This window comes from Carcharodon carcharias, chromosome 26, assembly GCF_017639515.1.
Source record: "Carcharodon carcharias isolate sCarCar2 chromosome 26, sCarCar2.pri, whole genome shotgun sequence".
In the NCBI taxonomy this organism is placed as follows: Eukaryota; Metazoa; Chordata; class Chondrichthyes; order Lamniformes; family Lamnidae; genus Carcharodon; species Carcharodon carcharias.
Window position 1 is genome coordinate 19,234,885 of NC_054492.1, and position 144,179 is coordinate 19,379,063.

Here is a 144,179-nt window from a genome sequence, read left to right on the forward strand (position 1 = left end):
GAGATGATTGTGATGGCCTTATGGGGTTTTAAAGCTGTCATTTCTTTTTCTCTTTAGCAGCCACATTCTCTCATAGGAGTTACAGGAGATTCCTTTCTTGCTTCTCCAGGCTGCCAGATTCTGACGTGATGCTGTGGTTTGTCAGTTTTTTTTCCCTTTTTTAGTCTCTTCCAGCAAGCTGAGTCACTCTACTTCCTGTGAACTTCCTCAGCTGGCTTGAAGAGGAAGTACCATTAACCTAACCATTCTCACCCCAGGGGTCCTTGTGTTACCTCATTAATGGTTGATTATATAGTTATTTGCAATTCAAGGCAAAAATACAAATTGTGGCAGGATGCATTTCCATTACTCTTAAATGCATTTAATTCAACTGGTGGCTGACAATTGATTCCCTCCACATAACCCAGTAAAGGATATCATATTAAATACATATCCTTTAACAGTACCATAGATGTCGAACACAGTCACCATTGTCTGACAAATCTACAGGAAACCTACACAAACCCCCATTAGCTTGTTAACCACCCCCACCACCCCTCAAACCCTGTAAACTGCTCCAGCCCTATAACCTTCTGAGATCTCAGTGCTCCTCCAATTCTGGCTTCTCGTGTATCCTTAATTTTAATTGCTTCACCATTGGTGGCTGAGCCTTCCAGCTGTTTAGGCCCTAAGCTCAGTGGTGGCAGAGTGGGTATTGTCACTGGACTAGTGATCCAGAGACCCAGGATAATGCTCTGAGGGCCTGGGTTTAAATCCCACCAAGGCAACGTTGGAATTTGAATTCAATAAAAATCTGGAATTAAGAGTCTAATGACGACTGTGAAACCATTGTCGATTGTCGTAAAAGCCCATCTGGTTGACTAATGTCCTTTAGGGAGGAAATCTGCTGTCTTTGCCTGGCCTGGTATATGTGTGACTCCAAACCCTCAGAAATGTGGTTGATGCTTAAGTGTTGTCTGAAATGGCCTAGCAAGCCACTCAGTTGTACCAAAGTGCTAAAATGTCAATACTGAGGAATGAAAGGAACATTCAAGGCTCTGGGGCAAGTGCTGGTATATGGGATTAGGTAGGTAGGTCAGGTGTTTCTCACGTGTCGGTGCAGACTTGATGGGCCGAAGGGCCTCTTCAGCACTGAGAGATTCTGTGATACCAGACGGATCACCCGGCATTGACTTAAGATACCGGAAATGACAACAGCAAACTTGGATCCCTGTTCCTTTACACTCTCCCTAACAGCACTGTGGGTGAATCTACACCACATGACCTGCAGCGGTTCAAAAAGGCAGCTCACCACCACCTTCTCAAGGGCAATTAGGGATGGGCAATAAATGCTGGCCTAGCCACTGATGTCCACATCCCATGAATAAAATGAATTCCCTCCTTAAACCACCCCACCATTCTACCTTGCTCTCCTCTTTTAATTGGTCCTTACAACCTCTTCAACAAAGCTTTTGTGGTTATCTGACCTTGTGGTTCAGTGCCAAATTCAAATTGTTAGATACTGCTCATATACTGCTATATAAATGCAAGTTATTGTCATTAAGATATTCACCTTTTGCTTTACTATAGAGTTAAATAACATTTGTCTTAGTAAGCATGAGAGCAGTAAGGCTGTACCATGCTACACAAAGTAAATGTTAAACGTTTGCAAGAAATGAAGGCTTCCAATCTTGTTTGGAGAACTCCAAACTTAATATTTGAATATAGAGAGAGAAAGGAAAAGAAAATAGCAAGTGCTGACAACCTGAAATTTAAAAATGTCAGAACCTGTTAGAAGTACATCAAAATTAATAAGAAGTTAACTTTTCAGGTATGGACCCCCTCATAATTCAGTTCAGTCAAATGTTCTATACTTGTAACACGAACACTCCTTTTTCCTTTGAAAGCAGATAGTGTGTTAACTTTTAATAACAAATCAGTTACCAATGTAAAAACGCTAACGAATAGGTGTTGAAGCAATGTCAGACACCTAGCACCTTGTACCTAATAGATAATCTGACCGTTAAAGAACATGCAGCAAATAGTGGGTTAGTGGAGTTGAGGCAGAGATGATCCTTGTTCTAATTAGAGATCTGACCACATTCTAAGGGCTGAATCTGAGGCAAATTTAGAGTCTTGCCTTACATATACTCTTGGGCATATCAGTCTGCTCATTCTCCTAAATGCCTTATACTTAGTGTGTTCATGCTGCCCAATATTTACAATACTCAGGATGCAGAAGCATTACCTCCCATGTGATCTGAACTGGATATTCATCTCTTTTGCAATTGTCCTGCCTCCTCAAACCTTTTAAAAGCGAACTGAGATACAGTGTGTCCAAGGCTGTAGTGAATCGCTAAACTGCTTTATTTCATAGCAAGTGAAAGTATAGACTAGAACAACAACTTGTATTTATATAGCACCTTTAATGTAATGTGTCCCATGGTGCTTCACAGGAACGATACAAAACAAAGTTTTGACACTGAGCCAAGGAAGGAGATATTAGGTCAGATGACCTAAAGCTTGGTCAAAGAGGTATCATAAAGTATATATGAGCATCGTAAAGGTGGAAAGCAAAGTAGAGAGGTGCAGTTATAAACAATTATGAACAGGCTTAATCAGCACAACCTTTGTGTAATAATATAAAAATAATGCACCCCACATCTGTGCGTAATCGTTCTTAACTTAAAATGAAACAGCATTTTAAGCAGCTTTTCTCTCTGCATTTAAAACAAAACTTATACAAATGCACTTTGGTTTAAATCATAATCCTTAAATGTAACTCCAATTTTCAAATATGTTCTGTGGAAAAATGCTGAAAATATCTCAGAATGTGACACTCCATTTCAAAACGCAATGGAAACTCCAATGCCAGTTTAATCTCAATAATGATAGACTGCAGTTCTCCACATTTCCCAGTGATAACCATTACGCTTGTAGAACAGACCATGGATATGGGTTTTTAAAGCAAAGCTTTGCCAACATTAGAACCACCATAATACCTTAAATTAGAAACAAATTGAGAGATGTCTTTTCAGAAAAGAAGAAAATATGCCAGTATGGGTAGTCATTCCCCACTACCTGTTGGATCCTAGACTCCAGTTTGTTGGATCCTGTTTGCACGCTTGTTGTAAGTAGTGCTGATTTGGTACTAATGATAGAGTTCAGTAGCAGACGCTTCATGGGTGAAAACTCCATGTTTATTTACAAAGGTACTCAGCAGCAACTAAACATGTGCTTACACTTCAAACTCTATCTCTACACTACTCCAACTACCGACTACAGACTACTAGCAACAGAGGTAGCCCGCGCTACTCTGCTATTAGATACTAAGATCATGCGATCTTAAGAACATCCTTCTTAAAGGTGTATTATACATCAGATTACCACTACCCAACTGAGGAAGTTTCTCTCCACCCCCCTTGAGGTTGTTTTTCAATCTCACTGCTTGACTCCCATCCCACCACACACCCCACACCCTCCGAGGGTCTTTTACAATCCATCCTACGTCTCCACCTCTCCCCATGGGGATAGTTTCAGTTTCCCCCACATCCCTACCCAAAAAGTAGTTTTCATATCCTCTGCATTAATGGTGATTTTTCTTTCTCTCCTCACCATCACATGTCCAAAGTCGCTGCCTCCATCCTCTCCTCTTCTGCCCTCCTGGATTCTTCCTTATTCACACCCTTCTTTTCCCTGTCTCCTAATCCTATTTGGCCTGAAGATGGCGACTGGTCTTGATTACCCGTGCAGAACGTCACAGGTAATCAACTATGGTTTATGTGCTGTTCTCCTCTCTCCGGCTCTCTTTTTCATTGCAGTAGTGCAGAAATGTATAACTATTAACATTTGGAAGTACGTTTCAAGTCACTGAAAAGATTTTAGGGTGCTGTATTTTTGTGAGATTAATCTTGTTAAATAATTGGCAAGTCCCACTATATTAATCTGCTAACTTGTTGCTTTGTCTAAGTGAACAGTCTTTACCCTTTCCAATAACATTTATTTCTACAGCACGCTTTCTAGACAGGCTAACATTTCAAGGCACATTCCTGCAAGAGTGACATTTCAGTTAGAAGTGTGAAAAATTTACTACTCAGGAGTGGTGAACAACTTTTCATAGATTGAAAATGGCAATTCGGGCTCAATGGCCACTTTACATTCATCATCTCTCGTCAGCTCTCAAGTTTCTCTATTCTTTTCCAAGCTACAAGGTTTCTAAAATACCTTCTACCCACTTACATTTTCCCAAAGATCATCGCTCCAGCTCTAAACTTCTGAGATACATTGAAATGATGGGATCTCTGAGTGGTAGTGCGGTCTGCCGTGATGCAGGTCAGGTCCAAACAGATAACAACAGGAAGTATAGGGGATACTCAGCAGGTCGGACAGCATCTGTGGAGAGAAACAGAGTTAACGTTTCTGGTCAATAACCCTTCATTAGAACTGAGGAAAAATAGAAATGTAATAGGCTTTGAGCAAGTGGAATGGGGTGGGAGTGGTAGGAGAGAACAAAAGGGAAGGTCTATGTAGGATGGCGGGTTGTAGGGTTGCCAAACCCCCAGGATTGGCCTGGAGTCTCCAAGAATTGAAGATCAATCTCCAGGACACTACTGTGTGTAATCCTGGAGAAAAATATCAGGATATTAAAAAAGACAGAGTTTTTCCTGTCATTTTCTTTAAACATTTCTCTTTATCAGCTATAAAAATATTGAAAATGGGGGAAAGGCTGTTTTGGCTGACAGTCAAGCATCACCCAATTGGTTAATGAGTTTTTTTTGTTATCCAATTGGTGTAGGAAGGTACTACATCACAAGAAAGGCTGTGTTGGCTGATTAATGATTGGAGTGTGGGAAAAATGTGCTAAAATCTCCAGAATACATTTAATCATAGTTGGCAACCCTAATGGTGGGCAGGAGAGAATAAGTAACAAAAAGGTTTCATGGTACAAAAGCTAAAAGAAGTGGTAACGGATAAAGAAACAAAAGATATGTCCAGGTGAAGTGTGAATGGCTGCACTGGCTGCATAACAGCCGTCTGAATGCAACAGAGGGATAAAGAAAGAGACAAGATAAAACTGAACCAGCAAAAAAGAAATGAAACAAAACAAAATGGAGGCAGAAGTTATAAAATTGTTGAACTCAATGTTGAGTCCAGGAGGCTGTAGAGTGCTGAGTCGAAAGATGAGGTGATGTTCCTTGAGCTTCATTGGAACATAGGAGCCAGCCAAGGACAGAAAGGTCTATCCTGATTATTTCCAGCATTTTCTGTTTTCATTTCAGATTTCCAACATCTCCAGTACTTTGCTTTTACCCAAGATAACAATGGGTGAAATTACTCCCTGATCATAAACCAAGCAAGAAAATGAAAGTGCAGCACATTAACCCAATTTTACAACGCACAATATTTCACTACAGCCTTCCATATTCCAACAACACAGAAACCATCATGTCCTGCACAGCATCTATGTTTGTCCTTAAACCCTTAGTCCTGTTTTCAACAAGCACCTCTGTAGTGCTTTCATTTTAAAAAGGTGACTGATGTGGCGCTAACTACTTGTCCTGGAGTTCAATGCCACATACTCCTGTACTGTGCCCAGCCATAATTCTCCAAACCAAATTTTCATAGTTTAAAAGCTGCAGTTAACTTGGGGCAAAATCTACCCACTGCAATTTTGTTTGTGCAAGTATTTCTCAATATTATTCTATTATTGGAAGCCAAAGCTGTAATATTATATTTAACTTGTTTGGTGTAGAAACAGCTGACCGCAGGATGAGCATTTTATGTATAAATAAAAATGAATATGAGTAAATTTACAAAGACCAGAGATAGAGCTTGAATTGATTGCGGTTATTCCTACAAACTGTTGTTACTGTCTGCTGTCATACTCAGTGATGAGATGAGAATAGATTCTGGACAATTTAATTTCAGTATCCTACTTTTCCATGTACAAGCAACTACTCACCTCTGTGAAGCTTTGCTTATTCCCCCGTCATTGGTTTTACCGCATGCAGGATTAATTTGAGAAAGGAGTGTTGATTATTCCATTTAAATTGTGATTGTTGTTAATTATTTTTGTGAAATATATTCTGATCATGAAATATTTCAGCTTCTTACCAGGTTCTTTTTCACCTCCATCAAAGCAATATTGGCAGACAATGGATCAATGCTGGTTTTTGAGGAGCACAGCAAGCTGCCATCAACTTGGCTGGAATAGCAGTGATGGATCAATTTCAAGCGATGAATTAGCATGCAGCACAATTGATCCATCAACGCACAAGTAGCAAACCCTCCCAACAATTCTTTTACTGCTTGGAATTGCACAAGTTTCATGTTGCTTAGCAGTAACTATTAACTGCTGTGAATTTCAGAACAATAACTACTTTTGTTTATGCAGTGCCTTTAACCTAATAAATACCCCAAGGTTGTTCACAAGGACGTTACAAAGCAAAATTTGACACCGAACTACGTAAGGCCATATTAGAGCAGGCCAAGAGCTTGGCTAAAGAGTTTTTAAGGAACGCTTTAAAGGAGGAAGAGTGATAGAGAGGCAATGAGATTTAGGGAGGTATTTTGAGAGCTAAGGGCTAAGGCAGCTGCAGTCATGGGCACCAATAATGGAGTGATTAAAATCAGGAATGCTCAAGGGAGCAGTGACAACAAGTGCAATTACAGGAGGCATGGAGGAATGATATTGTACCTGAAATCGTGCTGTAAAAAAAAGGCTGTATCAAGGGACAACTTTGTAAATATAGCATCAGGCAGCAGTGTACTAAAGACATCAGGTGGCAGGAAATCGCTACTGCACCAATTATTTGATCACTAAATAAATAAAAAAAAAGCTTAGTTTCACATGTTTAGTTCAAATATGCATCATTTACCTTTACACTTCACTACTCTTTTTGCAACAAGTACTCAATGTTTGTCACATTTATCACTTTCTTTGAATAGATGCTAATCTGAACAATTGATGATCTGATCGTGTTGTTATGCATCAAAGTGCTGTTTTAATTCCAGATTTTGAACCTTGTTAACACTTCTAAAAAAATTACCTTCAAATAATCTAAATCCAAAGTAATTGTGAATTTGATCTACTTTCAACCTCACATTTATCATTGCTCATCATAAAATAGGAAGTGACAAATCCGCACACACAATGTCACAGTTAAAACAATATTTATATGGTTGAAACCTTAAGGTCCCACTAAGTACTTTGGTTAAAACTAAAAACTCCTTGAATTATAATATTTCAATTTAAAATAACTCTCTAAGATTAATTCACATCACCCCCCACCCCTCCCCCACCACCAACCCCATTGCCCCCAAGCATAGGGATGCACAGCAAAATCCACAAAAACTAGTCAAAAATGTTCATGTTTAATATAATGAATAACAATGTCTCACACACATGGGTCTCCATATGTAGCATTTCATGATGGAAGATTAAATTATAAGTTATGCTTCATTTGATGCGGAAATTCAGATGCAGTTAAGAATACAAGAATTAGGAGCGAGAGTAGGCATTCGGGCCCTTGAGCCTGCCCTGCCATTCAATGCGATCATGGCTGATCTGCCCCAGGTCTCAACTCCTCTTTCGTGCCAGATTCTCATAACCCTTAACTTCCCAATATTCCAAAAATCTATCTACCTCCTCTTTAAAAACTTTCAGTGATCTAACCTCCACAACTCTCTGGTGTAGAGAATTCCACACATTCAGTACCCTCAGAGAAGAAATTCATTTGCACCTCAGTTTTAAACAAGTGTCCCCTTATTCTGTAGCTATGTCCTGGTTCGAGATTCCCCCACTAGTGGAAACATCTTATCAACATCTACCCTGTCAAGCCTCCTCAGAACCTTGTACGTTTCAATATCATCCTTCATTCCTCTAAACTCTAATGAATAAAGGCGTAACATGTTTAGCCATTCTTGATAAATCAACCCCTTCATCCCAGGAATCAGCCTAGTGAATCTCTTTTGAACTGCCTCCAATGCCAGTACATCCTTTCTTAAATACGGGGACCAAAACTGTACACAGTACTTCAAGTGCAGCCTCAACAATACTCTGTAGTTATAAGAAGACCTCCCTATTTTTAAACACTAACCCCCTAGCAATACAGACCAAAATTCCATTTGCCTTAATTACTTGTTGCACCTGCATGCTAGGTTTCATGCACAAAAACACCCAGATCCCTTTGTGCTGCACTTTTTTTGAGTCTCTCTCCATTTAAATAATAATCTGCCTTTTGATTTTTCCTACCAAAGTGCATAACCTCACACTTTCCTACATTAAACTCCATCTGCCAAGTTTTTGCCCACTCGCTCGACCTGTCTATATCCCCTTGCAGATTCCTTATGTCCTCATCACAACATGCCCTCTCACCTATTTTTGTAACATCAGCAAATTTGGATACATTACACTCTGCCCCCTCCTCTAAGTCATTAATATAGATAATAACTAATTCAGGCCCTAGGACAGATCCTTAGGGCACTCCACCAGTTATGTCTTTCCAACCTGAAAAAGACCCATAATCCCGACACTCTCTTCTGTGTGTTAACCAATCCATGCTAATACATTACCCCCAATACCATGAACTCCCATCTTGTGCAATAACCTTTTAAGGCACCTTATCAAATGCCTTCTGGAAATCCAAATACATTACATCTACCGGTTCCCCTTTATCAACTCTGCTTGTTATATCCTCAAAGAACTTTAACTCTTCAATCATTTCCCCACTCCTCTCCCCAACCCCTGCAGATGCTGATTTGTGCTCGTGCAGTTCCTTGGAAACTTTTGGTATCTCATCCAAATGAGTATTCTTCCAACTTGAGTACAAAATCAGTAACATGAAGCACTCTACCTTGATTTTAAAGTCAATCTATATGTACTGCTTCTTGCAATTTCACTCATATATATTTGTAAAGGTTTTACATTAAAAAAAACTTATTTTTCATCTCCTGACCCAAACAAGTCTTCCTTCAATGACTTTTTGTTAACATTTACTAACAACAATAAATGGTTGTTTTCAGTTAAGTGGAAAATATTCATCCTTAAACTTGTGGGAAACAAATAATTTTTTAGAGGAAACTAGCCACTGGAAAAGGTATGTTTAGCATAAATCATTAGGAAATCAGAATGTTAACTTAGAACTGCTCCAACAGAAACAGCATATATTCAGATCCCAGTTCACTTGGAATGTTTGACGCTGGACAAAATCTGACGAGCAAATTTTACATTTATTATTCTATATAGCACAGTTCTAATGACTAAGAAATTACCAAGACTAAAAACAAATTGCATTTTACAACACCTCTAACAAACTATTGTAACCTCTACCACCTAGAAGCACAAGGGCAGTAGGTACTTGGAAACATCACCTACAAGTTACACACCATCCTGACTTGGAACTATATCGCCGTTCTTTCATTGTCGCTGGGTTAAATCCTGGAACTCCCTAACAGCACTATGGGTTTTCTTGCAACACATGGGCCAGGATTTCCCCGTCAACGATTTGGGGGTGGGGCCTGCTTGCCGGTGGGAATGTGACGCAGGATAACGTCGGGAGGAACACCCGACGTCATCCCGGTCCCTTTAAATTTTCAGGAAGGTAGGCAGACAGCAAAATCAGCTGTCCACCCGCCAACCTGTCAATGGTCAATTACGGCCATTAACAGGCTAATTAAGATTGTTAAAGACCCTACCCGTTCAACCTTAAGGTTGGCGGGCAGGCCAGGAGCCCCAGCGGGCTCCAGATTATTCAAGAAACTTCATCCCCTGGCGGGATGAGGTTTCATGTCCGTTTTTAAAAAGTTTCATAAAGTGTGTGTGTTTCTTACTAACATGTCCCATCTCGTGTGACATTGTCACGAGGGGGACATGTTAATAATTTTAATATTTTTCTATTTTTGGAGTTTTTTTTTAACCTGTCATTAAACTCCGAGACAGCACTTGGTCTCAGAGTTCACTTTGACAGTTGGGGAACCCCTCCACCCTCCCCTGCACAGGAAGCGCATAGCATTTCTTGTCGGGCAGGCAGCTGGCCCGCCCATTCAAAATGGTGGCGGGCCCCGATTCGGCAGTGGGCTGCCTACCCGACACCGAGCCGGTGCGGCCCGCACACCCAAGGGCAAAATTCTGCCCATGGACCTCAGTGGTTCAAGAAGGCAGTTCACCACCACCTTCTCAAAGGCAATTAGGGATGGGCAATAAATACTAACATAACCAGCAAAGCCCACATCCCATAAATGAATTAATAAAAAACACCAAGGAGCTTGACTGAAGTGTTAGTATATGAAACTTGACACTGAGTCACATAAGGAGATAATAGAACAGACTTGGTCAAGGAATTAGGTTTCAAGGAACATCTTAAAGGAAGAGAGCAAAGTAGAGAGGCAGAGAGGTTTAGGGAGAGATTTCTAGAGCTTAGACAGCTGAAAATATGGCCATCAGCGGTCAAGCAATTAAAATCAGGGATGGGCAAGAAGTCAGATTTTGAGAAGGGGGATCTTGAAGTGTTGTGGGGATGGCACATGGTTACAGAAATAACAAGGGGCGAGGACATGGAGATCTGAAAATATGGATGAGGATTTTAATGAGGTCTTGCCAAACTGGAAGCCACTGGTCAATGAGCACATGGGTGATGGGTGAACAGGACTTGATGAGTTGGATGGATTCAAGTTTTTTTTTTGAGGGTGGGAGGCTGGCCGGCCCAGTGTGTGTTGGAATAATCAAGACCGGAGGTAACAAAAGCACAGATAACAGCTTCAGCAGCAGATGAGCCAAGTCAGGGGCTGTCAAATTTAAAGGAGTTTGAAGCTTATTGCTAGCTAACAGACAAACGGTGCCCCTCCATTAACATTTGTCCAATGTGAGAGATGGCACAATACATTACGTGTAAGTTTGCCAATTAATTTAGATGTGTAGGCAGCTGGTCCCAAGAAACATTTACCAATTTCCCCTACCTCTCCCGAAGGAAAAGAAAACACAACATTAGTAATAAACAACGGTATACGTGCTTGTGTGAATTTCATCCAAATAAGTTTGCAGTTCCATTCAGAGTTAAATATCATTTCCTCCCCGTGTAATACCAGAAAGAATTGATGGGGAGGTCCATATCTGGAAATTAATTAAGTCTTGAATGATGATTTTTATATAACTTTATATTTCCTAAAGCAAGAATCCATTCACTTGATAAACAGCAAAACGAGGATTCACTTGGCTGTGCTTATCGTTTTTGGCGGCTAAACTATTAATGAGATTTAAACTGTGTACGCTATTCTTTGTCCCTCATTTATGAAACCATGCCTTGACACTTTAAAGTTCAAAATGTCAGTTGGCTCCAGTCTGGCTGGAAGTTGCTGTCTGGGATTTGGGACATTTGGTTTGAAAATCAAATTGATGAATCAAGGCAGCAGCAGCTGCTTTTGTTGACTGACTTCATAGGGTGGTGGCTCTCTCCCTGCAGATACAAAGTTATTCCAATGGCTGTAGATCCTGGAATTATCAATGCCGAAGTCTTGGGTGCATTTAACTGTGCCCGAGTCAATTTTTCTTTTCTTGTTTAAAGGACATCGCATGCTTTTTAAAACAAAATCTAGATGTGTTAAGGAAATTTCTCACTTTCCCTGCAACTTCCTTGTTAATTGCACATCTCAAAAACTCATTTTATGCCAAAGCAAAATGCAGGTTATAAACGGGTATTTTGTTTAAGTTCCAGAGGGAAAGCACCTAAAAGACCTGATATTCACAGGCAGTCTTTCTGCCACCCACCAACCCCCCCACCCATCCCAACCACCGCCGCCAATGTTTGAACAAGAAGAGTTCAAAGCTTGCTGGTGAACTGCTTGTATTTTGCTGTGGTATGCTGAGGCCTGCTTCTCTTTCTACTAGGGAAGGGTTCAAACTTTAATTAATTCAGCGCATGTATGAAAATTATCCCATGCTCTCTGGTTTTGCACAGTCTTTAGCCTTGTAACACCACAGAACTGAATGTTCAAGCATTACAGAAAGCGAGGGTCAAATCTGCAAAGGGACAATGGGGTAAGCCTGATCACCTGCAAGGAAAGGTTCAAGGGAGTGAAATTTCCACACTATGAGAGCCAAGGTCCATTCATGGGAACTGAAGTGAAATCACTTGAAGGGAAAAGATTTTAGAAAAAGTGTTACAGCTTTTTCTATTCATTATTCATTTTCATTGCCTGAGTATTTCACACATTGTTTGAGGGAATCAGATTACAGAGTTACTCCTTTCTCCTCACTTTGATACAGCTGATGCCCAGAAATTTATACCTAGCTGTGACAACATAAAGAAATAAACGGCAGACTTGATTGGCCACCAGTAATTGGCCACCCAGCTGCTTTTCTATGCAAGAACAAATTGCAAGTCATGTCTTGGAATGGAGATGCAACAGAAAGGTGAGACCAGCTAAGATCAGAGGACTGTCACGAAACTAAGATATTTTTCACATTATTGTGGTTTATTGTAAAGTAGGTTTATAGGTGTGAGTGTGGATGGGTCTATCTGTATGATTTAATTGAATTAGAGTCAGATAGGCTGCAAGCTTGAAATTATCAAAATAAATTGGGGGTAAAAAGCATTTTAAATGCAAAAGTAAACAAGGATGAGGGTTTAGTATATAAGGTGTGAAAGAAATTTGCATTTTTAGATAAGTGAAGGATTTGTTTGGGTTTCAAAGGGATGGGATACTTACAACTAACAAGATAAGCAAGGCCAAGCAATGTGTTTATTTTTCCCCAAGGTACTGACCATAATGGCAACAAGAAAGATTTTTATATTACGGGAAAAGTAGATTTTTAAAGACATACAGAACAATGGAATTTACAGATTAAAAGAGAGAGAAACACTTATAAAGAGAATGGAAGGCTATGTTGCAGAGGCCATGTAAAATCTAAGAGGACTGTGTAAAACAGCCTTAGGGAAGCTTCAGCCACTTTAGCAGAAGTCTGCTGTGTCCTGTAACCAAGGGGAGAGGAAAGCCTTTCGAATTCCATTGTCGAGTGGGTGATGTAAACTTGCTGGCTTGCTATTTAAATTTAAAATCTGTTTTGGACTGTTGCCTTAAAGAGGGTGGGTAGATGGGAGTCAGGTTAATTAGGAATTTTGGGATTTGTTATAATATTAAATAACTGTTATCTTATGTATGTGTTTGAAGTCTTCTTTTGTTAATAACTGTTTTAATTTAGTTTTTAAAATCTCTAACAATGTCAGTGGACTCATTACTTCTGAATTCAGTGCACAAATCTTCTTGTAATAAATATAAATTGCAAGGCTGTTGTGATAGCATGGCCAAGTTTCCCTTGTGGATTTGGTCTGCCTGGCACACATTACCCAAGACATCATAACAGGGCCTCAGCAAAACCTCCTTCAGCCCATAGTTGGCTTCTAGAATTTAAGGAATATCCCTGATTTAGCTAATTTATAGAATAAAACAATTTATAGAATTTAATAGAATCAATTCAATTGAAAGACAATGACACTTAATAATATCTGAAAGTAAAAATGCTGCAGGCTAATGATTTGTTTGTATCATGTCGATGGCCATTCCCTTCAATTTAATAGTTTTATGAATAGTGTCCTACAGCTAGACCATGAAACAGGTTCACACAATTCCATAGCTGTGATTGAGAGATCAGCATTAAACATAGCACACTATCTTTGAATGAAAGTACAGTACACATCACATATCACCTACACATTGCGAAGACAACTAGGGGGGAAAAAAAAAAGACCAGTAGCTTTAAAATTTTTGTGAATGAAAAAAGTGTAATCTTTCCCACTCTGTTATTTAGGGGTACATTCAGGCAGCTATCACAAATATTTTTGATTACTAGCAGCACAGGCGAAAGGTCAACCATTTGCAGAATGACCCAAAAAGCCTAAAGTTAATCTCATTGGCCTCTTTAAAAAACAAGGTGTAAAAAAAATTCAAAAGAGAGTGCTTTATTGTGTATTACAAAACCAGACTTAGTACTTAGATTTGTATGGTTCAATCTCTCTGACAGCACAGGTTTATCAAGTAGCTAAGCCATATAGGCACTAGGTTCTATTCCTGCCTGTTCTGATTTAGCTAATCTCAGCTGGAACAATGCTTCCAACAACAGTTAGAGGGTGAAAAATTTGTCGTTTCCACTCCTGGTCACCATCCAATGACCCTTGCTGGACGCTCATGTGCATGGACATTGAGTGGTGACAGTATTTCCTACCTTCAGCACCACTCATTGAACAGCCTGCCACTATTCACCAAAGCTCACACATGACTACCTGCTCACAGGAGCAGCACACGAGAAGCCAACAGATACTTGAGTGACTGAACCATAACTAGAGTCAGCACTTTGGAAAAAAAATAACATTGAAGGGGAAAACATGGCTTCGTAGGAAAGAAAAAGTAAAAAATATTATTGTGACTTTTCTGATATCAACATGTTCAAATATCTTTTATACTCAATAACTTATTGTTCCGTTGTGGTCACTGCTAACAGGTTGTCATGAAGCTGTACCTCTTTATTTTTGAAATATGATTTGTAAAACCTTCAACTGATGGGAAATTCTGCAATTGAAATGAGAGAACGAATGCAAGACCACCTGCCAAAGTGAAGTTGAGAAAAGCAAACAAGACCCCTCCCCAAGGGAGTGTGAGGAGAGAGACATTTTCGGTAATTTATTGAAATCGAAACTCATCACTATCTGAGGAAGATATTAAAAATGTGAAGAGCTGGATTTTAATCAACTGTAATCTTATCAAGACAATGGGAAAATGGCTAGCCAGCCAGGATAGGAACAGGATAGGAACCCAAGTAGGAACAGACACTGAAACCCCCGCTCCAATGGAGTGTGAAAGACCCCCATCCCCTATTGACTTTTACTATCTTGAAACGCATCAAAAGTTTAAGGTGAAACTTCAAAAAATGTGATTACCTGTTCCACAACACAATGACTACAGCAGACATGGTAATCAAATTCCTCTGGATTATACAGCCAGCAGGACTTTAAGAACTGGCTTGCAAAGTTAGAGGCAGTGATCATCAGAGGAGAGATTCTTTTTCAAAAAAGACTTTAGCAAAGGAACATGCTGAAGAGGTCTCTCTCTCTTCCCTGGAACAAGTAACTAGTTTAAGAAGTCAGCGTACCAAACTCTATCAACGAACTGAGATCTCAGAAGAATTGCAACATCTTATACATCTGATAGCATTCAAGGAACCAGCTAACTTAAATTAGCTGCAATGTTTAATAATCTACTCCTCAAGGACATTCTTTTACCGCACTCTTTTAATTTTTATTTGGACTCTAACTTTCATTACTTCTGCTACATGTGTGTGTGACATCGCATCTTTTATTATTTTTTTCCCTCCAGTTTAGTGGTTCATAAACTTGCTCTTTCTTTGATTCAAGAAAACCTCATTTAATTGGTTCTTTATTGTTCACTGCATAGACAGTAAAAATAAATTTTGATTCGGAAAAGGCATCCAAATAGAAAATAAATTTAAAAACCTTTGTTGTGACCAGCCAAGGAGGGTGAATAGAGGGGAGCCAGTTCATTTCTCCTCACCTGGTCATAACAAGGTAAACATGGCAGTCAATTTGCATGTAAAAATGAACCATAACAGCAAATGCGGAGAGTGGCTGGTTAATCGGTTTCTTTTGTTGCTGATTGAATGAGGAATGGGAGTCAGAACACCAGGAGATCTCTCCTGGCCTCCTTCAAATAGTGCCGTGGGATCATTTGCATTTCCTTCCCCAAAGGACATTAATGAACTAAACAGGTTTTTACGACAAGGGGTTAGTTTCCTGGTCACCATTACTGAGGCTAGCTTTCAATTCCAGGTTTCACTAATTCATTGAACTTACATTCCACAGGCGAATGTGGTGGGATTTGAACCATTGCCCCCAGAGCATGAGCCTGGGCCTCTGAATTGCCAGGCCAAAGGCATTACCACTACCCCACCATCTCCCCATTAACGTCAAGATGCTCTGTCTCTCCGTTGATAAGGAGAAAGATTCTGGAAAATCAGTCAAATTGGAAGGAAAAACATAAAAGGAAACTCCCTTACTAGGAAAATGTCTGCAATGGCAATCCTAAGGCTCTGGATCTGGGGTTGGGGTTGAGATCATCTCTCTGGCATCACCCTCAGTAAAGGCATATACACCCACCTGTGGATGTTCCCATACTTAACCTAAAAATCTCGAACAGAAATAATATTTTATCAGAAAATAAAATGACAATCTTGAGTTACAACAGCTCAACAGCTATGAGCAGGCAAACAAAATGGAAGACACAGCTTTTATTAAGTGAATAGAATCAACACATTTAATTTTCAAGGATAAAAATAAAACTGATGATAATTAAGACACCCACAAGAGGCTGGTGGATGTTAAACTGCTACATCCAGATTGATGTATTCACAAAAACTCAATCTAATCCTTCTTTTCGATGAAATATATAACTATGTAGTGCTTTAAATTGCCACTTAATCATAGGTCACCTTCAAGATTAGACACTTACAATTTTTTAAGTGTAAAATTAAATTAAAGCATCGACTGGAAAATTTGACAGCCACCATAAACCTATAATTAGCTTCAAGTTTTCACTGTATTTTACGTGCTGTTCAGAATTTTATACAAAATTGCAAATTTCTACAGGACCATCAAGCCCCCAGGCTGAGGAGAATACATAGTCAACCACATAAAGATTTAAGGCATATAAAGAAAAGCTGCCAGTGCTAGAAATTTGAAGTAAAAATAAAACCTGCTCCAGCTCTGATGAAAGGTAATTGCTTTTTCATTTTCAAATCCTGACTAACCTCTTTTGTACATCAAGCATTTTCTGTCATTTTACCAAAACCTTATCAACCATTGGATGAAACATTATCTCAAAAGTATTATTTTAATGTTGTAGATTCCATCAACGATTTGCTCCTGAGTTTCATTTTACAAAATAATTGTCACTAAACCTAAGTGACTAAAATAATTTCCTATCATCTCTGTGGTTGCTGATCTATATTGGCTCCCGATCAAGCAACATCTTGATTTTAAAATTCTCATCCTTGTTTTCAAATCCCTCCATGGCCTTGCCTCTTCCCATCTCAAATCTCCTGCAGCCCCACGCCCCTCCAAAATATCTGCACTCCTCTAATTCTGGCCTCGTGTGCATTACTAATCATACTTGTTCCACTACTGGTGGCAGTGCCTTCAGTTGTCTAGGCCCTAAGCTCTGGAATTCCCTCCCTACATTGCTCTGCCTTTTAACCTTACTTTCCTCCTTTTAAGACACTTCTTAGAACCTACTTCTTTGACCAAGCTTTTAGTCATCTAAACTAATATCTCCTTTGTAGCTCAGTGTCATACTTCATTTTATGCTCTTGAAGTGCCTTGGTACATTTTTTTTGTGCTTTTACACAATGTGAGTTGTAGCTGTTCTGTTTAGTACAGCTAAGTGTAATAAGACCAGACGGACAAGCAAACTGAGGAAGTGCTGATTTATGGTACAGTGTGTTTGCAGCTCACTGGTTTCAGCTTGATTGGTTAGTCCAATTGTTCCCTTACAGACACATGGCAAGGGCTTAAATTACAATCCTATCTATTAAATTTTGCAACTTGATCGTTGGGCTATGTGAAACTTCACAAGAATCTGCAAGAGCAAAGTTATTTGTGCCACATGATCTAGGCACATGGAAAATGATGATAAGGTCAAATCCATCATTCCCTATGCAGAAACAGGTGTGTGCTTTGTATCTGCACCATACTGGGGAGCAATAGAAGCAACTGGGTTAAACTCTATTCTTCATTCTGCTAATTTTAGTTAATCATTAGATTGTTTATATACATTGCAAAGGAGGACTGTAAAAGAACAGAAACACAAATCCCACGAGAGGTAATGTCCGAAATGGGGGAGGTGTTGAGTGCAGTTCCACAGGGATCACTCCATGGATCTGTTATCCTTATCTCCACTAATGACCTTGAAATCAAACCAAACAGAGGCTTTAAGTTCTGAGAGACAGAGAACAACACAAATGAAAATGCAGCAAATCCTTTGCAAAGATTGAGATTGCATATGGATTGGATAGGCAGATAAAAAATGAATTTAATAAACCATTGCAAGTTATAGATCATTCAATGAATTGAACTGATTTGGCAGGGGACTTAGAAAGGAATCGAGAGCTATAGCAGATTCATGACTTACAATACTGGATAATGGGATGAAGCATACAGAAGGCTGGGGTGAATAGTAAGTACAGTACAAGTTTCCAGAAGTGCTACACCCCAACATACTAATCAGACCAGAATTGGAGTACAAGTCAACTTGAAGAAAAAAAAAAATCTACATATTCCTGGACAGTGCATAGAGAAGCCCAAGAAGACTGATCTCAAGTGTAAAGACAAAGGTCTTGGAAAAATGATTAGAGAAGCTCCTGCTGTACCGTTTGCTTCAAGGAGGGTGGGGTGTGGTAGAACTTCAAGTTATGCAAGATTGGCCAGAGAAACTCAGAACATGACTTCAAATGAAGCAGGGAGCTAGGATCAGAGGACAAACTTATATTACAAATTTAAAACAAATTAGGAGTATATTTAAGTATAATAAGTGTTTGGAGTAATGTCAGGTAAAAGCTTTACGATGCTCAAAATACCACTGGGTGCTATAATGGGAGGGTTGGGGGTACTGGACGGGGAGAGCTTCAATGGACTTGCATTGTTCTTCTAGGTGTAGGGAGAAGTGCAGATGCGCACACATTTCTAATTAACTCTGGGAGTTTTTGAATGAAGACTGTTTTCTGTAAGAAAACATCTAATGCACAGGCCACAAGGTATACAAAATGCATGAGCCTAAAGCACAAGGTAGAGAAGGAACTCCAAGTAAGGAGGCAGGTAACATGAAGTTGTACAGTGTATTTTCAAGTGTATTATATTAAATTGTTTCCGTGATCAGTGAACAACACTAATTGAGACATGGCTTAGGCTATTTACATGGTACTGCCAGTACAACTTCCTTAACATGTAGCCAATATTCTACTGTATTTCAGTCCAAACATTTCTGAATTCAGTTTGTCAAAATGGTGCAAACTATTGCATCGATGCTGATGAAGAGGCACTTGCACTTTGTCTAGCTCCTAAGCATCTATTCGTGCCCTGGCAATTTAGCATTTAATTGGTATTTAGAACAAGGTACCTGTACCTCAACTATTTAAAGTTCATCGAAACTCATCTAGTCCCACAGCACATTCATTTCAAAATTTGGTAAAACAGCTTTTATTTTAACTGCAGTTTTTGTACAAAATAAATTCCCGCCTGAAGCCAATGGAGTTTTGGCTGGTTCGTCAAATTTTCTGCCCTGCCCATGACGATTCCTGCGGTGGACGGGACTGGAAAATGCCGGCCATAGAATTATTTTGTTACAACTATGTTGTTTTTCAGATTTCTCAACGTAGACATTTTAACTTTAGTATTTCTGATTGACATTATTTAGACACCAACAATAATCCTGAACCACCACTGTCACTAAATTACTGTTCAGAAATTCTAATTAATTCTCAGATGTTCTCAGTATTTTGTTTGGTAATGAAGATGATTCTGGTATTAGGAAGTTAAATTATGAGGGAAAAGTTAAAGAACTGAACTTTTATTCTTTAGAAGATAAGCAGTTTGGGGTGAGATGTTAGTAATCAAATGCCTAAATATTGCTTTTACGATGCATGATAAATGGGAACATTTAGCAGTTAATTGTAAAATTCTAATGTCTTGACAGCCTGTAAACAGTAACTTCAGAGACCTTTCCCAACAAGTTTATGTATACTTTGTGTTTTATACAAAAATAACGTGTAGTATTTGAAGAACTGTATGACCTTTAATATCTTAGTGTTAAATTATAGATAATTTAACAAATTATATTAAAATAATGCAGCAGGAAGGGTTATAACTCTTCTGTGATGTGTCTTGGAACTGTTTTTCCGACATTAAAGCATGAGCTAAACGCAAGTAGTTGTTTTGCCCAAGAAAAATGTAAGCGGTCATGTTTTTACAGCACTGACATATTAAGTTCAATGGCAAAATTGCACTGAATTGATCTAATCATACAAGAAAATATTTTCAGAAATAATAACTGTATTTGAAACAGTTTAGCTTAAACCAACAATGTTTTTATAAATATAAAAATGGAAATATTGTTTTATTTTTGGCATTAAAATGATGTTGATGTTGATAATCATGTTTAGATCCCACACAAATCTCATGCCAAAGTTAACTGTTTCTTTCTGGAGAGTGGTTGCAAAAACATCAATTAACTGTAGTTATGAAATGGAACCATGGATGACCAGAGATATTCAGGATATGATGAGAAGGAAAAGAGAGGCTTTTAGCAGGTACAAAGGAAGCAAATCAGCTGAGGCATTAGTGGAGCACAGAAATTGCAGGGTGGAGCTTAAGAAAGCAATTAGGAGAGCAAGGAGGGGATATGAGAAAGCTCTGGCTGGTAAAAGCAGAGAAAATCCCAAGACATTCTATAAGTATATCAATGGGAAGAGGATAACCAGGGAAAGAGTCAGGCCCTTAAGGGACCAAGGGGGCAATCTATGGGTGGAGCCAGAGGACATCAGTAGAGTGTTGAATGTATACTTCACATCCGTCTTCAACCAAGAGAATGAGGATGAAGTGTATCGAACTTGGGGAGAGAGGCTGCGAGGTTCTTGAACATATTGATATAGGGAGTGACAAGATATTGGAGGTGTTGGCAGGCTTAAAAGTGGACAAATCTCCAGGCCCAGATGATGTGTCCCAGATTGCTGAGGGATGCAATGGAGGAGATGGCAGGGGCTCTGACCCACATTTTTAATTCTTCTCTGGCCACGGGGGAGGGGCCAGAGAACTGGAGAACAGCTAATATGGTTGCGCTATTTAAGAAGGGTTGCAGAGGTAAGCCAGGGAACTACAGGCCAGTGAGTCTCATGTCAGTGGTAGGGAAACTATTGGAGAAAACTCTGAAAGAGCGAATCTATCTCCACTTGGAGAGGCAAGGTTTGATCAGGGATAGTCAGCATGGCTTTGTCAGAGGGAGGTCATGCCTAACAAATTTGTTTGAATTTTTTGAGGAGGTGACCAGGTGTGTAGATGCAGGTAGTACAGTTGATGTCGTTTATATGGATTTCAGCAAAGCCGTTGACAAGGTCCCACATGGGAGACTTATAAAGGCAGCAAATGCACATGGGATACAGGGTAATTTGATAAGGTGGATTCAAAATTGGCTTAGTTGTAGGAGGCAGAAGGTGATGACAGATATAAAACACTGGTGAGGCCACAACTGGAGTACTGTGTGCAGTTCTGGTCACCACATTACAGGAAGGACGTAATAGGAGAGAGTGCAGAGGAGGTTTACAAGAATGTTGCCAGGGTTAGAAAAGTGTAGCTACGAGGAGAGATTGGATAGGTTGGGGTTATTTTCCTTAGAACAAAGAAGGCTGAGAGGTGACTTGATTGAGGTGTACAAAATTATGAAGGGAATAAATAGAGTGGACAGGATAAAATTGTCTCCCTTGGTGGAGAATTCTAGAACCAGGGGACATAGATTCAAGATAACTTGCAGAAGGTGTAGGGGGATGTGAGGAAGAACTTTTTTTTACGCAGAAAGTAGTGGATATCTGGAATTCGCTGCCCTGGTTGGTGGTAGAGGCAGAAACTCTAAACTCTTAAAATTACCCAGATCTGCACCTTAAGTGCTGCAAACTGCAGGGCTTTGGGCTGGGTGCAGGAAGATGGGAATAGAAAGGGCACCTGGAGGCCCTTGGGCTGGCATGGACAAGATGGGCTGAATGGCTTCCTTTTGTGCTGTAACTTTTCTATGGTTACATGCACACTTTGGGCTCCATGTTACAGCTCAAATGAGTATAAATTCTAGGTGAAAGCCATTTTATTGTTCTTTATATAAATGTTCTAACAAAGCTTCACTACATGTGGTGCTAGAATTAGAAGGTTAAAGGAGGCCTAATAAACTACATTTCCTTTTTGCAATCCAAGTGGAAGTATTTAAACTACTTCCAATTTGTTTCCTTCCTTGGTGATGCTATTCTATTTTTATTGTATCACTTTTTATGTGTTTATGGTTTTTCCATGGTCATTTTCCATTTCTCCTTAACTGCTCCTTTTCTATCTTTTTACAGCATTCATATTTTTTGATTGTAACCAATCCTTTGTTTCTGTCCCATTTTATTTTGTTCCATCGTCAGCTTATCTATGTTGTCTGATGTAGGTCATGCTCTTGGCTTCCTTTAGTGGAAGCACCTGGAGAAAAGGTTCAGCAAGACTTGGCAGGAAAACAACCAGACACAGCCAGGATGGTGATAGCACAAAGAGTACATGGAGAGAGGAGGTGCAAGGAAAAGTCCACTAGGGAGATTTTCCTCTTTTATACAGAGGCATTAAAGATCACCTGGAGAAAATTCAGGAGGTGGGTGTGGGTGAGAAGGTATCGAGGATCAACGTTTATTAAATAAAACTGTTTGAAATTGCCCAAGCATAATATGAAAATATGTCTCATATAAGTCCTGACTGAAGCATGTATGAGAAACGTTAGGGTTAATTCCACAAGGTCAAAGAAAATTCTAATCAGTGTAATATTTAACATTTTTAAAAGGACTCATGCTTATTGTTGATATATATACTATATAAATATATAATTGTATTTATGAAATAATGAAACCAAACTAATGAAACTAAATCCACATAGAAAAGAAAAAAAAAATCAAGGGAGAAAATTAAAAAGGGATAGAAGTATATGCATTGTTTAAAACGACATAACATTGCTAATGATGGTGTAGCCTGGAATAAAAAGCCAAAACAACCAATTTCATTACCTTTCAAATTAGTGGAAATGACAGCCGTGAGTGAGAGTGCAGCTGTTTCTGTGCTGCTTGAAGTGAGGGAGCAAGATTTGTGGAGCAAACATCTGACTAACGACTATCTTACTGGGTTGCAGAACTTAAAATCACAATATAAATGTCAAATTAATGCACACGGGCCATCTGAACCAGAAAAAACTAACAGACTGTTGATACGGCAGTATACTGTACTGGAGTGAGAAGATGGAGGGATTGTGCCTGCATCTTCTCAAGTAGTAAATTCAAAATCTTCCACATGGCACAGGTAAGCAGGAAGCAACAAACAAGCACCTATCAGCAAGGGCTTGTTGGGCTGCTTTGACGTACCTTAAAGAGAAATGCGATGGGTTAACATAAATGAACTAGCTAGAATGACAGAAGGTGCCCACCTGAAATGCTAACTCATCTGTGCTTTCTACAGATGACAACTGACCTTGCTGTTTCCAGCATTTTTTGTTTCAGATTTTTAACATCTCCAATCTTGCTTTGTACCATTAGTTTATTCAATAGCCATTTGTAAAGATATTTAAAAGCGTTTTTAAAAAGCCTATATTTCAAGAAAAAACTTTATTTCTGGAGGTAACACGTTATCTTGCAAATTAATGTAAAATCATATTTGCACTCCAACATTCTTACTCGCAACTTCAAAAGTTTGAGGGCAAGAACTGAAAAAGATGAAAAATATTTGGGGCGGTGGGGGAGAGGGGGTGCTGAAATTGCAGTTGATCACATCCTACAATTTTTGCAATATATTTTGCTTTTGTGATTCTGTATCCCCTTCCCCCAAAAATCAGTTCTGGAAGCGTGTGTGTGTTGGCTTGCTAGTGGGTGGTGGGTAAGGGTAAGACAACAAAAATGATTTATTTTCTCAAAAGAGAATTGAGGTATTGTAGGTTGTCTCCTTGCTTTGACTAGAGTCCTATTCAGTTCTGTTTTGAGGTCCTGGTGGAGGTTCACTAAATACACAATGCCTTTGTCCTGCTGCTGTCATAATCTAGGTGACAGCTATTGGCAAGGTCCAGATAGGCTTCAAAACAACCTTAAATGTAGCCTGCTTGATACAACATTGGAGCTCAAGTTTTAAAACACTGCAGCTGTGTTTGTTGTAAGCTCAGCGTCCATAAATCAGACATTACCGCAGAATGAGTGAGACCTTTAAAAAACATTCAAGAATTATGTTTATTCCTCCTAGATAATGAAAGAGCTACATAGATGGAGAAATCCACAGGATTTGTACTAAATCACAAGCAGCAAATTAGGTGGAAAGTACCAATCCAGGTTGATGAATGCTATAATGAGTAAAGGTATTGTTGGTATGCTTCTGGTTATGTGCTGTGCAAAATTTTACACATATGAAAGTAGTTACTGTAATCATGAAAGAGGGGGGTTTAGGTTCTACTCAACTGTGCTTTTGTTGGATTATAGCCCATTTTACCACTGCCAAAACGTGTACTGCTGCTAGTAAAGTAACTGGAATAAGAACACGATTAGAGGATTTTTAAAAAATGCCAAGTAACTGATCTGTTTCACATGCTGAAAAACGGGCCCTTCTCTAAGATTTTCAATGGAAATACTTATATTCTTAGATTCTAGTAGTAATGCTATTGAACGTCAAAGGGAGATGGGAATTGCTTAGCACTTGTTAACTCTTCGATCGTAGTAGGGTAACAATTAGCAACAATGGCTATTTTCTCTTTATTATAGGGTCTTGCTATAGCATTTGCTATTGTGGATAAAATCAATTTACTTTTCACACACTAGGCAACAAGCCTAAGAACCAATAACTCATATGACTTTGTAACAGATCATGCTTTAAATACACCATGTACTACATTCAGCCACAAAGCCACTGGGGGAGCAAAACTCTGTTTACACACCACACTTATCTCCTGTTCCACATGACTTTCTAATATACAAGCAGTAATTGCACGTGAACACATTACTGCATACATTACATTCTTTCAAACTCCAAGCTGCAATTGCAAATAGCAATGTTTAAAGAAAAAATTTCACTTCATGCAGTATATTTTCCATGACTTAGCTGAAACTTGTAACAGAAACAAGATAAACTATATGGTCTTGTTGGGAATGGTTATTTAATCAGCATCATTGAATAGCCTTTTTTAAAACCAGTCTTCCAATTTATATATCTGAACATGAATTATGAAATTGTTAACAGGCAACCTGCTTGTAACTAATTGTTTCATAATAACTGGTTTATTACCAAGTGATTAATGCCCAGGTTTTGACATGTAAAAGAAAACTACAATTATGAAAACAAATGTCATTTAAATGCTGCAATTAACCAGCTCATATAAAAGTTGGCTTTGACTTTCAAGCATTTATGCCAAAATGAGCTCTCTCTTATTAGTTTGCAGCTTTCCCCTTGAGCTTACAATAAACATCATCTTCCAGGTAACAGGCATCCAAAGTGCGTCACTGTTTGACATTCAAAAATGACAGTGATCTTCACCAGGAATTAACAATTCCCCACAGGTGTGCGAATCATAATAGTTTTCAGTACAAGCCAAAAAGGATCATAATCTGTGCAAAGTTTTCTGCCAGCTTCTTGCAATCTTGCAACTCAAAGGTCTTACTGAATATTGTGCTGGAATGAAAGTCAACCACTGGAACCTCCAATAGAACCTTGCGGTTCAACAGAGCCTTCCCACCTTCCAATGTATCCTCCAAGTTCTGGCAGCAGTTCATTTCGTGTCACAAGATGTCAGCTGAGCAAGTCAAAGACCTGTAGACACTTCGTGGAGCAGCAGTATGCTACAAAGCTCATTTTTGTCCTCCTATAAAAACAGATAAATCATAATCTTGATATTTGTCAGAAATATTGTGATGGGTGAAATAAGGTTCAATTAGTAGTCAACAACTTGAAACACCACAGCATACAAGGCTACGGGCCAAGCGCTGGAAAATGGGATTAGAGTAGATAGGGCCTTGATGAATGGCGTGGACACGAAGGGCCAAAGGGCCTCTTTCCATGCTGTAAAACTCTATGACTCTATACCTACAGTTTGTATCTGGGTCAGTTTGTTTTGATTTCAGAATTACTCTGTCAGAGTACAATTTCATTATCCTGCAGAGAGATTGGTTTCACTGAGTACTGCCCATACCAGAATTTATTATTGGTCATTTTTTTAGCACATATAAATCAACCATGTCAAGTTTTACTTTCCTGAATCCAGTTCAAAAATATTTTGAGAACTTCATTCAAAAATATTTAACACAGAGTTATATTCTTCAGCACTGAACTATAATTGGGGGTGGGGAAGAGGAGTCATGAGTGACAGACACTGTGTCAAATAGATGTACTCCATATTGCAAAATTGGTAAATACACTATGGTAAGGTCCTGAGCCATGCAGATTAAGAATGTCTCAGAATTGATTTCTGTTCTAGGCTGAGTTAGCTAATATCAGGGCATATAATACGTATAGTAGGGGTATATAATACCTATAACAGGGGGAAGATGCATGTACAACTGGCAACAGTATCCTGAGGCTAAAGCACACAGAGCTAAAATTAAAGCCAAGATTCCAAAGTTGGAATCACAAACCACTGATTCATGCTGGAAAAGACACATGAACATTAGAATCTTGTATGGTTTAAGCCCTTGCAATCCAAAGCTTTGGTGCACATACAATAGATTCATACATAAAAAGGGTTTCATTGCTGGGGGGTTGGGGGGGGGGGGGGGGGGGGGGCACTAGAGGTTGTAGCATCATACCTGGGCATAAGTCACTGTCTTTAGGGAAAAGGGGATAAAATTGGCTAATAAAACTAATTTGTGCAAACAGATCATCAATGAAAAAGTATTTTAGAAGTACTGAGAGATCTTCTATGTCTTTGGCGTCAACCTTGGCTCCGTTATGGGTTAAGGCCCCACTCTAGGTTGACAATTCAGTGCAATATTGTCAGAGTTTCCAGGTTTCAGCTGAGACTGGGGCCCTGTCTACTTCCTCAGGTGGATGTAAAAGCTCTCATTGCTCTATTTGGAGAAGATCATGGAAAGTTCAGTGTCCCAGCCAATATTTATCCCTCAATCAACATTACCAAAGCTAGATTATCTGGTCATAAATCTCACTGCTGTGCATAGTGCTTTCTTGTATGCAAATTGGTTGCTAAAGGGTCAAGGTTGCCTACATTACAACAGTGACTATACTTAAAATAATTAGTTGACTGTGAAGCAGTTTGGGACATCCCGAGGTCATGAAAGGCACTATATAAAAGCAAATTATTTTTCTGCTCTAATGCTTGTGGTATTTGGTGTTTTATGAGAACAGGAGCATTATAGCACATGTTTCAGCATGTCCAGGGTAAACTAGAGGCAAATGACTGTTTCTTGTCTTTTCACTGTATACATCTAAAATAGCCCTAGACATTAAACGAAAACACAAGTAGGACATGAATAAAGGAAGCATTTGTCTTTAATCTTGTATGCCCTAACATAGTGCAACTCAGAGTGGTATTGACAGGGCTGATTCAAAGATGGGTCACAATTTCTTATATATTTTATGTTTATTTTTTTTTTAAGTGCCTGTGCTTTGGGTCTTGAAAGAAAATTGAACTCAGGCCTTTTCTGCAGAGTCCAATGTGATGATTCAAAAATAAATATTACGTCAACCACTCAATCCAATGCTCCCAAATATCTTCATTTCCAATTGCCATTTTATCAGGGAAACCTGAGGGGACAGATTTTAAAGACCTGCATTTATATAGCAAATTTCCACATCTCTCAAACATCCCAAAGCACTTTGCAAAGAATGAATCAATTATGAAGTGAATGGCTTGTTACATGGGAAAATGAAGTCAATTTGCCACTGAATTAATGAACAGTTCATCTGTTCATGACAATGTTGTTTGGGGGATAAATATTGGTTGAGACACCAGGGGAAGTCCTGTCTGTTTTTCAAACTGTGTCACAAGATCCACCTGAATCACAGGGATAGACAGATAGATGGGGTCTTCGTTTAACTACTAAATATCACCAATGACAATGCAGTACTCCCTTAACACTGTAATTGGAATGCTAGCGCAGACTACGTGACAAGTCTTGAAGTGAATCTTCAACCCCTGGCCTTGTGACTCTGAAGTAAGAACATCGCCAACTAAGGCTGCTCAGTTTACACAGCCATACTTATCAAAATCTGAACATTCAACGGAATTTTGGAAAAATGGAGAGCATTGATTCCTTTAAATTTTCTTTGTTGTGAGCAGCCTGTTCATTTCAACACATGGGACCTTTAAATTTTGTTTGTTTGCGTGGCCACGTACACACGGTATCTTAAAGGGAACACATTGTGAGTGGCCTCAAGGCTTAGATGGAACACTGGTGGCAAGATCAAAAAGATACCATAGATTTAGTGCACTCAAATTTTCATAACAAAGAGAACCCGAATTATCTTCACAAGAGCTGCAGAAGCATGCTTCAGGCCTCGTCAGATATTATATCTCAACCATAATTAATTCAAAACTACTGAATTTCTAAACAGCAAGCACAAAAATGTAAGATTTCATTAAAATAACATCTCTAAATTTTATGGGCAAATATGTAATTGTTTTGCTTTTGGCTCAGAAATGTATCGACATTTGATGTAATCTAATAAGCTAATTAAATTTTAAAAATTGCCCTTCCCTTTCAGGTGTTAACGGTTTTCCCGTCAGTGAAAATCTCAATGGAAACTCAAAACGCAAGATCAATTTCTTTATAATTACCCATTATACAAGGCAGCCATCGGGGTCTCTGTCAAAGGAAAACACTTCGGATAGACAATGGTAAACATTGGCTGGCTGCAGTGATGACAATGTCCCAGAGGGCAGAATAGTAACTTGCACAGATTCCTAGGTAATGAGTTTGGGGACGGGAGATCCAGACCTACAGGAAAACACAACATTGTAAATTTCTTCATAATAAGCACCCTACTTAATGCAGCTTAATCTTTGTAAAGGTAAGTAGTACCTATACAAACATTACAGTTTGCATCCAAATCTACTTATGTACTTGTGTATAAATTGTAACGACTGTAGCAGATAGAAATGGATGGCTTCAATAATAGTAAATATTATCTAACCGGTGCTGTTGTTACTGGAAATAAAGAAAGGGGAATAATAACAGATAGTGTGTGTTCACACCACAACTAATCTTTGGCTCACACAGCAGGTAGATTTGCTGCTCCTTGGCATCTGCCAAACTGATTCTAAAACATATTAGGGAAGATGATATTTATTTCCATTCCTCCCTCCAAATTTTTTTCCCCTCAAGATGTGGTGAGGCATGCATCTTTTGCTCAGAGCCTACTCTTGGTGCACTGTGCAGACAGCTGTATCCTTACATTCAATCAAACTATAGCTCATGTCAGAACACTAATACACAACAGTATTGCACAGATTTCCCTCAAATTCAGAAGTTGGATAGGAAAGCATTAAACTTTGACAAATCGCTATTTAGTTGAAGGATGGCGAAGATGTAAAATTATAAACATTTTTTGTTGTTCGAGTTTCAGCGATTCCCATCTTCTTCCTTGAAGATTGCCACATTAAATTAAACGGAAAATCTTGCTTGATCAAACTTATTGAACTTGTTGAGGAGGTAACAGAGAGAATAAATAATGGTAATGTGATGTAATTTATCTGGATTTTCAAAAGGTCTTCGATAAGGTGTCCCACAATTGACTAATGAATAAGGTCCCCTGACTCCACATTCTCTGACAAATAGCAGAATGGATTGTTACCATAAATTGCAGTATATAAATTGACATGGTGCATTAGATGACTCAATTTTTCCAGCCTCAAAAGTCATGTTTTTATTGACCCCCCCTCAATGGTATGCTGCGCTCAAATAATAGTCAGACTCAAATATTCATTGCACAAATGCACGTTTTACTTACTGGCATCTTATAACTGGGCGCATGAGATCAAGCAGGTGATACGGGCTATGTTGTGAAAATGTGCGGGAATTTAAGACATGCCCAACTGTTGCATTGGATGCTAATGACATTTCAAAATGGCAACAACCGACACCAGTAGTTCACTTTTACACTTGACTTATAAGCCAACCCCCTCATTTTGGAGGCTTTCTTGTGGCCTCAATGGTTCGACTTATATTCTGACATCTACGGTAGCTAGCGCCAAGACAGAAAGCAGAGAGTAAGAGTAAAGGATAGTTATTCAGAGTGGCAGAAGCTGGGAAGTAGCGTTCCACAAGGAACAGTGCTGGGATTACCGCTGTTCACAATTCATATTAACAATTTGGACTTTGGAATCTAAAGCACAATTTCTACATTTGTGGATGACACCAATTTTGCGGGGAGGGGTTGGCGGTGGTCAATACTGAGGAGGACTGCAAAAAGTTACAGGAGGACATGAATAAACTTGCAGAATGGGCAAACAGGGCAAATAATTGACAAATGAAGTTCAGAGATAAATATGAGTGTGTACATTTTGGAAGGAAGAATAGGGAAGCCACCTATTACTTGGAAGGTACAAGTCTAGGTGGAATAGAGTTATGAGGGATCTCCGGCTGCTAATACATCAATCACTAAAAGCTGAGCCATAGGTTAGCAAGGCCATACAAGAAGTAAACCAAGCACTAGGTTTTATTTCCAGAGGGATAGAATTGACAAGTAGGGAAGTTATGCTCAACCTGTAACACACCTTATTTAGACCACTGCATGCAGTTCTGGCTGCCATATTATAAAAAGGATGTAAAGGCAATGGAGAGGATGCAGAGGAGATTCACAAGGATGATACCAGAGATGTGTGGGCATGCATATTAGGAAGGGATTGACAGGCTGGGCTTCTTCTCTCTTGAGAAAAGAGACCTGAGGGGTGACCTAATATAGATCTTTAAAATTATATAAGATTTTGATAGAGTGTAGAGGAGGAATGTTTCCTTTTGTGGGGAAGAGCATAACTAGAGGCCATCAATATAAGATGGTCACCAAGAAGTCCAATTGGGAATTCAGAAGTAACTTCTTCACCCAAAAAGAGAGATAAGAATGTCAAACTCGTTACCACAGGGAATGGTAGAAGTGAGTAGAATAGATTGTATTTAAGGTGAAGCATATGGATAAACATATTAAAGAGAAGGGAATAGATGATTACAATGGTAGGCTAAGATGAGATAAGATGAGAAAACATGAGAGGAGGCTCAAGTGGAACATAAACACCAGCATGGACTGGTTGGGCTGAATGGTCTGTGTCTGTGCCACAAATCCTATACAATCCTACATAAATATTCCTGAGCAATAAAAAAAACACTGCATTCCACTAATAGACTTGGACACATCATAATAGTCAATTAGCCAAACTGAAAAGCACCAGATAACTTTCAGGTTCACTTGTTAGCTTTTTAAATAAACCATGCAACTCCAAAGGTTTTGCATATAGAAGTGCAAAAAAATGTGCGCCACAGCCTTTATAGATTAAAAAGGTAAATTTTTGTCCTCCATAATTTTGTGCATATCATGTTTTTATAGTTTTTTTTTTAAAAAATGTCAATCCAGCACATTCTCAGATTTTGCAAGCAAATATATCCAGATTAGAAACAGAACAAACCAATACAAGGCAAACAATATATAAGTTAGGTGTTTGGTAGCACAGAGCTTGAGTATTGCTGAAAGAAAAGACATGTTTAAGCTTTTTCTCTTGCACTCAGGATACTCACAGGAATACCAATATAAGGGAGAAAATGACAATTTATACTGTATGTGAAGAGTGTGCCAATTGGTTAGCAAGTGGTGTTGCCATGGAGAATGCACCACTGATGGTGACTGACAGTTAACTGAAAGCATTGCTTGAAATTATATATAAATATAAGAAGTGTATTTGAAAATATATTAGAAACGTGCTTTAAAATGCACAGAATCTACCTGGCAAATCTGTCACATTTCAAATGTTAACATATTTTCTAATGTAAATTTCTGCCTTCCATCTAAAAAGTATAAAGCAACAAAGGCATTCATTTTTCAAACACAGGAAAACATACAATATCAAAAACACATCTGCAAGCTTTTATAAAAACAAAAAACTGCGGATGCTGGAAATCCAAAACAAAAACAGAAATACCTGGATAAACTCAGCAGGTCTGGCAGCATCGGCGGAGAAGAGCAAAGTTGACGTTTCGAGTCCTCATGACCCTTCAACAGAACTAGAAATAGGAAAGGGGTGAAATATAAGCTGGTTTAAGGGACCGGGGGGTTGTTGTTGGGACAAGCAAGCAGTGATAGGAGGAGATAACCAAAAGATGTCACAGACAAAAGAACAAAGAGGTGTTGAAGGTGGTGATATTATCTAAAAGAATGTGCTAATTAAGAGTGGAGAGCAGGACAAGCAAGGTAGCTCTAGTGGGGGTGGGGTGAAATAAACGATGGGTGGAATACATTTAAAAATAATGGAAATAGGTAGGAAAAGAAAAATCTATATAAATTATTGGAAAAAACAAAAGGGAGGGGGAAGAAATGGAAAGGGGGTGGGGTCGGAGGAGGGAGCTCAAGATCTAAAGTTATTGAACTCATTATTCAGTCCGGAAGGCTGTAAAGTGCCTAGTCGGAAGATGAGGTGTTGTTCCTCCAGCTTGCGTTGAGCTTCACTGGAACAATGCAGCAAGCCAAGGACAGACATGTGGGCAAGAGAGCAGGGTGGGGTGTTAAAATGGCAAGCAGGGAGGTCTGGGTCATGCTTGTGGACAGACCAAAGGTGTTCTGCAAAGCGGTCACCCAGTCTGCGTTTGGTCTCTCCAATGTAGAGGAAACCGCATTGGGAGCAACGAATGCAGTAGACTCAGTTGGGGGAAATGCAAGCGAAATGCTGCTTCACTTGAAAGGAGTGTTTGGGCCCTTGGATGGTGAGAAGAGAGGAAGCGAAGGGGCAGGTGTTGCATATTTTGCGTTTGCATGGGGAGGTGCCATAGGTGGGGGTTGAGGAGTAGGGGGTGATGGAGGAGTGGACCAGGGTGTCATGGAGGGAACAACCCCACGGAATGCCCCTTGGGTGGGTGGGGGGGGGGGGTGCTGGTGGTGGGTGGTGGTGAAGGGAAGATGTGTTTGGTGGTGGCATCAGGCTGGAGATGGCGGAAATGGCGGAGGATGATCCTTTGAATGCGGAAGCTGGTGGGGTGATAAGTGAGGACAAGGGGGAATCTATCATGTTTCTGAGAGGGATAGGTGTCTTCAATTATCACCCCACCAGCCTCCGCATTCAAAGGATCATCCTCCGCCATTTCCACCAACTCCAGCATGATGCCACCGCCAAACACATCTTCCCTTCACCACCACCACCCCCCACTCCCCCCCCACCGGCAGCATTCCGTAGGGATTGTTCCATCCGTGACACCCTGGTCCACGCCTCCATCACCCCCTACTCCTCAAACCCCACCTACGGCACCTCCCCATGCAAACGCAAAATATGCAACACCTGCCCCTTCGTTTCCTCTCTCCTTACCGTCCAAGGGCCCAAACACTCCTTTCAAGTGAAGCAGCATTTCACTTGCATTTCACCCAACTGAGTCTACTGCATTCGTTGCTCCCAATGCAATTTCCACTACATTGGAGACCCCAAACGCAGACTGGGTGACTGCTTTGCAGAACACCTTCGGTCTGTCCGTAAGCATGACCCAGACCTCCCTGTCGCTTACCGTTTCAACACTCCACCCTGCTTTCTTGCCCACATGTCTGTCCTTGGCTTGCTGCATTGTTCCAGTGAAGCTCAAAGGAAACTGGAGGAACAGTACCTCATCTTCCGACGAGGCACTTTACAGCCTTCCGAACTGAATATTGAGTTCAACAACTTTAGATCTTGAACTCCTTCATACATCCCCACCCCCTTTCGGTTTCTTCCCCCTCCCTTTTGTTTTTTCTAATAATTTATATAGATTTTTCTTTTCCCACCTATTACAATTATTTTTAAATGTATTCCACCCATCATTTATTTCACCCCACCCCAACTAGAGTTACCTTGCTTGTCCTGCTCTCCACTCTTAATTAGCACATTCTTTTAGATAATATCATCACCTGCAACACCTCTTTGTTCTTTTGTCTGTGACATCTTTTGGTTATCTCCTCCTATCACTGCTTGCTTGTCCCAACAACCTCGCGCCTCCCCCCCACCTCCAAACCAGCTTATATTTAACCCCTTTCCTATTTCTACTTGGTTCTGTTGAAGGGTCATGAGGAATCGAAACATCAACTTTGCTCTTCTCCACCGATGCTGCCAGACCTGCTGAGTTTTTCCAGGTATTTCTGTTTTTGTTCTGCAAGCTTTTAACTGGCCTTTTGACAAAACCTAACTTCTAATCGCCAACTTAAATATCAATTAACCTTTTAATCAATTCACTCAACATTGCTTATCAGACTTTGCCATCATAAAGGGATACAGCCAGCTACTAAATAGTACTGTTTTATATGATTTAGTAATCTTGTCTGTGCAAGCAGTGCATCATCCGAGTTACCACAAGCAATCTCGTGGAAGATTCAATATTGTGAAAAATTACGAATGTGTAACTGCTTATCTACTACGTTTTAGACATAATGCACCAGAAGTCATGTCTGTTAATTCCAAATATGCCCTAAACCTCTTTCACATGACTGGCAGAGATGCAAATTTGTTCAATGCGATTCAAATATATTAATTGTAACTTGTCAAATTCCTAATAACATAGCAATTCAACAAGCAGTCAAATTGCTTAAAACACTTCTTCAAAACTGTCAGCCACCATAAACCCCCTCTTCAGACTTTCAAGTAGGATAAAATACAAATTTTACTGTTATATGTAAAAAATCACATTGCCTGTAATTCCTAAGAAAACACTAATACAATTTCCAGGAACCACTTATCTCCGAGTGCCTACGAGGACACGGCATCCAAATGTTTTGTGGCAATGACCATCCCTCCCCTACTTCCACATTAGCAACTCAACATCTGTGAGCATGGAAGATGTGCTAATTGCACAAATATGAAATTGTAGATCTAAGCCCAAGTAATGCAATTGCTCGAAATTACACACTAAGATAAAAGCAAAATACTGCAGATGCTGGAAATCTTAAATAAGAACAGAAAATGTTGGAGAAACTCAGCATCTGTGGAGAGAGAAACAGAGTTAAAGTTTCAAGTCTGTATGACTTTTCTTCAGAACTAAAGGGAAGTAGAAACGTGATGAAATTTATACTAACATATTAAGTGGGGGATGGAGCAGGTGAAGCTGTTTAGAAGGGCAGAGATAGGTGGGGGCTAAGGAGAGATTGACAAAGATATCATGGACACAAGACAAAGGGACTGTTAATGGTAGTGGTAAGGGTTAGAGAAGGCACTGACAGTGGCATAAAGGTAAGAAAGCAGAATGTGTGAATAGCAAGACAAGGGTCAGCACCGGGGAAAGAAGAACATGGAACAAGTAACAGATGGCTTTTTTGGGGGTGGGGTGGGATGTGGGGAGGGGGCTATGGTTGGGGAAAAAGGATAGGAAAAGGGGGCAAAAAGGGAGTGAAAAGGGGGTAAAAAGGGGTAAAAACAATGAATAAAAGTAAAAAGGGGTAAAAACAATGAATAAAAGTAAGTAAATAAAAAATAAAAATAAATTTTAAAAAAGGATTGAAAAGAGGGTGTAGAGGAGGGAGCTCAAGGTCTGAAGTTGTTGAACTCAATGCTAAGTCCAGAAAGCTGTAAAGGTGAGGTGCTGTTCCTCCAGTTTGTGTTGGACTTTACTGGACCATTGCAGCAGGCCAAGGACAGACATGTGAGCATGAGAGCAGGATGGTGTGTTGAAATGGCAAGCGACAGGAAGGTCTGGATCACACTTGTGGACAGACTGAAGGTTTTCTACAAGATGGTCACCCAGTCTGCGTTTGGTCTCCCCAAGGTAGCAGAGACCCCATTGGGAGCAGCAAAAGCAGTAAACCAAATTGAAAGAGGTGCAAGTGAAGCGCTGCCTCACCTGAAAGGAGTGTTTGGGGCCCTTGGATGTTGAGGAGGGAGGAGGTAAAGGGGCAGGTGTTGCACCTTCTGCGATTGCATGGGAGGGTGTCGTGGGAAAGGGATGAGATGTTGGGGATGATGGAGGAGTGGGCCAGGGTGTACTGGAAGGAACGATCCCTATGGAATGCTGACATGGGGGTGAGGGGAAGATGTTTTTGGTGGTGACATCATGCTGGAGTTGGTGGAAATGGCGGAGGATGTGGAGGTTGGTAGGGTGAAAAGTGAGGACCAGGAGGACCCTATCATAGCTCTGAGAGGGAGGGGAAGGTGTGAGGGCAGAGGCGCGGGAGATGGGGTGGTCTGTCAACCACAGTGGGTGGGAAGCCTCGGTTAAGGAAGACACATCAGAAGTGCCGTTTTGGAAGGTGGCATCATTGGAACAACTGCAACAGAGGCGAAGGAACTGAGAGAAAGGGGTGGAGTCCTTACAGGAAGCAGGTTGTGAGGAGCCGTAGTCGAGGTAGCTGTGAGACTAGATGGGAAGCTCACCAGTTACAAGCCCAGCCTTCACTGCTTCCTTGGGAAGAGAATTCCACACTCTGATGACCCTCATTTCAGTCTTAAAAAGAAGCGCTCTTATTCCTGAACTGTTGTCTCCTAGTTCCAGTCTCCCCCACAAGTGGAAACATACTCGCAGTATCTACCCTATCAAGTCCTCTCAGGATCTTACATGTTTCAGTAAGATCACCTTTCATTCTTTTAAACTCCAATGGGTATAGGCCCAACCTGTTCAACCTTTTTTCATCCCAGGAATGAGTCAAATGAACATGTGGAGAAATTAAAATCAGGGATGCTCAAGAGGTCAGAATTAGAGGACTGTGGATATCTCAGTGGGTTATGCATTATGCAATATTACTCTTTCCAGTTCTATCTCAAGAGTGTGCTGCATTATTTAACAAATGTAACTTTTAATGACTTGTTGTTTTGCCAGATTCAAGGCTGCATATCCTATATAATACTAAGACATGACTAAATGTAAACATTTGAGCTTAAGAGTAAGGTTCAATCTTCCCACAGATAAAATTACTTTTTAGGATTGTTTCTTCCACAAGTATGCAGGCCTTACACCACTCGAGGTCTTTTTTCCTCATCCCAAACAGGCTTCACTGACATCGATGAACTAGAGATTTTGTAATCTTCTTCAGTCATCACCAGTCCCAGTGCAAAATGTAACCTGTTTTCATTTAAATAATCTACTAAAAACCACAGGGTGTTATGAGGCTATGCCCCTTTATTTTTGAAAATATGATTTTTCAACTTTCAACTGACTGGGACTTTTGCAATTTGAACTGAGACAGAGGAAACTGCTTAAAAATGCAGGGCCACATTCCAAGGTGGAGGTGAGAGAGCAACAAATCACCTTCAGGGGAGTGTGAAGAGAGAAGCATTTCCTTTAACCCAGGCATGCATCGAAACTTGTAACTGTCTCAGGGAGAGACATTAAAAACGCAAAGTACTGGATATTGAAATAATGGTTGTCACAGACAGACCCACCCAACACCCAATGTGTATTTCCAAGAGGTTAAGTGTTTCAAGGCAAGGCTGCCAGCCACTCGAGAGAGATTGCAAGTAACACAGGCGGTGTCCAGAAAACCTTCAGCACAGGAAACAAGCTGAGGGCTGCTCACTCTCTCCCTCCCTCTCTTTTGGAATAAGTGTGTTGCCCAGCTTGAGAAGCTAACTCTACCAGAAACCTACCAGCAAGCAAGATCTCGCAATAATTGCAACATCTTCCTCATCTGACCACATCAACAAACCTAAATCAGCCGCAATATTTAAAATCTAAACTTAGAGGACAATCAAAGAACACTTAACTGGACTTTAACTCCCCTTATTTCTAACACGTGTGTATGAGAGTGCGAATGCCGAATGCTTGACGTCACACTTTTATTATTTTTCTTGGGTTTAGTGGTTAATAATTTTGCTCTTTGACTTAAGAAAACCTTGTTAGATTGGCTCCTTATTGTTCACAGCTTAAATAGTTAAATACATTCTAATTTGGAAAAGGGCATATCCTTGTGAAAAAGAAGCTTAAAATCTTTGTTGACCAACCAATGAGGGCGAACGGAGGGGAACCAGTTCACGTCTTCTCACCTGGTCATTGGGGGGTTGTACCTGGAATTGTTCCCACAGGTTGACAAAAGAATTGGAGTGGGTAAAGTGTATTGTTCCTTCAAAAACAATTCAAAAACTGTAAAAGTTTTTTTCCGGCTGTAATACTAAAGTGCTAAAATGTCCACATTCGATGTCAATGCTTTCATAGAGCAGGATGAGATAACTGACGGGAAATTATGGGCACTGTCCTACGAAGAATTAAAAGGTGTAGCTAGGCACTTAGAGGAGGCATTCCAACCGAAAGCTAGAACAATGGGAATTTTAAAACAGTTGGCAAAACATCTAGAAGTGGAAACTGAGGACACTGAAACAGATAAATTAGTGACAGAAAAATTAAGAATGGAATAGTGGAAATTGGAACTGGAATTTGATGAAAGGAAAAAACAGAGGGGCAGGAACAGGAAGAGAGAGAGAGACACAGGAATAGAAGGAAGAGAAAGAATTCCAGGAAAGGGAGTTTAAATTAAAACAACTCAAGCTGAGAAGGGAGGATCTCACTGTCCATTGAAAATACCCCTAACTCAGACTTGAGGTATTCAAGTTTGCTCATTTAATGCCTAAGTTTGATGAAGAAGAGGTGGGTGCCTTCTTTATCTCTTTTGAAAGGGTAGCACAGCAGTTAAAGTAGCCAGCCCAACACTGGTCCTTGCTGCTGCAGAGTAAGCTGACAGGAAAAGCCCACAAAGTTTACTCCCTCTTGCCTGAGCTAAGTGCAACAAGCTATGAGGAATCAAAGGGAGTTATTTTACATGCGTACCAGTTAGTACCGGAAATGTGCCGCCAGAAATTCCATACCTTAAGGAAACTGTCTGACCTGACGTACCTGGAAACTGAATTGCTTGAGCAGCTTGCCTTTGTCGGGTGGATATAGGCGCTTAAAATTGAGGCCACCTAATTTTCCTCAAGGAGTTCAAAAACTCCATATCCTTCCCGATATGAACTCACATAGAGGAACAGAGAGTAACAGGAGCCAGACGGGCAGCAACCCTACCTAATGATTTTGAGCTTCATAAACCCTCATCCCAAAGGAAATCATTCCCTATTCGCCCCCAACCAACTGAAAAAAATAGAAGGTGGGAGCGTGATAGGAAACTGAGCAACCCTGGGAGAGAAGGGACAACTGGAAACACAGGGTGCCCTCCTCTTGCTAGAAGGGATGGTGCTGAGAAGAGGAGTGAGGCCAAGAAGCCTGTGTGTTCTAACAGCCGCAGGCAAGACACCTCCGTGCTGATTGCTGAAGATTACTGGAAAAACCTGTGGGATTTGTTGGGGCACACAAACCTCACGCAGAAAATGGGAGTCAGACAGAGAGCACAGCAAACTATGGCTGTGGCACCAAATCGCTTAGACGCACTACTGAGAGTGCAGTTGAGTTTAAAAAGATCCCTGAGAGTTATAAGGATCAGTAGGATCAAAAGTGATAGCAATCCCTGTAGTCTCAGGGAAACTGAGCGATGTCAGGGAAACAGGACAGCTGCGACAGAAAGTGCATGACATTTTCCCTGACCGTGTGGTTACCTGGTCTATGGACAGACAACTCCGTCAGGGGAGGCTGAAGTGGCACTGCAGATAGATGACCTATTGTCTGGTTATCTGAGACCTTTTTCAGGAGTCTAGTGGACCCTAAGGAAGTAATAAGTAGCTCTGAAGAGTCATACAGACTTGAAACATTAACTCTGTTTTTCTCTCCACAGATGCTGTCAGACCTGCTGAGTTTTTCCAGCATTTTTTTTGTTTCAGATTTCCAGCATCCGCAGTATTTTGCCTTTATAATAAGTATGTCTTCCTTGGTTGTGGCTCAGCAAGTCAACCTGCTGTTAAAAAGATTTGCCCAGGCTGCCCAAACGGAAGCTGAGGTAGAGGCAATACCTGAATGCTACTATAACAAAAATGAGGTGATGAGGAAGTAGAAACCCCCTCACGGACCTGCAAACGAGGAGTGGACAGTGATCCAACAGGTAGGGTGCTGTTGAGGTACCATGGGGAAATATTAAGGCTAGCACACAAAATCCAAATGGCTGGGCATTTTGGTATATGAGAAACCTAAGTCGGGATCAGCCAGCAGTTTTACTGGCCGCACCTCCATTAGGATGTAATAAGGTTTTGGAGATCCTGCCACACCTGCCATGTTGTGGGAAAACCCAGCCTGCAATAAAACCGGCACTTCTGATTCACGTGCTGGCTTTTGGGGAACCATTCAGCAAGATGCTGGTGGACTGTGTGGGGCCCCTGCCCAAGGCAAAAGGGGGCTAACTGTACATTCTTACCATCATGGATGTGGCTACCCACTTCGAAGAGGCAGTTCCCCTGAGAACCATATCTGCTAAAATAATGGTGGGGGAATTAACACAATTCTTTACTCAGTATGGATTGCCCACTGAGATCCAGTCGGATCAGGGTACAAATTCATGTCCAAAATATTCCAGGAAGCCATTGGTAAACTGGGCACAAAGTCCTCAGTGTATCACCCGCAGTTGTGAAGGGTGCTAGAACGGTATCACCAGACCCTGAAAACAATGACCAGGGCATATTGCCATGAGTACCCATGACTGGGATAAAGAACTAGGTTTTCTCCTGTTTACTACCAAGGACTCACCCAATGAATCCATCAGTTTTACTTTGAATTAGTTTACAGGCACCAAGTAAGAGGTCCTCTGAAACTAATCAAGGAGAAATTTTTAGAGCAGAAGGAGGAAGTCTCCAAGTTAGATTACGTAACCGTGTTCCGTTGGCGACTCACGAGAGCCTGTGATGTGGCTCGAGAACACTTACAAATCTCCCAACAGTAATGAAAAAATAGGCAGACAAACATGCCACAGCCCAAACCTTTCAGCCAGACTACTTGCTAGTGCTCCAACCAATACTGGGTGAAACCCTAAAAACCTAGTTCAGTGGCCAGTGCAGAGTAGCAAAGAAGCTTGGGTAGGTAAGCTACCTAACCAACATGCCATACCACAGGAAAAAGCATAAAGCTGTGGCATATCAAAATATCACAGCTGAGAAGGGGGACAAGCAGGGAATGGTCTGTCCAATAACAACAGACCAGGAGGAGGAGAGGAACAGTGAGGACAAATTGGAGGAAGATATGGTTGAGGCCCACAGTGAGCCCCCTAATGTCCGGCTAGCAAACATAGAAATTCAAGCAAATTTGGACACCATATTCACCAAGCTAAATGCAGAACAGCAAGAAGCCTGACGAGGCTGCTCACTGCATTTAAAAGTATTTGTAGAGGCAAGCCAGGCTGCACCACTTTAGCTCTACGTGATGTGGATGTGGGAAAAGCCCCTCCTATAAAAGGCAACTTCCCTTTCATCTAGGTCCAGAAAAGCTGGCCCAGATTTGGGAGGAGATTAACTGCGTGCTGGAGCACCAAGTCATATTATTACCCTTCTGCAAAAGGATAAATAATATTGTGTTTGAACAGGTTGCTAGGATGCATGCAAAAGGTGATTTGATTTCCCATTTCCAATTTTCTTATACATCCCCCAAACAAATTACTGAGCCCCACTCTTCCTTCTCGATGTCACAGCTGAGATCAAGAACTTGCCAATTAAAAAAGGCCAAGGCACAAAATGAAATCTCATCACCCTGCCCTTATGCACTGCTACAGAAATGCACTACCTCACTAGAAGTACAAATTATTTTCATTTTTAGCCCTTGGGATTTTCTGCCTGCATGGTAAACAAAAGTCAATATGTTGCACATGGGGAATGTGTCAATTCTCAGCGACTTTAATATATCCCTTGCATTGCAATTTAAAAATGGTATCAATGCAGAAGGTAAACAAAACTTTACTTTAAATTCAGTGGGTTGCTTTTATCATCATTAATTGTGCAGAGACGGTGAAGTTATTGGGTATATCCAGTAGTCATGCAAAGAAAAATTCCCTATCTTTACTGAGATGTAGGCATTTTAATATGAAAAGTTATAAAACCAAGCTTATGTTTTCTTTCAGGCATGAATCTGTAGGCATCAATAAAAAGACTAGTTAGACTTGCCTTTCTTAGATGTGTAGTAAAAATTGTAGATAGTCCTCATAACCATTTCTTGAAGTGGTGGGACTGTGTCATTTTCCATTCCTATTGTCTGGATTTCATCTGGTACAGTAATGGTCAGCTGCCTATGGGTGAATGAAAGCTTCACTTCTTCATTTTGCACAGAGGAACCACAACTGTGGTTAAACAGGGAAGAAAAACATACATCCAAAAGTCACTGCAATGTTGGAGTCACCATTTTATTTGATGCTACAGCAACCTTTGATCAAATTAAAAGTTCTCCTATTGCATTAAAGAGATTTCTAGTAGTACATTTCTTAATATCTTTGACATATCTTATTGGCAATGTAGAGCTTGACATTAGCCAGATTTCTTCTCAAAGCTGATGTTGATGATCTCCCCTTAATTCTATAACAAACGTTTTAATCTTTTAGGAAAGGCATAATAAATACGGAATGAATAGTTTGATTTTAATATAGGCACATTGAAATAAATAGATTAGGCTGGATTTAGCTCAACAGCGAATGAAGGGCACCAGTGTTCATTACACTTAACCACAGAATTTTTGTGATTTTGCGCGCAACTTGCTGTAAATTACATTGCCAAAACAGAGCAGTGCCCTCTACAGGGAATGTGGAACTTGTATGAACTGGCCAACTGTCTCTCTCTTTATCCAATCAGATTGAAGAAGTGTTAATGAGGTCTGATGCAGGATTTGTCAGAATATTTAATTCAATGTAAAATCAGGTAGGGAAAGTGAAATAAAAAAGGGGGGGGGGAAAGAAAATGGGATTAAGAGACAGATAAAGTTGAAATCTGAAAGAGTGACATTCCACACTTAGCTAATTTTCAGTATTAGAGAGGTTATTTGTAAGTAATTGAGAATTGGCATGCTTTTAAGTTTACTTACACTGGGTCGGACAAACCCTAACATTTTCTGGCAACTTCTGGCTTAAGGACAGATAAGAGTGTGTTGTGGAAAATGGTTGTTTTTCAGACTGGAGCTAGTAGACAGTGGTGTTGCCCAAGGGTCAATGCTAGGACCAACACCTTTTGATAGTGTATAAGTAAAATACTGCAGAAGCTGGAAATCTGAAACAACAACAGAAAAAGCTGGAAAAACTCACCAGGTCTAGCAGCATCTGTGGACAGAGAAAGAGAGTTAATGTTTTGAGTCTGTATAACCCTACTTCACAGCTAAAGAGAAATAGAAATGTGATACAATTTATACTGTCTAAAGGGGGTGGAGCAGGTCAAGCAGAATAGAAGGCCAGCAATAGATGGGGACAAAGGCGAGATTAACAAAGATGTTATGAACAAAAGGGAGTGAGAATGGTAATGGTGAGGGCTAAAAAAGGTGCTGATAGTGGCATTAAGGTAAGAAAGCAGAATGTGATAATAGCAGAACAAAGGGCAAGAACAACATGGAACAAACACCAGGCAGCTCTTTTGGGGGTGGGGTGGGGGGAAAAAAGGATAGAAAATGGGATAAAAGGGGGGATTAAAAAAAGGGGTAAAACAATGAATACATAAATAAAAATAAGTGGATAAAAAATAAAACTGAATGTTGAAAAAAGGGTTGAAAAAAGGGGGAAGATAGAGGAGAGAGTTCATGGTCTTAAGTTGTTGAACTCAATGTTAAGTCCAGAGTGGTGTAAAGTGCCTAGTCGGAAGATGAGGTGCTGTTCCTCCAGTTTGCGTTGGGCTTCGCTGGAATATTGCAGCAGGCCAAGGGCGGACACGTGGGCGTGAAAGCAGGGTGGAGTGTTGAAATGGCAAGCAACAGGAAGTTCTGGCTCACACTTGCAGACCGAAGGTGCTCCGCAAAGTGGTCACCCAGTCTGTGTTTGCTCTCTCCAATGTAGGGGAGACCGCATTGAGAGCAGCAAATGAAGTAGATCAAATTGAAAGAGGTGCAAGTGAAACGCTGCTTCACCTGAAAGGAGTGCTTGGGCCCTTGGACGGTGAGGAGGGAGGAGGTAAAGGGGCAGGTGTTGCACCTTCTGCGGTTGCATGGGGAGGTGCGGGCCATGGTGTCCTGGAAGGAACGGTCCCTTTGGAATGCTGACATGGGGGGGTTGAGGGGAAGATGTGTTTGATGGTGGCATCATGCTGGAGTTGGTGGAAATGGTGGAAGATGATCCCTCGAATGCAGAGGCTGGTGGGGTGAAAAGTGAGGACAAGGGAGACCCTATCATAGTTTTGGGAGGGAGGGGAGGGTGTGAGGGCAGAGGGGCGGGAGATGGGTCGGACACGGTATACGGCCCTGTCAACCACAGTGGGTGGGAAACCTTGGTTAAGGAAGAAGGAAGACATGTCAGGAGCGCTGTTTTGAAAAGTGGCATCACGGAACATATGAAATGGAGGTGAAGGAACTGAGAGAATGGGGTGGAGTCCTTACAGGACGCAGGGTGTGAGGAGCTGTAGTCGCGGTAGCTGTGGGAGTTGGTGTGTTTGTAATGCATATTGTTGGACAGTCTGTCACCAGAAATGGAGACAGAGGTCAAAGAAGGGAAGGGAAGTGTAGGAGATACCGGTCCTCACTTTTCACCCCACCAGCCTCCGTATTCAAAGGATCATCCTCCGCCATTTCTGCAAACTCCAGCATGATGCCACCACCAAACAGATCTTCCCCTCACCCCCACTGTTGGCATTCCGTAGCGGCCTTTCCTTCCGGGACATGCTGGTCCACACCTCCATCACCCCCAACAGCTCATCCCTTTCCCAAGGCTCCTTCCCACGCAATCACAGAAGGTGCAACACCTGCCCCTTTACCTTCTCACCTTCCAAGGGCCCAAACACTCCTTTCAGTTTGCTTCACTTGCACCTCCTTCAATTTGGTCTACTGCATTTGCTGCTCCCAATGTGGTCTCCTCTACGTTGGGGAGGCCAAACGTAGACTGGGTGACCATTTTGTGGAACACCTTCGGTCTGTCCGCAAGCATGATTCAGACCTTCCTGTTGCTTGCCATTTCAACACACCATCCTGCTCTCATGCCCACATGTCTGCCCTTGGCCTGCTGCAACGTTCCAGTGAAGTCCAATGCAAACTGGAGGAACAGCACCTTATCTTTCGACTAGGCACTTTACAGCCTTCCGGACTTGATACTGAGTTCAACAACTTAAGACCATGAACACTCTCCTCTATCCTGACCCCTTTTTTAAAATCCCTTTTTTCGACATTCATTTTTATTTTTTATCTACTTATTTTTAACTTTTTAAAATTAATTTATACATTGTTTTATTCCCTTTTTATCCCTCCTTGTACCCCATTTTCTATCCTTTTTTCCCCAGAAACACCCCTACCCCCACACCCAACCCCTCTGTTATTTGTTCCATGTTGTTCATACACGTAGTGCTTACCCTGGCTCTATTATCACATTCTGTTTTCTCACCTTAATGCCACTATCAGCAACTTTTTTTAGCCCTTACCACTACCATTATCACTCCTGTTGTCCTTTTGCTCATAAAGTTTGTTAATCTCTCCTTTGTCCCCACCTAATGCTGGCATTCTATTCAGTTTGACCTGCTCCACCTCCTTTAAACAGTATAAATCTCAACACATTTCTATTTCTCTTTAGCTCTGAAGAAGGGTCATACAGATTCAAAATGTTAACTCTCTTTCTCTCTCCACAGATGCTGCTAGGCCTTTTCTGTTGTTGTTTTGTAAAACTTCAAAATTTGTCAATGATTCCAAACTTGGAGATGAGAATACCACTAATCGACTGCAACAGGTTTTAGACAGGCTGGCAAATTGGACAGACAATTGGCAGATGGAATTTAAGAGAGAGAAATATGAGGTGGTGCACTTTGGCAGAATCACGAGGCAATAAAGACTGAAGGGCATAGTTCTGAGTACAGAAGGACAGAGGGACTGGAGGGAGGGGAAGAGGTGGTTCTTGTGTAGATCTTTGAAGGTGGCAGGACATATTGAGAGCAATTAGCAAAGCACATGAAATCTTCAGTTTCATAAATAGAGGTACAAAAGCAGGAATTTATGCATCATCTGTTTCAAACTTTGGTTAATGTACAACTAGAGCACTGTGTCCATTTCTGGTCACTACACTTAAAGGGTCATTGAGGAAATTTACTAGAATGGTTCCGGGGATGAGAGACTTGAGCTACAAGGTTAGATTAGAGAAGTTGGGGTTAATCTCCTTGGAGGCAATGAAATAGAGGGGAGATTTGATAAAGGTCCAAGGTTATGACAAGGTGTAGATAAGGTACATAAAGAAAAACTGTTCCCATTAGCTGATGGTGCAAGGACTAGGAGACACAAGGTTTTCAGTGAGATATAGAACAGATGTGAGGAAGAACTTTTTTTTATATAAGTAGTGAGTGGTAATGACCTGGAACTCTCTGCATATGAGAGTGCTGGAAACAGAAATGATTAATGATTTCACAAGGAAATTGAATGGGTGAAATGAAGTTGTATGGCTATGGGGATAGTGCAGGGAATGGGACTGTTTGATCTTTCTGCAGAGGCATCATGAACTCAATGGGCCAAATGGGGAAGACAGTGGCAATGGTAATGTTATTGGGCTAGTAATCCAGAGGCCCAGGCTAATGTTTTGGGGCAGGGGGTGAAATCCCACCATGGCAGTTGGTGCAATCTAAATTCAATTAATAATCTGGAATTGGAAAGTTAGACTCAGTAATGGTGACCCTGAAACCATTGTCAATTGTCCAAAAAAAATCTAGCTCACTAATGTCCTTTAGGGAAGGAAATCTGCTGCCCTTGCTGAGTCTGGCAAACATGTGACTCCAGATCCACAGTAATGTGGTTGACTCTTAACTGCCCTCTGAAATGTTGCGGCAAGCCACTCAATTCAAGAGCAATTAGGGATGGTCAACAAATGCTGGCCTTGCCACCAATGCCCACATCCCATGAAAGGATAAAAAAAGGCCTCTTCCTATGCCAAAATGATTCTGTGACACTCCATGACTCCATGAGTTTAAAGGGTAACGAGCGGCTAAGTATACCAACTTCACACCATTCCATCAATTTAAATGGAGAATCTCTTGGCACAATTCCATTTCCACAGAGCTTCTGGCGAAGCAGGGGATTTCAGACTGCAACTTCCCAACTTCCACAATTAACTGCGTTATGTGCAGTTGACAAAAGTTGCTGTCCAATTTGCACTTCAGTGATGGCGAGCACCATTAGCCTTACTGTTATTTTTACAGCAAAATTTGGACCAATATTTAAAAATTTCATATGTATTTAATTTGGGTTCCACAGCCTAATAATTCGAAAGCTCACTGAAAGCAGATTAATATATTAATTCACTACTTAATGATCTGATTCATAAAACCATTGAAAAATGTATGGAAGGCACAATAAATCACTCAAACAATGAAAACAATAATGCATGTTGCATTATGGATATCATTTGAAATGAATGTTCACATAATACTCATTTGCCCTTTCACCTCAATATACGAGTCAGATAATTAATTCATTGGGGAAACAAATGCTTAAGGAGAGTACATTTCAATAGTTCGTTCTGAGATTTCTTCCAGTGCATGGATCTCAATGGAGATGACATCAGTGCCAGCAATTCCTTGTTTTGTTTTATATTCACTGTACCTCTCAGTTTTTAGATCTTATGCTGGCAAAATTTATATAGAGTATTTCTAAAAGAAATTGTTTTTATTTACATGCAGTTTTTTTGTAGGATCACCTTGAATTCAATTCAGATCACTCAGTGGGAAACACTTAAAGCACATGAAATGGAGAAGTCATGATCTGGCAATAGTGAAAGTCAAAGATGTCCTTTGTCCAGAAAAGAATCACATGATCATACTTATCCTCCACAGGCAACACCCTCCAATATCCCCGCAGCATGGAACCACAAAAAAAGCAAGGCAATAATTAACTCTCTAGGACTGGATGTCTGTATGTCTCTTTGCTTTCTGGTTTTTAGGATTTTATCAGAACCCTTTTGACCAAATTAAGCTTCATAGTTCTCTATTGGGAAAATAACAGATAATTAAAAGGAAGTGACAATCCCAAGCCTTGGGCAACACATGTTCAAGCTCCCGTGACATAATTTATGACCTCATCTAAATCCCATGCCTACTTGACTATATTGCAACTCCCTCAATACCTATCCATTACTCCATGCACACCATAAAAGAGAACAAACACGCCAAAAGATAATTAAACATTTCATGAATTGTATAAGAACTTTTTATTAACAGATGGAAGTATAATTATGTTTCTAGTTTTACTTTGCACAGGTATCCATTAAAAGGCTGCACATTGAAAATCGACACAGTCCAAACCTTCAGAATTTACTCCTGCTGAGGATAATAGCTGCATAAGTATTTTGGTTGCTTTTAAAACAGCAGTCGCAGATTCTACTCTTGCATCCACAGAATTTGACCACTGCTACTGATGAACTGTGGTAACTGCAATTTGTTTTTAGTCCGTTAAGATGGTGTTTTGTACTTATGGCATCATTGAATAGTAGCTCATTACTAACATATTAAGGTACCAAACTGTTCTTACCCACTGTGGCCAATAACTTTGTTATACAGGTAAGATGGTAGTCCATATAACTGAAGGTTGTTATCTACATATACGTACTGCAGTTCTGGATATCGCCCTAGGTCTTGAAAAAAAGACACCCATTAGAGAAATTTACTTATAAAATAATGATGAACCACATTGATGTAGGTTTTCATATGTTAAAAATGACAGTTCCATTTTAATCAGAACCATTCCGGTCATTGTGAACTAAATCTTCTTGGAAATCTTGCTAGAAAACTGCTGAATGACTCTTCCATTTTGATTTGATTGCTGGCAAAGCAGTTACATTTCTTTCCCTCTGCAGACCAAAAGATGAACTCCTCATCCTTAAGTACTGTTTTTTATACTTGTATTACCCTCAGTTGCTTGATTTGTTTTCCTCATATTTTGAAATTAGTGAAACAAAGCAAAGAAGAAAACAACACTAGATTAAAGGATCAGCAAAGAGCTATTGAACCTTGTCATTGTGGACACTTGGCAGTGACCCAATTCTAGACAGCACTGAATTCCATTCAAAACTCCTGTTGCAGTTCAAAGGTAGTATAGATGTCCCTGTAAATCATCAACTATGACTTAATCGGAGGTGACTGTTAACTCTCTGAATGATAAATCAATGTTAATTTTGGGGGAGATGATCAGAGCAATTTTTTAAAGCTGTTTAAACAAGATCTGTCCTGAGTTTGGTCAGTTGGTAGTGCTGATAACGTTTGATTTCACATTTTCCCATGCATTGCTCTCAATGAGCATAAGCGTCATGAACAAATACATTAAAACTGGGTCATTTATCATTTGAAGCTTAATATGTCCACCTTAATGTGGGTGCCCCTGAATTTATTCTAGAAGAACATGTTTCAATTTCTTAGCCAGGACCTTGCAATTACTAACAAGGAGATGGGCTTTAAATTATTATTTATTTTACAAGTTCTTTTAAAGATCTAAAAATCACAATAAAGTTAATGTGAATTGAGCAGGCAATTCTTTAGTTAAATACATGCATGAAGTTTGTCATTTTAGGATTTAAAATTTGAGAAGGTCAGAAAACCACTTGGGCCAAACTACCTACTTCTACCAACACTGGGTTTTCAAGATTATATTGACTTATTTCCAGTTCATTGATATTATCATATAAGAGCTGAAAAATGTTGGTCAGAGCCTTTGCTATCCCTTCACTGACTTCCTTCAACAGTCTGCAACATATACCATCAGGAACCAGTGACTTGCCTATCTTGTTTTACTTTATTTTCAGTACAAATTATTTTCCCGCTCTTGTTCTACAATTATTTCTCCACTAGCAGTCATCATTCTCACTTTCATCTATTGGGCATATTTTGATGCCCCACAGCTAGATTTTACTCCATTACAACACAGTCCTATCATTTCTATTCTTTTTTACTTAAAATATGCTTAGAAAAATCCTGTTTCCTTTTATTTAACTTAGTCATTTTCATATTCTCTTTCTCCTTTTCTGTTTTCATGCTAAATGTAACTATGTTGTGGCTGCTATTTCTCAAAGACTGCACCACTCACTCATTCTTCACTTCATTTCAATGAATGTGAAGGAACAAAAGGAGACACACAGTTCACATATGCCCTTCCAATCTCCCTTTTAACTTTCCCACTGTACCTTCTATATCTTTTATGGTTTTTAGTATTACTACTCCAATTTTAGCATGTACCTTTTAGGTTCGTTTGCTTTCGGTTATGGCACATAACTGTTTGGGCACCCCCTTCATCTTACAACTATGTCTATACTGTTCTCCACCCCCAATATAATTAGTTTTCCTATTCTAATCCATTGTTGTTTGCTAATTGAACTGCCCAGTTAATTGGGGCCCAATCTTTTCCTACCTCCATATACTTTGTCTTTTACCCTATCAATAAATGCTCTTTCTCCTTTTCTGTTTTCATGCTAAATATAACTATGTTGTAGCTGCTATTTCTCAAAGACTGCACTACTCACTCATTCTCCACTTCATTTCAATGAATGTGAAGGAACAAAGGGAGATACAGTTCACAAATGCAACTCAGCCTTGCAGTTTCTTTTTTAAACATTTAACTCTTCTGTGCATGCTGTTCACTGGTGTCCTTGTGTCGGACCTCAAAATATGTGGAATCAACTGGCTGATTGGGAATATGCAGGTGGAGGGGATAAAAAGATTATTCTGAAACTCAACAGAGGGCATCATGCTATTTGCGAAAGACGATGCAGGGTGGGTATAAAATAAACGAGAAAGGATGTGTTGCCAGATCTAAGTTTAGGTAAGTCTTTAACTTACGACTGTGAATTTCTATTTTTGATTGTACCTCAAAGGGTTGGTAAAGAATTACCATGGTTATTGAAACAAAACCAAAAAGTGCTGGAAAAACTCAGCAGATCTGACAGCATCTGGGGAGAGAAAGGCAGAGTTAACATTTCAAGTCCGTATGATTCTTCTTCAGAACTAAAGAGAAGTAAAAATATTATGAAATATATACTGTTTAACGGGGGGTGGGACAGGGGAAGCTGGATAGAAGGCCAGTGTTAGGTGGAGGCAAAGGAGAGATTGCAAAAGATGTCATAAACAAAAGGTCGAAGGGGTGTTGATGGTAGTGATACTGGCTAAAGGAGGTGCTAATGCTAACATTAAGAGTAGAAAGCAGAATGAGCAAGTGACAGACCCAGTTTTTGCCTTTACCATGGTTATTGTATTTTTATTTGCTGGTTTGTGATTGGAAAGAATGTTTCCCACAACATAACTGGAGAAATTTAAAAGGAGGAAAAAAAATTATAAGGATAAAAACAGGCATAAACACGTAACTAAAACCTAGTTATGATCATCACTTATTTCAGTCACAATATAAATGGGAGACTCAATGATCACAGACACAAGTAAATGTGTTATGAAGACTCAAAAATTATAAAATACACGCCCTCCCAACACAGGAAGTAAATTACATATAATTTCATATTTTCCAATGGTTATACTTTGATAAATTGTTCTGACTGAAGATCTACATACATTATGTCTTCATTGTTACTGCCCCACACTCCAAAATCACAAATTAATATGGGTAGAATCAAATTGTAAGTGAATACTGCATTACTGCAATTGATATAATCTGAGTTATGGCTGGCATGCTGATCTCAAAAGCACTGCACTTCTCTAGCTGCGGCAGCAATAATGGCGACACAACTGTAACAAAATTAAGATTGGGCAGTGATTGCTCCAAGATTTTAAGGCCCATGAAATATTGGAGAAGAAATATGACAGGGAAAGGTGAGATTATACTTCTCTACAGAAATCTCCCCTGGAGAAACAAAATGACTACAGTAAGCAATATTTGCTTCAAGATGAGATCTTCCACATACATAGGTAGACTCCAAAAGCAATTATACACCCAAGAGGATAGCTGTAATAAAACAAACACATAAAAGCCCCAGCAGGGGAAAATAAAATCAGCCTTGTACACATTCTAGCAGTTTATAGGATAAGATAGAAGAAGGTTTTTAGTATTATGGATTGCTTGAAGCCAAAATTTAAAGACCTCAGGAAGCTGTTAAACATGGGATGATGGCCAATGCAGGCCTCAAGTGACTATGTAAACAGAGAAATCAGCAACTAAAATCCAGAGTACTCTTGTGCATCTATCAGACTTCATGCTGTGAAGCACACTGGTTTCCCCGAGAGTATGTTACTGCCATGGTACTGATACCTCGTAGGGGGTGGGTTTGAATACCACCAGGTCTGGTCAAAAGGAGGGATGTTTAACAAATGAGTACAAAATAAGAATGACTTTCTGAAACCAAGTGAGACAACTGTTGCCTATGGTTAAAATGTTCTCAAATATCTGGTGCAAGGGAAATAATTGCAAACCCTAAACCAATTGGATATGAGCCCAGAGTCACATCAATCTGAAGATACAATATTGAAGAGAGTAGGTGACTGGATCCCTGTAACAATCAAGGCATCAGACACTGAAGTTCTCTTTACCTTCATATTATGAATATTATGAAACGGCCTAAGTGGAAGAAAAATTATGTCATGATGAGCAGGTGCAGTGGCACAGCATGCTGAAGCTCTAACATTCTGTGCCACTTTCATACAGGATGTGGATTTGTGCTTTCATTCTCCATGTGGCGCATTCCATGCTGTTGTGGGAAGGTACAGAATGAATGGCAGGTGCATCCTAACAGGGAGGAAATAAATCTAGTAGAGTGAACCTCCTGCTGTCTCTCCACCTTGTGACTACTCAGATGTATACAAATCTGGGGCATTTAATTAAATGTTATATTACATATATGTATTTATTATGTGAATACTATTATATCTATATTAACATTAAAAACCATTCCCATCTGCTACTATCTGACATTATATTTTAAAATGGGCTAAAATAAAAAACCACAGTCTCAAAAATGTTCCAAAACTGAAACTCAACAAATCAAATTAAGTGAAAAGTTACCAGCCATTCTTTTCATCTGTAGTTTTTTCCCTCAGCCTGCTGATTAAGGGGCCAAGTTAAGGTTTCAAACGTAACAGCATTAAAAATTTAGGCACCTCACAACAGGACTAACTATAAAATTTCCTTTTGTGTTTTTAGGGTATTTGTGATAAGGGTTGTGCTTCAAGGCTTCAGCCTCTCACAAAAGCACTGATGCTTAAGCGAATACTTTTCACAAAAGGTATGCATCAGAAATTTGTTGGATGTTACAACTGAAATATGGATAGGGTGCAGAATTTCCCAGTATGCATCATCAAGATTATTCTCCCAGTGTACAACATGAAAACACTCTTCTCTTATGCTGCAACACAATTTAATTTCCTTTCCTTTTCCAAATGATTTTGAAGCCCACCTGGGAAATGATTTTCAACAGCCTTATTCAATTAAAAGCTCATATTCAAGCTAATATCCAGGCCTTTTTTTTTTGATTAAGTGGAAGTGCCTGTGTGCCAGCACTTTTTGTTTGCAATTCTGGTCTCTTAGGAGCAGAGTAGAAAAGCATAAAACTCTGTTTTGTTCAATAAAAATCTAACATACAATATAAACCATTAACTGTAGACCGACCAATGTACCTGCTAATTTTTTTGTACTGCTTAGGCGATTTATTTAAGAACATAGCCCTTTTAAATATTTTGCATAACAGCGCATGCAATGTAGCTTAAAGGGGCCAACTTGTGCACGGCCTGTGCAAGAACTTGTTGACTACTGCTTGGCCGCACAGCTTAGAGGGGACATTGCTGTACACTTGTATGTCTGTAAAATAATAGAAATCTTCTTGATTAATATCAAGAACAGCCGTTCAGAGCGTGCCAGGGACACGCTACAATTCTGTAACGACGAAAGGATTGATTGCAAGTGCAAAACAAACTTCTGAATGTTTAATTAGGTCACTTTTGATCATAGGAGTCGAGACTGAGGGAGTCATTTATTAAACTAACCATGAGTTAGAATTTCCATGGGCAGTGAAGAGATTTTGGGATTTACAATTTCCTCCTGGAAATTTCAGCAGCAGTTTTTCTGATCTCCCAACAGAAATTCAGGAGAAATGGCATGGGTTTTTTTTAAACAAAAACAAAAATTGCTGGAAAAGCCCAGCTGGTCTGACAGCATCTGTGGAGAGAAAGACAGAGTTAACGTTTCAAGTCCATATGACTCTTCTTCAGGACTAAAGAGAAGTAAAAATGTGGTGAAATATGTACTGTTTATGGGGGTGGGACAGGTGAAGTTGGAGAGGAGGCCAATGATAGGTGGAGGCAAAGGACAGATTGCAAAAGATGTCATGAACAAGAAGTCGAAGGGGTGTTGGTGGCGGTGATACCAGCTTAAAGTTGGTGCTAATGGTGACATTAAGAGTAGAATGCAGGATGAGCAAGTGACAGGTGGCCCAAATGATGGTGGGGTGAGGGGAGGGGATGGTGTGTGAGAAAAGATCAAAATAGGCTAAAAGGTGGAGATAAAACAACGAATGGAAATAAATTTTTAAAATAATAATAAATAGGTGGGAAAAACACATATATATAAAAATTTGAAAATCAATATTTGAAAAAAGGTCAAAAAGGGGTGAGGGTGGAGGAGAGGGTTCATGACCTGAAATTGTTGAACTCAACGTTAAGTACGGAAGGCTGTAAAGTGTCTAATCATAAGATGAGGTGCTGTTCCTCCAGTTGGTGTTGCGCTTCACTGGAACTTTGCAGCAGGTCAAGGATGGACACGTGGGCATGAGAGCAGGGTGGTGTGTTGAAATGGCAAGAGACAGGAAGGTCTGGGTCATGCTTGCGGATAGACTGAAGGTAATCCGCAAAGCGGTCACCCAGTCCGCATTTGGTCTCTCCAACGTAGAGGAGACTGCATTGGGAGCAGGGAATGCAGTAGACCAAATTGAGGGAAATGAAAGTGAAGTGCTGCTTTGCTTCAAAGGAGTGTTTGAGCCCTTGGACAGTGAGGAGGGGGAAAGTAAAGGGGCAGGTGTTGCACCTTCTGTGATTGCATGGGAAGGTGTAGTGGGAGGCAGTTGAGGAGGAGTGGACCAGGGTGTCCCGCAGGGAACGGTCCCTACAGAATGCTGACAGACAGGGTGAAGGGAAGATGTGTTTGGTGGTGGCGATATGCTGGAGTTGGCGGAAATGGCAGAGGACGATCCTTTGAATGTGGAGGCTGGCGGGTTGAAAAGTGAGGACAAGGGGGACCCTATCATGGTTCTGGGAGGGAGAGGAAGGTGTGAGGGCAGAGGCGTGGGAGATGGGTTGGAAACAGTTGAGAGCCCATTCAGCCACCATGGGTGGGAAACCTCAGTTAAGGATGAAGACAAGTCAAAAGCACTGTTTTGGAAAGTGGCTTCATTGGAACAGATGCAACAGAGGAGAAGGAGCTGAGAGAACGGGATGGAGTGCTTACAGGAAGCAGAGTGTGAGGAGTTGCAGTCGAGGTAGCTGTGGGAGTCGGTGGGCTTGTAGCAAATATTGGTGGACAGTCTATCACCAGAAATTGAGACAGGGAGATCAAGGGAAGTGTCAGTGATGGACCAGGAGAAAGTGATGATGGGGTGGAAATTGGAAGAAAAATTAAGAAATTTTTCCAGGTCCAGATGAGAGCATGAAGCGGCACCAAAACAGTTATCGATGTACCAGAGAAAGAGTTGCGGAAGGGCGCCTGAGTGGGAATGGAACAAGGAATGTTCCACATACCCTATAAAGAGACAGGCATAACTGGGGCCCATGCAGGTATCCATAGCCACACCTTTTATTTGGAGGAAGTGAGACGGAGTTTAAGGAGAAATTATTCAGTGAGAGAACATGTTCATCCAGACAGAGGAGAGTGGTGGTGGATGGGGATTGTTCAGGCCTCTGTTCAAGGAAGAAGTGAGGAGCCCTCAGACCATCCTGGTGGGGGATGAAGGTGTAGAGGAATTAGACGTCCATGGTGAAGAGGCGGCGTTTGGGGCCAGGGAACTGGAAATTGTTGATACGATGTAAGGCATCAAAGGAATCGCAGATGTAGGTGGGAAGAGACTGGACAAGGGAAGAGAGAACAGAATCAATATAGGAAGAAATGAGTTCCATGGGGCTGGAACAGGCTGACATGATCGGTCGAGCGGGACAGTCCTGTTTGTGGGTTTTGGGGAGGAGGTAGAAGTGGGCCGTCCGAGGTTGGGAGACTATCAGGTTGGAAGCTGTGGAAGGAAGATCCCCAGAGGAGATGAGGTCAGTGACAGTCCTGGAAACAATGGCTTGATGTTCGGTGGTGGGGTCATGGTCCAAGGGGAGGCAGGAGGAAGTATCTGAGAGTTGGCGCTCAGCCTCTGGGAGGTAGAGGTCAGTACACCAGACAACAACAACACCACCCTTGTCAGCAGGTTTGAGAACAAAGTCAGGGTTGGACCTGAGAGAATGGAGTGCGGCGATTCAGAAGGAGGCAGGTTAGAGTGGGTGAGAGGAGCAGAGAAATTGAGACGGCTGATGTCACGCCGACAGTTCTCAACGAAAAGATCAAGAGCAGGTAAGAGGCCAGAGGGAGGGGCCCAGGTAGAGGGAGAATACTGGAGGCAGGTGAAAGGATCTGTTGAACTTGGGGAGGACTCCTGCCCAAAGAAGTGAGCACGGAGACGAAGGCGGCGGAAGAAGAGTTCAGCATCGTGCCGAGACCGGAATTCATTGAGGTGAGGGCATAAGGGTATGAAACTGAGTCCTTTGCTGAGTACTGAACGTTCAGCATCAGACAGGGGAAAGTCAGGGGGTATGGAGAATACGTGGCCAGGGCTGGGATTAGAAGACAGGATAGGGTCAGAGAGGTGGGAAAGGGTGGAGGGTCCTGGATGTTGGTATCAATGAGTTGTTGGAGTGTGCATTCCTTAGCACTCGAAAGAAAGAGAAAGTTTTTTTTTAATGCCATTTCTCTGGAGTTTTCGCCAAAGCAATGGCATTACATGTTTCTATAAATATAAAATCCCAGAATGACCCTTCAGTACTACCAATTCATATGACATCCTCAAGTGTTAATAAAGCCCAGCCAATTGCTCCTGTTTTTCCAGATCCTGAAGTTCACCAAAATGTAGAAGTGGTTTTAGGATTAAGTACAAATGCTTGAATGTTTGGGAACTATGGAAAGTTCATGTAATGTGGAAGGAGAATAGGAAGCTACTGTTAATATCTGCTCTATCTTGTCACTTCTCAGTTGTGTTGCACCATAACAGGCTTGTAATTCCATTAGTGGAAAAAATATCACTTGGAGTGAGGCCCTATGCCACACTTTCATGTCCAGCTATTTACTCAAGTCTCTTTGTCATTTGCATCCAGCTCCAACTGCACTGGCTCATGAGCGGAAGCGCCCTCTCCTTTATAGTGTACAGCAAAATCACCACCACCTTTGCAACAAATTTAGAAGCATACCGTGAAGCAACTCTGGATCAATCCAGGCAATGAAACACTGTTTCAGAACCTCAAACATCAGTTAAGAAAGTCCAAACTTTGATCCCAGTCTCAACAGTGGCATGAAATAATGACACAAGTTTTGTTGCCCGCCCACCCCGATCCCGCAGGGGACTTCCTTTCATGTTCACTGAAATCAGATAGTATTGTTGCAAAATAACATGGAAAGTATCAGACAATGAAGCCTATAATCTGCTACTGTGTTCAGAGAATAGAAACAAGCATCCAGATTTCACCTAATGGCTTAAATTGCTCCATAGGTGTATCAACTTCATGCACTTTAGGAGATCAAGGTGAAACCATTCATTCGCTGTGGCAGTAGCCTTTGAAAGACTCTTATACAGGTCTTGTAAAGCATTGAACAGCAGTAATTCCCAGAAAGTATCTACGCTGGCTAATTAACAAGAAATCACATGCATTGTAAATTACTATTGTCTCAGTATATGGTGGGATTTCACAGCCGGTGATCACAACAGAAGCAAGCTTTACTGCCTGAGCTAGAAATTCCACTGGAGGAACACAGTAGATCAGGCATATAAGTCCTTTTGGGAGGGATTTGTTTCGAGGCTTCAAAGAGTGACTTATATGCCAAGTATAAATTGTGAACCAAAGTTGGTGCAGGTGGTTGCCAATTTGAAATGTCAAAAGAAACACTGGTGATTAAATCAATGTGTCTTATTTGACTGAATCAAAACATTTTAAAAGCCATCAAATTCATTGCCCTTACGCAAAGAATTCAACAAATTCATTCTGACTCACTTTGGCTATGGCATCATCGTAAGGATCCCACTCTGCAACAGATTTGACACTTTAGGTTTCAGAACCATCCTTCTACAACAAATCATCTTCCTCTCCATCCACTGAATTAAATATCCAGCATTTTTTTGAATGATCTGGTGACAATCTGTGCATCCCACAATTTGATGAAACCACAAAACATCAAGTGAGGCTGCACATATATTTCCATTTGTTATGAAGGCTTTTTTTAACCATCAACTATCCACCTATTCCATTCAGTGCAAACATGATCCTTCAATGCCTTGTTGAGGTCCACATCCAAAGGTTGAACTATGGACATGAGATGCCCAGTATAACTTTAACTAGGGTGTTATTTCTTTGCAGGCACCTCTTGATGTGATGAGTTACATGTGATAAGAACAGGTCCCCCACTAAATAAGCTGCATTTTTTATGTGGGCCACCAGGACGCCTATTCCACACATTATCGATCCACAACTTCACTCCATCCAACTGTCGCCACTGACACGCACAAAAACTCCTGTGGGAAACTTGATTTTCAACATGGTTTTAAGTTTGAAAATTACCATATGCTTTAATTTCAATCAGTCAACCATGTAGCCTAGTACCACTATGAAACTTGTATTTTCACATCCTGTTGTTTTCACTAGAACTGTTTTTGAACCTTTCCACTATACAGTTTGGCTGCCGGGCATATGATAATTCACGGGAATTTCATCCATGCTGCAAATGTGACATAATGAGTGCTCATATTTTTGCCGCTGGAATTTTTGAATTACTGGAAACTGACATTAAGGTTTTCTAAGTCTCATATCGATCTTGGCCTTCTGCCACAACATTGGGCAATTTCGTTTCATAAAGCAGCTAGCTATTGCTCCGACATCTTTGTTGAACTCGGGGTTTGATTTGGCCTATTTAAGTGCGTATGTGCATATTTCATTTCTGGTGAATATTCTGACGGGTTTCCAGGGCCCATTCTGATGCATGCTTCTCAAGATCAGGCCAGTTAGAGTTGGAGACTTTGGATAGTTCTGAAATTGGATAGATACCCCGGAAATCTTACAAAAATCCTAGTCTAAGTTCAGGGTAACTACAGAACTGACCCTCCAATCACTCACACTGACTACCATCACCCATCGCCCAACCGGTTCACCCCGATCCAACAATCAGCCCCCCACCCCCTGACTATCCCCCCAACCCAACTACCACTCTGGACCATGCTAATCCCCAACCACTCCTGCCAACCAGACCTAATTATCCCCCACCACCCAACTACCTCTCCCTACCTGACCCAATTACTCTCCAACCCACCTTCCACCCTACTAACCTACCACAGAAAAGTACAGTCGGTTTGCAGAAGATCTAAGCTGTCAGCTTTATCGCCTGAGAATAAAGGAACTAAGCTCTGAATACCTTGTCGCTTTACAGCCTTTAAAAAAAATGAATTATTCACACTTGACTTTCAATCTCCATACTTTGCACAATTAATGATAATCAATTGCTACAGTGGAAATGTTCCCTTTGACAGGGAACATAATAACAGCATTAATCAATAAGTTGAGAAAAACTCAGTCTGAAGCAATTCTTTTACATTGTAACAAAATGATAAGTTTATAACTATTACACAATACAGGGCTTAATGCATTCTGGCAAGTAAAAGTAACATGTCTGTACACAACCAAAATCAAAACTGACTCAACTTGGAATGCATGTGATAATTTTCAAATCAACTATCTGGTCACACTTCACAGGTGAAATGTTAAAGAAATAATGAAACAGATGACCACTTTAGACATGGCTCATTTCCATCTGCGATTGATAATTTATTTAGCTAATAAGCTGTAAACTGAAGTGAAACTTATAGCTGTTTCAGCGTTAGCTGTTAAAAGTCTTGGACGAATTAATAAGATCAGGAATTCATTTAATATTCTGTATTTATGCATTAAATCATTGTGTACCTTTCATGGGGGTTCATACCTTTCAAATACAATGAAAACTTCAATGAAAAGGATTCTTTACCAAAATATGGTAACAATTTGGGCACCAGGGTGCATTCACACTGCAAGTTTAGCAGCTATGAAAAATGTGTTGTTTTTCCCAATGCTGAAGATGTAAATCCAGAATAAAGGCCCGAACTGAATCTAAAGCAAAACAAGACACCCTGGAGTGGATCATCTCATGCCACATGACCTATGCTTGCTGAAACCAACTCACCCTCCAGATAGATGACCTGCAGGATCTCCTGCAAGTTACATGCTATAGACCTGGACAAGTACCTTTGTTCCTTCCTCATCACTGGGTCATAATTCAGCAGTTTACCAGTGAAAACCATCAGCATCAAGACTTGTCGTGATTCAAGGAAAAGGCCAGCATCAACCTCTCAGGTTAATGAGAGATGTGCAACAAATGTGGCCTTGCCAGCATGAGACACAACTGTCATTCGATGCAGATATTTCCCCTTCTTGCTACAAAGTCACTTCATTATTCCATTATTGGCATGGCAACAGGAGAAATGGAAAAATATATAAAAAGATTTCTGAATCAACAGCCCCCATTTGAATTTATGACATCAAATAATGTTCAAGTTATTTATATTCTCCTTAAACACTTGCAGTCAATCCCCAAGGAACCTTCTCAAGAAGTAAAGCCTGGCCAATTTCCATACCACGCACATAATGTGAGCTGTAATATAACATCCTGAATCTGTGAAAACTTCAACTTCTCAATTCAGCAAATTAGCAAAATATTTTATTGATTGCATATCATAGAATTTCTAATTTTTGTTCATGATTGGGTAGATAGTAAGTATGGTCAAAAAATCTAGGTACATTTACTTAGCTATTGCTAAAATCCAGTCTTGGTCATTAAAGCCATACACATTTTAAAAGGGCAACTTCCTTGGTAATTCATTTCACAGTTGTTTCTGAAAATGTAATCTGATTAAAAAATACAAACTCTACTTAGTTGTCCAATTTTAGATTTTCCTAAAATCTGCTTCATGTATCTAAAACTGTTTTTTCTTCAAGTGTTTGTTTTAAATGAAGATGATGAATCTAAATTAGCCAAAATAAAAATCATCTGTGGACAGCATTGATCTGATGGAAGCTTACTAGATTCAATGCAAGATGAGCTTTTTATTATACAAATAACTCCCTGATAATTAGAGTATGATACTGAAGAATCTAACTACAAAAATATTCTCTCACCTAGAATGCCTTTACAGAAAATTCTCCCACATCCCCAGAAGTTATATAACAGAGGTAGATTGTGTTCTAGGAATTTGCAACGTACATGAAAAAAATCAATAATTAAAACCAAAATGGATGCTGCCCACTGCCAAGTTGTCACGGGATGTGTGATAAACATTGTTACTGGCATGATACCAGCACTTTAACTTAAAATGCTAAATGTTTTAAATTATTCTATTATAAGTTGGGATTTGAAATAGTGAATCACCATACAAGAATCCCAAACAAAAGCTAAAAGCTAACAGATGTGAAACCATAGCAAAAGTAAAAGTCACCTTTGAAATCTTCCATGATTAAAGATTAGATGGAGATAGTAAGTTTCAGAAACAACTTGCATTTATATATACCGATAAAGTTGCAAAATAGTCCTCAGGCACTTCATAAAAATGTTATTAATCAAAATGACATGTATTCCACGGTAACAAAACAATACTTGAAACTCACCTTGTGGTAAACATTTTAAACTGTTGCTAGTAACAGAGAGTTCATTCAAGTTTTGAAGCATGCAAAGCTGTCTAGGTAAATCCTTAAGGTGGTTCCGGTCAGCTGCCAGATACTGCAGGGAAAAGCATAAATGGAGGCTCTCTGGCAATGCTGTCAAGTAATTGGTTGAGACATCAAGTGTCTGCAGTTCTCCCAGATCTCCAATTTCTGCTCAAGACAAAAACAACCCATTTACAATCATAAACCATTTATAATGGTATCATTATATAATTCACGATGAAACAGGTAATAACTTTTGGAACACTAACAAGCCCCCTGCTTCCCTCCAGCAAAAAAAAAACAGGAGTAAATCGGGATGCTAGTTTCACTATTTTTAAAAGACAACAGTTGTCACTTATCAGTTGTATTTTTAATCTTACATAGTAGAACCTATATTCTGCAGAGTTGCATATTGTTTCCACTCCCACTCCTTTTCCAGAAAAAAATCTCTAATTTCCTGTCCAATCTATTACACATGAAAATGAATTCACCTCCAAATAAGGTTAACTTAAAATCAAAATCTTGCTTTCAGGAATGGCAACTAAAAACATTTTCTGAATATTAAATTTGGTTAGTTCTGGAATTATGGACAGGTTGAATGAACACAAGAATTTTTTTTTTTTACAAGCTCTTAATCCTATTGTTGCAAGGTTAATTCCAGCCAAAGGTACAGGCATAAATACACAATCTATTTCCATTAGCAACTCTCTCAATCTTGGCAATAGTCAGTTCTGCAAAAACAAACATCAGTTAGGATATAATGTACAACATTTTTAGTATGTGACCATTGGGCATCATTCCCCCATCTCAGATTGCTATAAAACAGAAAATGAAGTCTAACAATTCAAGTTAGTTGTTTAAAATACTGCCTGAGAAGGAAACAGAACATTGGAGGTGATGGAGGAGAGGAAAGAAGCATTGAGGACTTGTTTTTTGAGAAAGGGGGTGATGATGGAATTAAAATGGGGGGAGGAAAGCACCAGAGAAAAGATAACTATTTAAAATGTCAACTGGCACACTAGCTAGGAAGGGAAGTCAGGTGACCAGCAGCTTCAAGGGAATGGAGTCATTGGACAAAAAGCTTGACCTTGTCTGACAGAGGTGGGCTTCATGGCAAGATGAGCTCAGCGGTGGCATGAAGGGAGACAGGAGAATCTAGAAAAGAGGATCAGTAGGCTGGGGAGTGGGTGAGAGATAGAAAGCAGCAGAGGCAGCTGAAAATATTGTCTTAGTATCAAAGCCATCCACAAGCTCTACACTTGGAGCTGAGGTGAGAAGGATTTAAGGAAATGCCTGGAAGCGGAGAAAAAAAATTTACATCTATAGCACCTACTGGGTTTTTAAACATCATTATTTTCTTGGGAAAATGAGAAATTTATTTATCAAAGGTCTCCAATACAGTGGAGATTAAATGTACTGCATTTTTACATAATAGCTAATTTAGCTCAACATGCAAAATAAAATTCTCAACTAAGGATCATGTGTTTGACAAAATAATTACATAACGTCTTCAGTAATAAGTATAACAATAGACAGATGAAGTGTTATAGTTTAGGGAATATTACACAGATTTGCAATGATGAAAAGGGGAAAAAACAGAGCAATCATTTTAATGAATCTATGTGTGAAACAAAGAAGGTAAAACACAGTCAGGCCCATTTCCTTTGCTGTCAGATCCACCATTGCTGAAAGGATGTTATTCTATTCACTAAACAATCTGCAAGCAAGAGAAGTGGAAGTCTGTTTATGATTCTCAGGAAGTCTGGTGGGGTGGAAGAATACCAGAACAGGATAAAATGTATCACATGAAACACAAGAGGATAACAAGGTCAGTTTGTATCATAGCATGTCTGTCGTTTCAAATACAACATGAAGCAATGCCAAACGAGTGTATTTTTGTTCATGGATTTTAAAAATACTGGTTGCAACATCAGAGAAGCCTCCTGGCTATCAGAAATAAAATATATAAATGGGCAAATTTAAAACCAAACATGGCATTACTAGTACCTATGGATGAGTTTGTGTGGCATTTCAAATAAACATTTTTAAAACAGACTTGACCCTTCCCAAAAAGACTGTCATGTGATTATGTAACAAAACACTAATTTGGAAAGGGAGCATGACTGAAAAGTTCTGTTTAAAACTACAGCACAAGAATTTAGGTTATGCAACTTTCCAAATTCCAATCTCAACTTCAGTTTACATTAAAGTTCACCCAATGGGCACATTTGCCAACTTGAGCTATATCTTCAAGGGAATTATAGAACATGAGACATCGGGTACCACCAAATTGAACCGGCCAGTGGGTTGAGTGTGCAGACATTCTTAAACTACACTGTTCCATCCTTAAAGAGGAGGGTTTATTTCAGTATTTCAGGGGAACTGGATGGGGGGTGGGGGGGTGGGGGGGGGCAGCGCAGGGGGAGGTGGTGTGGTGGGCAGTGGAGGGAGGAATGATGAATAAAGGAGAATGAAATTGATCACCAATTCTATCAATAAATGTGACTGGCTAGTTTGCTTATACTTGAGTGCAGAAAATTCACAAAATTTTTTTGAACTGAAATCACACAGCAAGCAGCCATGTGCAAACACAGCCAAAACATTTTGCTTGCAAGCAAACAAGTACTTATTAAGTGTAATAAAATAAACAGTCAGGCTTTTAGCAGGTATTGTGGAATGTGATGCGCAGCATCCAGACCAGAATTGTACTCCGGATTGTGGCCACTTGTAACTTAACAAAAGGAGTTTGGACATATCACAAAGCTCTGCTCCCTGGCAGCTCATATTTAATGTCAGGAATCCACAGGTGGAAGCTTAGCACTTTCATTTTTCATGAACATGTTGTTGCTTTTTCAAAATGCAGCTTCACCCTGGCTGATAGGTAATACTGCACTCGTTGAATGATGGCTGCCTGATGTCATATAAAGGTGGAAGTGTAAGTCCAAAATATATGTGGGAGAATAAGTTGAGGTGATTTTTGGGTAAGTGATGCACTTCACAATCATTGTGCGTGTTTTGGCAGGATATATGCAAATCTAATTTTTATTGGAGGACTTGATTGGCAAATGTTGAGTGTTTCTCAAATTAAACGCAGTACACTCTTTGCAAAAATATTCTTGCACCAGCTCCCAAACGTTGTCATAGGAACCTCTAACAACAACGAAAAACAAAACTCTCAATTGTGGCTCCATCATCACTGCTGAACAGTTGTCAGGTTGCAGTAGATTCTTTGTATACCATGCTGGTAGGAACGTGCAATGGCAACTTAATTTGTGTTAATATGATTGCAGTACACACATAATTTGTCTTGCGCTAAAATCTTGAAACAAAATACTTTTCCTGGGATACAGAACAGTTTTTCCCTCCAGAGGTGCCCTGAAAACAATTAGGAAATTGGCTTTTGCACCCCAGCCAAAGTAAAAACATACATACAGTTCTCAAGAGGTTTACTGCAGTGGTCACTGAATGCATTTTGCTTGTAAAGAATTCTAAACTTTAATAGCATGAGAGCAGTAGGTTGCAAAAAATGAAGAAAAGCAGCATCTGGAATTATTCTCCTGCACATTGAAAATATTGTAATTTAATTGAGTTTAAGGATTATTTTAGAATTGGTACATATGAAGGTTACTTTTTCCCAATTTACACGTGCAAAGCTATACAAATTAATCTGGGAGTTGTAAATCCACACTCCTTACCATCTGCAAAAAAGGGCTACGTTTCAATGCTGAAAACCTGCCATTTCAATATCCAATGAGATCACACATAGAGATAGTGCCTCCTTGTTGGTTTGCTGCACTTTCACCAAGGTTTTCATTGTCGTTTATATTGCAAGCTCATAAGCTCTACATTTTCAAGAGGAAGAGAAGGGTGATAAAAAAAATCAGTTCTTATTCCTTTAGAGCCATAGTAACTACATTCCAAAGCCTGTTGCAGCCAATAACAGACTCTAATGAACTTTATAATCACTCATGGTAAACTTTAGGAACTTCAGAAATGAGGCAGACTAAACTGGTGCCAATTAAGAAAAGTGTGATTTGCCTTAATCTATCACACACTAGATGGAATGTTACCAAAGCTCTGTAAATCTAAGTAATTATTAAACAACAACATAAATTCAATTCTATTTCTTCTTCCACCCCTAGTCCTATCAGCCTTTATAGGAAGCAGCTCAGTATAGGTATTCATACACACAAAAATGACCAGACTAGAGTATAGCATGATAAAACACAGTATAATATTCTCTACGACTGTCTGTTGTATGGTTGTATGAGGTAGCATGAAGTCATCTAGAGGCTTGTATGTTGAACAATAACTTTATTAACACAATTATATACATACATGTAGCATACAGTCCTGATTAGGTGCTATCTTCATGCCGACTTCTACCAGACTCACTGCTACGCTCTACTGCACCCATGTGACTCTTTACATCATGATGTGGGCAGTACTGTTTCCCCAGTCCCAAACACCTTAATACAACACCTCCCCCCAAGTCTTTACACAGAAGTATTTACAATAATATTTACATGCTACTGTTCTCTCCCCATGTCTCTGACTTGACAGATTCAGATAGTCTGGGGGCTTTATGACCCTTCCAAATTGCATTCTTTTTAACTTTGGAGGAGTGGTAGTCTCAACTGCTTTGGGCTGACTTTGTTGGGCTGGAGTTGGGCTTGTAATAATTGATGTTTCAAATACTCAAGCGTCAACATATAGTTCACTTCTTGTGCTCCTTGGTGTTGTATTTTTCTTTGTGACAATCTGTCTTACTTGGTCAGATTCCATGGGCTTATCCCTCTCCTTCTGGAGGGGATGTTCGCTCCAATCATTCATAGAATGGACTTGGATTTTTTTTTCCAGTGGCGTGCACCATGTTCTTTCTTGAAGCTGCAGGTTATATCCCTTATGTTTGTATGTTCCTTATCCTTGAGCTCAACCTACAGTTTGGCTTCTAATGCTCTGCTCTGTTTCTTCATGTGCACCTGAGCCTGCATGAGTTTTGTCTTGGTGAGTTGATGGTTGCTCCAGGATCAACTTCATGTTGTGCGTGTGAGCTTGAAGCTCCAGCTTCGTTAATGTAGCTTTTGCTGGTCCTGTGACAGCCACTGTTTGACTCTGAAGTTCAGGCTCAATCTTCTGCTGTTGCTCCTTCTCCTCTGGATCTTCTGTTTTAAGTATGTTGGTGCTCATCTGGAGGTTTGATTGGTCTGACCAAAGAAGAGTATTTTCTGCCTTCTACAAAGGACCTGCAATAACTGCCTCTGCAAAGAGTAAGGACAATTCCAAACTGAAGTCCCAGTTGAAATCATTATTAACACTGGTGGATCTTGAGTTTCCAATTCAGCATAGTTGCTGACAGTGGTTGTTTTGACGTCTTCTGCTGTATTGAGGTAGTTGAGGGCAACACAAGCATCTCTGCTCAAGATAGAACAGGGTTGATTGCAGATGACATACAGAATTTCAATTATTTGCATGTTATGATACTGGAGCAGTTCTTAAATCATGCCTATGACTTGCTGTCCATTGCCAGAGGTCTTTTAGCCAAGGTTCGCGATCCGTCACTCTGGCTCAAACTTGAAATTTATGAGCTGACCATTTACAGATATGTCAGCATTCCAAAAGGTAAATCTGGAATCCTTAATTTCTCCCAAGTATTAATGCATGACTTCTTGGTGGGGCTCATCTATCTTATGGACTCATTTGGAATCTTCTGCACGTCTTGAGGTTTTGGACTTGCACATCTTTCCAAAGTGTCCCATGCAATTGTAGTAAAAGTACCTCACAGTAATTGCTGGACACTGGCCACACCTATGAGGTCTTCTGGCACCAAAGCACTGACATGGTCTGCCACCATCTTGTGTCTTGCTTGGATATTGCTTTCCTTGACCTGGAGTCTCCTCGCCCTTTTGTTGCTTTGAGTTGGGCTGTTGGGGTTGCTCTGTACCACAGTTTAACTTTGGCACGCAAAATGGATCGTTCGCCTAGTGGATTTCCAAATGTTTGTCAATTTGAGCAGCTTTTTCCGAAGTTGGATCTTCTTTAGATTGGAGCACATCTGATGGTGTATCATCAGCCACTCCCATTACTATTCAGTCTCTTATGAGGTCCAAGTTAAGGTCACCAGAGTCAGAGCTTTCAGCCAATCTGCATAACTCATTTATGAAAGAGTCTACAGGCTCTCCGGGCTTTTGGACTCTCTTGTTAAATTTTGCTCGCTCCAAAATTTTATTGCTCAACTTAAGGTAGGTGTCAAAGGACTTCATGACCTCTTTAGTTATTGGAAGATTCATTTATTTCTTGTCTGGCAATGATATCATTAGCAATTGGACCTACTGAATATAATTGTGTTTTCACTTGTTTAGGGTCTGTTTTCTTGTTCAAGCCTGATGCTATCACATATCTTAAAAATCATCTCCTCCCTAACACCCAATTTTATGCCTGGCCTAGCCCTTTCATCTGCCTTAATTGGTCTGGCAGTGTTAATTTACCACCCATGGCTCTTTTCAGCACAGGGGAATACAGCTTTTAAGTCTGCTTTTTTCCCTCTTCCCGGGGTTATCAGGGTTTGGTGGGCTCCCATCATGGTTACGAAGCTGTTTTAAAGTTCAGCAATTCTGCCGAAAATCTTTTGGACAAATCGTTTTGGCCAGCTAGTTGCTTTCCTGAGCTTGGAGAATCGAATTGAAGCTAAATTTTTGCTCTGACTTGTCCTTAAATATTTTTTTTCATTTTCCATTCACGCACGATCACCTGTTATGGGTCTGATTCTGGATCCGGGCTGCAGCATTATTCAAGCCATGTTCATTAAAACAATCGGCCTGCCAGTGCTGCCTGATTATTGCGCCAAATTTAAAAGCTTATTTCAGCCTTTTTTTTGGGAGCTTGCTTGCCCTTTTGAAATTTGGCTAGGTCCTTTGACTTGGCTTTCAATCAGGTCTCGAAACGGACCATCACGTGCGCTGGTGGAGTCTCCTTACGCTGCACAGTGCATCTTTATTCTGCCCTTCAGCCTCCATGCCTGTCATGGAGCTTCTTAGGCAATCTCCGGCTGTGTATTCGAGGTCTTTAAGTTAGGCACACTTCTTTCAGGTCAGAATGCAGTTTCTTCTTTATTCTTAGGTATTTTGGAGTCATCATCTGCTGCCACCAGGTTGTATGTTATCTCCTATCTTCATGCCAACTTCTACCAAATTCACCACTACATTCTACTATATCCATGTGACTCTCCACATAATGTGGGCGATACTGTTTCCCCAATCCCATATTAACCCTTACAGTCCAGAACATCCTAATACTACACTATCCACCGCAAGCCCACCTTCAAAGGTCAGTATATGCTTTGAGACCTCTACAGTTCCACGCACTATAAAATTGGCCTAACTGGTCCCCAAGCCATTTGCTTACCGTGCAAGCTTGATGCTGAAATAGGGTGCATCAAAGCTATCCTGTGGGATAATGGCTACCCCGATCAGATCATTGCTCGCTGTATATCATGCAAACTCATGAATGGGCCTAAGGCTGCCATTTTCGGTTCTGAAAAGCGCCCAGTCTACCTCAGATTACTCTGGAAGAGTACAGTGCCTCAAAAATTTGAACATGTGAAGCTAGCTGCTCCATGCTGCTACTATGCTGTAGCAACACAAGTGGTATTCTCCACTAACAGGATGCTGCGTCAAGCTAAACAGACGTTCCACCTACCACACAAATGAGTAATGCGGTATATAAATTTCAGTGTCGCTGTGATGACAGGCATGTGGGCCGTACGCCTCAATGACTGGTGGATCATATCAAACAGCACAACCCTTTGGCTGTTCACAATAGGCAAAGCATTGACCATACTCAACCAGCCCGTGTTTGCAAAATTCAGAACACAGTGTCCAACATTAGATGTGATTCTGCGATTGGACAACGCTTACTAAACAATCATGATTCTGCTATGTATTACAGCAGCAACTAATTTAAAGTTATCAGTCAGGTTCTCAATGCAGCTCACTTACTGCATGCTAGAAGCTACATGTATTCAAAAACAGGGCCTTGTCCTTTGCAAACAGAAAGGACATGCCCACACAGTGCACCTTTCTCAACTAAAAAAATGCTTGGGGGACAGCCATTCCCTGTACCATGGCCTTGACCAGAGTTTACCTGCTTGGTTTGAATTTAAACAAAAGCTTGGCAACTAACTGTTCCCTGGTGCATTCTCTGTGGCAACGCCTCTCACCAGAGTCTACCTGCTAAACAATCAGCATCCTCTTCTCATGTAGTATAGATTGTTGTTCCCGTTGAGATTTGGTGTTCTTGCGAATCTGTCCTGTTAAGTGCAAGATGAAAAGCTTTAACACTTGCCTCTGTTCATCAAGGCACTGTATTTGCTGCACTGAAACAGGCCATTCAGCCCAACAGGCCTATGCTAGTATTTATGCTCCACATAAACGTCCTGTCACCTTACTTCATCTCACTATCAGTATATTTCTCTATTCTTTCTTCCTCACGTACTTATCTAGATTCCCCTTACATTTATCTAAATACAAAAGGCAGAAACTAAATGATATTCTCATGGTATTGATTTATAATTTAATGTTTTTGGAATAATAAACCCAAGAGCAGAAACTGCTTCGTTCAAGATTAAAACATGAAAGAAATAAACAAACTTGCATTAATATGGTGCTATTCACACCCTTGAGAGATAATTTCTGGAATAATGTTTTTTAGAAAGTGCGCTCTTTCAATCCATCTGCAAGCAGGCTGAAAAAACACTAGGCAAGACAAGGTCATATATGAATTGATAAACTGCTTTAGTTTATAGTAAGTGAACATATAAAATGGCTAAGTCTGATAAAACTCCATCAGCATAGCTTAACTTTCCATAATCCAAATAAAGAACATATTACCTCAGTTCATTCAATGGATTGTTTTGCTTGACTTAATGTCCCTCCTGCTTTTCATATTTTTTCTGAATCTGGCCAAAGGTTTTGCAACCCTAACAGTTCTTTATGTTACTTCTTCTGCACTCCCAGGGAGAACACAAGACTTTTTTAAAAAAAAACCATCCAAGATTCTCTCTGAACTCTCAATCCACCAAATATCCAATTCACAGTCATCTTTAAAAATCTTTTTCTTGAATGTTACTATGCTCATTTTTCCTACTTAAAAGGGCTCAAATCCCTCATCCTAATCAACATTAGTAACTATCTTTGCAGTAAAGAGATGCCTTCAGTAGTATGAATTCACTACGGTTTAATGCCAAGAGAGAAATGTAACAAACACAGGAAATTCACCCCACTAGACTTGTATGCATATACACCAAAACCAATGGTAACTCACATTGCAGTCATTTAACTATCTGGATCTAGGTGTTATTTGGATTGCACATTTCAGGTTATTAGCTGGCAGGGGATTAGTCCACAGACACTGCAATCATTTGACTAGAACCACTAATAAATCAGCTAAAATATAATTGTATTGGATCTCCTATGATACTGGGATCCAGTCTTAGAGAGTTTTACAAAAAAAAACACCTAAACAGCACCTTTCATGTAGTAAAACATCCCAGACACTTCACAGGAATACTATCAGATAAAATTTGACACCGAGCCACAGAGCTATTCGGACAGGTAAGATATTACGGAGCAACTTAACAGGAGGAAAGCCAGGCAGAGAGGCTAAAGGAAGAAATTCCAGAGATTATTTCCACTTTTATTCTCTTCATCCAAACCCTATTTACCTTAAAACCCTTTATTAATTTTCCAAAAGGAGATGCCATTCATGATTCTTTTAATTAAAAATATTAATTGAAGATTGTAGTGTCATATAGCCAAATACATTTTACAACATTTCAGAAAAAAAATAATGCTCTGTGCCAATTTTTGTGGTTCCACTGTCACATTAATCATGACTAGTTCGATGTCAATCTTTTGAAGCAAGAAGGCACGTCAATTTTTTTCTATCAACTGGACCAGGTATCTTGCATTGATGGGTAACAACATTTCTTTTCCAAATGCCAAGCTACCTTAATAGTTTTAAATGGCAGGTCACTAATTTTAACAAAATAAATACAAGGATCCAATCATTTCCTTTTTAAAACAAAAATTAATTGCCACAAACCTGCCCCCAATTCAGCCGTCAGCTGAATTATTTTTGAGGCTAGAAAAATTGTAACGCTTTAGGACAGATTCCTCGCTTTATCTCTGTAATTGAACACCCTTGGCATCTTCACAGTCCAGAAGGGAGACACACCCACTTCTCTCATATTGCCACAAAATGGTGGAAAACACACAAACATGACTGTATCGTCATCCTTCTCGCCCTCTGTGCCCCCAAGAGAAACCAGTCTCGGTTCAATGCAGCTCATGTCAGGAACAGGGTAAAGCCGGGTAATTTGTTTTCAATTCTTTTTTCTCTCACACATCCAGCATAATACTGTTTCTTCTGTGAGCAAGGTCCTTGTGACTCTTTAAAGAGCCAGCTGAAATAAACTGGCCATTTTAAATTTAAAGGCCACACAATTCAATGCAGATTAGTCAACTGATTAACTTCACAAGTTGAGTGAAGTGTGCTTCTAAACAAACTGAATGGATATTCAGTTAAAAAAAATTGGTACAACTGTACCTAATGTCAACATCTCTGGTAATACTAAAAAGAGATTTTTTGTCAAAGCTGTTCATCTTGCACTCATCAGGACAATTCGTAAGAAAATACCAATATCAGGGGAAATTACATATTTATGCTGTATGAGAAGAGTGGGCTGATTGATTGGTAGAGGTGTTGCCAAGGAGAATGCACCAGTGGGTGATGACTGACAGTTAACTGCCAAGCATTATTTGAAATTTAGGCCAAGCAGCTTGACTCTAATTTTTTCTAATCTTGACCAATCACCCACTGGTGCATTCTCCATTGCAACGCCTCTAGCAGAGTCCATTCTCTTCTCATACAGTATAAATATGTTGTTTCCTCACATTAGAACAATTAGCAAGAAAATACAATGAAAGCAAGACGAAAAGCTTCTAGAAAAAATGTCTCTTTTTCAGCAGTACTCAAGTTCTGTACTACCAAACGGCTATTAGCATCTCTCAGGAATTGAATAAATACAAAAACTTCACAGTGGCCTAGAATGGCAAAAAACAAGATACGGCATGGATTATTGCTGGTTTCTATTCCAGGATTTTCTTTCCTTTTTAAGTTTTTTTTGCCTTTGTTGTGCACAACACTGTTTCAAACTGCATTCTTCTCTGTGTATTGTGTAATTGGGAGTGAGATTGTATTTTGACCTTTGCTCGTGGTCCGAACTTTCAGGCCACTAAGTCTATCAATCAATAAGACAACGACATGGGAATGTTAAAACAAATGAAGAAGATTTTAAATAATGAAGTGAATGATTACTGTTGTATAAGACATTTTTCATGTTAGCTGTGTCAAAATTGATTAACTATTGAACATTTATACTGAAGGCACATGATAGGTAGACAAATTTATAGTTTGCAACATTGCAGACACCAGCAAGAATTACTACGGACTACATTAAGAAAGCATTTCAGTTATTGCTTGGAAACATGTCCTCCTCTTAGTTATAACAAACCACCAGTTGCATGGAATTATCATACTGTAGCATTTCTGCCCTCTAGTGGATTGATTTTTTACAGAACAATTTTTACAGAACAGCCCATTTAAGGGACAAAATGGGCCAAGCCCCAGCTTCCTTTCAGATGAGAAATTGATCTTCACCCAATACTTCAGAAATAACTAAACAAGTTTCACATGATCACAGGAGACAGCTAGCATTTGTATTGCATCTCAATCCCCAAAACCTGTCCACCAACTACAAAACACAAGTGAGAAGTGGGATGGAGTATTCTCCTCTACATTGCAGAGGCCAAACGTAAACTGGGCGACCGCTTTGCAGAACACCTGCGGTCTGTCCGCAAGAATGACCCAAACCTACCTGTCGCTTGCCATTTTAACACTCCATCCTGCTCTCTTGCCCACATGTCTGTCCTTGGCCTGCTGCATTGTTTCAGTGAAGCCCAACGCAAACTGGAGGAACAGCACCTCATCTTCCGACTAGGCACTTTACAGCCTTCCGGACTGAATATTGAATTCAACAATTTTAGGTCTTGAACTCCCTCCTCCATCCCCACCCCCTTTCTGTTTCTTCCCCCTTCCTTTTGTTTTTTTCCAATAATTTATATAGATTTTTCTTTTCCCACCTATTTCCATTATTTTTAAATCTTTTATGCCCCCCCCCACCCCCACCAGAGCTATACCTTGAGTGCCCTACCATCCATTCATAATTAGCACATACATTTAGATAATACCACCAACTTCAACACCTGTGTTCTTTTGTCCGTGACATCTTTTGATGATCTGCTCCTATCACTGCTTGCTTGCTTGTCCCTACAACACCCCCCATCCACTTCTCCACAACCCCCCCCCCACCCCAACCTTAAACCAGCTTATATTTCACCCCTCTCCTTGTAAAGAAAAATCAGTTCTGTTGAAGGGTCATGAGGACTCGAAACGTCAACTCTTTTCTTCTCTGCTGGTGCTGCCAGACTTGCTGAGTTTTTCCAGGTAATTCTGTTTTTGTTTTGGAGTATTCTCCACTTGCCTGGATGAGTGCAGCTCCAATGACACACAAGAAGCTCAGCACCAAGTCCCCTCTCATAAGTTAAGGCAGGTTGTGTAATTTACTCAGTGTTGGAAATCAAGGTTTAAACACTTGTTTCAGAATTTTCCTTCACCTGCGATGGGGTCAATAGGAGAGACTACGTGTATTGCATATATGTTGCAAAATGTTAGCTTATACTAGGATAAATTGCCAGATAGAATACAGTGTTCAGTTGAACAGTAAAATAAGAGTGCTGGAATAACCTTCTAGATATATATTTCCTTGCTACATCTTATATCACATACAGGTAATTTCATAGGGCAGTATAGACTCCGGAAAATATATTTTTTTCCTTTATTCTTTCATGGGATGTGGGTGCCAATGACAAGGTCAGCATCTGTTGCACATCCCTAGTTGCCCTTGTACTGAATGGCTTGCTCAGCCATTTCAGAAGATGTGCTAAGAGTCAACAACATGGCTGTGGGTCTGGAGTCACATGCAGTCCAGACCAGGTAAGAATGGCATTAGTGAACCAGGTAAGTTTTTACAACAATCGATAATAGTTTCACGGTCATCATTACTAAGACTGGCTTTCAATTCCAGATTTATTAATCAAATTTAAATTTGAACCTGTGGAACATTAGCCTGGGCCTCTGGATGACTAGTCCTGTTAGACTATCACTATACAACCATAACCCCCACAAGAATAAGTAAAATGCTTAAGAATATTGGGTAATGTTAACTACAAGAACATCAATAAGTTTGCAACCACTTCATTTCCTCCCTTTGAAGATGCAAGGCATGCGTTTTTCCGAACTTCCTTAACACTTAGTCTCCTTTCACAATTTAAGGGCTCTTTGGGAGCCCAATCATCTAAAGAACATGTACACTCAACTCTCTACAATGGTGCTAGGTATAATGAAAATATTACTTGCACTGTAGTACATATTCCAAATTTCATCAGATTCACAGATACCTATAAGAAAAGCAAACTTTAGTTTGCCTGTCTCAAAGTCTTTCACAGTGAGAATTTAGGGTTATTTCCTCACCTGACGGAAGAAATTTCAGCTGGTTGTTAGCTAATCGCAGGTGTCGTAAAGATTTCAGTTGACCAATCTCAGAGCAGAGAATTGCCAATGCATTATTACTAAGATCCAATGACTGAAGTTTAACCAACGTGCCAATTGCTAGTATGGAGAAAATGAAAAAGTTAACATTGTCATCCCAACATTTCATCCTGGAATTCAGAGAAAACACTCTAGATATGTAGTAGTATATAATGGAGAATCTTTCTTACTATTTGGGAAATGGTTACTTAATACTGGGTAAGCACTAGAACTAATATACCTCGTAAATGGAACAAAACACATTACTGAATATAGTTTCGTTGTAGTAAATTATTCACAAACTCAACATTGCACAATGCATGTATACGATAGCAGGACTTTAAACTATTGTGTATCCCAGAAGCTTTTAACAATAGGTAACAGCAGTGATTCGTCCAGTTATTGCTGTCCTGCTCAAATTATAAACTTATGAATGCTTCAATCTGAGACGAAGGTAAGTCATGCACTCTTGTGCTCAAATTATGTACTGTCACTCAGCCCCATCATATTTTCTTTATCTGCCAAATTTTAAGAAACTGTACCAGGGACAAAAACTAAAGATATTGAGGAACGAGGTCTGTTACTACATCAAAATATCTACAAGCAAACTTCATCGACTTTTTTTCAGCAGTTGTAGATATTTCTCTATAAGGCACAATCCAAATGCAATATTTAATTATTTGAGAAGCAAAATTGCAAGCCCCTATTATAGCACAGCTTATTATATATCAGATCAGTACTGGTCAAATATTGGGATTTTTTGAGAGAATCTTGTTCCTGTAAATCAATGCTTGGGATGCTTCCCTTTTCAGAAACCATAAATACAGAATCAGCTCATTTTTAAGCAGATGCTAAAAAAACTGTCGACAAATTGACACCTTAACATTTATCATATTTTAAAAGTGACCTCAGACACAAAGGTTAATGAAATGCATTATGCTCAATTATCCTCGCTCAGAAGGAAATATAATTAAATTCACACCATTAAAAGATAATTTAAATAAAATACAATAATATGCAAGGTGAACACATACATGGAATAGATTTTCCATATATTGGCCAGCAATCCCATGTTCTGCAAGAGGTCCTGTGGTTTTTTATTTTGACACAAGTCTTTCCCATGGAATTTCATCCAAAGCTTTTTGATAACATAAGCAAGAGTTCCACCAACTACTTTTAATATGCTGTAAAAAGTTAAGGATATCAATCATAACCTTCATCTTTATACTTATTCTGACTGTCAGGTTACTGCTATAAGAGCACTCCTCTAGATCACCTCTTAGAACAAACTTTGATTCTTTTATTAGGTAATGATTTAAAAACTGCAGTTTTATGGCATCCGATTTATCACTTTTAAAAATAGGTACTGTACTGGCTTGCTTCTGGACCTGCTCAATCTGTCTTAAATAAATCAGTACTGTATTTCCAAAATATCTACTCTTAAGGCTTTAGCTGTACAGTGGGGTATTCTTTTAGGCTTAGAAGTGATAGTTACTTTTTTATCATTTTTCAATTCATTCCAAAAAGAGCTTGGTCCCAACCATTTTTCAAAATCTATCTTCACCCTGCAGAGAAGGGCAATAATGAGAAGGAAGAGGAAGCAAAAATTCAAACCATTTCCCATTCACCAGAGGAGTTACTTATGCACTTGTAGCCCTATCGATTGGACTGAGTGGTTTATCGCCATTTGTACTTGCTTCTGCCTTCTTCTCCAGCTAAAAAGCTGCTTTTTTTTTAGCAATTGTCCAGACCATGGTAAGCATGTCCTCTTGGAACAAGATTAATTTAGTAAGATAATTTTAATCTCTAAGCCTCAAGGGCAAACATTTTCAGGAGTATACAGTACAGATTACCGAACAGTGGGTTTCATAAATATGGAAATGTCAGACTGCCGAAACATCAATATTTTCTCTACAAACTATTCTTACCTTCAGGAAGGACTGCTATGTTATTTGAATGCAAGTATCTAGAAGAGGAAAAGAGTTGCATTTTAGTTTAGAGAATGACAAATTGTGATTATTTTCATGGGTTGAGAAATCAGATTCTCTGAGTGAACATTGATCAATATGGTAAATGAAGTTGGTGCAGAGAAAACAGCAAATACAAGGAGTAATATAAAAGCAAATTTATTATCCAGAAAACCACAAATAGCCTATTTTTTTTTTGCAATTACAGAATTTAGCCTTTGATGCATATTTGTGTTGGACCAGTAGCCAGAAATCTTATTTTTGATTCTTGCTTTCGGATATAAGCACTATTACTAGGAAATGTGCTTTGGCATAACACAGCATCCAGATTTTTACACTTAGTGCAGATCATGCAAATTCTATATAAAATACCTCTCAAAGCAATGACAATGCCAGGTTCCAATTGCATTAGGAAAAAATACTTGTTCCAGTACATTTTCAGGTGCACTGGGAATCATTTTAACCTAACCTGCCAACAGAAACAGGGCAAGTTCGGATCACAAATGTAAAATCAAATGGGGCGTAAAACCCCACTCTGGTCACACTGAATGGATCTGGGTAAAATAACTGACATTAAGTTGGTAGATTAACTGTCAAGCTTAAAATGTTGCTTAACCTGCAAATTTTCTGCATAGTAATATTGTAACGCCTGGGCCCTCTTTTTAAATTAACGAAACTCCGTTAATTAATTGGCAAAAATTTAATTGTCAAAATTTATGATCAAGTTAAAAAAAGACAAATCCAAAAGAATTTTTTCCATACTTAAAAAATAAGTTCCTTGTCAATAAAACATCAACATAGACCATAGCATATCTTAAGCTGTTCCACTATAAGCCAGTTCTACAATTTAATTCATATTCTAGAACTCAGGTTTCCACTGCTTTTATATCTTTTTTGTAGGGGTAAATACATATGAAATGTTTAGTTAGCGACACAGGAGATTAATAGCAATCTAATCTATTGCACATGTCTCAATTTCAATAATTTTTGTAAATTGAAACTTCTGGACTAACCAACTGAAAATATCAACATGCTTTGGCTAATTTAGGTCTGCAAGTCATATCAAGTCAAGCATTAACAAACATTATGTAACGTTTCTCAGTAGAATAAAAGATTAATGCACAACTCCCCTGCAGACTAAGTAGCAAGGTTATTTCATGGCAATAAGTGCTGCTACTCAATAAGTGACTGGTTTACTTGCTAGTAATTCACTTGGGATAAAATATACATAATGCAATATCAATAGTTACCTCTGCCACTGAAGGTGGGTGGACATGTTTTTGCCCCTATTCATAAGCAATGTGTTTTAAAACTAATGGACAGATTTCAACCAAACTTGGTACACACTAGGACATGGCCCAAGCAAGAACTGATTAGTTTTTGGTGAAGATGCAGATAGGGTGAATTGACTTTTTTTTTTCCAAGAATGTTGTGGTTTGTATTATTTAGAACGTTGTTGATTGCTTTAGAATGTTGTGGACTACCTCAGGCGCTGTTGTGGAATTTGTCACAACTGTCAAAATGTGAGCTGAGTTTTCAGAGTAGGTTGCTGGATGTGGACTGGCCTAGTAACTGGAAGAGGAAAAGAGTAGCATCTTAGTTTAGAGAATGAAAAATTATTTAAATAGATTGAGTGATGGAAGCTCTTAATAAAATATTTCCTTTTTCAGCCTTGTAGTTACAGAGCATCAATCAAGCCAGGAAAAGGCTCATGAAAGAGCATAATTGTAAAACTATTGAGTTAACACAGCATCATGGAGGTATGTGCCCCAAATGCTCTCTTCACTTGTTATGTTCTGCGATATCATCAACTTCATGAACCCTCAAACCAACTTAGACTAATCATTTTTGCTCAACATGATGACCATAATAATAAATAGCAAGCACACACATTAAAATAACTGGGACTGTATAGTACTTAAAAAGTTTGTACTGGAGTTCCCCAGGGGTCAGTATTGGGACCCTTGCGTGTGCAGGGGACAATTTCAAAGTTTGCAGGTGAGACAAAACTTGGGAGAATTGTAAACTGTGAGGAGGACAGTGTAGAACTTCAAAAGGACATTGACACATTGGTGGAGTGAGCAGATAGGTAGCAGATGAAGTTCAATGCGGAGAAGTGTGAGGCATTATGCTTTGGTACAGTGAACATGAATAGACAGTATAAAATAAAGAGTACTATTCTAAAGGGTGTGCAGGAGCAAACAGACCTGGGTGTGTATGTACATAAGTTGTTAAAGGTGGCAGGACAGGTAGAGAGACCTGTTTCTAAGCCATACGGTATTCTAGGCTTCATTAACGGGGCATAGAGTACAAAAGCAGGGAGGTTATGATGAACTTTTATAAGACACTGGTTGGACCTCAGCTGGAGTATTGTGTACAGTTCCAGGTGCCACACTATAGGAAGGATGTGAACGCATTGGAGTGTGCAGAAGAGGTTTACAAGAATAGTTCCAGACATGAGACACTTCAGTTATGAGGAAAATTTGGAGAAGTTGGGACTGTTTTCCTTGGAGAGGAGAAGGCTAAAAGAAGGCTTGATTGAAGTGTTCAAAATCATGACAGGTCAGGACAGAGTATATAGGGAGAAACTGTTCCCGTTCATAAATGGATCAAGAACCAGAGGGCACAGTTTTAAAGTGTTTTGCAAAAGAAGCAAATGCGAGCTGAAAATGAAGGAGTGAAAAAACTTCTTCACACAGCGAGTAGTTAGGGTGTGGAATGCACTGCCTGGAAGTGTGATGGAAGCAGGTTCAATTGAGGCATTCAAGAGGGCATTGGATGATTCTTTAAATAGAAACAATTTGCAGGGTTACAGGGAAAAAGGCAGGAGATTGGCACTAAGTTTAAATGCTCAAAGCCTGATGGGCTAAATAATCTCCTTCTAACGCGGTAACAATTCTGTGATTCTGTGATAGTGACAGCCAGCAATTTCTGAAATTCGATCACAGATACTACATTCTTAAGCCAGTTGAGCATCAACCCTCTAGTCCTGACCTTGATGTGAGACACTCCTTCATTTTCAGCCTTTTTTAGACTGGACGGGGGAAGATTTACTCCATCCTTTTTAAAGTTGGGAGGGGAGGGGAGTGCTAGGCAATGAACCAGCCTTTAGTCCTTCACCAATACCTGGCTGAAACCAGTCACAAGTGTAGAAAGGGAAAAAATGGTTTAATAATACTTCTGAAAGACAATTGACACAGCTATTAGAAGTCCAATGTGCTTTGCCAGCAGGACACAAGATACAATGCCTCAACTTCTCCTAAATGCTTCACCATTCCTGGATATAAAACATGCTTACACACAGTGGAGTTTAGGAACTGAAGAAAAGGTGAAAGTTTTAGACTTAAGTTCTGCCTCTACACATTTGCAAAGAGTGCTAAATACAGGGTGAAACTAAACTTAAGTTTAATTCTGAATACTCAAAGTCATTCAAAATTGACATGTTAAGCCTCACTCTTATTTTTGGAGCTTATTTTAATACTGTTATATTTCTTACAGCACATGAAACATGAAATAAATACAATTGATATACTGGACTCTCTCGTATTTGGGTTTTGCACAAACATTGAATTATTCTACACTTAAGACATTGTTTAATCAGGACATCAGTGGAAAGAGATTTATTATGATTAATTAACCATCGCACCTAACCAGCCACAGCTGACTTCTGTTTATATGGTACTCGAGCCAGCCAGATTTCTGTTTCTGAAAGTGATGATGGTTGATGAGAAGAAACCAGCTCCCAAGAAGGGAGGCAAGAAAGCCTTAAAGAAACCAGTAGCAAAGGGCGGCAAGAAGTGGTGAAAGTCGAGGAAGGAGAGTTACGCCATCTACATCTACAAAGTGATGAAGCAGGTTCACCCCGACACCGGCATCTCCTCCAAGGCCATGAGCATCATGAACTCGTTCGTGAGCGATATTTTCGAGCGCATCGCAGGTGAGGCTTCCCGCCTGGCCCATTACAACAAGCGCAGCACCATCAGCTCCCGGGAGATCCAGACCGCCGTGCGCCTGCTGCTGCCCGGGGAACTGGCCAAGCACGCCGTGTCGGAAGGGACAAAGGCGGTGACCAAGTACACCAGCTCCAAGTAAAACCCCACAATGACCTGAAAAAACATTCAAAACACAAAAAAAAACCCGAGTTGAAAACAGATGAAAACAATACAATAGCCAAGTTTCCTCACTGGTTGAAATGCTGGTAGGCTGCAGAAGTAGCTGAATTTGGGAGCTGTGTAGCCAGAACAGCTCAGTCTCATCCTTATCAGTATGCAAAACTCAAAAACCCCAAACTTTCACCAAGACTCAACAGTCGTAATTGACTCTTGGAGGGGTCGGATTTGAGTATCTGACTGACTATCAGGGTTGATTTACAGAACGCTTTGAAGGAAATCTGCTCTCAGAACGTTATTCTTGTTTTTTAAAAAATCTCTCCCACCACAAAAACAGGGGAGCTCTTTGAATCAAAAGTAATCCTCCTATGCACTATGTAAATTTGCCTTCCCTTTTTTAATACAAATTATAAACAGCACTATTTCAATAGCTAATCTCAAACAAAACCTGTACTAATAACTTCAATAAATGTCACAGTCCTGCTTTATTTTGTTGGTTAACAATAATCCACAGTGTATTTAAGTATTCACATTCTGCCTCCTCCCTGCACCTTGAACATCTGTATCATTCAGCTCATTTTAAAAGCCAATCTGATCTCTACCCTTTAGCAACAATTCAGATTCCTTGAATGGGACTGAGTTATTCACTGGTGATTTAGGGATTCTATAAAAACAGCTGCACAAAGGTCTTCTGGGGCTCTTTTCACCAGAAAAGAAAAGGCTGGTGGGGATGACCTGATAGAGATTTATAAGATTATAAAGGAGTTTGATAGGGTAGATGTAGAGAAAATTATTTTGCTTGTGGAAACTAGTGACCAAAAACATAAGATAGTCACAATTACATCCAGAAATGGTTAGAACACGAAACTCACTACCACAAGTAGTTGAGGCAAATAGAATACATTTAAGGGGAAGCCGAATAAACACACAAGGGAGGAAAGAATAGAATAGGGTTAGAGGAAGAGGGACAAGTGGTGGTTCGTGTGGAGCATAAATGCCAGCATGGACCAGTTTGGCCAAATGGCCTGTTTCTGTGCTGTATGTGCGATGAGATTACAGTGAAATCTCAGTCAAAATCAGATGACACAAAATTCCGCTCCATGTCCTTTGCACCATGATGTAAATTTGCTCCATGTCGAAGTTAACAGCCACTCCAACCAGCAGAATAGCAAAAGCTATAGAACAATGCTTGTGATTAGCCAAATTTCTGCAACGGTCGATCCAGGTTAGCCAAGCTTTTGTTCAGTGTTCAGCAAGAAAAATGATGCCAAAATTCCCCACAAAAGAGGTGCAAGGAAGCCAGCTTCTTTCACCAGGGGTCATGTGACTGCACTGACCAATCAAAGGGGAGTGGTTAGAGCCACGCGCACTCAAATTGCTTTGAGAAGTGACATGAAAAGCCTTTCAGTATGGAAAAACCTGTGAAAAAGTTCTAAGTGTTGTCAATCGGAGCGTAGGTGAAGTTGAAACAGCAAGTGGAAAACCGAGGCATGAAGTGGAAAGTGGGCATCACCAAAGAGTGGGAGATTCTGCCGTCAAATTTGTCCATCATTCTGAAAGCCAAGGAGAACATCTCAGAACAGTTCAACAAACAGGCATTCTCTCCAGCAAGGAAGGGGGTGAGAATAGCTGCCTATCCCGATGTCAAAGAAACTCGGCTAATATAGTTCAAGGTAGCCTGAGCAAAGAATCTTGCAGGAAAGGTGAGTGGCCTTGGTGAAGGAGCTAGGACAGGTGGAATTTACATGCAGCCACGGATGGCCGGACCAATTCAAGATAAGGCATAACATCGTCTTCCGCTCAGTAAGTGGCGAGGGCTCTGCCATTACGACAGTAATAAGATAATTATCTCCCGAATGCTCTCACCCACGTCTTGAACAAGCATGCCCAAAGAGGCACTTTTAATGTGGATGAAACTGGATTGTTTTGCCATCTTTTGCCAGACCACTTTTTGATGTTTACGAGGGGCACATGTAATGGTGGAAAGTGGAGCGAGGAACGTGTCAGTACTATAGCTTGTGCCAACATGGGTAGCACCAAAAAGCTGCCACTTTCTGTGATAGGAGGTCCAAGAAACCATGGTGCTTCACTGAAATCAAGACACTACCCGCTCAGTACAATGTTAACATCATCGTCTGGATGACCTCCAGCATTTTTGAGGATTGAATTGGGAAAGTGGCCAAAGCATAGTAATGAAAGAAAATAAAAAGTGCTATCATCTTGGACAACTGCACCATGCACCCAACATCATTAGCCTAAAGAGCATGAAACTATTTTATTGCTTTCCAGCACCATGGCCAAGCTCCAGCCAATGGATCAGGGAGTGATTAGGGATCTGAAAACCAACTACCGATGGTATTTTTCAAGGCCATGGCATGGTAGACTATAAACAAATGGGATAAAGATTTTTTAATTCTTCTACTGCATGTTTTTTATTTGGCATTTGAATCTGAACATAAAGTATTAAGTGTTAGAATGACTCGATATGCAGCTTTTCAAACATAGTGTAGACTCTGTTTGTAAGCATAATGGGTTACATAAATACACATTCATGTGGCAAATTGGACTTCCTCAGCTATCATGAAGCTCTGCATAACCCAAATTTGAAAGCAGCTCCCCTGGGATTTGATTCGAGAGTTTACATATTTTCACTTTTAATAACATCAGACCCTATACATAAAACCACTGACATCACCATCCAAATGGGGATTAATTATAAGCAAACAATTACTTGGCACAATGTTAAGCAAAGAGATGGCAGATCAGCCACAAAAACAATTGGCTGCACTTATTCCTTATGTCCACCAGTTCCTTATTTACAAAGCAAAAACCACCAAAAGTTCAATCATTTTCATACTCGTATAGCAAAAATAAATGTAATTATCTCTCCAGAGGTAAATATCCTAATATCCAAAAATCAGCATCCTACACCAGTTCCATGCATAACTAATACATTATGTTGCATAACAAAAACAGTTACCTGGAAAAACTCAGCAGGTCTGGCAGCATCGGCGGAGAAGAAAAGAGTTGACGTTTCGAGTCCTCATGACCTTTCGACAGAAGGGTCATGAGGACTCGAAACGTCAACTCTTTTCTTCTCCGCCGATGCTGCCAGACCTGCCGAGTTTTTCCAGGTAATTCTGTTTTTGTTTTGTATTTCCAGCATCCGCTGTTTTTTGTTTTTATCTCTACATTATGTTGCATGTTGAGTTACATCTAGCCTCAATTACGTAGGTAACATCGAACCACCTGGGCTGGAGATGTGGAGAACTTTGGGAGGAATTTTACTTCAATTGAGTTAGTCTGTTTAATATGGAGTGTCTGAACCTGCGAACAACAAAATTGCAGCTAGCTCTAATTCCTTTGTCATATATGCTAAACAACTGATATACTGTGCCATGCTTTTCAGTTTCTTATTCAATTCTTGAAGGTGTTTTGTAACTCTATCCCAGTGGAACACAGGGTCAATGGTTCGCTGCAGAACAACTGGGGATTCTAATTTATAACATGTTGCCTGCGCATAACTCAAGCCCAACATAGAGGTTGCAGTTGATTTGGCTCCTTGGAAAGTCTCCATCGTGTGAGAAGTGAACAACTGTTTTTACTGATCAATATTATGTTGGGAACACTGTGGGGAAGTGTCTTCTACAACTATTTTCTACAATGTTTTAAAAATGGCAAAGTGTGTAATTATTGTAAAATATACAGTTTGTACTAATACTATTCATTTACCTGTTGTGTTAAAGAAAGTAGTCATGCTGAATTACAAAACACCTTCAAGAATTGAATAACAAACAAAAAAGCAGGGTTCAGCATATCAATTGTTTAACATATATAACAAAGGAATTAGAGCTAGCTGCAATTTTGCCGTTCATAGGTTGAGATTCCATACAAAATAGACTAATTCATTTGAAATAAAATTCCTCCCAAAATGCTCTCCTTAACCAATATCTATGTTTGCATTTTTTGCATTGTTATTCAATCTGGTTACAAACTACGCTGAAACGATACTGCATTAGAATCCTCCAACACAACAGGGCACAATCAGAGCAGATACTTCATTCTGAACATCATCTAAAATAATGTTTAATAAAAGTAACAGTTCTAAAGTTACTATGCACAGATGTAAAAAGATATTAATTGTAGGATAAGGTATTAATTTAAATTAAGCAGCAAATCTTGGCTTATAAGACATAAATTGCATTCTTAATAGTGAAAGACATGCATGTGGCTAAGGACATCAATATAAACAAACCGTGAAATCATTGTTGATTGTTGTAAAAAGCCCATCTGGTTCACTAATGTCCTTTAGGGAAGGAAATCTGCCATCCTCTCCTGGTCTGGCCGACACGTGACTCCAGACCCACATGTGGTTGACTCTTAAATGCACTCTGAACTAGGGGCAACTAGGGATAGGTAATGAATGCTGGCCTGGCCAGCAACACCCACCTCCCATGAACAAATTTTTAAGAAGGCAGTTTGAGAATACTCACAATTCAGTGAGATTTGGAAGCTTCTGTCCAAGGTTTTCTGGCTGAAAATAATAAAAAGTTGCAGTTATTTTAATGCTTGAGGTTTATTTTTGGGAACTGTTACATGTTTAGACAATAACAAGTTGAATTTATACAAAACATTCCTTCATATTTTCTGTCCGAAGCATTACTGTAGAACACAATTAAGCAAACTCTGCAATGCAATAAATAAAGAAGATCCATGATTAAAGGACAAGCTACTTGTAAATGGTTCCAGGATACAGCCCTGCAGGATAATGTAAACTGCTCTATAATACAATCTACTTCTGTAGTTGAAGATTAAAAAATTTCCCCAGGATAGAATGCTTCTCTGCCAATTTGTTCCCCTGCGCTCCTTAACTGAAATTATAATACCAAATACCAACAGCTCTTCACTATTTCTCCAAGGCCGAAGTGCTGGGTTAACAGCTCGCACTCAATGGAATGCTAAGCAGAAAAATACTGCAAAACGAGGCAACAGGATAAGCTGCAAACGTTCACATTCTGTTCTCCATCTGGCTTGGTTAGGTGTAGTATGAAATCCGCTACCTGAGCACAGGCTGCAAGTCAAAAATGGAACCAGCTCCAATTTGAGGTTTATCCGTTTGCCACTAAATCTAATAAATCTGGGATGACGCACAAAACCTGTAACTTGCCTACAAGCTTTTGAAACAACCTGACAATTTATTTTTAAATGAAAGCAGGAAAATCCATGCATACCAGTGTTGTTAATGAATTCATCTTCATATAAAGGTGTTCCAAGTATTCTGAGCCACCATCTTTCAATAATTCACGAGGAAATTTGCTTAGGTTCTTGTAATTGAGAAACAGTTTTTTCTGCTTCTCCTTCTTGGCCACCAAGATAGTTTTCCAAAGGTCAGTGTTCATGATCTGTCTTAATGGCACAAGATCAAAACTCCATGATTTCCTGAAAAAAATATAGCCCAAGGTTAACCAAAAGTAAAAGATTCCTGCTGCACCATCATTAAGCATTGACTAAATAAAACTGGCAGAAATCTACAAGAAACATATGATCTAAAAGCAAAAGTCAAGAAAAAAAGTGTATTCTTCTAAACCACGTGAAGGAAGATATAGATACAGAAGTTATCAGCCGACCAAAGAAAAAGGGCTGTAGGCATCAAAATGGGTCAACACATATCTAACTCAAAATTGGGACCTGTTTAAAATCAAAGAGGACATAACCACTGTAATATATGTGAAGCAGAAACTCGTTTAACTTTAAAATGAAATGATTGCTGTAAACAGATAGAGTGGAAACCTGTGTTAAAATGCAAAGAGACATTGCCACTGTAAAATGCCTCAGCCGGAGACTCGTCTGGTTTCACAAAGAAATGCAAACTACTATAATAGTTCTACATAGCTTGCAGTCATACAATAATCAGAACACCTACGTAACCAACATGACTATAAAGTGTATAAACGTGTAAAGTGAACTACAATTGGGGAGGCAGTCTCTCCATGAGCTGTGTCCCGTGTGCACACTTGTAATAAAGTCGTTGTCTTGTTCCGGCCTCCACCGCCTCCATCTCTAATGTCACTTGAACACTACAACACCATGTTTATCCAACCCCGTTTTAATATTGCAACCAGCTGCGTTATGCCTTGTGCAGCATTTCATTTTCTGTAGTTTTTTGTTAAACTGGTGGAATAGCATATTGCTGTCAAATGATGGGCAGGACTGTACATGGTTTTACCTTGAATGACCGACAGAAATCCAGGAAGCGAGACTAGAGATAATCCATACATGAACCAGGCACAATCACGGCCTGAAGAAATATAAAACCCGCAACAGTATATTTAGTCTGTCAGTCTTAAAAATTTAAGATTCAACTCAAATAACTATCAATCATACATTAGAAACAGCAGGCTAGATTTGCTTGTAACGTCAATGCAAAAAAAATGGGAATTTTAAATCCGAGTTACACCATTTAGGTTTTCCACCACCTTTTAAACTGAGTCTGCTTGGAGCAGGCCCTGACGGCCAACTGTCCCGGGGTGAAAACTTGGATTCCACCAGTGGGGGAAGGTTCTTCAAATTGCACTCATTTCTTTGGGGGGGGGGGGGGGAACAATTATCAATTAGTAAGTTTAAAAGTTTTTTTCCCCAATAGAAGCACTGGTTAATTTACCAAGGCACCAATGAAACTACTGAATTGCTCAGTATAGCTTTTGACTGACAGACATAAAAGTTGAGAAAACTTGGACACATCGTAGTTACAACAAGCAACTCAATTCTACCCAAAATTCTGTGATCTTTTAAGCCACATAATTGGTTTGAGGCAGGAACTTGCAGCCATTAACTTCATTACCTATACAGGTAGGAAATATAATTTTAGGACATATTGCAGCTTTTAATCAGGCTGCTTGCTCAGGTAAGGTGAGAGGAAACAGATTACACAGAATATACAGCACAGAAACAGGTCCTTCAGCCCAATTAGTCTGTGCTGCTGTTTGTATCCCGCAACTAGTCTACTCTCATCCCATCCACCTCACCTCAGATTTTCAGCAAATCTTTCTATTCTCTTTTCTTCCATGCACTCATCTAGTTTCTTGTTGAAAGCATCTGAGCATTTGCCTCAGCCAGTTCCTGCTGTAGCAAGTTCCACATTCCAACAGAGTAACTAGGCATCTCCTTATTAGATCTATCTTGCAATTGGAGCTCCCAGATCCAGATTATTTTATAAGTGGAAACATTCTCTCCATTTCTATTTTTCCAATGCAGTCATCATTTTAAAAATCTCTATCAGATCACTTCCAAATCATATATTTTTAAGCGAGAAAAGCCCCAGCCTGTTCAATCTTTTCCAGTAACCATAATCTTTTATTCCTGGTACAATCTTGTAAAAGTTTTTTAGACTGTTTGCAGTGCAGAACAGAACTGTGCACAGTACTCTAAATGTGGTCTTACCAGGAGCCTACATCCTTCACTACTTTTGAATGCTATATACCTAGAAATGAGTCCCAGTGCTTTGCTGACCTGTTATGCTAATTTTAATGGTTTGTTTACCTGCATCTCTTCAAACCCATTTAGTTTCTTATTTTCTAAAGTGCATTATCTCACATTTATTAGCGTATTCACCATGTAATTGCAGTCTGCAAGTTTTCTGAAGTTTTTTTTATTATGTTTATTCTTCAGGTCTTAGCTTATACCCTCAATTTGATACCATCTGCAAATATTTTGATGAGTTACTTGTTCCTATGTCCTAATTAGTAACCTAAGTAATAAGTAACAGGGTTTCCTTTAATTTAAATAACTACCCTTTAACCCTGCTCTTTATCTTTATTTTAGTCAATTCACCATTCATTCGGCTAGGTGTTCCCTGACTCCAAACACCCTAACCTTCGTCATAAGCCTACAAAGTGCATTATGGACTGCAGATTCCTCTTCCCGGCCCATCAAGAAAACAAAACTACGAACAGTGCTGAAAAGAGAGACATGTTACCAAGGCTTTACATCATGCACTCACCAGGGGCAAATGCAAAAAATGCCACACTGCATTCTTGTGTTTGTTTTGATGAGCATAATGCAAAAAGGCTTCAGCAGCGTCTCTCTTATCGGCAAAACCCGAGTTCCGTATTACCAAGCCACTGTTTGAAATAAAACTATCATTGGTTTTGAATCATCGAGGCAAAAGAAACAAAACCCCAAAGTAAGCCTAGATAACAAAGACTGCCCTCCAAACACATTGAAGACTTAGGGATTTGACATCATTGCATTGAACATTTAGGTGCCCAGTGAATTGGCATCATGGTATTTACTATGAATCAGAGTTTATATTCTTTAAACAGAAGACCCACAAGACAAGAGGCCGTTTACTTGCAGGTCACACAACAGAACATGGTTGGCTGCAGATAGATAGATAAATACCTCCTGGAGCTTGGGAAGGTGCAATGATGGGCAAACACAGCGACCTCGGGCGAGACACGATAAAGCCGCCAAGCCCAGGACTTGCTCGCTCGCTCGCGCGCTCTCTCGCTCTCTCACAACATTTTAAAGCTGCCCGACAGACGCACCATTTGCACCAACTTCCCCCTCACACACCCACCCCAGCGCCGCAACAAACCCGCTCCTCATTCGTTCATTCTCACCCGCTGGCCACCAATCACCTGCCAGGTCAGCACGCAGCCTCCCGATTGGGTAATGGCTCGCTAAGCGTGCTGGGAGTTGTAGTCTGGTCTGGACCCGCCCCTTTCCCCCCCTCCCCCAAATACACATTACCACTGCTCTCACTCACTGACTTCCCTGTCACAACCCCAACGAGTTCCAGCAACTTCTGATCCATTTTCCCCCATCTACTTCCCCCTCAGCTCAGCAGGCTTCTTCTCACTGAGTGCCAGAGTCAGAAGATTGTAGGCTCAAGTCCCACTGCAGAGACTTGAGCAAATAAATCTATGCTGATATATAAACACCGAGTGCTGCACTGTTGGAGGTGCTGTCTTTTGGCTAATATGTGAAACTGAATCTTAGCCTGCCTTCTCAGGTGGACGTTAAAGATCCCACAGCTGCTATTTTGAAGAACAGCGTCCCACTGCAGAGGCTAAAACAAATAAATCTAGGCTGACATTCCCAGTACTGTACTGAGGGAGTGCTGCACTGTCAGAGGTGCCATCTCTCGGGTAAGATGTGAAAGCAGTCTGTCTTCTCAGGTGAACATAAGAGCTCCCACAGCAGCTATTTCGAAGAAGAACAGGGTCGTTTTAAAGTTGCTCCGTGCACAAAGAATGTCCATGAGCAAATAAACCATAAAAGGGTCAATGAATCTCTAACTTATATATTAAACTTCAATTTGTCGGACCAAATTTTTGACAAAGGTTCTTTGTCAGTCTGGTAACACGGCTATATGGCATCTAACATCCGAGAAAATATGAGAATGTTCCTTTGGGAATAAAGGGTCAGTGGCAAGAAATTATCTATGTCACTTGCAAGATTTATAACATTTGGGAAGTCTATAAAATCCCTGAGAATAATTTCATTCAGGGAAGATTTGCTGACGGTAGACATGGTAAATTGATTAATTAAAAGCAGTTATACTGCCCCCTCGTGGCTACCACAATCTGAAATATACCCAGATACATCTATGTTGAATTAGCTGCCCGCTAAAAGGTGAAAGGTGCTACATAAATACAAATGTTTCTATTATATAATATGAGGTACTGTGAGTCAACTTCCACAAAAGTGAAATACTTACAGGACTGGTTGAGATGGCTCAACAGAGTGAGACAATATTTCACGGTAGACCCAAATTTATTGCACTATGAAATACCAGGATTTTGATCCATCAGCGATGAAGGACAATTGATTTTTTTTCAAATTCTTTTCAGGGTATGTCCAAGTCAGGATGGTGTGCGATGTGGAGTAGAATTTGATGGTGATCGTATATTAATGAAATGTTGCTGTTATAAGGTCACACACTTATCCTTATCAGTGGAGTGTACTAACATTATTAAAGAAAATGACCCCACAGCAGCATGCAGTCCAGAGCATTTGCCATACCTTTTGCACACTCATGTATATCACACTCAACAAGAACAGCTTCATAAATTCAGAACCATGGTTGCTTGAAATTTGCCAGTGGGCTAGAATTAAAGTGGTGTGTAATGGAAACAAATAATATTAATTTAGTTATTCTAATCTCTTTAGTATTTCTTTCACTTAGATTTTTGAGAAACATCAATATTTCAGTGCTGAAAGATCATTGAATTGAGGCATTAACTCAGTTTCACTCATGCAGATGCTGTCAGACCTGCTGAGCATTTCCAGCATTTTGTTTTTATTTCAGGTTTCCAGCAACCACAGTATTTTGCCTTTATTTTAAGCTTTACAAATGATTGGGTGGATTAATTGTGATTAGATTAAGTTAAGGATTTTTTAAGAAACTGGGATTGTTAAAAGGAGTTGAGGCAGAGACAAGTTGGCTGTATGTTTCCTTGATGTAGTGAGAAAATAGTTTGAACTAAAAATGTGGAAGAAGAAAGCTGCGTCGTTTGCAAAAGACAGAAAAAGCAAAAATAAGAAACCTATGAAAATCATACAAGTGTCAGAAAGTCACAGACAACACACTAAGCTGGCAAGTAAACCGAATTGGAAAGGAGAATGTGGGTAAAGGCCATGTCTTTAATTAACACAGGGAAAGAATAAAATGGGGACCTGAAAACATTTGTATGATCGAGAGATAAAGATCATATTCATCATACTATTTGAGTAACTGAAACTTGGCTTAAAGTACCAATGAATGGCGAATGAGCCTGCAAAGTTTTGCATGTTTTTGCAAAAAGAGAGACTGGGTGGAGAAATTGGGGAAAAATTTGTTTCCTCATCACCAGGTCAAAGTCACGAGATTCCACCAATTACGTTACTTCAGGAAAGCTTTTCTGAGGCATGTAGGTTCTAGTTTTAGAAGTTTATTTATATTAAAGATATTCAATTGACTAAAAAACTGACTAGCGTATGTCAGTTAAACTACTAAATGTTTCATTATAGATTTTTAAAGTAATTTTCAGTAATTTAAAATCAGAATTCTCAAAGAGGGAAGGATTACTGAACACCCTTATTAAAAATTGGATTTCCAGCATCCGCAGTTTTTTTGTTTTTAACCCTTATTAAAAATACTTATTTTTGGTGATAAACTCATTTTTAGCTGTACTAATAAAACTACATCAGGCTACCACTCTTAAATATATCAAGGAGCAGCAGACTGGGAGCTGACTGTGTTCAGAAAATTCAGGCATAAGGCCTCCTAAATGCATTTGGAAAGGTCTTAACTCATGTTTCACGTGCAAGTCCTAAATGCTAATCAAAAACAAAAATACCTGGAAAAACTCAGCAGGTCTGGCAGCATCTGCAGAGAGGAATACAGTTAACGTTTTGAGTCTGAATGACCCTTCAACAGAACTAAGTAAAAATAGAAGAGAGGTGAAATATAAGCTGGTTTAAGGGGGGGTGGGACAAGTAGAGCTGGATAAAGGGCCAGTGATAGGTGGAGATAACCAAAAGATGTCACAGACAAAAGGACAAAGAGGTGTTGAAGGAATGTGCTAATTAAGGGTAGAAAGCAGGACAAGCAAGGTACAGATAGCCCTAGTGAGGGTGGCGTGGGGTGAAGGAATCAAGAAAGGCTAAAAGGTAGAGATAAAACAATGAATGGAAATACATTTAAAAATAATGGAAATAGGTGGGAAAATAAAAATCTATATAAATTATTGGAAAAAAGGGGGGGATCGGAAAGGGGGTGGGGATGGAGGAGAGAGTTCATGACCTAAAATTGTTGAACTTAATGTTAGGTCCGGAAGGCTGTAAAGTGCCTAGTTGGAAGATGAGGTGCTGTTCCTCCAGTTTGCGTTGAGCTTCACTGGAACAATGCAGCAGGCCACGGATGGACATGTGGGCGTGAGAGCAGGGTGGAGTGTTGAAACGTTAAGCGACAGGGAGGTCTGGGTCATGCTTGCAAACAGACCGAAGGTATTCTGCAAAGTGGTCACCCAGTCTGCGTTTGGGGTCTCCAATGTAGTGGAAATCGCAATGGGAGCAACGAATGCAGTAGACTCAGTTGGGGGAAATGCAAGTGAAATGCTGCTTCACTTGAAAGGAGTGTTTGGGCCCTTGGACGGTGAGGAGAGAGGAAGTGAAGGGGCAGGTGTTGCATATTTTGTGTTTGCATGGGGAGGTGCCGTAGGTGGGGTTTGAGGAGTAGGGGGTGATGGAGGAGTGGACCAGGGTGTCACGGACGGAACAATCCCTATGGAATGCTGCCGGTGTGGTGGGGGGGGAGGGAAGATGTGTTTGGTGGTGGCATCATGCTGGAGTTGGCGGAAATGGCGGAGGATGATCCTTTGAATGCGGAGGCTGGTGGGGTGATAAGTGAGGACAAGGGGGACCCTATCATGGTTCTGGGAGGGAGAGGAAGCTGTGAGGGCGGATGCGTGGGAGATGGGCCGGATATGGTTGAGGGCCCTGTCAACCATCGTGGGTGGAAAACCTCGGTTAAGGAAGAAGGAAGACATGTCAGAGGAACTGTTTTTGAAAGTGGCATCATCAGAACAGATGCGACGGAGGCAAAGGAACTGAGAGAACGGGATGGAGTCCTTACAGGAAGCGGGGTGTGAGGAGCTGTATTCGAGGTAGCTGTGGGAGTCAGTAGGCTTGCAATGGATATTGGTGAACAGTCTATCACCAGAAATTGAGACAGAGAAGTCAAGGAAGGGAAGGAAAGTGTCAGAGCTGGACAATGTGAAATTGCTGGAGAGATGGAACTTGGAAGCAAAATTAATAAATTTTTCCAGGTCCAGATGAGAGCATGAAGCAGCACCGAAGTAATCATCGATGTACCGGAGAAAGAGTTGTAGGAAGGGGCCGGAGTAGGACTGGAACAAGGAATGTTCCACATACCCATAAAGTGACAGGCATAGCTGGGGCCTATGCAAGTACCCATAGCCACACCTTTTACTTGGAGGAAGTGAGAGGAGTTTAAGGAAAAATTATTCAGTGTGAGAACACGTTCAGCCAGACAGAGAGTAGTGGTGGATGGGGATTGTTCGGGCCTCTGTTCGCGGAAGAAGTGGAGAGCCATCAGACCATCCCAGTGGGGGATGGAGGTGTAGAGGGATTGGACATCCATGGTGAAGAGGAGGCGGTTGGGGCTTGGGAGCTGGAAATTGTTGAGATGATGTAGGATGTCAGAGGAATCACGGATGTAGGTGGGAAGGGACTGGACAAGGGCAGAGAGAACGGAGTCAAGATAGCAAGAAATGAGTTCCGTGGGGCAGGAACAGGCTGACATGATCCGTCTGCCTGGACAGTCCTGTTTGTGGATTTTGGGTAGGAGGTAGAAGCGGGCCGTCCGAAATGCTAATACTGGATCCTTTATCCAAATGGCAGGCAGAGTACTTCCAAGGCAAATATTTGCACACATCTCCAATCATATTAGACATTGGCATTTGTTTTACACTAGTTAAAGTAGTGCAATGTTGACAATTTTCTAGGCTGTGACTTGGGAGTTAAAAAAAAATTTCTTCCATGGGATGTGAGCATCAAGGCCAGCATTTGTTGTCTATCCCTAATTGTCCTTGAGAAGGTGATGGTGGGCTGGCTTCTTGAACTGCAGCAGTCCATCTGGTGCAGGTACACTCAAAAGTGCTGCTTGGAAAGGAATTCTTTCCTTTTGTTTGATAAGTAAGAAAAGGGCTCAAGAGTTGTGTGTCATTCTTGTTATGATGGATCAATTCACTGCAAATTGCATCATTGTGTTGTGCATTTGTAAATAAATATGAAAAGCTTTGCCAACCAGTTCCTTTTCAAAGATGCTAATTAAGCGAGATAAATTTTAGATGCACTTCACATCAGGCAGAATTTAACTAAAATTGACAGGAAAATTGCTCTTCTTGTTAAGGGTTTAAGCCTGAGTTCAAGGAGGATCTCACAATAGTGTTGTTTGCACACTTAGGGGGAAGTTTGTTTTTCTTAGTTAGCTCATTCCACTGGCCGAATATGTTGGAGAACTATTTACTTAGGTTACTGCAAGGTAGTGAATGAAAATATCTACTGCTGAACAGTTTCATGTACCTGGATCTGTCAAATGCCCTTCGGATTCCTCAGATCACTGAATATGAATGAACAACGTATAATGAATGAAACCACTTATTTTCTACTTCAAGGCTTCTGCAATAGGATGGCCTGAATACTACCACTATTGAAATATATTATTACACTCTGGGAAAACACTGCAAACATAGTCAAATTTCAAAATTCTGCCCTACTTTCATTCAGCTCAAATTCACCAAGACGTGGAAAGAAAATGGAAACCAAAGGCCTACACTTGACAATTGCAATAGATGAGAATGACCTCAGGATTTCATTCGAAAGCATGGGAGGAAATCATGTTACAAAATTCTTTATATAATTGAGTTAAATGACAACACCCAAATTCTGTTGCATATCCCAAGTTTAGATGCCAAAACAGGATCATTGCTCCGTCACCACCAATACTGCAGCAACTCAGAGGAGTGCGTGCAGTTCTGGTTGCCATATTATAAAAAAGATACAGAGGCACTGGAGAGGCTGCAGACAACTATGATAGCAGGAATGAGTAGGTACACTTATCAGGAAAGGATTGATAGGCTGGGTCTCTTTTCTCTTGAATAAAGGAGCTTGAAAGGTGACCTAATAGAGATCTTTAGAGTTATGAAAGGTTTTGAGAGAGTGACTACAAAGAGAGTGTGTTTCCTCTTGTGGGGAAGAGGGTAACTAGAGGCTATCAATATAAGATAGTCACCAAGAAAAACAATTGGGAATTCAGAAGCCACTTCTTCACCAAAAAAAAGCAGTAATAATGTGGAACTTGCAACCACAGGAACTGGCTGAAGTGAATAGCATAGATGTTTTTAAGAGAAAACAAGACAAGCATATGAGGGAGAAGGGAATGCGATGACAGATTTAGATGAGAAAAGATGGGAAGAGACTCACAAGAAGCATAAATACTGGCATGGTCTGGTTGGGCTGAATGGCCATTTCTGGCTTTGGATACCCTTCCTTCCCAAAGATGGAAATATGTCTACTCTGCACCAAAATCATCTCCTTTTGAAAACCTCCCGTTTTGCTACTACTATTTTGCCTACCAGTTTTTGATTCCAATCCACCTGGGCCAAATCCATTTTCAACTCACTGATATTATCCCTCCTCCAGTTAAATACTTTTACACTTGATTGTGCCTTTTCCTTTCCATAACTATTCTAAGCAAAATGATGTTATGATTACTGTTGCCCAATAGTTTCCCACTGAACCATGTCCCACTTGCCTCACTTCATTCCTCAGAACTAGATCCAGCATTGCTTAATTCCTCAATGGGCTGGAATAACACTGATCAAGGAAGTTCTCTTGTACACATTGCAGGAATTCCATCCCCTCTTTACCCTTTAAACTGTTACTAACCCAGCCTATACTAGGATTATTGAAGTCCTCCTCATCATTACTCGGTGGTTCTTGCATTTTTCTTAATTTGCCTGCAAATTTGCCCGTCCCTATCTCCTTCCCATTATTTGGTGGACAAAGCAGAATAACTCCTTTACTCATTAATTCCAACTGAATAGGCTTTGTATTTTACCCCTCAACTACATCAGCCCAGAACTTCTGATCTCTGGATGCTCACACCCCAAAGACCCTAAAGATGAGCTGGGGGACCTCTTGGAAGTCCCAATGCACTGATGACATGAGAATTGCCAAGGAAGTTTGGACTTCCGATGGGCAACTCCCCTGCACCTGGGATCCTCCGAAACTCTGAGTTAGAGTCGGAGACTTACCAGAATAATTACCCAGGAAAAGCTAAAAGGATTAAAACCAGTTCTAACTCCCGGGTAACTATACAACCGATCCACTGCCTCCCACTGCCACCAGGCTCCCATGTGGACCACTCGACTACCCTCCAATCCGCCTACTATCCCCCAAGTGCTCAACCCCTTGACAATCACACCCTGACCCCCCCGACTACTCAACCACCTGCCCACTTATCTGCCACCCTACCCCCTCACCTGCCATCCTGTCCCTTCACCCACCGCCTGCCACCCGATCCAAACACCCAATTACTTACCACCCTACACCCTCACTCAACCACCTGCCACCGTATTCCCTCATTCACTTACTTGCCACCTACCCCTCACCCACTTACTTGCCACACTTATCCCCTCACTCATCCACCTGTCACGTTACCTACCCACCCACTCTGTTGCCACCCTACCCTCTCATGCACTTATCTTACATATTTACCTTCTCTCCATAGCTTTTCAAAGCGGCTTTGGGACATTTAAACTGACCGGAATACACAGCTAGAGCTGCAAAAAAAGGCGGCAAGGCTTCTATGAAAATTCTCCATGCTGCTCCCTGCAAGGATCACAGTATGGGTTTAGAAGGATCCTCCATCGGAATATGGGCCCGACAAATCTTAGGAAGATAAGTGGGTAAGTTTTTGTGTGACCTGGGTCGGAAATAGGGATTCCAACCTAGATCTGGGCCATCATCTCTCTCCTGTGCTACATATAGCACAATGGGCCCTAACTTTTTTTTTTACTCATTCATGGGATGTGGGCATCACTGACTAGACCAGCATTTATTGCCTGTCCCTCACTTGTTCAGAGGTCATTTAAGAGTCAACCGCATTGCTGTGGGTCTGGAGGCCCATGTAGGACAGACCAGGTGAGGACTGCAGATTTGCTTGCCTAAAGGACATTGGTGAACCAGGTGGGTTTTTTTTTACAACAATCGACAATGGATCATTAGTCTTTTAATTCCAGATTTTTAAAAATTATTATTATTGAATTCAAATTCCACCATCTGCCATGGTGGGATTTGAACCTGGGTCCACAGGGAATTACCCTAGATCTCAGAATTACCAGTCTAACGACAATACCACAACACCATCGCCTCCCCCTCCTGACTAGCTGTACTGGCCTACGGGAATTAGAAGAAATAAATACCTATTTTCCAGGTCATGAAAATTATGTTGCCATTTCCGTTCACTGGAGCTGCCTGGGGCCTGCATTGAAAGACTCCCCGCAGGCCCCAGCAAAGTGTAGCTCCAGTGAATTCAAAGAGGCCACATCCCCTTTTCTACAGCATTTGCTGCCATGAAGCAGGTACATTTAAAGGGCCAGAGAAATTGACAGGCTGGAGGAAGGTAAAGCTCTAAGTTACATGGATAGGATTTGGGGGGTGGGTGTGTCCAGGGGGACAGTTTGTGGATCACAGGGGTGGGGTGGGGCGTCAGTCAGAGGTCCGGGGGTGCAGGGGGATTGGCCAGAAGTTTGTAATGGGGTCTGGGGGTTCGTTAGAGGTCCAGTGGGGGTATAGGAAGTCTGGCTGGAGGGGTTGGTCAAGGCACGGGCGGGAGGGGATGGGGGCTCCGAGGTTGGGCGGAAATGGCAGTTGGAGGTCCGGGGTGGATTGTGGGAGGTTGGTCCAAGGTCCGGGGGGTATCGGGGGGAGGTCTGGGGGTTCAGAGGTCTGGGAGGGATCATGGGGGTGTCGGGGGCAGAGGTCAGCTGAAGATTTGGTGGGGTGGGAGTGACAGGGATTGGGAAGTCTATGGTGGGGGCAGTCCAGCGAGGGTGGGAGGGTGGTTGGGTTGTTGGAGGTTGGGGGAGTAATCGGAGGTCAGGGGAATGGGGGATCAGATGTTGCAGGCGTGGGGGATCGGAGGTCAGGATGGTTGAGAGTGTTGGATGTCAGGGGTTTGGAGGGGTGTTGGAGGTTGGAGGCGTGGGGGGAGTCCTGTGGGCTGGGGGAGGTCAGGGGTGTGGGGCGAGTCCCATGGGGTTGGTCTGGATCTTTACAATAGTTACTCAGAAGTTAGAAGAGGTTTTAATTCTTCTAACTTTTTCTGAGTAACTGTTGGTGTAACCCCGGTGGAACCATCCGACAGTTACGATTTAAAATGAATTTTCGGATGGTTTCCAGCATAGCACAATTGTCCAGAGGAAGGTAGCACTTCCTCACAATTGCAAACACTCACCTGGGAACTTCCCAGATGGATTTCCCAGCACATCTTTGGGGTATTCCCAAATTCGATGCTGGGGAGCTCCGAAGTTACAGTCCAATATGTATTACAGATTTGTCATTATTATTCCCTCAGTGCAGGAGCTACTAAATCAGGCTTTAAATTTGGATCTATTTAGAAGTGCAAAAATAACTAATGATCCTTAGTTTGTCTTTGTTGTCATATATAAACTCGATAGAACTGTTAAAATTCCCCGTGGAGAATGCAAACTTGCAGTAATTACACCAGGAATGGGATTACTGCCAAAATAAAGCAGTAATCAAATTCAAATGTTACATCAGACAGGATTCCAAACAATGTTGTTACATTTAAAGCAGTGTTAATATCATAACATAACCACAATATCTTTAATCCTTTATTTTAATTAGTTTATCATGTCGTGTAATCCTGCTGCAAAGACCATTTAAATTCTTGTATTTTTCCATTTACATCATGTGGCTTTGTGTAAAATGTTATAGTCACTGATTATGTTTTCTGTTTTTCCAAAACATTGTCCATCATTGTGACCTGTTTTCTCTTCCCAAATGTGTGGTATATTGATGATTGATAACATAATGCTCATTCTAAGGAATTCAGAAAGATAATGGGTTGGATTGTCAGTGACAAAGCAAGGGTGCTCGCCTTTGACATTGAATAAAGCCTTGCTGAGAAATCTATCCATCTCTGTGGTGAGAACTTTTAACTCTTAGCGTTCTTTAATGGGCATTCCCAGCACTGAGTGACATCATTAAGCTGTCCATGCAGCCAATCATATTACAGAATTCTCACAGCCAGCCTTTCAGGAAGAAAAATGCACAAATAATCAAATCACATTGTAAACATTTTGCATAGAGGTAGAAGCTGAAATACCACAAAAAACTTAAATTTCATCTTTAGCTATTGAAAAAATCTAGTAATTAATCATAATGGAGATATTTATCAACATTCCACATTTTTTGAGGGCCAGGTCAGTTGTTCAGCAATAGTTATAACTACGGTCAATGTTAAAAACTATAGTTGTACCTCATTCAACTAGCCTTAACTTTTTCCAGAGCTACTAAAAGCAATATGAGAGATCAACTGATTTCACTGATTGCTGGCTTGGGTTGGGAATTTGGGGAATTGTGGTGATTGGGATCCACAGTACAGCTAGTGGCAGAGCAATAAATGATAGACTGCAATTACAGGATTTCATGGGTATGACGCCATTAAAAACTGCAAATTCTAGGTCAATATAAGATTATAAAGAAGTCAAGGATTATAAAAAGCATCTTGCCCCATTGAATCTCCACTATAATTCTCTCATTACGATGTTATATCTGAAACCATTTTACTGTTTTTGTCTCCACTAAACTGCCTGGTAATCTATACAAAGTGTTTTTCATCCTTTGAATAAAAAGTTTCTCACAAATACTTTAAATATACTTTTCACTAATATAAATTTCTATTCCCATGCTTGATGGTAACATGAACCTCTCTCTATCCTCCAGAACCCATCCCAATTACCTTCTGACCCCACAAGCAAGCACAACCCCTCTACTGTACAGTATTCCTGCAGCAGTTTGTTGTTCCTTGTCCCTTTATTCCATTTTTTGGTGGCCTTTGTTTAATTTCTGATGTCTTGTCCTCTAGAATAGCCTTCACCCTATCATCTTGTACCTTTTCCCTGTTTTCAGAAACCTCTAACCTCTCAAAATCTTGTCCTTTTTAACAATGCTCCACATTTCCACTTTTTTATCTCCTGCTCGGCATGCACTGTTATGCCAACCTTGGAGACTTCTTGAGGAGCACCACAGAAAGCAGGATGCTGTTTTGCCCTCTGATCTTACTTTCTTGGCTTGCCTTAAGGTAATAGTTTATGCCATTTAGTAATTAGGGTACCTCAATGAAGTCTACCCTTAGCCTTCATTTTCTAGACTCCAGAGGTTGAGCTTCTCCAAATTTCCTTCTTAGCTCATCCTCTTTACAATGGGGGCTCATTTTTGCAGCTCTTTCTGCAACCCCTATAGTGCCATCCCAGAAGGGAAAAACAGTTCGGACCAGTACTCTTATTTCCCAGTTTTTACTCGTGGTCCATTTTAAAGTATACAAGACCAGTTCAGACCAGTTTTCTTATTTCCCAGTTTTTACTCGTGATCCATTTTAAAGTATACAAGACCAGTTCAGACCAGTATTCTTACTTCCCAGTTTTTATTGCTTATTTTTTTCTGGAAAGTGTATATCTTTCTCTCAGAAAAGTACTGCACAGACTGGTTGAATTTTCACTTTCACCATCCGGTGTAAAAGAGGCAGGAGCAGATCAGCCATCTGTTTGGCACCGCACCCAAATTTAATTTCCACTGACAATGCAAATCAACTGGTCAATCTGGTAACACCCATTTTCTGCCTGCCAGTAAGAGTAAAAAATTCAGCCGAGTGTGTCACTGGGTCCATCATTCCTGAGTTACAGCATAAAAGGAAATGCCAAGTGGAGGCTTGGGCCTTCCCAAATAGAGGCAGGAAACAAGCATGTTGCCCCTTCACCTGCATCAGAACCTCAACCAAAATTCTTTGTGCAACTCAAGCGAAGGAAATAACTGAAAAATTATAGCAGCAAGAGTGAAAGTGAAAATAAAATAAACAGGGTATCAAGTTGAATTGAAATGGTTAAGTTGCGATTTTGGTAAGAACTTATTTAACAAACATTGTTGCTACAGAGTTTACAATTAATATATTTTACATTCTTGAGTGTACATTTTGGTTGCCTCCATCTTGAAGTCTTTTTACACATCATGCATATTCAGGAGGGCCTGACCTGCAGAAAACAAAAATACAAGTATCAAATACCTTAGATAGACTGATAATTTCACTTCATTTCTAGAATTAAGATCCCTTCTATACTTCTGGCAAATAATTCACAGTATCATGATCTGAACCTGCTTTAGATCTGGAACTTTTTATTTAATTTTTACAGCTGGAAATAATTCTATCTGCCTACTTTTGAACCATAATAGCATTGGAAATCTACATACAAACACCAAACAGTGAGACAGGCAACACAGTGATTTATTATATTAGAGGTCCAAGGCACTGTGCTATCAAAGGTGCTGTGGGATTTACTGCAGACAAACCCAATTTAGGTTTATCATGTAAAATCAGGAGGCATTGAGCAAAAGCCAGTGGTTAGACTACAGGCAGGGGTGAACAATGAGACGCCGTCTCAAACACCATTTCAACAAAAGCAACATACTGCTGATGCTGGAAATCTGAATTAAAAACAGAAAATGCTAGAAATAACTGGTTATGTAGCATTGGTGGAGAGAGAAAAACCCGAGTTAATGGTCAGGGTTTTTGGGTCCTGCCAAGGTCAGAAAAGGAGGTGGATAGGGGCCCAACAATACAGGCAGTAGATGGAGTGCCGGTTTCCCAACACCGTTGCCGGACCAGACATTTTAAGGGAGGCACATTTGGGGTCTGGTAAGGCTACCCGCCCCCATAAGGGTCTGGGTACAGCCAAAGGCTGGCCAGTAGAGGGATTCCCAGCCCCTGCCAACCACAGTGGTGGCCAGGCAGCTTTTTCTATTTTTTATTTGAATTCTTTACTGAGAGGCCACCCTCATGTTGGAGTGCCATCTCAGTTACTTACTTTTAGCCATCCAGCTTCAAGGGCCCGCTGCCACCCTCAATTGCACAGGGAACCTGTCTCCAAAGACAGTGCCTTGGAGTGCCTGGTCAAAATTCGAATGAGTGACTGTTTTCTCCTGGGGACAGATTCGGGGCCCGGAAACAGTTACAGTTCCTGTTTCCCACCCCCAAAGTGAAAATCCAGCCTAAAGTTTCAGTTCAATGAGCTTTCGATAGAACCACAATTTCCTTTTGCCGTTGCGAAACTTCTAAAAGGTAACTTAGAAAGCAACACTAGCAGAGATCTGACAGACAATCACCTTCCTAACTTTTGGTGTGGAAGAACCAGGGTGGTTTGATTTAATTTCTCATATTTATGCTTCTACCTTTCAATTTCGTCATTATTGAAATTAAGAAAATGAGAAATAGGTGCAGGAGTCGGCCACCTGGCCTCTTGAGCCAGGTCCACTTTTCAATAAGTTCAAAGCGGCACTTCAATATCAACTCCACTTTCCTGCCTGATCCCATACCCCTTGATTCCCTTAGTGTCCAAAAATCCATCAATCACAGTCTTGAACCTGCTTAACTACTGAGCACCTACAATCCACTGGGGCAGAAAATTCCAAAAGATTCACAAACTTCTGAGTGAAGAAACTTCTTAAATTAGTCCTATGCTGCATTGCTGAGCTAAAACATTCTGCCACCCAATGCTCATTTGTACTGATTATTAATGTCACTTCTGCCGTTAATGATTACATGACATAATAAAGATGTCAGCATTTGAGATGTAGGTTATAGAATTGTGTAGGTTACAGCACAGAAGGAGGCCATTTGGTCCATCATGTCTGTGCCACCTATCTGCAAGAGCAACACACCCAGTCCCACTCCCCACATTTTCCCCTGAAAATCTTTTCTCTTCAGATAATTTTCCAGTTCTCTTTTGAAAGTCATGATTGAATCTGCCTCCAACACATGTTCAGGCGGTGTATTCCAAATTCTAACTACTAACTTTATGAAAACAATTTTCCTCATGTCGCCATTGCTTCTTTTGCCAATTACCTTAAATCTGTGCCCTCTAGTTCTTGACCCCTTCGATCAATGGGAACAATTTCTCCCTATCTACTCTTTTCCTCATAATTTTAAACAACTCTATCAAATCTCCTCTCAATCTTCTCTTCTCTAAAGAGAATAGCCCCAGCTTCTCCAATCTATCCATTTAACTGAAGTCCCTCATCCCTGGAGGATGGCAGCCAGCTCTTGGAAGGAAGCTGCTGCTGTCTATAACTCGAGAGCTTCTTCTTCCGCAGTCTGGTATCACCTCCTATGTTCCATCGGCATGCTCATCATTCATTTAGCACCAGTGATTGCACAAACCTGCAAGAAATTGTAGTTTCTTCCGTTCCTCCAGATTGTATTGAATTTGTTCGAGTAGTTCATAGTAATGAAACAATGAGTCCCTTGGCCAGATGACCTTCTCTCTTGCCGCGTTACTTTTCATCAGCTTTATATTTTTACGAACGTAGCTCTCCCAGTCTGTGTAGAAATGAAACCAATGGTTTGTCATTTCTTTTGCACTTAATCGCGTGGCGTACTAACTGCTAAAAGCACACAACTAATTTTGTGATTCTACACATGAATCAGGGACCAGCAGTCACAGGGAGCTCTTAGCCGGGAGGCTGCCCTTGCAGCGGGTGCTGGGGCAATGCAAGAACATTAACTGTGGACTGGAGAAAATGGAGTGCTTTGTCTGCCTCATGCATCTCTCGACGGAGGAGCTACTCAGTCTAAGTAAGTCTAAGTCTGCCCTTGTGGGATTCTGACAGAAAAGCTGCAAAAGCCCCAAACGTTGGTCTGTGGTTCCTGTGGGCTTAATTTGATAAATTTTTAATATTAGCTATTTAAGGACAAGATGATGCTTAAAGCATTGTTAACATGTATATGTATATGTAGGATTTTGCAACCCGCACCAATTGAAAATAACTATCAAAGCGGGATACATCCCTCAAGATAGCACAGATATTCAATATTTAAGGACAGTCAAGTGGGAATCTATATAAAGATGGAGATTTAAACTTGAAATCCTCAGTTAAGCACCCAGCAATCTATACAAAAGTGAAATACTGTGGATGCTGGAAATCTGGAATAAAAGCAAAATGCTAGAAAAACTCAGCAGCTCAGACAGTATCTTTGGAGAGGGAAGTAAAGTTAATATTTCAGGTCAATGACCTTCTATAAGAAATGGGAGAATTAGAGATATATCAGATATTAAGCAAATGCAGGGGCAGGGGAAGGGGTGGGGAGGAATAAATAAAAGGAAATCTCTATGATAGGCTAGAAGGCAGGAGATATTAAATGACAAAGGTACAAAGAAAAAGGAGATGGTAACAGTACAAGTAAAGAAACAAATGATGGGTCTAGAGGAGGTGTAAATAGCAACAGCTACTGTTTAAAAAAAAGGGTTATGACCTGAAATTATTGAACTCAAACTTGGGCAGGATTTTTACCTCGTTGGGTGGGCCTGGGAGCGGTTGCAAAGACGACCAGTGCCCACGATCAAGCCTTGATACCGATTTCACACTTGCTGGCCAAATAACAGCCAGCCAGCATGAATCACGTATTGTAAAGCTGAGCGCTGCCTGGGTGGGGGCAGAAGGAGGGCAAGTGTGGAAGTTTGCGGATGTGTGCAGGTATGTGCACTGAAAGCTCCCTGAAGGCACAGAGCTGCCTCAGGAAGCCGAAGGTCTTTACAAACACAAATGAAGAATTTAAAAATGTTAAAAACATGTCCCCTCATGTGACTCTGTCAGCGAAAATTTCCATTTAATTATTAATTTAGAGCACTTCCAGCATATGCCTGCTGGCCGAAATATTGCGCGAATGTGCGATGACTCAGGACACTCGCCCAACATCATTTTACGCTTGAGCAGGTTGGCCGCCCACTAAGCTAAAAATTCCACCCTTGATTCTGAAAGATTGTAAAATGTCTAATCATTTCTCACCTACATGCTGCCCCTCAGCAACACCATCCAAAAGACACAGCGTTAGTTTTCACTTGGATGATGATGGCTCTCAGCTCTACATCACCACCACTGTCAATGTAACTCTTTCGAGTACCACTGTCAATGTATCAGTATTTACATTGTCAAGGTCCATAACAATCTTCTTGTTAACTGACAATTACATTGTTTGGCAATTACATTATTAAAACAGGTGATGGGCTTTGGTTCACCTATAAATGGCTATAGCTGTAACACTCCAGCGTGGAAGGAACTTAGAGAATCTGCTACACTGAAGAGCTGTCATGAGAATAAACCAGCCTCAGGTGAAAGACTAGCTTTGGACTCATTCTTCCATGAAAAACAAGCACTTATTGTGACTAATAAACACCTCTCTCAACTCCTCCTCTGTTACTAATTTATCAGATGATTTATGTAACATCCAGTACTGGATGAGCTGAAACTTCCTCCAATTAAATACTTGGAAGACTGAAGCCATTGTTTTTGGTCCCTGCTCCAAACTCTGCCCTCTGGCTACCAATTCCATCCCTCTTCCTATCTCAGATTAAGCCAGTCTATTCACAACCTTGGTGTCACATTTGATCCCAAGATGAGCTTCTGATCTCATATTTGTGCCCACCTATTTCCACCACTGCAACATTGCCCAACTTCACCCCTGTATCAGCTCATCTGCTGCTGAAACTCTCACTTATGCCTTCTTAACTCTAGGCTCAAACATTCCAATGTAATTTTAGCTGGTCTTCCACATATTTCTACCCTCTGTAAACTCAAGGTCAACCAAAGCCCTGTTGCCCATGTCTTAACTTGCAGCTAGTCCTGTTTCCCAATCACCCCTGTGCTCACTGAGCTACATTGGCTTCTGGACAAGCAACATTTTGATTTTAAAATTCTCATTCTTATTTCATTATGAATGTGAGGCTTTACTAAATGAATACATTTTGGGACTGTCCCTTTAATTCAAGGTAAAATGGAGGAACAATGAGGGTCATGTGACTGTTATGAGTTCTTCCCAACAACAAGTCATGTGGCTTGGTTACTATGGGGACAGGGGGGGCACAGGTTGAGACTCAGAGACAGCTAGGTGCACAAGTTCACAGCTGTCACAGAGTTTTGGACAGAAAGCGAGAGAGGGACGGGGGATCTCTTGGAAAGGCAAAAGGTTGCAGCTAGTGTAGTCAGCAGAAAGGAATATTCTGCCTTTCTTTGAATGACCAGGCAGAATGTGGGAGAGAGATGAATCCCGTGGCATTGTAAAGACTCTGGAAGGTTTTCCTTGATTAGGTCAGGAGGAGAAAATGCTGGAGTGGGCTTTACTGCTAGTAGTCGGTTCAGAAATTATTCAATAACCGAGGGATGTGCCTTTAAACGGTCACTCAACATTATGACTGGGCGAAACAGGGAGACATGAGCCCATTGGAAGCTGAGTGCGACTATAGATTGTGCTCTTTAATGACTATAATCCTGTGGACACCATGCTGGAAAGTGTATGTGTATATAGGGGTTATTGGTTGCATTAAGAAAGAAATAAGGGTTATTTTTTAGAATAAAATAAAAACAGAAAATGCTGTAAAAACTCAGCAGGTCTGACAACATCTGTGGAGAGAGAAACAGGGTTAATGTTTCGAGTCCATATGACTCTTCTTCAGAGCTTTTCATTTTAGAGTACTAGTTGCCTAAGTTTTGTTTGGTCAATGTTGCTTATAGTTTTCTTGTTACAGTAAAAGTCTTAAAACTTGTCCTGCAATTCCTTTATGTCGGTCTTTGGGAATTCAAATATCTTTTTAAAAATCTCTATGGGGATAGTAACAATTTGCAAATCCCTCCATGGCCTTGTTCCTCACTCTCTCTGTAATCTCCTCCAGCCCTACAACCCTCTTGAGATATCTGCACTCCTTTAATTCTGGCCTCTTGTTCATTCCCAGTTGGTAAATATGCCTTCAGTTGCCTAGGCCCAAGCTCTGGAATAACTTATTCTATACCTTTCAGCTTGTCTACCTGGCTTTTCTCTTTTCAGACACTCCTTAAAACCTACCTCTGACCAAGTTTTTGATCTTCTGAACTAAAATCTCCTTATGTGGCTTGGTGTTTTATAATGCTCTTGTGAAGCCACTTGGGACGTTTCATTACGTTAAAGGATCCATATAAATATGAGTTGTTGTTGTTTCTTGACCTTCTATTGAGGCCGAAAACAGAGAGGTCAAAATGGGAGTGGGGCAGAAAATTAAAATGACAGACAACTGCAAGTTTGGAGCATACTTGTAGAGTGAATAGTGGTGTTCCTTAAGAGTCTGTATTTGGACTACCCAATGTACAGCAGACCACATTGTGGGCAGCAAATACAGTGTACTAAATTGAAAGAAATACAAGTAAATCATTGTTGTATCCTGGAAGGAATGTTTAGCACAGTGGACAGTGGGAAGGGAGGAAATGTTTCATCTTCTGTGCATGCATGGAGAGATGTTGTGGGAAGGGGAGGGAATGATTGAGAAGTAGGCCAGAGGTCACTGAGGGAGCTGTGCCTTCAGAGTGTTAAAAGGGGAGAGGAGGGGAGGGTGTCTTTTGTGGAGGGTGTCACGCTGGAAATGGCAAAAATGGCAAAGTATGGTCCATTGAATGTGGAGATTGGTGGTATGGAAGGTGACGACAAGAGGAATCTTATCATGGCTCTGAGAGGGAGGGGAAGGTGTGATAGCAGATATTTGGGAAATGGGATGTGTACTATAAGGGAGTGGCACATATAGGGTTAAGGTGGAATTGAGTACTGCCCACACAGTGCTGTAAGAGAACACATGACCCGCACCTAAGGGTCAGTCTAGTGTTGGAAAGAGCCTTATGCACAAGCAAGCGTGGAAACAGCTCCTAGTTTGAACCCTCTACTATATGTACATAGTTCTTGTAGCTAATAAATACTTACAGCTAACCTACTTAAACCTACAAAGACTTCATTAAGACTCATTGAACGGTATCCAACACCCAACAACATGTATAAGATATTAGGGTTTTGAGGTATAAAACCCTTCCAATTAAAATCTCTAAGTTCTGTGTTGTTAGTTTCTCACACTAGAGACCGCAGTTGTGCCTGACCTAACAAGGTACGAATAACTAGTGTTTATGAATCAAGTAGAATTTATTAAGAAAGATTTTACATTTATTTAACAGAAAGCAGTGAAGACAATATGGAAGTTCCTTATCCCTCAAGCTCCTAGGATTCCTTGAGTGTTGCCAGCACAGGCAATGTCTTTCCCTTCTTCTAGCTCTGAGTGATTTTGAACTGGGTCCAGAAGAATCATACCCCAGAAGCCATGTAACACTGTGCCAACAAAGACTCCAATTTTCCAACTTTTCTCCCTGCTCTTCATTATTCTGGAATCCCTTATTTGAAAATAGTCCAAATTCACCTCTTCCATTGGCTTAAGGTGCGAGTCATCTGATGTCACCCCCACCTCTGTAACTAGAGTCATGTAGACTAAAGGCAAATGTCCATCCCTTTTCCCCTGGGCTTCCAGAGTTTACATTCCATTGCAAACAAGTGTTAAATCCTTTAGATACAGATTACTATATAAACAATGTCATCTTCTTTTGCCAATAGTACAGCTATCGTTAACATTCACATCAACATACTCTAACCCATTCCCACAAATACTAAAGCCATTAAGAACAAACATTAAAAATACTTACTATCATAATGTCAAAACAGAAGGAAAGGTTTCCCTCTAATATAGGTGTCCTGTTCTACAAATATATTTAATCAATTAAATCAATGCATGGGTTTTGTCTAAAGATAGTGTCATCCTAAGTTCAAACTACTTTTCAGTCATTTCTTCAAACATAGAGGTGTTGAATCCAACTCTCAGACAACTTAAAATCATAAAACCATTAAGTGTAGTTTCTCACAGGCAACAGTTGCCATCCTGTAAAGTATCCCAACTGCATTGACTGCCCATTGTCTCATGAACAGAAATTCCAACTGAACCATTTAAAAAGTGGTTAACCATAAAATCCATAAATGTTACAGACCAACAATAAATCCTAAAAAAAAAAGATTCCTTACATACGTGATTGCTTCAGGTCCGGATAAAAAGACAGAAGCCCAACAAGTTAATACACTACTTTATTCGGTCAGCCATACAATGGATGACATTATTGCTAACAAGGAATCAATGAATCATCTACTAAGTTAGAGTACTAATATCATTCAATGTTCATTTTAACCTAAGGAGTAATAAAATTCTTGAAAGGGCTAAATTTAATAAGTATGTCCAGCAGCCATTCGTTAATGATCTGTACATGGTGTCTGAAGGCTGCAAATATGGAGACCTAAAATCTGAACTTATCAGGGATAGAATAGTGGTTGGAGTAGCGGACGATGCACTCTCAGGCATGCTGCAAGTAAAGCAAGATCTAACCATTGAGGAAGCTATCCAGATTGTCAGGCAGTGTGGACTCCATGTGTAGCAAGGTCCATTTTAAGAGGAGAGAGAAACCATGGTACAAAGGAAACCCCACTGTCCAGTTAGTTAAACAGCACAGGAACAGGGACACTCCAGGCCAAGGGAAACATTACCCTAATCAACAGAAGAGCGTCCATGCCAGCACTGTGGAGCAAAGCACCCCCACAGATGAGATCATTCAGCCCAATGCTTTCAGTGTAACAGAATTGGACACTTCGGCAAACTGTGCTAAGGCCAAAACAACTAAACGTGCAGAAGACCCAAAAATTATTGACAAAGCTGACATTGCACACGAAGAGGACACACAGCCATGCTTCTTGGGTGAGGTCAAAAATCCTGGATTTTCGTATTGGAGTGGGGACATGTCGGTTAATGGCCGTCTCACAAACTTTAAATAGGACATAGGAGGCAGTGATATGGTCCTATTGAACAAAAAACTGTGGCTGAGGGACTTCTGGCTTCAAAGAACATCCACAGCACTCCATCAGTCTGGAGGAATCCAACTTCTAGTCAGAGGCATGATTCTGGAACCACTAAGATATGGTGACAAACAAATCTTTGAGCTGATGTACATCAGACGGAGCCAGTCTTTTTCTCTCTTGAGCAGAGATGCTTGTGTAGCTCTGAAACTCTTCTAAATAGCAGATGATGTCAAGACAACCATTGTTGTAAATTTTACAGCACTGGAAATTCTTAAGAGCTCCAACAAGAAAGAGTAACCTGACTGGGACTTCAGCTCTGCACTGTCTTCTCTCTTTGCAGAGACAGTTTGTCCATTTTCATTACAGGTGCCAGAAAGCCCTCATTGATCTTACCAGCCAACCACTCAGATGGTTACCATGAAGCCTCCAGTAGAGCAAAGACAAGAGAGCAACCAACAACCAGAAAATCTTCAACTCTCAATCTCCAAATCAACAGAGTTTACCTGCAATGGCAGAGCCTACCAGTCCTCTGACATTAGTACGAACAAGCTATGGAAGGGTTATGATGCCTCCAGGCCACCTGAACCTATAAACACAGAGACTTGAATGGGGGAGATGGAGTAGTAAGAACAATGTAAATATAAGAGGTAAATGAGAATAACTTGAAATACACTGGATGAAGACTTGAAGGAGGTGTACTATAAGGCCCTGGCACATATAAGGTTAATGTGGATCTGAGTACATTATCGCCCTCACAGTAATGTACCGAAACACATGATCGGCACCCAGAGGGGTCAGTCTAGTGGCGGACAGAGCCGTGTGCACAAGCAAGCATAGAGATGGATCCTAGCCTTGAACCCTTCCCTATATATACATACATAGATTTTGTAGTTAATAAATACATACAGTTAACCTACTTAAGACTACAAAGACTTCATTACGACCCACCAAACGGTATCCAATACATTACAACAGAACGGACACAAATGAGTGCCCTCAACCATGGTGGAGAGGAATCCTTGATTGAGGAAAAAGGCATATTGGAAGCACTGGTATAGAAGGTGGCAGAGAAACCAGGAGTTCAACTATTTCAGATCATAACCACTGTCCCCATTTTTTTTGGAAAGCAGCTACAGGTTGGGCATCCAAAATGAGGCACCTCAGGACCAATTTTCAGATTTTCCTGGATTTTGGACAACAACATTAACAGTGCATAGGTAGTTCCGGCAGGGTTGGGTGGGGTCGCGGGTTCATTAGGTCGACTTGGAGCATGGAAACTGGATTGGTGGGCCACTGTAAGCAAAGTGGTGAAGCCAATAACTAATCCAGTGCGCCACTGAGAACTAGCGTCTCAGCCAAGTTCTCCCACTATTTGGACAATAGGTCTGAATTTCATTTAACTGAATATCCAAATAGAATATTTTCAAAAATGTCTGGTTTTCAGACAATTCTGCTTTTTGTTCAGCCGCATTTTGATCATCTAATCTGTACTGGTAATGATTCTGCTCTTATTTACACCCACTCTGGAGCTATCTTTTTGTATCTTTGCTTTTCCCATTATTGATCTTTTTGCCTTGCACCATCACCCCTTTGTCACTTTAACTCTCCTGCTTTCCCCCCTATCACAGAGCTACCCAGTTATTTCTTCCTCCCTTTGCATGCCTCTAAACTTGCTTAAAACCTGCTGCATCTCCAATTCTTTCCACATCAAACGAAAGTCATCAACTTGAAACATTGGCTGAGATTTTCCAGCCCCACCATGGGGGGACCCATCGCAGGTGAAGCGGTGGCCCAGCCCAAAGTCCAAAGACTTTTTGTGGGCCTGGACAATCCTGGCAGTGGACAGGGCCAGAAAATCCCACCCATTGACTTTGTTTCTCTCCACAGATGCTGCCTGACCCACATTTTCTGTTTTCTTTAGCAATCTGACCTTGAGTAGGTTCACATTTAAGAATGTAAATTTGCACTGCTAATTTTGCAGCCTGCAGTCTTTTATTGAAAGGTGTTAAGAAACACAAATACTTACCTTAATTTTAAATTGACAGTTGGAGGTCAGGAACTCAGGTATCCTGCGCATGCGCTAGCTGGGAAATGGCCGCACATGCGCAATTGATGCCTTTTACCGTCTTTAAGCCAGGGACTGGCCCTGTGCACCTGCGCAGAAGGAAAAGAAGCAAAGAAGTGAAATAGTGCTAAAATTGCAGGTCAGGTGACCTGAACCAGAGCGCCACTCCAGAGAATGTGTTCCAGAGAGCAAGAGACGGGCAGTGGGACAGGGAGAAGTCCCAAACCAGGGAGAAGGTCCCAGAAAGGAAGTCCCAGGCAGAGACAAAGACAGGGATCAGGAGTAGCTCCCCCTAAGTAAAGTTAGGTGAAGAGCAGAGAAATAGGCTTTAAATTAAAGACAGAGCTGCATGGAGCAGAATTGAAGCAAAGTGGGCTTGAGAGAAGCCCAGAAGATCTGAGAGAGTAGCCGAAGATTTGTGACTCAGTGCTGTGTGGCATAGGGGCAAAGGTACCCCTTTGGCGCAAAGGTGTTCTGCAAGGTATGGCCGAGGATCCGAAATTATGCTTGTAAGAAGAAACTTGAGTGTACTCAGAAAGGAATCTCAGAAGGCGAGACTGACACCTTGGAGATGGACTCTTGTTGAAGTGAGTTCCACAAATGGGGAGATTGCAAAACCTTGTGAGAAAGATAAAGTTTCAGTGAGACTGGTTGACTCACAATGGGACAAGCATCTGGGTGGGTTGTTGATAACTCCATAGAATCTGCTTTGGTCACACCTGTCATCTACTTTGAAGCACGATGTATCTGACCATAGTTCACCTGTTAATTCACTTGTACCTCATACTTACCCTGATGTTACAGTATAAGATATATTTTGTAAATTGTTTTATCTTTCTGATTTTGTATCCGTCTGTAGAGATATTGCTGGGTGAAGGAATGGTGAATATTTGAAATATTTTCTTGCATTTGTATTGCGTTCTTTCCAACCTTTTTGCCTAGTGTAAGATAGTTCAATTTTCTTGTTTAATAAATGTTTCATTCTTTGTGTTAAAAGTTCATCAGCAGACTCCTGTGAATTTGTTCAGTAACTTTCCTCCACGGCTTCAAATGAAAGTCAGGATCTATCAAGCCAGGTTTCACTCTGGGATCTGACATGTCCAGTGTTATCAGCTGGGATCGTAAAAAAAGCAAGATACTCTGCAAAAGGAACTTTACAATTTGTATTGTTTAAAAAAAATACTGGTTAGTACAAATGGAAAAATTAGTAATATGGTACTTTTGAAATTGGTTATATGTTTTGAAAGCTATAAAGCAAATTGATATTTCAAATTTGTTTTCATTCATCCCTTACCTTTAGGTGTAGGTTTATAAGACACAGAACTTGAATGACTTGCATGGCTGCTTGTTATAAAATCTAATTCGCTTGGATGATTTATCTCAGAATCTGACACTCTATCTCTGCATGAAGTAAGTAGTAGAAATTGAAAGATGCAATGTACTCTGTTATAAGTCAATTTGTCCACATTCAAGTTGTCTCCCCTTTTCACCTGAAGGGACTAACTCATTTCCACAGGCACATTCCAGTAATTCACTAGGATGGCTAATTTTTCTGCATGGATGTCACCAGGTTGCATAAAGGTCACCATAACACAACACAATCCAATATCCACCAAAAAGTTTAAATTCTCCATGCTGATTTTAATGAAAATGATCATACTGGAACAAAAGGTGGGATTTTTTGTTTTTCACTCGTGCCAATTTTTAAATTATCAACAGAAATTTCATTTCCAAGATGTTCAGACACCTATACATTCCAGTAGGAATCACAAGAAGGCATCAGAAGCAGAGACATGGTTTGGTTCTTCTCCTTCCTTAATCAGGAACACAAAAGCCAACCCATACCAGCTATCCTGGCTGTGATCACAATTCAGGATAGATCAAGGCAGAACTTATGCATCTTCTGTTATATTTGACTCAATTCTGCAAGGAACAGCATCCATTAAGTCATCAGGGAAGCTTTTCCATAACTCATTTTTTACAACATAAATTTCTGCTGCTTATTTTGCAATCTGTGGGCATTTTCTCTCCCTAAATCAATGACAAGATCATTTAACAAAAGGAACTTAATCATTATCTTTTTAAAATAAAAAATTAGGCTACCAAACTGATTAAAAATGGCTAAATACTGAACATCTGAAATATAAACAGAAAATACTAGAAAATGCAGCTCTGTACTAGCTCTGTAAACACCTATTTTTTAATACTTACTATAAGGCATTCACTTTAATATATTAAATAAGAACTGCAAGACACTTACACTTTGCTCAGAACATCTTTCAAGCTCATTTGCTGGCTCAACCGCCTGAAAATTGATAATAATAGTACGTAAGTTTCTTTTATCTTTCCCATCTAGTTTTCCCACCTCACAACATTTGCGCCCAAACTCCTCCTGGGTTTCTGGCAATGCCTCTTCAAGAAACTAAACAAAACAATTAAGGCAGGCTTCCATCCTGGTGTCCTAGCCAATATTTACACCTTAACCAACATAACTAAAACAGATTATCAGGTCATTATCACATTACAGTTTGCGGGTTATTATTGTGGTCAAATTGGCTGCCATGTTTTCTACAAAAGCGACGACAAAAATACTTCAATGGCATTAAAGTGTTTTGTACTTCCTGAGGTCACGAAAGGTACTTTCAAGCCTTTTCTATTTCTTTTTCTTCACCAGTGGTAACCCAGAAGGACACTAAAATTAGCCACTGGGGTCAAAATTTGGTCTGGTAGCACATGTTGCTTGGGTACAATAGGTTCCACTCAGGGACCAAAATGGCTGCAAATCACAGCAGATGCTATCTTGGTGAGGGCTTTAGTGGAATGCAGCTGACAATTGTGGTAAGTATACAGAGCAGGCAGGTCATGATGTTAATCAAATGCAAAAATCTACAGGGAGTCATACGGCAGGTGTTAAAGAATTTTTGCTTGATTTCACGTTTTCTCCACATGGCTGCGGTGGTAGACATTGCCCTTGGAATACAGCATGATTGAAAAAATGAGCAAGGCAGGAAAAGCTGCTGGAAGAGGGAGGATGAGGAGCGGAGAATGGCTCTTAGTGGGAGACCATATTTGTCCAGGGCAATATTCCTTCCTGAACCTTGACAAAGAACAATGTGTGAGTCATCTGCACTTCAGTAAGGACATCCTCACTGAAATTTGTCAGTTGCTGCAGCCACAACTGCTTCCATTTTTTTATTTGTTCATGGGATGTGCGTGTCACTGGCTAAGCCAGTATTTATTGCCCATCTCTAACTGCGCTTGAGAAGCTAGTGGTGAGCTGCCTTCTTGAACCGTTGCAGTCCATGTGCTGTAGATACACCCTCAGTGCTGTTAGGGAGGGAGTTCCAGATTTTTGATTCAATGATAGTGAAGGAACAGCAATATCGTTCCAACGCAGAATGGTGTGTGACTTGGGAGGGGAACTTGCAGGTGGTGTAGTCCTGCTGCCCAGATTGCATCTGCTGCACTGTTTTTCTAGGTACACAAGAGCCTTGGTAAATTGCTGCAGCTCACCATGTAGATGGTCATACTGCTGCCACAGTGCACAGTGGTGGAGGAAATTAATGCTTGTGATGGATGGGGTGCCGATTAAGTAGACTGCTTTGTCACGGTTGATGTTGAGCTTGGGTATTGTTGGAGCTGCATTCATCCAAGCAAGTGACGAATATTGCATCACACTCCTGACTTGTGCTTTGCAGATAGTGGCCAGGCTTTGGGAAGTCAGGAGACAAACTACTCACCGCAGAATTCCTAGCACCTGATCAGCTCTTGTAGCCACAATATTTATATTGCTGGTCCAGTTTAGTTGCTGGCCTATGGTAAACCCCAGGATGTTGATGGTGGGGATTCAGCAATGGTAATGCCATTGAATATCAAGCAGGGATGGTTAGATTCTCTTTTGTCGGAGATTGCCATTATCTGGCACTTGCGTGGGCAGAATGTTGCTTGCCACTCGACAACTCAAACTTGAATGTTCTCCAATTCTTACTGCATGCTGCAAAAAGACTGTTTCAGTATCTGAGGAGTTGCGAACGGTACTGAACATTGTGTAAACATCAGCGAATATTTATATTTCTGACCTTATGTTGAAAGGAAGATAATTGATGAAGCAGCTGAAAATAGTTCTGCCTCAGACTCTACCCTGAGGAACTCCTGCAGCGATGCCCTGGGGCTGGGATGATGGACCTCCAAAAACCACAACCATCTTCCTCTGTGCCACCACCTTCTCAAGGGCAAGTAGGGATAGGCAATAAATGTTGGCCTTGCCAGCAGTGCCCACAAACTGTGAATGAATAAAATAATCTACAAATAACAGCTAGTGGGGATCACTATACAGTAATCAGGGGCACGAATCACAATTCCTGCTGTGTCTGACTTGGAACTTCCTTATATTAACACTAGGTGCCAAAGGTAGGAAAATACCCATTTCAAAAAAATGTCATGCTTTGAGTAAAAAGAAATCACATAAGCAAATATACAATGCAGCATATTATTATGTGGTATGTGTTTTCTACATGTTCAATATCATACAGACTAGAACATAACGTTGCCTTGTACCTCTGCATAATCTGTAGTTTAAAATGGTCTGCTCTTCTTTGGGCTTCAAGTTGCTTAATTTGTGCTGCTAGATCTTTCCTTATGGTCTGAAAATTGCTCACTGTGGGTGAAAATAAATTGAAACTACAGAAAATCTTTGCATATGAATTTTAAATAATAGTGCAGATATTACTTTCAATGTTAAGTCTTAAGTTATAGTCTAGTAAAATGTGCATATTGCCAGCTTGATTTAAAATTACTTTTAACACAGAGGATATTGTGCGCAAAACACACAGTCTAATTGCATTCTTCTGGTTGTTGGTGCACCAGATGGACTCATTAGGTATCAACTACAGCATCAAATTAACATCTTCAATCAGTCCTTTCACCACAATGTAATTTATGTGCTATTTCTGAAGTTGAGTATAATATGCCTGTGTGAGTGACAGCATTGGATAACTCGTCATGACAGGGTTACAACGACCCCCAAGTTCTTTAGGTCCCAAGCTTTGCCACCCTCCATTTCCTCTACGATATAAGTAGTACTCTCAAAAGGATTTCGTGTTTTTTATTGCCTTGGACTTCCTCCAATCTTTTCCATTCTATGAAGTACTGTCTCATTCGGCAAGCATTTATATCCTCAGACTAGCACAAAGATCTTCACAGCCAATGAAGTACTTTTGAAGTATAGTGATTGTTGTTATGTAGACAAAAGTGGCAGCCAAATTGCACAAAGCAAGATTCAACTCACAGCACTGAGATAAACTACCAGATAATCTGTTTTAGTAATGTTAATTAGGGAATAAATAAGGACAGGACACAAGGAGAACACCCCTGCCTTTTTTTTACATCCATCTATGAAGCAGACAGGTTTCAGTCTAATATCCCATCCAAAAGACAGTACCTCTGACAGTGCAGCACTCCTTCAGTACTGCACTGAAGTGTCAACCTGGATTATTTGCTCATGTCTCTGAAATGGGGCTTGAAAATCTCAACCTTCTGACTAGAAGAAGTGTGCTACCACTGAACCAAGACTGTCACATTACTAAGTGATGGTAATGTCATTGAGTGTCGTGGGGAGATGGTTAGATTATTTTTTATATTCGTTCATGGGATGTGGGCATCGCTGCCTAGGCCAGCACTTATTACCCATCCCTAATTGCCCTTGAGAAGTTGGTGGAGGTGCAGCCCATGTGTAGTAGGTATGCCCACAGTACTCTTAGGAAGGGAGTTCCAGGATTTTGACCCAGCCACAGTTAAGGAACAGCAATATAGTTCCAAGTCAGGATGGTGTGTTGGCTTGGAGGGCAACTTGCAGGCAGTGGGGCAACTTGCAGGCGGTGGTGTTCCCATGCATCTGGTACCCTTGTCCTAGGTGGTAGAGGTAGAGGGTTTGGAGGGTGCTGTCTAAGGAGACTTGATGAGTTGCTGCAGTGCATCTTGTCGATGACACACACAGCTGTGACTGCGTGTCGGTGGTGCAGGGAGAGAATGCTTAAGGTGGTGGATGGGGTGCCATTAAAGTGGGTTTCTTTGTCCTGGATGGTGCCAAGCTTCATGAGTGTTGTTGGAGTTGCACTCTTCCAGGCAAGTGACTCCTGGCACACTCCTGACTTGTGCCTTGTCGATGATGTACAGGCTGAGTTACACTCCACAGAATTCCAATCTTCTGACCTGCCCTTGTAGCCACAGTATTTATATGACTTGTCCAGTTCAGTTTTTGGTCAATGGTTACTCCCAGATTGTTGATAATGGGGGATTTGGTGATGGTAAGTGCCAGTGAATGTCAGTGGTCATTGCTTGGCATTTGTGAGACACGAATTGCCATTAGCAGCCGAAGCCTGAATGTTGTCCAGGACTTGCTACATACAGACACAGACTGCTTCAGTATCTGAGGAGTTGCGAATAGTGCTGAACATTATGCAAGGGCTGACCCTCCAGCTTGATGGTGATGGTAGAGTGGAGGATATGCTAGGCCATGAGGTTGCAGATTATGATTGTGTACAATTCTGTTGCTGCTGATGGCCCACAGTGCCTCATGGGTGCCTAGTTTTGAGTTACCAGATCTGTTCGAAATCTATGCCATTTAGCACAGTGGTAGTGCCACACAACATGCTGGAGGGTATCCTCAATGTGATGAAAGAACTTCGTCTCCATAAGGACTGTGCAAAGGTCACACCTACCAATAATGTCATGGACAGATGCATCTGTGACAGGTAGATTGGTGAGGACAAGGTCAAGTACGTTTTTCTCTGTTGTTGGTTCTCCCATCACCTACTGCAGACCCGGTCTAGCAGCTATGTCCTTTAGGGCTTGGCCAGTTCGGTCTGCAGTGCTGCTACTGAGCCACACTTGGTGATGGACATTGAAGTCCCAAACCCAGAGTAAATTCTGTGCCCTTACCACCCTCAGTGCTTCCTCCAAGATGTGGTTAGCATGAAGGAGTACTGATTCATCAGCTGAGTAGGAACAAAAGGTGGTAACCAGCAGGTGGATTCCTTGCCCATGTTTGTCATGATGCCAAGAGACTTCATGGGGTCCAGATTCGATCTGAGGACACCCAGGGCAATCCCTCCCAACTGTATACCACTGTGCCACCACCTCTGGTAGGTCTGTCCTATCAGTGGGACAGGATATACCCAGGGATTGTGATGCTGGTGCCTGGGACATTGTTTGTAACTGTCTATGATTCTATGAATATGACTATATCAGGCTAGTTGTTTGACTAGCGTGTGGGACAATTTTGGTGGGACAAGCCTCCAGATATTAGTAAGGAGGACTTTGCAGTGTCAACAGACCTTGATATACAACAATTGTGTAGAATACAAATAATGGTATATTGTTTCCCCTCTTTGAGATCATTCTGTGTGGCACTAAATGAACATCATGCAGCTAGGTTGACTTACAATGATTTGTTGTGTGAAATCCCTTTCGGACCTTCTTGAATCCATGCCATTTGTTCATTACATTTCTCACATTCCACACCTACCTCCCCCTGTCCAACTCATGTATAAAAATGATTTTGGTCTCGTTCCTAAATAATACCTGCTTTAAATGCATCTGACTGTTGCACTGCTCTTTTGAGACTAAATTCTGAACAAAACAAAGCTGAGAGTTTTCACCATTCAATACCCCTTATTTCCTTTCCATTGTCTTGCTTCTCCTTAAGATGTTGAGCAATGTTATGATCTGGTTGCACGTCCATCACAATTCTCCAATTGCTGATTTAAGAGACCAATTTTCCTAATTTATGCATCTTAAAGGGGGTGTCAGTAGCTACTTGACCATGGAGACCATCATAGCTAAACCCATCATGGTGTTGCCTGACATCCACATAGTGACTGAAAGACTATCCACACAGTTGATTTATCCTTGGGCATTCTAGAACTGCCACTGTGACTGCAGCTGAGAACGGCTATCGGTTTTTTCAGGTTCTTTGAGGTTGAATGGGACATTGATCTTCGGGCAGCTTTGTGGCTCTGAATTTTTTTTAAGCTCATCAGAAAACCCCGGAGCTGTCCAAAGGTCAACAGTAGCAGTGCAGAAACTAGGGGTTCTTGGAGGGTTGGGGGTTGTTGTAGGGGTGGGTGGGACATTGGGTGGTGTTGGAGGGGTGGGTGGGAGGTTGGGTGGTGTTGGAGGGATGTGGGAATGGTTGGGGGTGTTGGAAAGGTGGAGGGGTCGGTTGGGGATGTTGGAGGGGTGGGGTAGGTTGGGGGGTGTTGGAGGTGTGGGGGGAAGTTGGCAGATGTTGGAGGAGTGTGGGGTAGGTTGAGGGTTGTTGGAGGGTTCGGGGTGTTTGATTGTTGGGAGTAAGTTGCAGGCTCTTGGGGATTGGGGGAGAAGATCGGAGGGTGTTGGAGAAGTGGGGCTAGGTTTGGGAGTGTTGGAAGGATGTGGAGTTGTTGGAAGAGTGTTGGCTAGATTGGGAGTATTGGAGGGATGGGGGTGATGTTGGGGGTGCTAGAGGGGGGAGACAGGATCGAAAAGATTACAAGGTAAATAGGTAGGAGCAGAGCGGCAATCTGACTCTGGCTGCCACTCTGTGGAAGTTCAAGCCTTTTGTGTTCTTGCCCCTTAAAAGTCGTACAGAGGCAGCTGAGGGCTCCAATGCTTCTCACTGACAGCAAAGACCCATGTTGTTCAATCATTCCACTTTGTTGCTCAGGGGTCATTTGATTTTTCTACCTGTGAGATTACTGATAAAATCGAATCCAATTATACCCCTTCTATGAAATAATTATATTGAATAATATCATGCACCCAGGCAGGAGAAAGTCTGCTAATTCTTCTACAGAATGAAAAAGTTCTTGTGCCATTTAGCTGGGTTGCAAGTATTGAATCTTTCCCTCATATATGAATTTACTGTCACTGTGTTCATATGGTACAATGTGCAGAACATGTTAATGAGGGCTGAGGCAGTTGCCAAAATCAGTGTTATTGTCTGCATAATGTTATAAATAACCAATAGGATAATTTCCTGTCAAATTAACAATATTGCATGATACTGATAAAGTTACATTTGTACTCTTCAGTTTTTTTAATAGTTGCAGTGGAATGACTTAAAGGATATATGCAAAGCAACACTGCATTATTCATTGCTGCTCTTAATTTTAATGACACATGCTGCACATATGTTAGACGATATTTGTAACCAGATGCCAACAATGGGCGTCATCATTTTACTAGTACCTTTCTATGATTGGTGAATTGTTTGGTAAATCTTGAAAGGGGGAAACTATCATGCATGATTGAGGGGGAGGGTTAAGCTGGAGCGGGTAGAGTGGGGAATAAGAGGCCTGGGAAGAGGACAAGCACCAAGACCTATGATTTCTCTCCCTGACCCTGCACTTACCCATTGATTTGGAGGTGGGGGGGGGGTGGTGGTTGCAGATAGGGAACAGAAATGCTCACAATTGTTTGGAAAGGAACCTATTCATTCAGCTATGCCTCAGTAAGTAGCACTCCAGCCGCTGAGTCAGTATGCTTTGAGTTCAAATCCCATTCAAAAGACTTGAGCAGAAAAATTTAGGCTGACATTTCAGTGCGGTACTGAAGAAGTGCTACATAGTCGGAGGTGCTGTCTTTTGGATGGGATGTTAAACTGAGGCACCAACTTGTCTCTCAGCTGGACGTCAAAGATCTGCTATTTCAAAGAAGAGCAGGTGTGTTATTCCCGGTGTGTTAGCCAATATCTGTCATTAAATCAGCATCACTAAAACCGATGATCTGGTCATTAATACATTGCTGCCTGTGGGATCTTGCTGTGTGCAAACTGGCTGCCATGTTTCCTGCATTATGAACAACAGTGACCACACTTCAAAAAAGTAGTGATAAAACACTTTAGAATGTCATGAGGTTATGAAAGGTGCCACAGAAATTCAAGCCTTTCTTTTTGACTACATATTTTGATGTACGCTCCTAAATGTTAAATAAAAACAATTAATAACGGAATGGATTACAGAATGAGATTGCTAAAATGCCCTTAAATACAATTATTCTTTGTGGCTATTTTAAACAAACAAGTACCAAGACTCTTAACATCTTGTCTATTCTGTAGTGGTAATGCTTAACTAAAAAATACACAATTCTTTGCTTACCCATTATCCCTACAATTATATTTCTGAATATGAAGGAGCCAATCAGGATCCAGAGCATTATATATATCCCAGTTGCAACTTTGTCAACTTCATTTACTTGCCATATATCGAGAAGCAGAGCGTGCCAATGGTCCAAGGTAAATAATTGGAAAAGGGTCTGCAATGTGTTGAGGATACCCCTGGTAAAAATAATCAAAATAGTGTAGTTAATTGTTTTCTAATACATGTTATCAAAGTAAACAAAAATATAACAAAAGCAAAATACTGCGGATGTTGGAAATCAGAAACAAAAACAAAAAATGCTGAAAAAACTCAGCAGCTCTGACAGCATCTGTGGAGAGAGAGAGACAGAGATAATGTTTCAAGTCGATATGACTCTTCTTCGGATCTAAAGGGAGGTAGAAATGTGGTGAAATACTTGCCCCAATGTTATTGATCATCCTCTTGTTTTTCACTCTTCTTATCTTCAACAATTGTTGAACTAACCAAAAAAAGTTGTCAGATCACAGTTCGGTAGCTTTGACAATTTAACCTCCTGTTGCCTGACCCACCTAGTTCACAAAGATCTAGTGGTAACTCCTCCATATCCAGAGAAATGAGAACTGCGGAGCTGCCATTAATCTGTCTTTGCCACCACAATGAAGTCCAAAACCAAGCTGTTTCCAGTAACAGCATTTATGCCAACAGTAGGAAAGCTGTCTCTCAATCAACAGAATTCAGAAGTTTCTCCTTTCTTTCCTCATTAAATATCATACAACAGTATACTGCAATTTCCATGGAGGCTGGAAAATGAATTGATTTGAGAACAGCTTTGCCGGAGTTTTGCAGACAAAGGCAAACACAAACATCAGGCAACATCACAGTTTCACTGTTTTACTGTTCATTTCACTTTATTAATTAATTAGTATGTCTCCAAAGATCAAAGTCCATCTGTCACTATTCTGTGATCTGACTGGTCTGTTAGCTGAAAACAACAATGAAGTTCCTTTTCTATAATCTGCTTTTTCCATTAATTGAAATCAAAAATAAAGCTCTATGATTTGATTGGTCCCTTAGCTAATAACCATGTTGAAGTAACAATTGTTGTTTCAATGATATCTACTCTTTGCATCAGGTGTGTTTCAGTAGGCAGTACTCTTGCCTCCCAGAAGGTTATGGTTTCAAATCCCACTCCAGAACCTGAGCTCAAAAAATCTAGATTGACACTGATACTTCAGTGTGGTACTGAGGGAGTTCTGTACTGTCAGAGGTGCCATCTTTCAGTTGAAAAGTTAAACTAAGGTCCTGTCTGCTCTCTCGGGTGGACATAAGAGATCCCATGACACTATTTTGAAGAAGTGCAGGGGAGTTATCCCCAGTGTCCTGGTCAATATTTATCCCTCCATTAGTATCAAAAAAAAGCAGAATATCTGGCCAATATCACACACAAAGTGGCCGCCAGATTTCTGACATTGCAACAGGGGCTACACTTCAAAAAGTGCTTCATTGGCTGTCTTAATCACCTTGAGACATCTTCTGGTTATGGAAGCCTCTCTAAAAAAGCCCTTCTTTCTTTACTAGTTCCTGAAAGTATAATGTCAAAAATGATTGGTAATAATAATACTAATTGATGTTAATAAAAATCACTAACGGCACTTGGCATGAATGAATCTGGTTCAGATTGATGGTGTAAATTCCTCTTCCCTTTGATAACTGTGATATTACTAAAATTGAACCATGTTAACCCATTATTGTCGACATAAATGTGCAGCACAAAATTTTTCATAATAAGCTCTAAATTGTCAGATTCCTTCATGGAGGTTACACGAGCCCAACATGATCCTGATCAATGCAAAATTCCAACCCATGATCCTGTGATAGGACTCTGTCCTTTCTTGAAGAAAACAGCAGCAAAGGTCAAAACCAGGAACTACCTACTAACTAAATTTGCTGCTGCCACAACACTTCAGATCTCAGCACTTTCCCTATCATAATCTGCAGCAAAGTACTGTACACCTGTCTGGCAAAGGTCATCATACACACATCTTGTTGACACTCAGTTGAATGCAACAGTGCACATTATAACTGGAAACCTCTGCGCAACACCCCTCCCCTGGCTTTCTGTCTTCACAAACATTACTCCACCACACATCTGCCCAACTGATGAAAACCCACTAGCTGGTTGAAACCATCTGTGTTGTATCGCATTTATTACTCCATGGTGACCCACCTACTGCCTGTCTTCCGTCTCAGCACCCCAAATAGACCACCCTTCCTGAGCAAGATTTACCAGCAGACAGCCTTTGGATTAAGGAATGGGAAACATGGGAAGTCACTAACAAGTTCCTTGTGACAAACCCCACTTGTCACAGGCTTTGAAGTGCCATGATGACAGTGGTCCTTATTAAACAGGTTCAGGACTTCCAGGGCCTCTCATGCAGCCAACCTCCATTGCTAGGGCCTCAGTACAAACCCCTTATGCAGGTGTGGAAAGACACAAACAATGCTGCACATTACCGAGGAGTGTCCCTTCTACAGGCTAAGTGGTGGACAAATCACCTCAAACTCAGCAAATGAGGAGGCTATCATTCGGCTTCAGGGATTTGCATTCCCTAATAAAATGGAGGTAATAATGGTAGCTGGTGTAGGAGAAGTCATGCAACTATAATCTGCAGAAGAACCTTCCTGTGTTTGGGATTATGGCATAGTGTGAACAGTGCAGAGAGGGCTATCATCAACAAGTAACTGGGGATACCTACGTGGAGTATTAATGATGAGTGCGAATAATGTTTTATTGTGTTTTACGTGATTTAGCAGGAAAAGCAGTCAATTCTACTTTTACTTATGATGTTGAAGAAAGGAAATCCTCACAAAATTCTGGACAGTTCTAAGGCTGAATTAATAGAACATTGCATCTAATTGGGCTACTCCTAACAGTTATCATTTTAAGATAAATCATGTACGGAAAAGGTTATTTCTTCTAAAAGTGAAGCTAATACAGTTTTTTAAAAAGAGTTTTAATAATGTATTTACCTAAAAGCTGAGTGATAAATAAGTCCTTGCTCATCAGATTCTGTGTAATTACGAAAAAATGGCACTCCAACTACTGCAAACATGTAAGCAAATATCAACACTAACAGCACGATGAATGACATTGCCTAAAATGGATAAAAAGTTGATTGTCAGTTTGTAGCACACATAGCACACAACACAGCACCTACCCTTAGTTTTAAACTTAATGTTAAAAATAACAAGAGTATGCAGGAAGCAGATAGTAAAATTATCATCATGCAGTTAAAGTATGTTAAAATTACCACCGTCTCTGAATAGTTGGCAAATGGAGAAGGATTTTAAAAATATCCTGAATTTCTTTGAGTCTGGGGCTCGCATCCATGATGAAGTGGCCAAGTGGTGAAGGTGATGAAAAATCTGGCAGCAGCCAGAAATATTGAATCTGCATCCCACATAAGCACCACAGCAAAATCCTGGTACAGTGTGGTGCAGGTGAGACTTTTGTATGCCCCATAGATTGTCCATCATGTCAGAAGAGGCAGGACTGTCGGGATGGCCTTCACAGCAAGAAACCCTACCTCCTAAGAAGCTATAAATCTGGAAGTCAACAAAGACAGGGTAGAAAGATACAAATGGAGACCACCAAGGTTTTAGGACCAGGTCATGGCCTTGGCATGCCGTAACATAAGAGCAGGAGCAGTACCTCAATTCTAGTTGCCTGTCTTTGCTCCATGTACAATATACCAATATATAACAAAAAGGTAACAATCTCAGTCTTGAAAATTTCAATTGACCCAGCATCTGCATCCTTTTCGGGAGGACATGTTACAGATTTCCGCTTCCCTTTTGTCTGATTTCATTCTTGTATAGCCCAGTTCTAGGTTAGATAATGCCCTCTTGTTCTGGATCCTTCCCACCAAGGGAAATAATTTTGGTGCACCTCCCCCATCAATTCCCTTTATCATTTTAAATACATAGATTAAACGTCCTCGACCTTCTAAAACTCTACAGGCACGTCAAACCAAGATTATGCAACCTGCTCTCATAATTTAAACCATAACTCCTGGTGATCTCATGAATATGCACCTCAATTCCTCTAAGGTCAATATATTTTTCCTGAGGTGCAGTGTCCAAAATTGAACACAGTACTCCACATGGGATCTGACCAAGGTTCCGTGTGAAGACAGAACATCTCTCCTCCTGTTTGATTCCTGTACCAGGGCTTCAAGCACTGCATCAAAAAATCTGGGTGCCTAGTTTCTGCCATGTTATGCCAGCTTCACTTTTCCTGTAGATCAGATGCTCTTCCACAACCTGCTTCCAGCACCTGCTGCAGCCAGAATGCACCTTGCGTTGCTGTAGGCTGGCTTTAGGTCACACAGGCTAACTTTAACTGGTGCTAACTTGGCCCCCCCTGCTGAGGTGTGCAGCTACTCAACAGCAAATGTAGCCAGTATCATTTAAATAAGCAGGCAGCGCGAAGTTTGGATTCTTCCCACATTACTTTGAATGGGCACAGGTTTACTGTACATCATGATTCCTGTGCCCGTTTTGGAGAGGTATCAAATTTTTAGCCCAAGGATATTGAATTTAATGCATCGGGGGAAGCCAATGTAGATCAGAGAGGATGAGTGCAGCTGAGTTTCAGGTGGTTGGAGTTGGGTGACTAGCAGAGAGCATTAGGACATTGATGTCTGGGGGTGATTAAGTCACTTATAAGTGCTTCATTGACATAAGGATTAATTTACAGATGGTAAAATATAATGTTGTGGAGATCGCAACAAGTGGTCTTGGTGATGGACAGGATGTGAAGTTTACATCTCAAAGTTGAATATGATTACAAGATTCTAACAGACACTGTCAATGGAACTTTAAATAATTATGTCAGTATTAAATTGTAAATGTAAGATTTGTGATGCCCATATACGTTGACTTTACCCACTGTTGTAGGGCAATCAATATAAGTTTACCCTGAATGCTTTCGTCATAGACAATAAAATCAACCGCACTTGATGAAATCTTCTCATCATTTTCAAAGAACGCAAAGCTCTGAAGATTCGAATAACTCTTAAGAAGTGAAGTTCAATGCTGGTTTTGAGATGAGCCCATTTGACAACCTCTGGGACTAGAGACTGGTTACAAAAGAGAATCAGAAAAATTCATTAGTTTGATAAATACTGTAATTTCTTTCAGCGCACTTTAAATTTTGATGGAGCAGATTTATGTGAACTTAATTGCTGTATATGTTGTTAACTGGATCCATACCAGTTTGTTATGAAAGTATAATAATTTTCATAATATTATTCTGGTTTATTGTAAAGTAGGTTATGGGTGTGAGTGTAGATGGTTCTGTCTGTGTGATTTAATTGCTTTGGAGTCAAGTAAACTGCAAGCTTGAAATTATCAAAAGAAGTTAGGTGTAGGAGTGTACTTGAAATACTAATGAGTAAACTTGGATGTTGTCTTAGCATATAAGGTGTGAAGGAAATTTGCATATTTAGTTAAGTGAAGGAGTTGTGTGGATTTCAAAGGGGTGTTATGACGTTTACAACTAGCCAGATAAGCAAGACCAAGCAATGTGTTTATTTTTCCCAAAGGTTACTGACAATATTGGCAATATGAAAGTTTTTATATTATGGGAAAAGTGCATTTCCAAAGACATAGGAAACAATGGAATTTACAGATTAAAGAGAAAGAAACATATATGAAAGGCTATCTTGGGGGGGGGGGGGCGGGCGGAATGTAAGATCTAACAGGAGTGTGTGAAACTGTCTTCGGGAAGCCTCCAGCCATTTGTGCATAAGCCTGCTGTGTCCAGTAACTAAAAGCCTTTGGGAATTCCACTGTCAAGTGGGTGCTGTGGTAACTTGCTGGCTTGCTTTTTAAATTTAAAATCTATTTTGGACTGTTGCCTTAAAGGGCATATGTAATTGGCAGTCAGGATAATTAGGAATTTTAAGATTTGTTATAGTATTAATTAATTGTAGTCTTATGTATACGCCTGAAATCTTTTCCTTTGTTAATAAATATTTTAATTTAACTTTTAAAATTTCTAAAGGTCTTAGCAGACTCATTATTTCTGAATTCAGTGCACATATCTCATAATAAATACAAACTGCAAATCTGTTGTGCCAGTATGGTCAAGTTTCCCTTGTGGATTTGGTCCGCATTGCACATATCGTCTGCCACGTCAAAACAAGTTGGTGAAGTTAAAACAAAGACACAGCTGCTTTCTTTGCTGGAGAGAGTTTCTTCACTTAGTTCACAGTCAACACTACTCCAACCTTGCCCCCAACAACCACCCCCCACCCCACCCCCTGCCCCCTCCAGCCACAGTGCCATTAAACCTTACCAATATAATTAATAAGACATTGACAGATTCCCTTCTTTTCTTTGAATTGAGCAACCTTTCAATCCAATCAGAAAGAAACATTATATGCATATTTCCTATCTTCCATGTCTCACATTATATTGTAACCAGCCATTAAATACCCCATATTCCCCTTATTTAAACAATTTTTTCTCTCCTTTAGCATACACAAATAATTACAAAGCAATCAAAGAAAATATTGATTTTCATGATAACACAAGGCACCCTTCTTCTGGTATAACTAATCATTTTTTGGAGCAATCACCAATCTTCATTAAACAGTCTGACAATTAATGACTTGCATCCATCCATTTTATTTTGGAAATCTCTTGTCTTTCCAACATTTCTTTTATGCTAGCAAGGTCCATCTTCAGCCTTTTTGCAGTGACACCCTTGGCCAAATGAACATTGTTTCAAAGACAGCCGTTATCCACATTGCATTCTATGGGCACACTTTTCTTAGATTGACCTTTGTATAGGATTTCCTTCAGTGTATTCGATAAGTACACACCCATATCTATTGCTTCCACTAATGCCAGTGTTTCAGCAGCTAAGGTGTTTTTAACTACCCTTTTTATGTTCTTCGCTTCCCAGGTTAACGGACAGCATTTATTATTCTTTCCCACCAAGAATATGATAAACCCTGCTATGCTAGAATATCCATCTGAAAGATTGGCATGTGAAGTATTGCTAAAAATGATTGAATTCATTTCTTCTGGATCACCCAAAGCTGGAAACTTAAGTGTGCATTTCTTGGAATTCAAATTCTTTAATGTTTTATTTGCTTTCATAACTTCCTCAACTGTACGCATTGTACTCAGTTCCAATACATCATAATTAGCTTCAGGTCTAAACTGAGTGCAAAACCAGTTCAACTGTCCAATCAAATTCCTTAATTGGTCTATTTCTTCTTTTGATGCAGCATCCTCTTTTTGTGAGGACCTGGCCTGATTTATTGGGATGCAGTTGACATTTTCCAAATAAGATTGTTGACTCAAGATCACTCCCAACTTATTCAGCTTAATGACCAACTCTATATATTTAAGGGCCCCCCCCTCCGTAGCCTGACTTCAAACCTTCAATTCCTTCTTTATTTTATCTATCACCCATTGTTCAAATTCTGCAGAACCTCCACGCAGAAAATCATCAACATGCATTCCAAGGATGCCTGTGGGTTTCTCCTTGTGGTACCAATAGAGCATCGCTGTGTCTGCCTTTAGCTGCAAACAACCCATTTTCAAGAGGGCGGACCTAACTGAGAAATGCCATACCCTGCCGCATCATTCAATCCATAAACACACTTGGTCAATTTCCACAGTTTATGTTCCATATCGCCAGCTTCTTTAGGTGGTTTCACATAAACTTCCCTTTGAAATTCTCAGCTAAAAAAATACAGCTTTATATCAATCAATTTACATTCCCAGGAATATGTTGCTAAAAGAGGTAAGAAAATTTTTAATCTCACTTTTCCTACAGTAAGTTAGTCCAATCTGACATCTTGGTCACCAAGTCTTTCTTCGAAACCATGTGCTACTAGTCTTCCATCTCAGTTGATCAGCTAAGATTTTGTGAAGCCTCTTGTCATTAACTACTTGATTTCTTTCATAAATCCTATTACTAAAGGGGCTTTCGCTGCAGTGTTCATCACTATGATGTTCATATTTTCAGACATACTTTTAAAATCATCATTGGCAAATTCCACCCCTCCTCCCCCATTGTCAGTTAGTTAGTGTTCGCAGTCCAGTTCCTATCCATTTTTCCATTATCTTGTCCACAATTACCTTTTTTCTTCACCATATGTTACTGTTAACAGACTGAATCTAGTTGCCTTGTCTATGAAGTGCAAGAGAAAAAACTTTTTTGTCCCTATCCCTTACCTTCAAGTCCATTGCTACAACTTCAGTAAAGTCTCTTGCTAATGCGAAACTTGCTATGAGCCCTGACGGTGTCCTCCTATACTATTTCCATATATTGCATTTCTCACTGATCTCTTCTACAAGTTTAGTTTATTCATCATTCATTACCCTGCAACCTTTAGTAGAATTTTTAACATATGACAAGATGGATGGGCAAATTGCCAATGTAGTTTTAAAACAATTTGCCTTTTTTCCTTTAAACTCCTACCCCGATATCATCAATACTTCTTTAACATTGTGATTTAAAATGTGAGGTCTTGTTTAGGGAATACAATAATGTCCCGATTACATAAACTCTAATCTATAGATTTTCCAAAAACAATTACCTTATCATGTTCCATATCTAACTTTATTTGAGCCTTTTTCATAGACAGCTTACTCAATAGTATGGGTATTACACTGGATACTACACCTGTGCTGATAAAATGGTTTACTCCGGCTATTTTACATGGAACCGCCACTCTGTTTAGTGATTTTAACATGTTATTGTCCCCAAACCTGAAATAAGTAAAGCTTTTATATTGCTTAGCCTTACTTCGATCTTTACAATTTAGAGAATCCAGGTAGTGCTTTAACCAATCTACTCCACATACTACGGACGTGCACCCACCATCTAATACAGCACAACTGAATGATTCCGCCACTGGAATACCCATCACTAGACTACAGCTTCTGGTGACCACTACAATTCCTTCTGACTGATCAATTTCATTATCTTCCCCTTCTGACCTTGTCATGTGTTATTTCAAAAACCCTGTTATTCCTTTTTGGGTAATTCATCATATAATATATTGAGTCACATCTGTAACACCGGTTTATCATTCCTCGGTAATTCCCAGGGTTCATTCTCCTGCCATAGTTATCCAGTTCCTGTTATCTGTTAGAACTACCAAAAGGGTCTATATCCTCAGTTCTTTAGATTGTGATTTCTCTTTCATGTTGATGCTTCAGCCCAATATCTGAATGGTGTCGAAATTCTGCCAGCATTGAATCCCCCATCTTTTGTGTTACCTCTGAATGTTCCATTCATGCCATCAAAATGGCTGGAAATAAATATTTTCTCAGAATTTTTTTTAAAACCTCAGACATCTGTTCAAAAAGCAGATCTCTTCTGAGAATCTAACTCCAGTCAAGATCAAGAAGATATCCATGTTCAATACTTCAGCACAATCCAACAATTTGATGGCAAGCACTAAATTAGGGATCTCCAGATAGAATTTGTGCAATCTGTTATATAATCTGTTAAATTCCATGATATATTCTACTATGGAATAACCATCCATACTTCTAAATTTATCAAAATCTAACCATGCCTCATATGCATTTAACAGGTCATCTTTCTTTTAAATTTCGTACATAAATTTTAAGAGATTATCCAAACCTTTCTCAATGTCCAAATGTTGAGCCTCCAGCTCTGAAAATACTTTGCACCTGATCCTGCTTCTGGTGGGAAGTGAAAGCACCAAAGCCTTACCTTGCTTTTTCTTTGGTTAGGACTTAACCTGTGTCCACATATCCATTTCATTCTTCCGTTGGTCATAAGGTTCAGCTTCACAGAACAATGGTGAAAAATCATGCCCTGATACTTTACACTTGATTTTAGCCATTCTTCTCAAAAGTAACGCCAATCAGAATCTTCTGTCTCAAAAGGTATCCTAGTTTCCAATCTTCACCTTTAGGCCAATCATCCTCTGCTACCAATGTTAAACTGGATCCACACCGGCTGGTGAAGTTAAAACTGAGACACAGCTGCTTTCTTTGCTGGAGGGAGTTTATTGACTTATTTCACAGTCAACACCACTCGAACCCACCAGTGTTTCAGCCAGCTCCATATACTGGTGTACAAATACCCATCATCTATTTAACAATGTAATAGCCATTGAACCTTAACAATGTAATTAATAAGACATCGACATATATTACAAAGCTTGTAAAATTTTGCACAGATCAAAAGGTTCTAGTTTCAAAGTCCAGGTCCTATTCTTTCCCAGCCCTTGGCCAGTCCTTCCAATAAGTGAACTCCAGGAACTGTCCTTTTGGCTCTAGTCTCCCACTTCCTTTCATTCCAAACCCCTATCTCTCCAGCCTGTTTATCTCTTACTTGCATGTGTTGCAGGAAATCCTTGATACCCTTTCCCAGCTACAACCTTTGACCTGTTACATGTTGGTTGCCATTAAAGCAAAACAACAATGAAATGAGCGAAACAGAAAATAACATTCTCCAAGCCTGACTAATAAACCCATTAACTCTGATAAAGCTAATAAACTGGATATGAAGGAGGACCAGGAGAAAACTGGATTCCAGAGGAGGCAGGTTTGAGAGTGTTTGGTAGTCAACTGGTGAATATGAATACTGTTACTCAGAATGACAAATGAAAATGACTAGAAAGAAGCAGACACCAATGAGCAAGAAAAGGGGTAAATCTATAGCTGTATGTCTATGAATGCTAGAAACAAAATGCCAGAATGGGACACTGAAGACAATAGGAAACTATACTTTGTGGGATTAACAAAAGCCAGACTAAGTTGAGAGAATCAAAATTAATTTGACATTCAAAGTTATAGGGTTCTGCAAAAAGACAGAGTGGACCAAAAAGGAGGCAATTATCCATATTCATCAAGGACACTTGGTTGGTAAATTAAGTTGATCTAACAGAAGAAACCAAGCTGCACAATGAACAACTGTCATTATACAAAAATGCAAACAAAAACAAGACTAGGGTTTTGTTGCAGGCTTCCAGATCACCATAAGAAGGGGTACAGTTTATTCTACAGATAGGGAGGGATTGCAAGAAGAGGGAAGTTATTTTAATAAGTTATTTCAATGAAGCCAAATATAAATTGGGAAAACTCAGGTGGTTTAGAGTCAGAGTGGTAAATACAATGGGCAGGATTTTGAGGTCTTTGGGTGGGTGAGCGACCCCAGGAGCAGCTGGAAAACGGTCTGCTGCCCACGATGGGGGCCAGACCGCGATTTCATGCTGGCAGGCCAATTCAGGCCCACCCAGTGTGAAACACGGCTCCGCACTGGCTGGGAAGGGCCGAGCGGGGAAGGGGGCCTGTCAGACGTCGGGTCCAATGGTGACCTAGCAGCCGGTTTAAACATGGCCCAGGCAGCGCCTGGAAGGCTGCCATTGAAGGACATGTGTTCAGTGTTCCCAATGGAGTTGAGTGCGGCTGGACACGGGAGGGCAGGTTGGGTGGGCACTTAGCCCCCTGCTTTTCCGACAAGTGCCTTGCCGTCCTCCTGGAGGTGATGGCTCCCAGGAGGCACACCCTTGTCCACAGGGATGGGAGGAGGAGGCCACTGCACCTCATCAAAAGGGCTCGGGAGGAGATGGCAGCAATGGTGAGCGGCCATGATGTGGTGCAGCGCACATGGGTGCAGTGCCAGAAGAGCTTCAATGATCTGCTGCACTCAGGAAGGGTGAGTACCACGTTGGCATGGGTCAGTGTGCAGAAGTGTTAGGGTCTGCCACCCACCCCCCCCCCCCCCACACCCCCAACCCAGCCCCCACCCCACCTCCCTTGTACCTCAGGGGTGCTAGAGTCTGAGTGCCAATTCTCAATCACGCCGGAGCTGGCCAAAGGGATGAGCCCTGGCTGCTTGAACTGTATGCCTTGAGGCTCGAGGACCATGGCTTGGATGTGCCCTGCAAGGTGTTTCTCAGGTAGGGTTGGCCAGGCTGCAATGGTGCTGCAGGTATAGAATGGATTCATCAATGTTCCTCTGTTGTTTCAGGAGAAGACAAACCATAACCAGGCAAAGACGGTATATACAGGCAGAAGGCAGCCCAAACTCCTGCTGCTCAGCAGGTGAAAGCAAGATGCCCTGGAGCTCAAGAGCCGGCATGGTTCCCGTGCAACCAGGCATGGAGAGGCAGGGGTGCCAGACAAAGGTAAGAGTGCAGTGCACAGAGGTGAGAGTTTCAGTTTGTGCAGCCATTCTAGTGTAGTGTCTTCATCGATTTGAGCCTTGAGTCTGGAGTCCCTATTGACCATTGAAAGACAATGGCACCATGATGCAGATCTCCATGGTCTCACCAGGGTACCTGTCATGCACAGTGACAGTGTGATGACTTTAACTAATGACATATCCTTGTTGGTTTAGGTTTGCCAGCAGGTGTTTGCTCTGTGGTCCCCGAAGGGCCACCCCTGACACTGGAGGACCACCAAGCTTCTGTTGCACCTGCGTCATACCCGCTCTCTGAAGCAGGCACCAGCACAGATACCAGCACCTCAGTAGGCATTAGATCAGCAGCTAGTATCTCGGTGCACATTGGTGAGGGCAAGTCACAACTGCTTGAGGTGCAGGCGGAGGCAGAGAGTGCACAGGGCACCGGCAGTTGGAGACTGCTGCAGACCAGGATGATGCTCAGTTGAAGGCTGAGGATCAGCCTCTAGAGTCGTCCATTAGGCAGCAGATGCTGGATGTCCAGCAAGATGTGCAGGAGGATCTGGCAGAGATCCATAAGGGTATGCTCATAGACTCATAGACGTTTACTTCACAGAAGGAGGCCATCTGGCCCATTGTGTTCACGTTAGTCATCAAAGATCTGACCACATTAATCCCATTTTCCAGCGCTTGGCTCATAGCCCTGGAGGCTATGGCAATGCAAGTGAATATCTAAATACTTCTTAAATATTACAAGAGTTTCTGACTCAACCACCCTTTCCAGCAGTGGGTTCCAGACTCCCGCTATCCTCTGGGTGAAAAACTTTCCCCTCAACTCCCCTCTTAGTCTTCTACCTCTTACCTTAAGTCTATGCCTCGTGGTTATTGATCCCTCTACTAATGGAACAAGTGCCTTCCTATCCATCCTATTTATGCCCCTCATAAACTTATACATCTCTATCAGGTCCCCTCTCAACCTTCACTACTCCAAGGAAAACAATCCCAGCTGATCCAATCTTTCCTCATAGCTCAGACCCTTCAGCCCAGGTACCCTCTCCAGTGCAATCACATCCTCCCTATAATGTGATGACCAGAACTGCGCACAGTACTCCAGTTGTGGCATAACCAGCATTTTATACAGTTCCACCATAACCTCCCTGCTCTTGTATTCTATGTCTCAGCTAATAAAGGCAAGTATCCCATATGCTTCTTAACCACCTTATCTACCTGCCCTGCTACCTTCAGGGATCTGTAGATAAACACACCAAGGTCCCTCTGATCTTCAATACTTTCCAGGGTCCTACCATTCATAGTGTAATCCCTTGCCTTGTTAGCCCTCCCCAGGCGCATTACCTCACACTTTTCCGGGTTGAATTCTATTTGCCACTGCTCTGCCCACCTGACCAGTCCATTGATATCCTCCTGCAGTTTACAGCTATCCTCCTCACTATTTACCATTCTACCGATTTTCGTGTCATCCGCGAACCCACTATATTTAAATCCAAATCATTTATGTACACCACAGACAGCAAGGGCCCCAGCACCAAGTCTTGTGGAACCCCACTGGAAACAGACTTCCAGTCACAGAAACATCCCTCTAACATCACCCTCTGCTTCTTGCCTCTCAGCCAATTTTGGATCCAATGTGGATCCCATGGACTCTTACTTTCTTGACCAGTCTGTCATGAGGGACCTTATCAAAAGCCTTGCTAAAGTCCAGGTAAATCATATCAAATGCATTACCCTCATTAACACTCCTGGTAACCTCCTCAAAAAATTCGATCAAATTTGTCAAGCATGACCTTCCCTTAACAAATCTGTGCTGACCATCCCTGATTAATCCATGTCCCTCCAAGTGCAGATATATTCTGTCCCTCAGAATTCTTTCTAGTAACTTCCCCAACACCAAGGTTAGACTGACTGGCCTGTAATTTCCTGGTCTATCCCTTCCTCCCTTTTTTAATAATGGCACAACGTTAGCAATCCCCCCAATTCTCCGGCACCTCACCTGTGGCCAGAGAAGATTTGAAAATTACTGCCAGGGCCCCTGATATCTCTTCCCTTGCCTCCCTAGACAGCGTGCTTTGGTCTTCATATCAGAAATGCGTTGACCCTCACGGCCAAGCACACTGCCTCCTCCATTGAGAGAGTGGCAAGTCTCATGGAAAGGCAGTTCCAGGGACAGAATCAAGGGTTCCTAGGGTTGCGCTTGGACCTGCAAGCCCTCACACAGGCACTAACCTCAGGTGGTCAGTGTCAGTGTGGGAGATGGATGAGATACCCAGTATCCCAGCTTGGTACCCACTCGTCAATGTTGAGCTGGGAGGTCCAGAGCAACCTCACATTGGCACATGAGCTGCTTGTCGTTTTTGCGGGCTTATCTCAGGGCGTTCTGGATGATGGCAGCAGGTCCTCTGCCCCTCTGCCAGTGACTGTTGCATCTGATGAGGCTGCGCTGACTGGGGAGATGCCAGCCATGGCACTGGCCACCCCCTCCCAGTCGGGGCCAGCACAGGCTCCACCAGCCAGAGGACAACCACCAAAGTCATCAAAGCCAACAAGACAGCAGGGTCAGCAGGCTGTTTCCAAGTCCAACGAGGGGGGAGCACCCAGGCGTAGCACTCACAAGCACAAGGTAGAGGCACCATGAGCACAAGATGGACACATCATGGATGATTTTATGTTCATTTGTGTTTACTTGTCTCGGAATGAAGACCAGAGAAATTTATGTAAATAGTTTATGTAAATAGAGTCAGAAAGCTGGAATCTTTTATTATAGTGAAATGGGGGGGGAGGGGTAACTTTAGGGCATTTTAGGATGGATGAACTAAGATCCGACAAACTATCATCCATCTATCTATCTACCTTCGTCTGTCTGTCTATCTACCTGTTTGTCTGTCTGACTGTCTGTTTCTCTATCTGTCTACCTCCATATCAAGTCAATGGGCATGAGATGGGAATGGTGCTAATACTGTGACTAGCACTGTGTAAGAAATCTTGGCACTGAGGTGTTGGTACAGGTATAAAGAGAGGAGGCCCTGGCACTAGCACTGACAGGCACTGATACTGACTGGGTGCCCCATTGGCAATTTATTTCTGGCAGCAATACAGGACACTAGAAGCATGCTAAATAAAAGAAGCTTCTATTTAAGTGAAAGATGAGGGAGATTTAAAGAATTCTAATAGAGTCCACAAATGACATAGATCATGGTTCTTACCGTAATTAGTACAGTCAAGTCAAACACGTTCCAGCCACTTTTCCAAAAATTCACAAAATCATACAGCCACCTGAGTAAGATTTCACTTGTCAAAACTGAAAGAATGCACCAGTCGATGATCACTAACATGGTTGTTATGACGTGAAACTTTAGCCCTGGTTTGTGAGAGACATCTGAGAAAGTATCATATATCATAGCATTATACAAAATCATCAAAGTCTACACTCTGTCTAAAATGCTACAAGATTATAACGTTTTATTTATTTCACAGTACATCTAGATTTTTAAAAGTTTCTGAATTTTCCATAAATTTCTATCATTGCTACTTGCTGTGAGGGGTTAACACAAAGCTAATATTTTCAAATCTCTCAAAACTGTAAGTATCTTGGAAGTATGCATCCTGCTGATAAAATATAACAACAAGCCACCAAATTAGTATGGTCCAAAGTTATGCTGTAGAGTAATGTGTTAATGAATGTGTTAATGAGACCATGTAAATGTAACATGTACATCATTACATGTTAATGATTTAACTGTGACATCAGTAATCAGATGACTAAGAGACTCCAAGGAGAAGAACAGGCTGCTTTCTGAATACCATGTATTTACTCTGAGGTCTTTGTGAGTAGTTTTTAATGAAAAGTTTGAACTTAAATATTTAAATGGAGAGAAACTTCAGAATGCTTCAGTGCAGAGGGATCTGGGTGTCCTCGTGCATAAATCACTGAAAGCTACTATGCAGGTACAGCAGGTAATAAGGAAGGCAAATAGAATTTTGGCATTTATTGCTAAAGGAATAGAGTATAAAAATAGGGAAGTGTTGTTGCAACTGTACAAGGCATTAGTGAGACCACACCTGGAGTACTGTGCACAGTTTTGGTCCCCTTAATTGAGGAAGGAAGTAATTGCATTGGAGGCGGTTCAGAGGAGATTCACTAGATTGATTCCAGAGATGCAGGGCTTGTCTTATGAGGAGAGATTGAGCAGTTTAGGTCTATACTCATTAGAGTTTAGAAGGATGAGAGGAGATCTAACTGAGGTATATAAGATGCTAAAGGGGATAGACAAAGTAGACGTGGAGGGGAAACACTCCTTGTGGGGCATTCTAGAATGAGAGGCCATAGTTTTAGGCGAAGGGGTGGTAGATTTAAATCAGAGATGAGGAGGAATTATTTTTCTCAAAGGATCCTGTATTTGTGGAATTCACTACCTCAGAGTGCAGTGGATGCCGGGATGCTGAATAAATTTAAGGAGAAGATAGACAGATTTTTAATTAGTAACGGGTTGAAAGGTTATGGGGAGAGGGCGGGAAATTGGAGTTGAGGCCAAAATTAGATCAGCCATTATCGTATTGAATGGCGGGGCAGGCTCAAGGGGCTGAATTGCCTACTCCTGCTCCTAGTTCTTATGTTCTTAAACTATATTCACTATCTCAAGTCTGTCAAAGGGAAGCAAAGCCTCTTTAATGTTAAGTAAGCCAAGAAAGCATGGTATTACTGAAACCTCATTAACGTTCAGCAACAGCACCAAAAAACGCCAAATCATAAACTACATAAAATTTGTCCGAGGAATCTTCCTCCCGGCAGCATAAGCAGTAAGAGGATTTGTCCTGGTAGCTTCATGTGACACTGGACAAAATATTGTTTTTTTTATTCATTCACGGGATGTGGGTTTCACTGGCTGGGCCAGCATTTACTGCCCTTCCCTGGTTGCCCTTGAGAAGGTGATGGTGAGCTCCCTTCTTGAAGCGCTGCAGTCCAAGTGATGTAGGTACACCCAAAGTGCTGTTAGGGAGTTCCAGGACTTTGACCCAGTGACAGTGAAGGAATGGTGATATATTTCCAAGTCAGGATGGTAAGTGACTTGGAGGGGAACTTCCAGGTGGTGATGTTCCCATCTAACTGCTGCCCTTGTACTTCTAGATGGTAGTGGCCATGGGTTTGGATGGTGCTGTCTGAGGAGCCGTGGTAAATTCCTGCAAAGCATCTTGTAGATGGTACACACTGCTGCTATAGTGTGTCGGTGGCGGAGGGAGTGAATGTTTATGGACGTGGTGCCAATCAAGCAGGTTGCTTTGAACTGGACAGTGTAAAGCTTCTTGAGTGCTGTGGAAGCTATTCCCAGAATATTGTCAGGGCTCATAGCCTTTGCACTATCCAGTGACTTCAGCTGTTTCTTGATATCATGTGGAGTGAGTTGAATTGGCTGAAGACTGGTATCTGTAATGCTGGGGACCTCCAGAAGAGGTTGAGATGGATCATCCACTCGGCACTTCTGGCTGAAGATTGTTGCACCCCCACCGGGCCTCCAACCAAGTCCCCCATCCCGCCACATCCAGACCCTCCGACCACCCTCCGCCCCGGACACCCCAACCCCCCCCAAATCTATCCACTTACCTGAGACACTTACCTTCCCCTGGCCTGTCAATTTCCCTGGCCTTTTAAATTTAGCTGCTTTACAGCGGCAAGTGCTGCAAAAAGGGGGCGTGGCCTCCTTGAATACACTGGAGCTACACTTCACTGGGGCCTGTGAGGAAACTTTCCATGCAGGCCCCAAGCAGCTTTAGGGAACAGAAGTACCAACATAATTTTCAAGACCAGGTAAGTAGGTATTTATTTCTTCCATTTTCTGCAGGCCAATACTTAAGTTACAGCCCATCATATTCCTGACTTTCAAGATATGGACTTTATGCAATGTGGACTTTTTGAAATTGATTTTAAAAAGTGGACAATGTGCCAAAGATGGTCACCGAAGGTCAGATGACCTTTTGTGATTACTGGACAGGCAAAGACAATATGTCTGGGAGTTCTGTCAAAGGGTCACGAGGACTCGAAACGTCAACTCTTTTCTTCTCCGCCGATGCTGCCAGACCTGCTGAGTTTTTCCAGGTAATTCTGTTTTTGTTTTGGATTTCCAGCATCCGCAGTTTTTTGTTTTTATGTCTGGGAGATTACTTAAAAATGCAAATAGGTTTCCAGGTGCAAATTGCCCTCACCAACTCAATGGTAGAGATTTAACAGATCATGGCTGACAGTTTGTCAGAGCCAAGCGGATGGAATGTCAAATAAATTCTTCTAGTGAGCTAATCATAGCTGGTATGCTGATGGATTATGAGTCATTCCCCTATTGTGCATTAAGCACCCCGGCTCCAACCCGTTATACAGACAATGGGAGGCACCGAAACTTGTCATCACATGATCAAAACTGGAGGGGAAATGTGATCAAGACCTTATTACTCCACAAGAGGACCTAGCAAATCAGTCTGGAAACTAACAGGACAAAAAGGGCCATTCCTCTAGCAAGAAGAATAACCAGCAAACCCAGGCAATGAGAGAGGGGGGTGAATTTTTCTTCACCTGCAAAGATTCATCTCTACAGATAATTGACCATGACTTTGTCTGGAAACCCAGAGGCTTCCAACTAATTCATCCAAGGAACCATGAGAGAGGACACATCCAAACCTGCAATGCATGCATTTTAAAAGACTGAAATTTCAAAGTGAGTTATTTGTTATATTTCTGTTAATAACCTAAACACATGCTTTGTCTCTGGAATTCATCATTACTTGTGTGTGTGTTATGAACACAAGACTTGCCTTACTGTTGACAGCAATGGTCGGGAACTCTGAATCCCGACAGACCACGGAGTTTTCATGCGTGTGCAGACTGGGAGTGGGCTGCACACACGCAATTCAGCAGTGTAAGTTCTTTGCACTGAGTTCAGACCCAGTGTGCCTGCGCAGAGATGGAAAATGGCACAAAAACCTGGATCATGTGACTGGGAGTGACATTCCATTGAAAAAAACAATTGTCCCAGGCAGGGGAGAGTGGACAGGGAGAGGTCTCAAAGGGAAAGGGGACAGGGAAAGGTCACAAAAGAAGAGTTCCAGACATGGGACTGGGACAGGAAGAGGTTGCAGTTAAGTTAAAAAGTAGGAAAAGGGCTGGGGTTAGCAGACGTTAATTGAAGAGGGCTCAAGACCCAGTAATTGAAGAAGGCTAAGAGGAAGCCCTGGTAATTGAAGAGAGCTCATGGGAAGCCTTAAAGATCGAAAAAGGCAGCCAAAGTTTGGTGACTCTGTGTTGTGGTCCATTGGGGTGAAGGTACCCCTTCAGAGTCTGAGTGTTCTGCTCAGAACAGTGAAAGAGCTGAAGTTGTGCTTGTGAGTTGGTGCTTGTGTGATACCTGGGAATCCAAGGGAATGGAATCTCAGGAGAGAAGATTGAAACCCTGCAAGGTGGGCTGTTATTGAGGCCATCCGATTTGGAGTGACTTTTGGAGAGAATTCCAAGACAATATCTTCAAAGGTGAAGACTGGAATCCCTCGTGAGACAGACAGATTTTCAGTGAGATTGGTTGGCTCACAGTGTTTTGATGCCTGAGTGGGTTGTTGAGAAATCCATGGACTCTGTCTTGGGTACATCTGTCATTTATTCTACAGTGTGGTGTGTTCGACCACAGTTTGCCTGTTAATTCACATGTACCTCATATTAACCCTGAATGTTAGAGCATAAGATAGATATTGTAAGTTGTTTTATCTTTCTGACCTTGTGTAGCAAAATTTATTTTTGGTTGTTCAAAACCCGTAGAATCTTGTGGCTTTATTATTTTAGCAAGTGTATTGAATCTCAACCTTTGTCTACTTACACAAAAAGTCCTAACCAGATCTTATCAACAATCAACAACTTGGGGTCTGTTCTAGGATCATAACAGTATGTCAATGAGCATGAGGGAGTGAGTGTGTTTAATTGCATTCACATTTCGGGGTGTTGTGTGAATAAATATTATCATTTCTTCTGATTAAAATTTATCCAAAAGCCTGCTTCACATTTATTGAAAATCACAACACTCAAGATGTACTGAGGGATCCCATGGAAGTCCCAATCCACTGACCTGCATGGGAATTGCCCATGCAATTTGAAATTCTGATTGGAATTTCCTCTGCTCTCTGGGACTCTGCAAAGGGCTCCAACTCTGAGTTAGAGTCAGAGACTGGACAATTCCGACTTACTTACCTGGATAGTTTCTCAGGAAATGTTAGACAGAAAAAATCTAATGTTACTCCTGGGTAACTATACAACTTGACCACCCCACAACCTAAGCTGATTACACCCCAACATGACAACCCCTCCCAATCCTATCCGACTATCCAAGCCACCCACCTACCTACTGGCCAGCCTGTCCAGCTGCCACTTTACCCACCTACCATCCTATGCAGTTGCTATACCCAGCTGCCAACTTACCTCATCCACCTACCCACTTCCACACCTACATTTCACTCACTCACTCATCCATTCAGTCATACATTCTAATACACTGAGAAGCTTTGGGACCTTCAAACACTTACCAGAGTACAGCAGCTGGGGGGGGGGGGGGCCATAAAAAGGG

At 40.8% G+C, this 144,179-nt stretch overlaps 2 protein-coding genes and 1 pseudogene across 11 annotated transcripts in view; 1 reads left to right on the forward strand and 2 right to left on the reverse strand.

Moving 5' to 3' along the window:
- Positions 1 to 24,017: 24,017 nt before the first annotated feature.
- On the reverse strand, positions 24,018 to 90,254 carry lrrc28 (leucine rich repeat containing 28). Of its 10 annotated transcripts, none has more exons than XM_041175258.1 (11): positions 90,056 to 90,254; positions 87,882 to 87,953; positions 86,887 to 87,094; positions 86,149 to 86,189; positions 77,508 to 77,545; positions 75,523 to 75,660; positions 61,834 to 62,040; positions 48,458 to 48,560; positions 41,947 to 42,119; positions 28,579 to 28,738; positions 24,018 to 25,650 (listed from the first exon to the last, which is right to left on the reverse strand). In XM_041175258.1, the coding sequence occupies exons 3-11, from the start codon at positions 87,052 to 87,054 to the stop codon at positions 25,578 to 25,580; spliced, it is 1,101 nt and encodes a 366-aa protein (XP_041031192.1). In that variant the 5' UTR covers positions 87,055 to 87,094; positions 87,882 to 87,953; positions 90,056 to 90,254; the 3' UTR covers positions 24,018 to 25,577. The 10 variants fall into 10 exon arrangements, with proteins under 10 accessions (XP_041031192.1, XP_041031194.1, XP_041031198.1 ...); XM_041175260.1 differs by having other exon boundaries at positions 41,947 to 42,068; positions 90,056 to 90,227; XM_041175264.1 differs by lacking the exons at positions 87,882 to 87,953; positions 90,056 to 90,254 and adding exons at positions 76,614 to 76,763; positions 79,031 to 79,118 and having other exon boundaries at positions 86,887 to 86,974.
- Positions 81,264 to 81,654, forward strand: LOC121270009 (annotated as a pseudogene).
- A 9,820-nt stretch (positions 90,255 to 100,074) lies between the features above and the next one.
- The window catches only part of LOC121269849 (cation channel sperm-associated protein 2-like), a 57,748-nt gene continuing 13,643 nt past the window's right edge, over positions 100,075 to 144,179 (reverse strand). The window contains exons 4-13 of the mRNA XM_041174886.1: positions 138,792 to 138,964; positions 128,363 to 128,524; positions 126,414 to 126,538; positions 123,402 to 123,580; positions 117,823 to 117,922; positions 115,526 to 115,570; positions 115,395 to 115,401; positions 114,560 to 114,755; positions 104,685 to 104,843; positions 100,075 to 102,501 (exon numbers count right to left, since the gene is read on the reverse strand). Of these exons, the coding sequence (XP_041030820.1) occupies positions 102,470 to 102,501; positions 104,685 to 104,843; positions 114,560 to 114,755; positions 115,395 to 115,401; positions 115,526 to 115,570; positions 117,823 to 117,922; positions 123,402 to 123,580; positions 126,414 to 126,538; positions 128,363 to 128,524; positions 138,792 to 138,964 (1,178 nt within the window). The 3' untranslated portion in view covers positions 100,075 to 102,469. The remainder of the gene's footprint in view (positions 102,502 to 104,684; positions 104,844 to 114,559; positions 114,756 to 115,394; positions 115,402 to 115,525; positions 115,571 to 117,822; positions 117,923 to 123,401; positions 123,581 to 126,413; positions 126,539 to 128,362; positions 128,525 to 138,791; positions 138,965 to 144,179) is intronic.

What these genes read in the sequence shown, in the direction of transcription:
- lrrc28 (XM_041175258.1), bottom strand. Translation starts at nt 87,054, where the DNA reads ATGAACACTGACCTTTGGAAAACTATCTTGGTGGCCAAGAAGGAGAAG. An exon ending in CTTCCAAATCTCACTGAATT is followed by an intron (nt 77,546 to 86,148) that starts GTGAGTATTCTC and finishes TTCCTCTTCTAG; the next exon opens with ATACTTGCATTCAAATAACA. An exon ending in TTTAAAATGTTTACCACAAG is followed by an intron (nt 48,561 to 61,833) that starts GTGAGTTTCAAG and finishes CTTTTTTTCAAG; the next exon opens with ACCTAGGGCGATATCCAGAA.